The 118,651-nt window shown below is 42.1% G+C and overlaps 1 protein-coding gene across 2 annotated transcripts; it reads right to left on the bottom strand.

Annotated features, from left to right (window-relative positions):
- Positions 1-38,184: 38,184 nt before the first annotated feature.
- RNF144B (ring finger protein 144B) lies at positions 38,185-99,757 on the bottom strand. Of its 2 annotated transcripts, XM_026059533.1 has the most exons (9): positions 99,488-99,757; positions 82,230-82,418; positions 65,505-65,609; positions 56,646-56,706; positions 49,264-49,468; positions 47,957-48,101; positions 46,126-46,215; positions 45,741-45,920; positions 38,185-42,311 (listed from the first exon to the last, which is right to left on the bottom strand). In XM_026059533.1, the coding sequence occupies exons 2-8, from the start codon at positions 82,392-82,394 to the stop codon at positions 45,780-45,782; spliced, it is 912 nt and encodes a 303-aa protein (XP_025915318.1). In that variant the 5' UTR covers positions 82,395-82,418; positions 99,488-99,757; the 3' UTR covers positions 38,185-42,311; positions 45,741-45,779. The 2 variants fall into 2 exon arrangements, with proteins under 2 accessions (XP_025915318.1, XP_025915317.1); XM_026059532.1 differs by having other exon boundaries at positions 38,185-45,920.
- Positions 99,758-118,651: the final 18,894 nt, after the last annotated feature.

Raw genomic sequence — 118,651 nt, forward strand, 5'->3', positions numbered from 1 at the left:
GCGGGGGGCAAGGGGTGCTTCACACATCAGAACGTTCAAGTGCAATGGTCTTGGAGCCAAGCAACGGAAAAGAACAGAGGACATAAAATGAGTGGGTGTTTCAGATCATTTCAGCCATTGTTTGTACGTGTTTTTTGTCAAGACAACTTCTGGACCATAGTTACTCATCATTTGCATCAAGTTTTAAACTAGGGACAGCAAAAAGCACTGGTTTGAAATGTGACACCACACATCACAATTTAATGAGGCCTCTAGGGCTACGTGCAACATGGCCTCGTTCCCCCTGCACATACATACACACTCACACAGTGAATCAGAACCAAGAGCATCTTGCAAAGCACCCCAGGGCTTTATTTAAAGGAAAAACTATGATTTGTCAAAGACACTACAGCTCCCTGGAAGGAACAAGATAGTCTTTTCTGAGTATTTGTGCTTGTAGAGACTTAAAGATCTTTGTCAGGAATGGAAAATGGAATCTTTCTATTTTTTTAATCCCGGACAGCTAGTCATTTTAATGGTGAGATTCCTTCAAAAATCATTTTCTCTTGACCTGAAGGGGTATATACGTACACCCTCTGACAGAAGTGAAAAGTAGTTAAGTCAGTATAGATGCTCCATTCAACATGCTCCTGATCAGAGATGCCAACATTACATAAAGAAGGGTATTCATAGCATCTTCTTCAAGCAATTTTAGCCATCCAGCTTAGACATTATTCACTGCACCTAAACTCAAAAACCTGAGTTTCCTCTTCAGTCTCTGAAGCAAGGGAGACCAACTACAGCCAACTCTGGCTGCCTCCACCAGGTTAGGCTGGATGAGAACCATTGGTCCCCATCAAGCACCTTTTGGGAAATGAGTTAGTGAGCCCTGTGCGACTGACCTCATACAAGTAAACCCACCCTCATACTTTACTGTGAGTTTCAGTTCCTAGCTAACAGGAGCAAGATTAAGTGCTTAGCGTAACCTTGAAAGCACAAAAGGAGCTAAAATGATGGAAGCATTGCATATTCTTTTACCTGCAGGCTTCGGTGAAGAAAGAACAGCAATTGCAATGATGAAGTTCGGATTTTAACTTTAAAAGAGGAACTGACCAAACTGTCTTAGCACTAATCCAGGTCTCATTTTCCTTCAGAGGCTTGTAAGACCTGTACGCACAGCTCTTTGCTTTACATTGGTGCAGATTCAGGGGAAATGCTTAAAAACTTAAGTGCTGAAAACATGAGAGTATACTGCCTTTTTCCAAATCCTGTCTTTGGATTCTCTTCTCTCTTTTCATACACAAGTAATTTCATTTCAGGGTTTAAAAAAAAAAATCATTAATCACAAGAGAGATGACATGTAGTCTTTTCCACTGTTCTGAGCACAACCTCATTTATTTATGGATTCTACATGTATGATGTTTACATAATCCACAGGAACTGCTTGTTTGTTCAAACGCAGACAAAATACAACAGGTACTTGTAGCACCTCATTGTGAAAGATGGTACCTTCTCCTAAGTACCAGGCAGTTCCATTTTACTCGCACAGTGTTGTTTTAGGAATTTTTAAAAACTGATTCAAGAGCCTACACTGCCACTTATGTATCCCAAGCAGAGAGCTGGAAGGACTCATAGCACTACCAAGTCCAACAGCTCCTGTGATGGCAGAAATTAAACTGCTGAATTGCCTTTTTCCAGTCATCCAGATGCACTTCATGTCCCATACTGCAAAGGAAGGCGAGCAAAGCCTTTAAGGTCTTCAGCAGCCTGACCCCACATATCATTTTGACTGAGCAGCAAGCAGTACATAACCAGCCACACCATCAGAGTACAGGTTCCCCCAGCCAGAGCTCTGCCACTAAGGACAGCTCACAAGGACTTTCACAGGTCCAAAAAAGCCAAAACAAGAGAACATGTCCTACAAATTACACAAGAAGGGAAAAATCCTTCCTGGCAAGCAATTAGAGTGAAGCTCAAGACTTGTTCTGCAGCCTGGTGTCCCGAAAGGGATCATGGCACTGCCATCACGTCTGGGGAAAACCTCATTTCCTGAAGGCCCATGAAGACATGGATGAACGAAGGGATCCTTACAGCCAGCAGCAATCACTGTGTCTGCATGTAACCTCACAAAAGAAAGCAGAGGGGAGAGAAAGAAATACACTTTATTTTTAAAAGATGCAAGTGAAGCTCTTCTCTACTGAGATGCTCTTGTATTTGTGTTAGCCTTATTCACACATGCAAGAAACTCTCTCTGCCTCTTACCAACAATTAACTCATCTAACTTCAAGTCCCTGCCTTTAGTTTTTCCACAGAAGCAGCTCTTGAAAAAGTATCTACATTTTCCAGATATGAGTATCTATACAGAGTGATCAAGTCATTCCTCAACCTGTTTTTGATACATTGAATGCATTAAGCACCTTGCATCTCACCTCATAAGCACATTTTCTTACACTCTCATCATTTTCGAGCCTTTCTTTAAACTTTCTTTGAACACCAGAACCAATTCTCCTAGTAGTTCAGAGGGGGACTATACTCTTTCCAGTGTGAGCTTAGACAGCAATCTTAAGTACAAAAGAAGGGAACATCAAGAGGAGAGAAATTATTTTTCCTGCAGGTATAGTATGCATAAGACTATTTGCCACTTTCTAAAACAAAAACTCTCTTATGTTGTAAGCATAGATTCTCATCTTCTTTGTCAGGTTGTTAGATTGCATTTGGCTAGATTAAACCTCTGAGGTTGAAATGGGAGGCAGAAGAAATAGCAGCGTTAAAAAAGCACAGATCACCTAGGCAGCCTGCAGCCCAAGTAAGCTGAGCATACTTTGAATGCCTGTCAGCAAGACAATGGTGAATTGAACCAGGGGAGGAAAAACTTGCTCAAAAGCATTAGAATAAAATCAGTGTAGTCTGTACCTCTTCAAGTAAAGCAACTAAACACTCAAGTTGAAAATAGAAGACAGAGACAAGCAAACAAAACAAGTTTCCCCCTTAAATTTTTTTTTTTTCTTACAAGACTCTGTCTTCATTTATTCTTAATTATTAGCAGAGGTAGATGCTAGAGACAGAGAAAGCATAAATCAAGAAGAGAACCAGGCAACCTACTACTGCTTTTCCTAAAGCTAAGAGCAAAACAAAAGCTCCTTTAAAAACAATCGCTTACCTGGACTTTTCCCAGAAACGCTCTGCTTCCCCCACTCACTATGCACAGAGGTATCCTACTTCATGCAGCTAACAAGAATAAAGCTCCCACTAGGAGTACCTGTCTTCCTCACTACAGACTTTTGTGATCATAAAATCATTAGTTTATGGATGGATAACAGTTGTGGCAGTGAGGGAGTGGCAGAGCTAACATTCCTCCACCCCTCTTTTTCCCCTTGCTTTCATCTTACCACCAAGAGATGTGAACACTTGCAGTGTGCTTTATCTTTTGACACTATTCACTTCTACTTCATCTTAAAACTCTACTTCCCTTTGTTACCTTTAATGCTCTGTTTGCATATTCCACATTATTTACAGAGCCAGTTGAAGAGTTCTTGGGAGAGAAGGCTAAATTTCACTTTTGTGTTGCCATAAATGTTATCTATTGTACCTGGAGAAGCAAAATTCAACTTTTCCAACATCAGCAGAGAACACTTAGGAGTTTCGAGGAAGCTGGGACTGATAAGTGAGGCTTGGGATTGCAGATAGGAAATACAGTCTGTGTCTTCTGCAGGAGGGAAGAGCGGAGAATAAGTGAAGGTTTCAGAGGGTGGGATGAGAGCCAGAGGTTAAGAGGGGCCAGGCTTACTGTGGGGGACCAGAAAGAACAGCCTTTCTATAGAGGTCCTTCTGTCTTCTCCCAGTCTGCCCCAATTGGACATCTCTCCTAGCCGTTTCCCTGGTCTTTCGTCCAGCCCCTTTGCAACTAGTCTCCTTGCTCCCATTCCTTTTCCTCTCATTCACCTCCCTGTGCCCTGTAGACTGCTAAAAGACAGAGAAAGCTCACAGGGTAGCCTGAAGTCCTGGAGATCAGYATTTGTCCATCTTAGTGGTGCTGTGCCCCTAACACGTTCCCACCTCCTCATTGTGGTGGTGGTGGTGGCCAAGAGCTGGGCAAGGCAGGGGATTTTCTTGCGGGTTTTGGTTCATTATGGAGGAGGGGGGAGGAGTGGCTTAAGACAAAAAGGCTGGATTTCCTGGATTTGAAAAAAGAAAGGTACTGTGAGCCCTATAAGGCATGCCGCACTCCTTGCTGCATCTGAAAAGTGCTTGGTGAGGACCACCAGCCACAAACACCACACGTCGAGCCTGGGTGCTGCTACTGCAATAGCAACGGTGCTGCCCAGTGAGGGAGGAGGGTAGGTATGGCACAGGCATGGCAGCACTGCCAGCCAGCTACTGTGCGCTGATGCTGCTGGATGCTGCTCTCTCTATTAATAGGGCAACAGCTTCCTGCTCCTGCAAGACTCGGAGATGTTGTGAAACAAAATCAGCTTTTCCGGAGACTGATCAAAATAGAAATCCAAGCTGCCTAAATCTGCAATGGAAATTTCAATCAACATCAAGTTTTTGTATAAAATGTGAACTCTATTCTGGTCCAAACTGAATTGATTAAAGAAATCTGATATACAAATAGGTTTTTTGGTCAGCTACCCTACTAGCTAGCTCCAGTGGAAACATACAGTTACTGTAAAATTAGCATTGATTTTCAGAGATCCCAAGCTCCTACTTATTTCAAGACTATGCCAAAGATACCAGCAATCAGAGTAGCACACAGCACAGAAAAAAAGAAGCACTAGAAATTCGTGCAGGTAGAAACTCTGTCTTCCAACTCCAGCCGTTTCCAATCGGCACACATGTGCCTCCCAAAGAGTTAATGTTCAATTGACCAATAAAGTGTGATTGATTCATTGATAACACAGAGCGTGCAGCACTGCCTTTGGGAAGGGAAAAAGCTATCTTGAGAGACAAGCAAGGCAATTGTTTGCTTTCTCTCATGTTAGCAGAGTGCCCTGCGGTAACCCTCGTGCTCTGAAGTACTCATATTGGTTATTTCAAAGTTGGGTGCAGAGCTGTGCTTTCCCATGGCTGCCACTAATGACTTGCAGCTGTTGCTAATCTGTGCCTCTGATTTCCTTTGATTACTATGTGTATTGATGCCTGTGGTAAATAGGCATCTGCCAGGTGCCAGCACAATCAGGGGGAAAATATAAAAAGTTCCCTGTTTCAAATTCAATGTGACATTGTGCTTGTCGAGAAGCAGCCATTTAACTATTTAAGGGGAACAGTTTCCTGGGCTTTTTGCTGGCCTTCTGGCTACGGAGGAGATTCTCATGCATTTTGGTGACCGCAATTCCCCCATTCCCTCTCCTGAGCCCCATCTGTGAGGAAATAGCTACAGGGAGAAGCTGGCAGCTAAGAGAAATGTCCTGGCCATGTACCACCCCACGATGGGTGCCATTTTTGCAACACAAGTTCGGCTCTGCTTTCCACGAGAGCAAGGGCTCTGCAAGGCAACCTGTCCCCCAAGGCACAGTGCGATAGAGCTGCTTTCTTTGGCCCCCTCGAGCAGAGCCTGCTGCTGGGAGCACCCAGTTTTATTCCTGGGCAGCACTTTGCTCCTGCTCTGTGCCATACTGAAAGACAGCAGAGCACCTCCACTCGCAATCCCAGTATAAAAAGAGTGAAGCAGCAGCAGCTTCCCACAGTCCCTTAGAAAAATATCTGTCTTGCTGGAAGCCAAGGCTAATATTAGATTTTCCAGAAGGAAGCATAAGGGCTCACAATAAGGGCAGAAGCATCCCTAGAAGAGTTTCCCCAGTAGGCCTCTGCAGCGTGACCTATTACCAGCATTCACTGTTAAGAGCTCGCATTTTGCTTCAGCCCCAGAGCCCCTCCAAGCATTTTCTGTGGGCATTTCTCATCCCCAGTCATCACAGCCAGCTGAAGATGCCATACAGCTGCTCCTCACTTCCATCCATCATCCTTCTTCCTGGTAGCAGGTAATTATTTCCAGCTGTTAATTATCCAAGACTATCACACCTGACCCACATTGTTTGCCTTTCATTTGCACCTCGTGCACTAGAAATAAATAAATAAAACAAAGCCTTAGAGATGAGCTGGTTATATGCTACAGCCAAAGAAAGGAGCAATCTGCCTGCTCTAAAGGCTACTTTTACAGTTTGTTTCCTCAGTTTGTGTGGGTCATTACTCATTAACGTGTCAGGCAGTGTTTAAGGGGCAGTAGTGTGCATGTAGAGATGCCTACATCACTCGCCTATTTTCCCTCCCTGTATTCTGATCTTGCTTCCCTATACGCTGCGAGTTGCCCCAGGCCTGGGAGGGAAGCACAGCAAAGGATACAGGCCCCTTGCTCATAGTAATGCTGAAGGAGAATTGCAGGTAGCCAAAAGATTTTACTTGCACTAAATACAGATTAGGCTTGGTCTAATCCCTATTAGAAAAAGGGGATGTTCACCTTAGGAGAGGCCAGTGAGGYTGCAATTGAAAAGCCACAGGGTACATAACTGCAACAGCTATGTTCTCTGGAGCAGTTATGTTAACATTTAAGATCTCCTTCCCATTACAAAAAAAAGAATGCTGACAATTTAAGTCAGATATCCAAATATGCATGCAYGCTTCCTATAGGTGTAGGAGTTCCCTAAAGCAACCAGGAAAAAAGAAAGTCATACAACATTATCATTTGAATTAAGTCTTGTGGAAATTGGTAGATGTAACTTCTTTTCAGATTCCTGCAAGAATTAAGCTAAGCATACTCATCTTCCTAAAAGAAGGTAAATATAAGACACCTTAGAAATTAAAGTGAAGCGCGCTCAGGAAAAAGGGGAAAAGCTGGGCTCTGTTTCAAAGTGCAAAGGTGACAGAAGGAGTTGCAGACAAGTTGATTCAGGTGCAGAGGGATATACAAATGTATCATGTGAAGTATGCTGGTATGCAGCCTTTATGAGGAGTATGGAGAACAGGGGTTTTGAGCCAGGGTACAAGCTACAGGTGATAGGGATTTTGAATGAAGATACTGTCTCCTGAATGTTTGATTGCTATTAAGTTCAGGAAAATAGAATATTATACACAGGAGGTACAATCTGATATTACTTCAAAGGTACCTGAGTTCATTATCAGTCTTTCTTCCTAAGTGGAATAATCTTAAAGACCTCAACTTTTGGTTTGGGTCATTACATTACATTTAGCCTACCTGGCAAAACCAGGCTAATTTCCTTAATTGTCACTGGATGAGAGAAGTTGAAAAGTCCTGTTACCGCTATGATGAACATCCACAGAGCTTTCTTTAGCTTGAAGGGTAGGCGACTTTGTGCTTGGGGCAACCATGCTGGGGTGGCAGCAGGGAGGGAACAGTTTGCAAAAAGACTTTACAAAGCATTTTCGTGCCAAAACTTCTGGATTCCTTAAAATTGGAACTGGTCTTAGGGCAAGGCTGAGTCRGACTGATTTAAAAAATGTCAGTGTCCTGAAGCTGCAGAAGCATCTCACTTTGGTGCTTTAGAAATGAAACATTTCTGTTTTCTCTCCCTTTTAAGCTCATTTTCCTGCAAGTCACAGGTTGTGCACAGCACCAAGTGCCCGTTGTGTACCCATCACACCTTTCTCCTCCAGCCACATGCACCATCCTGCACCTACACACTCAGAGCTGAGACCTGGGTACTGTAATACTGGAGTGTGTATCAACCTACAGGTGATGGACAATCACAGAAGTCCCTCTTGATGTTCCCCATTTCCCCTCTTTTTAGTGCTTCCCCAATGTCAGCAGACTGTTGCTAAGTGGCCCCCAGAGCACCTCCATGCGTTGGCACCACTCATGGCAACAACACAGCGAAAAAACACTGAATATAGAGGAGACCCTCAAAACCTCAGCCAAGGAATACATTGTGTCCCTTTGCTTTTAATTAACACTGAAACTCCAGTCCTCTTCTGGGCTATAAAGCAAGTCCCTGCACACTCTCAACTTGGGGGGAAAAAAGGACATTTGGAAAGAGCAGCAGAGTGCAGTTCACAACACTTCCCAATTAGCATGTTTCAGTTTACTTCAGAAAGTCACATACCCTTGCTCAGATGTGGCTGGGGACTAAAGGGGGCAGGAAGGTTTTACATTTCACCACTGAGACTCCCAGAGGTTTTGCCAAGTACTTAGTAAGTTATTTAGAAGGAAAACAAGAACCCCACCTGGGCTTCTCTTTTGTTTAAGTCCTGCTCTGGGCTCGGGCACCTGAGCTGGCAGCTGCATTTCTCTTTAATGGCGTGAGGGAGAAGGGACATCGATGCTGCCATCCCTGCTGGCATATCCTGTTTCAGTAAACTCTCATCTTGTAACAAGGCTGAGTTAGTCAGCACTGTGTTTTTCAAGGGAAAGAAAAACATTTGAACTTTGGCTTCAAAAACCCACTGGAAACTAGCCATTGCCTAGAACGTAACTGAACTGTTGAGGCTGGCTTTCATCATAGTGAGATTTCCCAGAGGAAAACATTCAGAGGATTGGGAGCAAGGAGTTTGCTCACAATTTAGTTTTGGAGACCACATTTCTGCAGCCCTGAAACACGTGCATGCCACCCATCCTGCTCAAAACCTATTCATAGCCTGACACCTCCTTCACTGGGGCCACGTCTCCGTTCCCAGCTCCACACCTGAGCAGTGGGGTACAAGGGTGACAGAGAAGCAGCCGGACCCTGGAGGAGGACAATGGGCTCCCCGGCCACCCCTTCCCATGCCAGTGGCGGGGCACGCGGGAGCCTGCAGGGCTGAGGATGGACCGAGCTGAGGCTCCAGCCTCCCGCCCCACGTCCCTGGTGCTGATGCCCAGGGGAGACAACCTGCGCCGGGGAAGGCTTGCAGAGCGTGTCTCTCTCCTCGTCACCACTGCAAGGGACCAGCTTATGACTCAGTCTGTTCCTGCTTTCTAAATGGGTTTGCGTGGTTACAATCTGCCCCTTGAGTATTGCTTCATCTAGCAGGCAYGCCAGGCAAGGCACACAGCAGAGCTGGCCAACACATCAGGTCCCGGTGACACTAACAACTCCTTTTAAGGCTGCCACACACAATTATCCGGCAGAGCCTGCGAGTGCAGCGCGCCGGACAGATGCACTCTTCGGCTTGCCACTCTGATCTCTTCTCACCATGCCTAGGGACAGTTATAAAGATAAAAGGGAGGCTGGACACTGTTACTGTATCAAAGCAGATCTGTTGTACCCACATTTTGTGCAGTTCTATTGTATTCTTCTGTGTTTGCTCTTTATTTTTAAAATCTAAGCTAGGAAAAATAAATTACTCCCAACCTGAGAGTGAAAAAGAGTTTTCTTTCATACTGGCATCTTAACTTTATCTGATAATGAGACTCRTGTAATTTCCTTGAGTTTCAGCTGCAGCAAGTAATGAAACACTGAAATCTTTCTTTTCTGATTAACGGTATTAGGGCTTCTAGGGAACACGGGCACTGTCACCGAAGCAACGTTCCAGCCTCAGGAAACATTGGAAATTCACAGGTAATCCTAAGTTCGTCTGCGTCCTCGCAGGTTCTCTCCCCAGGTTCTATCTCACTCAATATCTTTTAGACCACTAGCACTGCAGGAGAACGTAACTTCCTAAATCTTAAAACTGGTTTGAACCTCGTAAGATTTTGAAAAGAATAAATTTCTGAGATTTGTGTTCTTGTTTTCCAGGGTTTCAAATCCTTAAGGATCATAGTTCCAAGACTTTCTTCGCAACCAGGAGAGGATTTATTTATTTATTTATTTTTATTTCTTTTTCAGATGGAAGCTGAGATTTTCATATAGTCACACTATTTCAGGAACCAAGCCTGACAGAAGATTTCCAAATATTGACAAGACCAATGTTAAAATCACACRAGTGAGCGGCACTGTTAGTCCTTTGTCCCCTGAAGCTGCAGGCTGAATCTGTAAGAGCAGCTCTGTGCAGCCCTCCCTCGGGCAGTCGGGCTTGCACTGAAGGCTCTGCCTTTTTTGCACCGCTCCTGTGCTACTTGGCCAATTCCTGAAATGCTCTGTGGTTAACACTTTCCCCTCGTCTGAATGTTCCCTGTATGAAGCAGGGCCACTGATCACAGCCATCCTCAAAAACAGACCTGGGGAGCCGGGATAGGGAGAGTTTCTTGCACGAGGCTGCTGAGGGCTCCTTGGGGAGCCCTTGGAGGGCAGCCTGGCTGCCAGCTGAGGAGTCATGGCATACTTACGCTCCCTCGGTGTTTCCAGCTCTACCTTTACATTACCAGCAGAGGAATGCCTTCTCAGCCCGCAATCCAAAGCACATGAAAAGTCAATGTGAGTCTTTCTATCAACTTCAACGGGCTTTTGATCAGCCCGTTAGGCTTCTGGTCAAACACCTAACATCTGTGTCATCCCTATACAAGTGTATCTACATATGAGGCTGTAGCTGCATACAGATTGCGTTAAGAGTCCACATCACTTTTAATTACATAGACTCCATGTCTTCTCCAACAAGTTTTCAGGTAACATATCGAAGCTTGCGATGAGCAAACTAAAAAGTTGTCAAACAACCCCAAGAACTGACACTTCTATTTTGCGGTGAATATCCACCCTGCAGAAAGTGACCCAGCTACTCTCCAGCCATTTCTTTTTGCAGACAGGAGACCATAGTCAGTCACATGCAGAAGCAGGCACGTTTTTAAGAGAAGTAGAAGTTACATAACTGATACTTACTATGACAATAATGGGTAGCTATGTTATAGAAAGAATAATCTAGATCCTTTGCTGATAAAGTTTTTGAAAAATAGCTAGTAATTTTGGTGCCCATTTGGAAATAAGTGTCCAGCTTCCAAAGGATGCTGAATAGCTCTTCTCCAGCAACAAGATCCCTCCTCAATTTCAGGGGATAGACATCGAAAAAAAAAAACAAGAAGGCAGCCCAAAATTTACCAATTGCTTGGCTGCAGGCTGCAATAAACATGTTCTTTTTCAGCCCTGAAGCAACTTTCTGAGATGATGAAGCTGTGGGAAAAAAAATCCAGAAGTTTTTGTTCTATTTCCAAATGCTACATGTATCATTTTTGCTGATGCTCATGGACACGCTGCTCCCAAAGTCTGTGCAGCCTTCAGTAATGGGTCATGAAGTTAACCTCATGTCTGTGACAACTGCACGTCTGCCAACAATGGAAGTCAGTTACACACGCTTGTATATAAACCTACTATTTGGGTATTAAATAAGCTTTCAAAATTAGTTTAAGTAAATTAGTTCCTGACACATTGCACATCTTGAGCTTTCCATTTGTGGCCTTTCATTCATAAGCGATCATCCACAGAGTGAGAAGAAGCACACTTCACTCTAATTAGGGAGGAGCTAATTATCCTCCATCAATTAGATCCTACAACACTTATCTGTAAACAGTTGCTGGAAAGGTACATAACAGATTAGTGACTGAAGACCTAATTAATAAGGAATAATGAGCTCCTTCCTGCATGAGATGAAGGAAACGTGCTCTCACTCTTTGAAAAAGCCCAGTGGTAAGAGCCAGAAAGCTGACCATAAATGTGGCAGGAGTCAATTCACACATACTAGTTTTCTAATTTTTGTATTTAATTTGCAGTGTTTGCTTTACTGACTCAGCTGAGCAGTAATGCCATGTCACTCTCCATCCTGCTGACTTGGTTGTGCCTTCCTGGCAAGAAGGGACAGAAATGCAAAACCATTTCTAAGGGGAGAAATTTTGAATGTTTTATGGTGAGCAGCGACCACAGAAAAAAATGCAGATACCACAAAGGACTCTCTCTTCTAGGTTGCCTTTGCTGCTAATGCAGTGGATTGCACCCCAGTCTGTCTCCAGGGCACACAGACATCAGCTGACCTTCACTGCATTTGTAAAAATTTTCATGCACAGAAAGATCTATTAGTGCTGTGTTTCCTCCTCTTCACTTCTCCAGGCTAAAAAGACTTCTTCCTCTGGGTTGGTGTTTCTGAGCCCTGCCTAGCCTTCTAAGCCTTGTCTCTCCCTGTTTGTATTGCCATCTTTTGTCTCTATCTTTCTTAAAATGTGGTTTCCATAATTGCACTCTTTACACCAGCAAAGACTTAGCAATGCAGGATAGAGAGGAATACTTCTCTCCCATGTCCTACCAGAGTAAGAAGTGGCTGTTTTAGGACAGAAACCATGTTTCTGATTTAGCCTGAGGCCAGAGCAAAGTGAGCCCCATACTGTCTGAGGTCACATCATTCTTTCAAAGTCATATCATTCTTTTCAGTTTATCATACTATTTGTTCAAACACCCAGTGAATTAATGAAATAACTGGAAATATGGATGGAGAAAAAACATCTGAAGGATCCCAATAACTGTCTTCCAGTGTGACAGAGAAACACAGGTCACTCCTCTCTGAATACAGCTACTTCCAGACCCAACCAGTAGTGATTTCACCTGGACCACAATTGCTAGCTGCTTGTAAGACAGTTCCCAGAGTATTACTCAAGACATTTATACACATTCACTGCTTTCCCCTTGACCATTTGAATGACTATCCCACCAGAGAAGGGAATTAAACAACTGCTTCAATATGATTTGTTTGTGACGAACCCACGTTGGCTGTTTTTTTTTAACTATTTTTTAAATCTTCTTGGTACTTACAAGAAGGACTGTTAAATAATTTGTTCAAGTATCTTTCCAGGCATTGATATTAGGCAAACCGGTTAAACATTTCCATGGTCATCTTTCTCCACTTTTTTAAGAGATAGGAATCATGCTGATTTATCATCAGACCTCTGAGATCACTGAAGTGAATTTCTTCTTCAACTTATTCTGATGATCTGAATATAAACAACTTCTGTAGCTTTTACTTGATTTTGACCAGATACTTTCTCCTAACAACTGAAGCAAGAAAGTGTTGAATTTTTCAGCCCTTATGCATCACCTGCTGTTTGTACTTTTTCATTAAGTTATAGACAGATGTATATTTTCCTCAGTGTATTTATAGAAAAGTTGCATCCTAGGTCTCTTTCTAATTGCTTTTTCATGTTATTTTTTTCTCATTGTACCCCAGCATGGTTTTACTGTTTTATTGTAGTCACTGTCAGTAACACGTATCACATAATTTCCTTTGATTTCTAGGTCTTGGCTCCTGATACAACTACATTCTGCTCTCCTGCTCAGTTTCTTATCTTTCTTTCACATCGGGATAGTTTACCATCCTGCTTTTGTTAACAGCAGTTTCAATAACAGACACTTCATTTATCTTCAGGATTATCTTCCCAGAAGACTCACATTTACCTGCTTCCCAAGCTTGTTGATGTCTGCTTTTTGAAGTTCATTACCCTTTTTCTGCTGCTTTCACTCCTTTCTTTTCTCAGAACAGCAATTCTATTGTTCCATGGTTGCTTTCACTCAAAATGCCTTCTACTTTCAGTTTTTCTCCATCCATTCCTCTCTTGTAGAGACAAATCTTAAAACAGATACTGCTTTGAGATTTTTGATACTGTAACTCCTGTGCTTGGAGAAGCAGGGAAGATGAGCAGACATGCAAAATCACGAAAGGATAGTCATGTTCTGGTGTTCAGGCACCGAGGTGTCTCTCTCAGGGGCAGCTGTTACCCTCCATCCAATGGAAGAAACACATGTCAGCTTGTGGTAAGGGGAAACTCAAATCCTGGAATCCTTTAATAATTCTTAAGTTTATCAGTTATTTAGTTAAAAATACTTGGAAACACATATTTTACRTATCAATAAAATTTATCAATCAATAATCATATGAAATTTGTCCTCACACACATCAAACAAAATTCTACCCTCTCCAGTTAAAAACCTTTGAAAAGTTAGGAAAATAAATTATGCTTGAACATTCATTGGCTGAGGCTGCACAGAAGGAAAATGGAGCAACAACAACAATAAAAAACTCTCAGAAGTCTAAACCCAGGAAAATACCCTGATAGTAACTCACCCTCTCCTGTTAGTTCAAGAATCTCAGCGAATGATCACAAGAGTACAGATGAACACATAGTTTCTAAGGGTGCCTGGGCCCAAACTATTTAGAGCTTTACACAGCGCTAATTGTGTATGGCACGAGGTGCCAGAATGCAAAGACATATTCTGGCTAGGAGGAGAGAGGAAATGGAAGGGCTTCAGCGCAGCTGCTAGGCAAAACAGGTTCCAGTGAACTATTCCAGTGCATTATTCCAGCGTATACAGTCATTATACACGGAAACATTGTTCTTGAGGTATGTGTAACTCTGCGCGTGCACCTACTGCTTCAGTGCGTGTCCTGGAAGGGGAAGAATGGAGGGATCAATAATGATTTGATGCACACAGAAGTCAGATATACTGAAGCTTCCAAGCAGTTTTTGGAGGAAGGAATGTATGAAAGCACTGTTCATTTTCTGGAAACTTTGAAAGGACCAATTTTAGAAAGAAACAGAGGAAATGGAGAGAAAATTTGTTGCTTCTGAACATAGGGATCTGTTCCTTTTGCTGAGTATGAGCAAGGCCTCAGCTGGAGTACAATCTCCAGTTTTCCTCATCACGCTTCAGGGAAAATAAAGGCTAATAGGGAAGTGTTTAGCAGAGAACTACAGGAAAAATCAGAGGTCTAGAAGGCACTGCTTATGAGAAAAAACAGATTAAACAATGCCAGGTTTTTAGAGGAGAGAAAAATGAAAGCAGTGAAAAGAGTTTTCAAAAATTAGATTTTTGTCAAAGAAAAAATCTGTTTTTCATGTCCAGGAAAAGGAACAATGATACTGCAGCACCATGTCAGTGAGAAAAATTCAGGTTAAACAGTAGGGGTGGGATTAGTCTAATAAAACACAGGTGTCTACACTGTAGGCATCTTCAGCTGAGCAAGTCAATACCAGTACAGTCAGTGAAGATTCATTTTATGCTTCGTAGATGACTACAGATGAATTTCACTCTCAGCTCCACTGAATTTCACTCTCAGCTCCACTGACTATCACGGGAGCCTGCACAACTAGTTCAGAAAAGTGAGTGAGAAGTTGGTCAAGATGAATCCCACCACAGGAGGAACTTCCCAATGAGGGCAGTTAGCGCAGGAACAGACTGCCTGGGGAAAGCGGTGGGATCTTCACCCCTTTTAAGAGTGATTAAACAAGCCTCTGGCAGGAAAGGCTTTGGAGAAGCCGACCCTTCTTTGGGGCAAGCAGAGAACAGTAGGTGGCCTTATGAGGTCTGTTCCAGGCCTCCTCTTCTACATTGCAACCGATATACAGGGACAATCATTTAAAGCGGAAGATTTATATTCTCTGCCCAGTGCTCCACAGCTACTGTGCTCCTTTGAAAAGTTGCTCACATTTGTTCATTGTCAGTGACTAGYGCAGCAGAATTGCTTTTCTACAGATTCACAGACCCATGCAAAATATGGGCAGCTTTGCCAAGAATATAATGACCTGTATTTGTCACCTTCAGTGTATCAAGCATCCCTTAACTTCATTTCAAGCAAGCAGCCACTCACCATGCCAGCCACAGTAGCAAAATGTATGATCGAGTTGAAATAAAACTTCTGACTTGCTTCACTTGCAGTTAGAGAGCCAGGACAGGTAGCCCATAAATGCTGGTCAGAGCATATGGCTGGCAGGCAGCAGCACAGCCAAAGACTGATGAGATGTCTGCATTAACTTACAGTCCCTTTCTCAAGCTGTATTTTAGGAATACAGCCTCAGTATGCAGTGTCTGAGACAGGCTGTGCCTCATCTGGTCCATGTGGAAGAGAAATGCCGATGGGTAGAAAAAGGAAAAGTCTTTGTGGTTGGTCTCCTGAGGAAGCAAAACGTATGCAAAGGGAAGGGAGATGCAATGCTATGACACAGTCTAAACATATCGGATGCCCTAGCAGGCAGGGGGACACAATGCACTGCTACTGCAGACAAGCCGCAGCTAGATGCAAAAGTCATAACATTTGTTCATGTCATCCCTAGCATACACCAAAAAGTGCTGGAGAGAAAATGGCAGGAAGGATTCCTAAAAGGGAGAAAAAGAGAAGTTTGGGTCCATGGAGGAAGTTTCATTCCAGGTAGCAGAGACCAGCACTGCAGCAATTTCTAGTGCTACAGTTAGATGGCACAAGGCACTCAGGACTTCTTGGGACTCTCATTTAACTGTGAATCAAGCAAAGGTGTTACGGGGCTCGAAATACTTTTACACCAACCAAAAGAATGCCCATCTGTGTCAATTTGAGGGTGGCATTTTTGAAGCATCTCAGTAATAAAATAAGTAAACATAAAGTGATTAAAAATATCTATATATTTAATATAAATATATATTATGTATAGCTATGATAGCAGACCTGTTTTAGGGCATGAAGTGGAGAATCCAGCAAACACTCCCAAGGGGGTTAGGATTACTGCTTTAGGAATTTGTCTCCCTTTCCTTGCCACAAGAACTACTGGGTCAGAGACAAACCTGATGGTAAACAACCATTACCTTCTACCTCAAGGGCACTGGAAGAAAGGGGGGGTTACAAAGGCTAAATCATTCTCGTGTATGAAAGCAAGTGTTCCCTCAGACCTATAAAGGAAAGAAGTCACAAAGCCTTGATGAAATATTACTGTCAATACAGGAATTCTGATGTTTAAAAGGACCTGTAAGGCACCATGATCCAGTAAACAGAGAGAAGCTGGTCCCTTGCCACCAAGCAGAAGAGTGAATCAGTGTGCACGAGTCATCGCAGATGCCGCTGAGTGGTCTTTCCATTGTGTGACTGCTCTGGCACGAATTAAATCGACCACAGCATCAACAACCTACACCATCAGGTCTGTTCTCTTTCTGCATCTATCCACCACTAGAGGTCATAGCATACCTCTCCCTCCAGAGAAGGTTGCCCTCAGTCATTCAACCAGCTACCGCACATGACAAAAAATTGCATACTTTTAAATCAAACTTTCTGCTTGGGGAGTTCCAGCCCAAATGATAATAAATGACAGGCAGAGACTTTCAGCGTGTGATTTGCCTTTCTTAGCATCCAACACTCAGCATGGGGCTTTTAGGTTTTACACACAAAGATGCTCCCTTGAGCAATCTAGCTTGGGTTTCTTAGCCAACTTGTATATTCTGCCATCCTTTCAAGACAAAGCTAGTGTATTTAGTATTTTACTCATCCACTTAATTCAAGAAATTTCAGTAGATTATAGTTTACCCATGTGCTTACACGTGCACACACATACTCCAGAGCATGCACACAGAATTTTCTGCATGCCATGCAGGTAATGTAAAGCATTTTCTTGAGTGTTTTTGGTTAGTTTTACATGGAATTTTGAAGTTTTTATTCAGTCCTAACCCCACTGGTTGTGAAGCTGTTCTGAACGTTTGTCATTCACTTGGTTCCCAACATGAGGAAAAGCTGTTAATGGAAGTTTCTATTTAAGGTAATCATTATTCTCCCTTTTTTTTTTCCTCCCACCCTTCTCTGCCCCAAATAGGACTTCACTAAGGTCAGCATTTGATTTGTCTTTCTTTTTTTTTTTTTTTTTTTTTTTTGGGGGGGGCAGAGATCCTTAAAGGTAGTTGGTCATTTTGATGTCTTCAGCCATACCATAGCAGCTAGAGGGCAGGCACTTGTTGAGCATGACCTCTACCAAGGTCTGTTTCCTGAGCCTGTATTTTAAACAAATGGCAAAAAGTAACAAGGAACAGCTCTGGAAATTTAAAGAATTGGGATGCTTTGGTAATTGCTAGGAAGATACGGCGAACACTGGGATTCGACGTCATCAACATTTGAGACTCGTGAACCATCAGCTAATAAGCTTTGGTTAGGTGCTATTGCTTTTGTCAAAATACAAGGATACCTTTTCTGGGCACTCAGGAGCTGACTCTGACCTCCTGTAACACACAAGCTATGGACCATTGTGCCCTGAGCCCAGTTACTTATGGTTGACCTACACCATTGCTTTAGTTAAGGCATCTCATCTTGATTTGGTGACTCCAAATCATGGAGGATTCATCATGTTCCCTGGTGAACTGTTCCAGCAGTTAAATACCCTCCCAGTTACAAATTGCACCCTGTTTCTCATTCAGACGTGCAGCACGGGAGTGCAGTATTTGGGTAGTGCCCCATGAGAAGCAGTGTTTTCTACCCTGTAACTTGCAATTATTAAGCCTGCCAGGTGGTGTATGCCCAGGGTTTGGTATCTGGGGGATAAATTTTTTCAGACTATCCTATCGGAAGTATCCAAAGGGTAAAATTCTCCCCTTGCAGTGTCTCGATCTTCAACCATGGCCAGTCACAGCTCCACCAGCGTGGATGATATAGTCGCGTGGCCTATAGCACTCAAAGACATACAAGGCTCCAGAAATAAACCCTGGACATTTCATTGAGCTGCTCTGGACTGAGGCTAAGGCTGGCAGGTTGGTGCAAGCACTCCTGAAGGAGTGAAGGAGCTGCCCAGGAGTGCCCACGCTGCCTGTGCACTGGCCTAGCCAGCAGCAGGCTCTGCCTCCCCACATGCCACAGGAGCAGCTCCTGTGCTTCCCAGCRGGGGAAAAAAAATCATGGCAAAACAGGAATTCGTCAAACTAGAAAGGGCTTTATTAGTTATATGTTGGGCCTTGATGTGTGCCAGGGAAGGGAAAGGTCAGCCCACATGCAGGCAGCAGGGGTGAAAATGCAAAGTGCCTTGCAGCACGGCGAAGCAGGGCAGCCATTCACCTTGTGGAAGCGCACTGCTCTTTGGAGAAAGCACACCAACAACACCAGTTTTAGTGTGACTTTCACCATCCGAGAGTAGTCTGCAAACCTCCAGGAGCTTTTTGACTTTGCACCTCTCCAATTTTGTACCTCCCTAGTGTTCAGAATGCACAGCAAACCTGTCTTGGCAAAAGATAGATTCACCTTCAGAGAGAGGAAGCCTTATGCCACTGCCTTCTTATTAGGCCACCTGATCCATGAGCAGCCCTGGCTCCAGACTCCCATTTCCACCAAAGCATGCTCCCAGCTCCCTTTTAGGTCACACACACATCACTAGCATATGTTAAAACAAACCTCCAAACTCCAATGAAGGGAACCATCATCACCAGCTCATGGGAAATAGTTTTAAAGACTAGATGGAAAAACAGACAATCACCACCACCTTTAAGACCATGGCACATTTGTTCTCTTTTTAACAAGAGATCATTAACCTTGTTTTAAAAATACACAGGTTGGAGTGCAGTAGTTTGAGCATTATATTCCTTTTTGGCTTCACATGCTGCCCTTGGTGCCAGCAGTTTACATCCTATCAAAGATTCAAGCTCTTCGGGGATTATGGCAAGGTTTTCAAAATGGTTGAAAGCAGGGGTCACTCCAAGTAATTACTGCTGCTGCCCCCAAGGACAGAGGAAGCAGAAATGATTTATCACCATTGGCACCACCGCTCCCACAGGTGCCTGGAAATAAGAGAGAGACACACCGAAGCAGCAGTAACAGGATACCTGCAGTATTTCTAGGTCTCTTGCTCTCAGTGGCTACAGTTCTCATCACAGGGCTCCCTGGGAAGCTTCAGGCTAGGAAAGGGACAAAGAAAAGGGGCAGTTAAAGAAAAGTGGTATTGCAGTAGTTCACTTCCATCCCTGCTGTTGAAAGCCACCATTTGGAGGTAGGGAAGAAGACTGCTAGGTGCTAACAGAATGCAAAGATGATAGTTTTACTGAGGACATTTAGGGATACAGGCTAAAGTTTTGCTTATCTGTATCATGTCTGTTCTGGGATGAAGAGGCCACAGCAGCAGCACACATGAAGAAGCCCCAGTAAACTTTCCAGAAATATTCCCAAGGTGAAAAGAAAAGAAAAAGAAAAGAAGAAAAAGAAAAGAAAAAGAAAAGAAGAAAAAGAAAAGAAAAAGAAAAGAAAAAGAAAATATCTTCATTATGTTATTTGAGAATTAATAAATGGATTCCCAAGATTATGGTGAAATCTTGGCCTAATCAAAACCCATAGGACTTTCTCCGTTTGATTTCTTGAAAACTCCATATATCACCAACTGGAAGTTTGGAAAGAGTCCAGTTTTAAAAACTACGATGAACTAGAATCCTGTTAATGTCTTAGAGCTGGGAGGGCTGAAAAAAATCTCTGATCACAATGACATATACTGACACAACGGATCAATGCTCTACTTGTCCTTATCTTTAGTCTTCTCTACACATTATATAGAGAAAGGCAATCATATGGCTAATAGACAGTTGCTGTTAGTCGAGCCTTAAACTATTGAAAGCTCTGAAATGAAAAGGTCTTTCTCCCTTTTTAATGGTATCACTGATGTTTAAACAGTACTTGCTCAGCAAAGTTTTTATCAGGTGCTTTTTGCAGTGTCAGTACGGTCATCGCAAGGACATAATTATAAAGAAACACAGCAAAAAAGTCGAAGCAAACCCACTCTGACCCAGAGCAGTAATACTACAGAGAAAAAAAGGCCATTCTAATTTTGTCTCTACTTTGGAAATAACCTTGTTTAATGACAAATATGCTTCATGACTAATTACCCACTGAAATCTTTCTTATAATGCCAAAACTCCCTATAGTTATTTTGCAGAAGATGCAAAAAAATAGAAAGATGACAATATTTTAGAATTATTTCACCCCTGTTTATTTCTAGAAGTTTAGTAGCCCTGTTTGCAGCCGGACACTCCGACAGCCAGTAGTTTTTTTTGTCATTTTTGCTTACCCCTGGAAGTCACTAGATGGCAGCAAGAAACTACACTTGGAGGCCTAAGGGGCTGGCTCCAACCTGGGGGGCCTCAAGCCCCGCGGGGCTCACCGTGCCCGGACCCGGCTGCCGACGGGCAGGGCCAGGCCCCAGCCCCGGGGTCACCTTCGCCCCGGGGCTGATCGCTTTTATTCGGGAGACCTGTCCTTGGGGGCATGGTTGCTACACACTCCCGTCCAGCAGCCTGACAAGCCAAACGGCATCCTTCGTGCACACCGAGTTCGAGTAGATCGGCCCCCAAAACCTCCTAATGCAGGCAAGCGTGGCTGCTGCAGCCGGCCGGTCAGCCCCCTTCCCGAGTTTCTCTTTCTGCCTTCCCTCATCCCACCTCGCTTTCCTAGCGATGGCGAGAGGTGTGCGTAGAGGCAGCAGGGAAGGCGTCAGCTGGAAGAGCTCTTCAGCCATCTGCATCTCCCCCGCCCCCCGCAATCCCCCATCTCCTTTCAGTCACCTCCTGCAGGAAATGCCGCCTCAGGTGGTCTTTCTGCCATGAACACATGCGGGTGTTTGTAGCCGTTTTTTCCCAGACTGTGTGCAGAAACGGCAGGGGTCATACGCACCCAGTGTAAAAGGGCCGCAGGGTGCTTTGCTCTGCGCTTTCGGTGACCTTTCCTCAGGCTCCAGCCGTCCCTCCTTGGCGGGCTGCGTGTTTGCACCCGAGCTTTGCATTGACGCCCCAACCCAGACCCCTTCCCAAGATGCCTCCTGCCCTCCCCTCCGCCCTCAGTCCCAGCCTTCACTGGGACTTTATCCCTTTCTCCTTCCCCTCCAACTGGGCTGTTTTCTCCCAGCACTAATTTTAGGTGGCCTTTTGGGGAGTTTTCCCCATGCACTCACTGGCCCGCAAGGTTTTACTCTTCTTGTTGACCTTACAGGACTTTATTTTTTCTTACCAGCCTTTCTTTTACCTTATCCTCTCTCTATTATAGCCACCTTTTTCCTCTTCTGTCCTTCTGCTGATTTGCATCACAGGATTTCCCCCTGCTCACTTGCTCGAAGTCGGCCCTCCACCTGGACACAACCGGGGAGAGGCCCTTGCTGAGGGGGCCTGCCCAAGCTGCCCTGCTGCACTGGGGGAGCCCAGCAGACAGCCCCGAATTGGCCTAAGCCGCTTATTTTGTTTCACTCCGTTTTCAGTATTTGTTTAGACACAGCAGATGCCTTTTGTGACCTGAAAGACCGTGTATTATGCAACGTTTTCCCATGAGATATCTATTACAGTTCTCTTTTAAAGAGGCACGAAGGTTACCTCAGTGCAGCGAGCCTCCCCACACGTCCAGCCCTGTACATCCTATCCAGGGGCATAAATAGCAACAAGGGCTAGGCTATTTAAAATTGATGGCAATGAGCTGGATATAAACTCTCCCACGGCACAAGAGTTAGGGGCAGCAAGACTGCTCACGGACCCATTTTCCCAAGCTCCGATTCCTATGTGCAAGCACCAGGCTGTGCCATGCACGCCAACCGCTGCACCCTTTGCAAGCCTCTCGAGGTAATGACGACCTACTGCCCAGCTTGAGAGCTTATTTTAAGAGCTTCGAGCTCTGCTCCACAGAAGCCAAGAGGGTATATTGGGGTATAGCATGAACTTTCATGCTCCATTTTTTATGGTGTCCGTGAAATGATCAGGTTGGGACAGAAGCAAGGTGAACCTTTGGCCTACAACAGTACTCAAATTCATGCCATGCAGTATAAAACACATCATCTGTTGTCACTTCAGCCATCCTCCTGCTTCCTCTTTGTCATTTCTGTATTTGTATAAAAACTAGAGCAGGAAAGGCAAGCGAGGAGAGAGCAGAAACATAGCCAAGGACATTGGTCATGAGAAGAGGGGTGCTGAGCTGGGCAATGGCCTGCATGGAGCAGCTAAGTGGGAAGGGAAAGGCAGCCAGGAGGAGCTAGATAACCAAGCAGGGATTTGAATGAGGTATGGCCAGATAAAGATAATATTGAGGGTGGCAGAGAAGGAGATGCAAACACATGGGGCAGCTTTGTTGTTGACAGGGGAGAGAGGACAAGCATCTGCACAAAAGAAAGAACGAACGTGACTGCAAGATGGCGTATGCAGAGCACCGGTGCCATCTCCAAGCCTGTAGATGACTTTGAGCCAGGCTTCCCTGAGGAAAGAGACTGGCTTTACATTCCCGGGATTTTTAGCAGGTCAGTGTTAGCTCTTCTTTCTCATCTTTATGGTTTTTGAGCCTCTCACATAGACTCAGACTAACCTACTGCATGGCAAGGACATTAAAAAATTTTTTTTTTTTTTTTTTTAAGGTTAGAGTCTTAAGTAATCACATGCCTCCAGAGCTGAGGCTTCAAAAAACCTAATCATCATATATTGCAACACAAAGATTGCTAGACTCAGCCATACCAGAACATGACCTCATTCCCAGCAGCCCGCCTGCCCGTCCATTGTAACACCTGTACCTGTAGCACACAGCCTGTCACTGGTACACGGGCTCTCTAGCTCAGGCCCTGCACCCCCCCACATGCTGGGAAGCAAACTAGCATGACTTCATTACTATCTCAAGAGAGGTATTAACTCTCCTGCATAAGCTACACCAGGATTGCAAAACCAAACTCTCAGTTGTCTGGAAATGGCAAGTCAAGATTGCTTGCTCTGATTTAACCGTTTCATATATTGCATGCGTGTGTATAGAGTCAGCAGTCCCAGATATTGGCCTAGTAAAATCATCCCATTTGGTCCTATATGGCTGTTGGACATACATATGACTCTAAGAGCTCTCCCATGTCTCCCAAACTTTCCCAATATTGCCCGACTGCAAATGGAAATTCTCTGTTCCCTGCAATCCTGGACTATAGTTGCTGTGCCAGGCCCAGCCCACCGCTCTGGTGTCATGCTCCTGCCCAGGCAGAGGACTGCTCACCCAGTAAAACCCAGAAAAGCTGAGCATCCTTCTCCCCGATAGCTCTTGCTCAGCAACCAGAGCAGGGTCTGAAACCTGCTAGCTGGGTTTCATCCTTCCTGTACTCAGCCACTGAAAGTAAAAAAAAAAACACATGAACAGTAGCTGTTCCCCCAGTTTAATACCCATAATACCCCCCTTGCAAATCCCTCATTGATAAAAAGAGAGATGATGAACACCTCTTAGCAGAGGAAGGATGTTATCTGATGTACAACCAAAGGTCAAATTATGATTCCTATTTGATGTCTGATATATCCTGCATTATGTGCACCTACTCACCCTTTTCTGTGCTTTCCTCTCCCCCATACCCAATTCCTGACATTTATGCTGGGGTCCCCAGGTTTGAGGAAACCCTGTAGCTCATCTTCCCTCTGCTCTGAGGAACCAACACCTGCTGTTGCAGGAACTGACATCCTCAGCCAGCAGCCTTTTGCTGCAAGGACACACCTGGCCAGGACTAAAGCCTTAGTAGGGGGTTATGGCATCGCTGAGCCATTTCAGAGTCCCAGAGCAGGTGGTAGGTCTGTGAGAGCTAGCAATGCTGCCAACAGGCTAAAAGTTTCGGGGGTCATTCTGTAGACCCATGCTTTCTACCTGGCAACTGCACAGCCATGGCCAGCAGCCCTCTGCTCCCTCATTCCCTTCTTTTCTCACATTGCCAGATTCCTTTTCATCATTGCACTGGGTTTCTAAGGATGAAAAAAATGATATAGGTAAAGCAAAAATAGGAAGGGACTCCTGTTGTGATGTCTTTAAGTGCTTCTCCCTCCTTTCCCTCCTATCTAAGGTTGCTTTCTCTCTCTCTGGTAAAGTTTCTCCTTCGACACATAACCTAGTGATTTTGACGGCACCCTCAGTCCCAGTTAGTCTGCTATTTATATGCCTCAGTGGGGCATTTTCAGATGATTATGTCCCTACTCAGCAAGAAGCCCCCTTACCTCTTGCGTTGTGATGTTGTGATTTCACCCATCCAATTTCTTCCTAACACTTAACCTAGCCTGCTGCAGCACAGGCCCACTGACATTTGCACTGAATTTGCTGGCAACAAGTAAACCCCAGGCATCGCAAGCCTTCCTTTCCAATCCAACGGCAGGCCCAGGGAGCCCTCACGGACAGGAGAAGGGGGTCACCAGCATTTCCAGACCCATCAGAGCCTTCTCCAACAAGAAAATTATTCAAGTTTTCAGCAGGGAAAGGATAACGTCCATTTTTTAGTGCCAACCCAGAGATAAATAGCTATCAGTTTTCTGAAAGGCTGCGTACAGGCTACCCTCAGCAGCTTCATTTAGCAACTGCTGGGGAGGTCAGGCCCCAGCTCTCGCTGCAGCAGCTGTTCCTCTGATTACAGACCACACAGGCAGATTTGGCTGTAAAACGGTGCTTGCCTGAAACCCCCAGGTTAAGTCTCTGCTCTGCCCTTCATGGAGGACAACTGCCAGCAGAGGGGCAAGATCATTAGCAATTCCCATTAATCCTGCTCCTTGCAGAAGGGGGAAAGAAGCAAAGTCCCCCAAAGAGCCTCCAAATGCAGCATGGAAAGCAAGGTTATTTCCAAACTTCTAACGGGTCTGTTCCTGCAAGCAGTGGTGGAAGTTTCCCCCGCCCTGCTCCAGAGAAATGGCTGAAACATTTCAGAGCCTTCCTTTAATTTCGGTTGAAGGGAATGAACTCTGCTTTGTTTTGCTTCTGCAGAGCCTCACACATTGCAGCTAAAGTGATCCACAGGTGCCCAGCAATAACTTTTGTTATCTCCACTGACAGAAAGTCATATCACCCCAGCAACTTAAACCATGTTTAAACATACCAGATATTGAAGGATTTGGAGACTGTAACCTATTTGCATTGGCTGAATTTACTCCTCATCTCCCAAGAACCACCCCTGTAACACAGTCAGTGAGGGGAGTGAAGGTTTAACTTAACCATATTGCAAGTTGGTGTTTTTCCCCCCCCATCACTTCAGTCAAAGGGGACCTTGCTGTGACTGAATTGACATATGGCCAAACCTCACAAGTTCATGCCTTTTCCATTTCTGCACTTGCTGAAGGCCTGGGAATCGACACTTTGCTGCTCGCTGGTGGCTCACATGGCCCCCACCCCCTCCTGCACCTCTCTCCCCACCTGCCCACAGTGAAGAGCTGACATTTGGCAAGCCCCATTGGCCAGGCAGCAAGCCCCAGCACCACCACCTCCCGGCGCACAGATCGGCTGAAGAGTCTCCCAGCATGGGCAGACCTTGAATGCCCTTCAAACCCACATAAAGAAGACCTACACGCTCAGTGCAGATAGTATTTAGACGTGTCAAAATGTGTGACCGTGGTGGTACTGCACCTTCCAGGAAGGGTTGTCCTACTTTTTGGAGCAGGAACTTGGTTCTGACTGACATCTTGGCTCCACCCTCCCTCCTGGCCACACACACACAGCATTTTCGGGAGCAGGGAGGAGAGCAGGGTGGGATGGGGATGTTAACCCAGCTTCCTGTAATCCATAAAGGATTCAAAACACATGATATTCAAGCCAGGGGCCAGCAAGTCTTGTTTTGCGGAAAGAGTTCGGTGGCGAGGGGTCAGCTCTGGGAAACTGCATCCAACTGAAGCCTCAATATGGGCTCTGAAAACTTCCCTCAAGAGGTTAGTGAAGAAGAAAAAGATTAAACATCAATTCCCAAGACCACCAAAATCACACTGCTGTGTCACCACAAGGCTCTTCATCCCCTCATTGTGCTGGACCAACAGGGCAAAAGGGAAAGGCCAGCACAGTGCAGGCCCTGGAGACCTCCCTCAATCGCAGGGCAGCAGCCACCCCACACGCCACCTCTCCAAGGGACAAGCTATGATTATGTGTCATCCTCCAACACCCAGCTTGATGACATTTGCAGGTCTCCATCAGGAATACGTGTGGTGACCTCTATTGCCCACCTGTTCCTGAGCCACTGCTCTGCAAGGCTTACCTCTCCTACCACTTTACTCCTGTCCCTGCCACCTCTGATGCCCAGAAACTCTTCCATTTCCTTCAGGAGCAGAAACAAGTCTACAAATGTCCACGCAGCAACCCCTTCTCAGCAGAGACTGAGCAACACCCAGGGAAAATCACCTAAATCACCTTATGAAATTAGGTTGCCACAACTTCACATCATCTTTTGCCTTTACAAATCTGATGATTATTACAGCTTGCCTTTTATTTCCCAGTCCCTTTTTTATCTGTTCATCCACGTAATCATTCCTGCAAAAGTTGCTTTCATGCCATTAACTAGGAAGAAGTTTCAGGGTAACAAGCACATCCAACAATCAGTAACACTCACTTTGCAGCATTTCTGGCAACTCCCTCACTTCCCAGGAACAGAGATGATTTAATCTGACCTACAATAAACTGTGATGGCTGAGTATGACAGAGTAGGAGAATTTTTAGAGATACAAGTCAAATTTCTTTGACACTCATCATTATTTCTCTCTTGCTCCTCTTCCCCTTCTATAGTCACTGTTTCTTCTGCATCAAGTTGCTGGTTTGCAAAGGCTGATCCTACACGGCTGCTGATCTCTCTCGTGCATCATATGCCCATGCTCCCAAAGGATACTGATTCTCCTTTTGTACAAGCAAGGTGGTGGGTTGTGGGTTTCATCTCAGAAAATATCTGCATTTGTTCCCCAATATTACCAGCTCATACCAGAAATGCACACTGTGCATCCAATGGTGCCCACAGATTTATTGCGTTGCACTCGTGTTGTATATAACAACAAAAAAATAGCAGACTGCCTCATCAGATGCAGTGTTTGGCTTTTCTTTTTCTTTCCTAGCTTGGACTTGTACATCTTTCCCCGATTGCTTTCCTGAAGTATGTGGTGTGAATGAGATACAAAAAAATGCAGCAAGATACAGAGCAAATGCTTTTAAGTAAAATCCTGTTTAAAAAATAAATAGTCTGTTTCCTTTTAGTACAGCAGCATCTACTTTCTAAAACAAATCTTCTTGGGAAAGAAGCTATAATATATGCTGCATTATACAGTCCACAGGATATAAAGGAGCCTTTCTTCTCTCTCTGTCCTCCCAGGCTCTGGGAATACTGCAATCTAATGACACTACTGTTAGACACACAATCTAGTGCCAGGTTTACAGGAACTTGTCACTTTGAATATGCATAATCCAGTAGAAAGAGGCAGGAGAAGGAGGGAGGGCAGAACTTCAGACAAAACGGTTCAGTCATTCCTGAGAATGAGTCCTGGAGAAAAACATGACTTGCAGAGATGAAAAAAGCCTTTGGTGATATTATTGAAAAGGTTTAACTCCTTCAAGCTCAGGATCATACCAGTGGGTTGGGATGCACTGCCAGACTGCATGCCAGACTCCCCGTACTGCACTGTCATATGGGTCCCCTCACAACCCAGGGAAGAAAGCCCTCCTAGTGCCCCAATCCTGGCATTTCTTGACAAAGCAATTGAAATTGCAGTCTTCATATTCTCCGAGCAAAGTAATATCCTTCGTAGGGCCAGTGCCTTGCCCTCACTCTGCCTTTCTAGCCCTTGAACAGTCACTGTATATTTCAGTCTTGCATATGCTGAAACGTAATAACTTCTGGGAAGAAACTAGTCATCTCAGTTGTTGAGATCACAATATGTACATAAATAAATAAATAGATAATGACAATTGCATAAAAAAATATGATTGTAAAATGATTATATATAATGATCTTTATAATAACACCTCAGTTACCAAGCCTGTATGTAGTCCTGGCTATCATTGGCACTAGTACTTCACTTACGACAATGAAAATTACAAGCATATATTGTTCTCTATTTCTCTGCATATGGATGTGTGTGGGAGGGGAAATAAAACCATTTTTCACCAGCCAAGGCAGACTATTGGCTTTTGCTTAACACTTTATGGAAGTCCTCAGAGCACATTTGATACAAAATGCTTAGTCCAACAAGGACTCGCCTTCCCTAAAGGCAAAGAGGAATCACAGGGAATTTTGCTGGTGCTGGAGGTGGGTTGCAGATGTCCCCCCACTACCAGCCACCTGTGCCCAGGTGTCTGTCCTGGGGTGGGGGCACACGCTTCCCAGCTGGGTACCAGCACAGCGCATCCAAGACACGCGGATACGCGCTGCTCTTCCCCTCGTCCTGCCTGCCCACGGCCAGGACCTGCTGGAGCCACCTAGCGCAAAGGCAGGGAGCAGAGCAGATCATTATTTATTTTTTATATAGCAAAGTCACCATGAGACTTTCTTTTGATTTTAACTGGAAGGCAAATGCAGCCGTGCATCAGCAGGGTCCAAAATGCCTTGGCACTGCCCAGATACAACTGCACCATGATGGGGCAGGGAGGGCAGCACGCCATCACCACAGACAGCATCGGCGCAGACGAGGGTGCTGAAGGGAGCGTACACAGCCACAGCCCTTGACAGCTGCCCTACCGTGCTGCTCCCCTTTAGGCTTGCTCTCCTACAAAAGGTGGCACATGGGCATAAGCCTGGCACACGCCGTAGTGGTGGCACTGGGAAATACGTGAAGGCTTAACGTGAGGCACAACCCCAGACCTAGGCCTGAGGCAGCCCAAACCCAGGCCGCAATGGGGAAGTGTGACCAAAATGCTTGAAGTGATCATGAGTGCCACCAGGAGTTTAGATTTAGGATCTTGTTTTTAATTAGCCAAAACACATGCTTTATTCTTGCTGAATTACCCCCTGTTGTTTAGACACATTATCTCTGCCTTTGAATTAATATTATTGATCCCATATGCTTCAACTCTGGCAGCTGAACTGAGTCATCTTATCAAAATTAGTGTAAAAAAGTGTTCTTAAATATTATTTCCATAATGTTTTCCACACATGCATTTGCCTTTCTCTACCGTAAGCATGTTTAATGTCTTTTTCCCCTCTCTGCACTCAGGTTTGTGTTCCTCTTTAACCCATTGCCCTATACAAATTTTCCATGTGCTTATATCTAGCAAGAAAGCCTTTCATTTGTTCCCATTTAACAACAGTACTCAGAAAGGAGTCCACACATCTTTTGGAGCTGTCCATGGCTTTCAGTTTCTAATGCATTTTGGCAGCAAATGAGAGCAAGAAGAATAAAAATATCAAAAGGATAACCCAAAAGATGAAATCATTGTGGCTCCACCCTTTAAGTGGATTTCACAACCTGGAGCTGCCACAGGGGCTGGGTCTCCCGCACACGTCCTGCTCCCCACGGTGCATCTGCGCTTCCCATCTGGGGACCAGTCCTACTTGGGGGAAGTGGACCAGGCCCCGTGAAGCAAACAGGGTCACTGCTGACTTCACTGGGACCGTGATCAGCCACATTCACGTGAATGCTCAGAGAAGCCCATGCAGCCACATTTCAGAGCAGCATTTTGCAACTTCTGGGTTTTTTTGTTTTTTAAAGCAATCTAAAGGCTACAGAAGCTCTTCAAAAAGTATCCCATGGCTGTCTTGTGCCATGCCTTCACATCCTGCTGACTACATACTTCACTTCCACCTTCCGCACTGACTTTATTTCCTTAGCTGTATGCACGGGACTGGCTTTGTAGGCTCTTCTACCTCCCCCCAGCAGGGTGGGGGGTTGGGTTTTTTGGTTTGGGGTTGTTTTTTTGTTAACGATACTCATTTCATAAACCATATTCCAGCATCTTACAGACACCCACTGGGCCACAGCTTGAGGAACACTGTTTTCAATATAATGTCCTACTGCCTGATATATAGTACAAGAATAGTGTTAAACTCAGCCACCTAAACTAGAAGTGTTTTCCAAGGCAATGACATCCTTCCTCAGTTTGAAAACCTTTCTTTATTTCACTTTACTAATGTCATTCCTTTATGGATAATCGTTAGTAGGGTGAAACAAGTGCTCTAGCTTCAGGTTATCTGGATTTCTGTAGGACAAAAATGACCCAAGCAAAATTTGGTAACCACTGAACTTCCCTTGGCATCAAGCCTGGCCAGAAGAGAGYGAATGAGTCTGTGCTTCCTTATCTGGGGGCTGTGGGACAGCTGGGCAGCCCTCAGGTGTCCTCTTGTGGAGGGGGCTCACACGGCCCAGCCTTGGCAAAATGGCCTGGATAACAGGAGCTGTTAAGACGAGCATGTGGGTGTAACAGAGGGTGCAAATGGGACACCAAGAGGGTGTTTGCCCAAAATTGATAATGCTGAAGTGGAAGACAACAATTAAAATTAAATAGTAGCCAGGGAGTTTTGAGGAGGTTTTTGAAGCAAAGAGTCAGCTTGAAAATACGACTAAAGATGGGGGGAGGGTGCATGTGCTTTAGCAAATGGTGGGGAGCAGCACGGGTGCATATGGAGCTGGAGCACCCATATCTCCTTGGGAGGGGTGGGCAAAGAGGGGAGCCTGCACTCACAGGAGAGGGAGTGCAGGACTGTATCCCCTGTTTGAACCTGCTTGGGGAGGGGTTATACGTCATTAATAAATCACTTTGAGCCTGATTTGCTTTTCAACTATGTTAACTGAGCAGGTTTACCCTGCAACATTCATTCTTCTAGGCTTCCTGTGGGGCTTTGGAAGGGCTCAGAGAAAAGGGACATGCCCTGGGGTCCCACAAGAAACTGCTAGGAAATAGCTTTTAGCAGAGCTCTTACAGGCACAACAGCTCCCTGGGAACAGGGGCAGACAGGCATCCCCACAGCTCCCAGGCTCCCCCTCCTCACCCAGCACCCTGCTGGGTACGCAGTCTGTGAAGGACAACCCTGCATGCCCCATTTGGACTCCCTCCACACTGCTCTTTAACAGCCTGGATTTCAAGAGCTGAGCAGGACAACTCCAGAAGGCAGCTCCTGAGGCAGGGACCCTTCAGCTACCCACTGCAAGGTAATCGGCTGTTTCCTTTGTGCCACTGTCCAAGTTTGGCCACTGTCAGACAGCCCATCAGGAGGCAAGTTTGCAAGTGCCCCCAACACCACACAGCGCCCCATGAGCTGCAGTGGACAAGGCCACCCCGGGAGCTTGACCACACGTGGGAAGGCGGTCCAGCACTCAGAGGGAGTGAGCTGACCTCCCTGGAGCCCAGGACACCGGGAAAAGCTAGCCATGACCGTCCTGGTACCTGGGTGTTTGTGCATCTTCCCAGGTGTCCTCCACAACCTCGGACCCTTCCCACCCTTTTCCTTCACCAGCAGCAAGCTGCCTGCCCAGCAGTCACTCCTTGCAAAAGCCATGGCATGTTGGAGGCTGGGCACAGCACCCCACAAAAACATCAAATGCAACAGCAGAAGCACGCACATCCCACACAAGGATTAGGGGCTGGATTGCCTGCTGAGCCTCCACCCCTGTACTTAAGGAGGCAGTCCTCAGAGAGCTTATTTCCAAATTGCTCTCATTTTAAGCACACAGCTAGTTTTACTGGCTAATCTAGGTGTGATTAGGGCTTGGCTGAAAGGAGTTGCTTGTAGGCAGGGAGAAGAAGTGAAAGGAGCAATCTTGTAACAAAGATCTCCTTTCAGTGGGCTGTGGGAGGCCCCTGTCCCATGCCATACAAGTAATAAACAAGCTCCAGCTGAGCTCCTGAGCAACAGCACGGCCATGTGAGGAAGGCAAATTTATAACCTCTCAGAGTGCTCAACAGACTGGCCCTCTAGAGTAGCTGGGCTGGATGCCAAATTCAAATAATCTTGAACTACTGCAAATTTTAATCGCTCCCCCAGCTGGCATTTTGCCAGTCCTGCTCGTGCTGGAGCTCAGTGCTCCCCTGCCCTTGACTGGCCTCCCACCATGTCTGAGGGCATGGCAGTACACACACAGCTCGGTACCAGCTTGGGAGGTGGGGAAGAGGTGCATTTCTTTTCTCCTCGACAAATTTAACATGCTGAACCATAACATTAAACTTCGTTTTGGGGGCCTGTATAAATGCATCAAGACTGCAAACTGAGTAGATTGATTCTGGCAGGTGAAAATAAGAGCACCTCATCCATTCATGTCAGGGGTGTATGATGTTAAACTTGCTCGCAAAAAGCAGTGATTAGACTTTAGAGCTGAAGTGGAAGCACAGAAGGAGCAGATAGGGTAAAATATCAGGAGAAAAGTCTGGATAAAAATGATTGTGTCACCAAAGCTTGGATGCAAGTTAGACATCCTGCACTTTGAAGGTGCCTTAGCCAGGCACCGCTGCAGTGCACCCACACTCAAAACAGCCCAGCCAGAGAACAGGCACTTTATCTGCAACTGCATGAACAGCTCTACCCCTTGGCTGGGGAGAACAAACATAAAAGAAAAACCATACAGCACTGAAATCTGGGTGAAGGAGTTGACTTCAGTGAAGAAGGTACTGACCCACCTCTGTCCAAAAGGAGATGACTTATGAGATATCAGACTCATCTTTACGGTTGGAATTAGTAAGATTGCTGCATTGACCAGGTGGACTTCAAACAGTACTTCTTTAGCTAACCAGTGGGCAGAACATTTTCTTTTCAAAAGCTGCATGTGATACAGACTGAAACCCCAGATTAGAGAACTTGGAAAACACATATATTCAGTTCTGCTCTTTTGGGTCATGGGACCTGCCCATTACAAGTGCAACAATTTGGGGCCCTAAGTGTGGAAACTCAGAAGGGAGTCAAAAATGGGTAAAAAGAGTCAGAAGGGCCAGATTTTCGGGGGGGGGGGAGTTAATTCAACAACACCAAGGAGATAACTAAACTTTCCCCTTTTAATAAATTAAAAAAAAAAAAAAGCAACCTGCAATCCCCCACCCCTAGCTTCCCCCCCTGCCCTGGGAATCGTGGGCACCCAATGCATTAATTTACAAGGACAATGGCTACATGTAGCACTACGGCAACATGAGCTATTTGTTTAGACATTTCAAAGTTGATTCCAAAAAGAATAATTTTATCACAGGAAACCATTACTATAGAAAACCATTTACTATCAGAAACACCATTACACAGTTTCTGGGAGAGAAGGGTAAAGACTTTCCTGTGGCCGCCCCCAACCCTCTGCACTGCATACCAGCCTCTTTCCACTGCAGAGAGCCCCAGACCACATCCACCGCAGGGACAGGGGTGAGGGGAACACAGCCCAGAGGCAGGGCCGGTTGGTGTAAACCAGCACCAACCCACAGCTCTCAGAAGTGCTCAGATGTTTGCCAGGCCACCACAGTGGCATCAGCCCCTGCTGTGTTTCCTTGCACAGCTAGAAGGGAATTCGAGCCATGCTGCATCCCAGAGCATCCCTGTTATCACTCATTTGATGATGTCCCTGAGGAGACACAGATTGCCACCTCCCTGGCTGTGTCCAAACTTACAGATGACACTCCAAGAGATCTCAGGTCTTTTACATTTTAAGGGCTCATATTCTTGACCTGAGCAAAGCCAGAAGTTTCCTTTCCATTCCGATTATGTTTAAAAAAAACACTATAACACTATAGTGCCATTAGCGCTATGAAAATGGCACTATAAAATTATGTACTTAGTTCAGTTTGGTAGTGAAAGCATTGTCAAGTTTCTGCAGTTGAAAAACAATTAGGAACACCATCCCTTCCAGGCAACAGCTAAACATGCAAAACATTAAGCCAGCAAAGCTGAGTCAACACCACCAAAATCCAGATGAATTCCCCTCGCCCTGCTGTGCTGAGGGCAGAGCAATAGAGCTTAGTCAAGCCTCTGCTGGAAGGTCCCACCTCAGCCACCCAAGGAAGCAGACACAGGTACAAATAGCCCCTTGCTCTTTCCAGTCACATATCTCACTGCAGCATATTTACCCTTCCAGCTGGGATTTCCAGACAAAAAACCTCCAAATGAGAACATGTACAGTTAAGGAAAAACAAAAGCTTCCCAGAAGTTACTCACCCAAGCTACCCTCAAAGTCCCAAACTACTTTCTCTAATACCTGGATATCTACTCTTGGGCACCTTTACAAGACAGAGCCTTTCTTAAACAGCCTCACCTGCTAGTCCCAGTCTTACACCCAACCAAGCAATGGGGTGCTTAGATATATTCACAAAGGGAAAGCCAACAACTGCTAAGGCAGCTGCCCCACGCACTTGCTTCCAGGATGAGCTGCAGCAGGAGCAGCAGCTGGAGGTGCCAGGAGTCTCTTGCCTTCAGTAAAAGGCAGCAGTACAGAGCACTACAGGTCCATGCGCTCACCTGGGTTTAAATTCAGTATGTTAGCCAAGGCCCATAAAAATTCAATTACTGGCTAATTGAACAATCTTCAAAGTTTGATGCTTTGACATTGACATGGATCTCACAGAAACAAAATTGCCAAACTACAAACTATGTCTGCGAATGGGCTGTGCTAATAAGAGTGTTAAGAATGATTTTTGGTTTCTTTACTGCATGATAGTACTAAGGACAAATCAAGTAACTTTTGCAGCCTGAGAAAGATCAGGGATTCTCTTGCTCAGAGGCTTCACTGTACCCCTGCTGGGGAAGCCTTCTGCAGCCTCAGTTTGAAAAGTCAGAGTTTCTGCAATTTTCACTTTTTGGATAAAATACAGGCATATCTTTAGGCAGATGTAAAGACTGGACTGTCACACACAAGTTTTGCTACCTAGTGGGTATTCCAGCGCAGCCACTTACTTTAAAATGCACCTATTTTAATTGCTAGCCCTGTTAAAGTTCAGTTTAGGGAAAGGAATGACAAGAAGGGATTTTTGTTGTTGTTGTTGCATATCACAGTAAAGATTTGCAGCCTTGAGTTTGCAAGTTGGACACCTGCGAAACTCAGTGTGTCAGTGACTGGAGATGAAGCTCACTGCATAGGTGTTAACACGCATCACGCCCAGCTCCATTGCAAGAAGCTTAGCCAGAGTGGTCCTGTACGAGAAGTAAAGCTAGTAACAAATGGAAAGTATTTGCTATGAAAAGTGTGACTTTAGGTTGTTGGGTTTTCTGGTTTGGGGTTTTTTTTTTCAATTCTGGGATATCGCAGGGAAACACAAGGACTTTCATTGTTATTTCCAGTGCTTTCTGGTTTCCAAAAACTAAAATGTTTTCAGATTGGAAGGGTTGTAGAGCTTGAAAGAGAAAGGAGTCCCCTGGCAGGCATCAGGCTCAAAGGCCACTCAAAAATGTAATTGCAAGGGCTCGTCTGCCTGGGGAATCAAATACCCCATCAGTAGGTAATAACAATATAGCTGCTCACCACCATAAGCCACATTAACCACAACTAACTTTGCCCTGTAACTGAGACATTGGAGATGGGGGCATAGGTATACTAGGCGTCCTCTACACAGGGATGAGGAGGCATCTCCAAAAGGCAGTTCATTGCCTCACTGAGGGACTCCTGTCTCTCCCCTTTGGCCGCCCTGGGAACCTAAGGTGACCTATTTCCTAAATCCGACCCCGCACATCAGTAGGATGAATCCAGACCTTAATACCTGCTTTGAGCACAGACAAAGTCACCCACCATGAGCGCGCTCTCCAAGGACATCAGCAGAGAGGGCTGCAGGGGAGTGAATACCCCGACAAGGAGTCACGAGCACCAGGAAGTGTGACAGAGCAATTATAGGGCAGACAGGCATCACCCACAGGGTCATGCTGGCTCAAAACAACAACCCACTCATTGAGAGACCAAAGGAGGTGTTTTACGAGAATGACATGGGTGATGCTTGTCAAACCACAGAGATGTAGTGGGCTGAAGATAATGTTTAAGCTGGGTGTTGTGAGTGTGGGTGGCTGGCTGGCTGTTATAAAAATACAAGTTAGGAAGGTGAATAATATCTTTTGTAACCTCCAGAGGTGGGAGGTGTTTAAAATCCAGAGTTATGATCATAAATAACCCTGATATAAAAGGTTGTCGGTTGAAAAAAACTGGCCTTCATGACAAAAAATTGCATGTGGAAGCTGTGATCAAATCAAATTTGAAGCATTAACTGTTTTTTTCAAAGTTTGTCAGAAGATGTCTGGATTGGCAGGAGTAATTGTGAATGCCAGTAGCCCATGCACATTAAGTAAATGAATTTAATGTGTTAATTAGTTCCCATTTCTACTGAAGAACAAGTGCACATGGAAGGAGGTATGACTACACAGGAGTTGTGGGGCATCTGAAATTTCTACTCCACTGAAAATTGCTCAAAAATGTCAAATTTTTCTTGGAACAGTTTTTTTTTGTTTTTGGTTTCTTTAGGTTTCCAGGTGAGGATCCAGCAGTTCACTCATCTACCAGGTGGGGAGCCACACTGTTTCCCCACCAGTCAGCAGCTAGTAGACTGGCAGGGTACCAGGCATGTTGGCTGCTAACAGCTGGCTTCCATCACAAGTTTGACAGAATAGACACATTCCCACCACAACATTAGTTCCTCTAAATCAGCAAGATCCTCTGATGGAAAACTGCTCTGCTGGAAACATTCAGTCTGCTGCAATATGTCATGTATGTTACTGTAAGGACTGATGTGTTGTCACTGCTTTGTTGCACATTCACAGAACAAAAATCGAACATTGGCTGTAAAAAAAAGTAAATTAATAAAATGACTGTGATAAATAAAATAGCATTAGTGCTGAATTTACTGTGGACAAACTGGTAGAGAAAAATGTACAGGCCTGACCTGAAATCTTGGGATAAGATAAACAACACCTGCTGCATCCTGCGGGAAACTCAGAATGCAGCCAAAATTGGACATTTGAATTGAGGGAAACCTCCAATTTCTAGCAAGTCCCTAAGCAAAATACACTGCTACTAACATAGATTAATAGTAGGAGGCACACCAAGAGTATGGTGGCATTGTTGCAAAGGCAATGTGCAGGTGAAATAGCCTTCTTAGCTCTTCTCCTCAATGCACGCCCCAAAAACATGCCCTCAGAGCCAAAACTCTCAAGATCTTTCAGATAATACATTGAGGTGAAAAGAACCACAGATGACATGCTGGATTTCCAAGGGATGTGTCACCCAGGTGGAAAATCTTCTGATGCTCAGTAATAGTAGCTGCGTTAGAAATATTTAATAATAAACATTGCTGTAATATTTGGTGCTCAGAAACATAGCTGTGATTTAGGACAGGGGTATGGGAGAGAACAACAAAGCATGTATACCCAATATTACATGGCTGGGTTTCATTATGTCTCTTGGAAATGCAGAACACAAGGCCTAATTCTGCTGCAAAGACAGGCAGGGTTGGAGGAGCAAAAGAAGAGAAAGGGAGCTTTGAACCAGCAGATGTTTTCTTAATTCTGCCTCCCACAGATCCCCCACAGTCTCGAGTAGCTCAGGCTCCTCCGTGTTGTTCCTGGTATGCCCCAGTTCCTGGCCACTCTCCACTAGGCTGTGAGGAGCCAGAGCATATGGTAATCCTGCACCCTACCTACAGAGAGAAAACAGCAATATTGCTACAGTTTCGGCATGCCACTGAAGCCACACACAGGAACTACACCAAAATTTGTCCCACTCTCTTTATATGGGTCTTCATGAATCTCAGAGGCTCATATGTAACCCGGAGGAGTTACTGCATATAGTTTGATTTCTTTTATTTTTTAAGAAAGCATTTAAGATTCAATATTCTGATTCTACCTCTTCTATCCTCTTTTGTCCTCAAAATTCCTGTTAAGTACCCCAGATGTGTTTAAGTTGTTTCCATAACATCTTTTTCCAAATGTTCATAGAATCTGTTTAAAGGCAGTAAATTGAGAATTACAACAAAATGAGGCAAATGTCTTTACATGAAATTTTTAATGTTGCACATACTGCATTTTATAACATCAGAAGAAAAAACCCAAAGTAAACCTCAAAGACAGAAAATAAATATATCCTTTATGAATATATGCAGAGAGAGTGCAAAAAATTGCATCTGTAAAATGTTTAAATGTTGAATCATACAACAAAAATTTACAAAAGCACTTATTTTTTTGTACATGTCATCTTTCTTTAAAAACACAAAAATATTTTAATGAATCTTACAAAGATCAAACCCTTTTGCCCTTCACCAGGATAAAAGTGGTGAAGAAAGTGTATTACCTGGAGGAAAAGAAAAAAACAAATAAACAAAATGTAAGCCTAAACAGATACCAAGGAAACAATATTTAGACACTGAAGAGGAGTTTAGCGCTGTATATGGCAGCGCAGGAGTCAAATCCTCCTCAGCCATAAAGGCTGGTCCTCTGAAGAGGAGTTTTCTTCCTCCCATTGAGACAAACGCTCCTTTACCATGGCATTCACCCAGCACAATACTGAAGTGCCCTGTTTCCTGCTCTTACCAAACCACTGCTTTATTTCAAGCACTGTTGCACTGGAAAGTAATATATCATGTCCAACTACGAGCCCTTAAACCAACAAGAGCTGGGAGCATTAGCACTGCAAATAGACTAGCTAAATTCAGCAGTTTGCAGTGAGTAGTCAGGTACCTGCCTCAGACAGCGTAGGGCAGGAGTCCAGGGCTGTCGCCTATTCGGGTTAGTGTTTTGAACCACATTTTGGTGTCAGACCCGGACACTTTAAATTATACTTTTTTTTTTAAATAAACACTTTTTTTCAGAAATACATAACACTGTGGCAGTAGGAATTTTCCCAAGGCAAGTGACATACTTGGCACCCATTCTGGTAATAACCGTGTGGTATCTAAGAGTCCTGTTTTTCTTCCTAGACTTGTTCGTTAGGCAAAACAATGTTTAAAACGGCTGAATTGCAAGTAACTGGTTTGAACTGAGGTTTCTTGGAAACCGAAACAGGCCATTAGAGCAGACTGGAAAATGAAAGGAACAAAGATTTGCTGTGGAAGTCGGGGAGTTTTGGGGGCGGGTATGGAAAGGACCGGCTAGAGAAAGGACTTGCCACGTTTGTGCCTGGGATTTCCCTGATGAGACCCTGGGCAAAGCACAGGCACAGCAAGACGGCACGGTGACACAGTATGGCAAAGCGCCAGCCCCACTTGGTTCGTGCCGCACAGCTGATGGCACTCGTGAAGTCATTTCGAGGAGTCCCACGGGCCCCACATCTCCTGCACTTGCCCTGGCTAGCCATAAGCACAGGCAGGTTCCTGAAATTTAGGCAGCTTGCTGCCCATGTGCTGTAGCATTGCACATTCAACCTCCCTGGGATCTCCTGGCACATGGCCACCAGAAGCTGCTGCTTCTGTTTGGACATCCAGAAGGCACAGACAAATGACCGAACTCCTTAACTCTCAACTAGGAGAAAAAAAATACCTCTTGGGCAGAAGTGGAAAGGGAAAGGGGAAGAATGTGGTCATGTCCTCTTTAAATCTGGGGGACCATGTCAACCAGCATCATCTTGTATAGCCCAAACTATGATGGTCAGTAAAATTCATTGCTAAGGAAATTACTTTTTCCTAACAATAAAAATTTGTCTCGTTCAAAAAACCGACTTGGGAGAGCATAACAAAACACACTGAGCTAACTAAAAAAATATAGTTGTAAACATTTACTGTGGACTGCACCAAATCTGAGGAATTTACCTTACAAGGTACACAAGGACCATCTCCACAGGAAGCAAAAGAGGAAGGGTTTCCATTATGAATGCAATTGAAGTAAATATATTATATGATAAAAGGAAAATATACTTCAAAATTAGTATTTTATAATTACAAATTATAAATTATAGATGAATTATATAATCATAAATTATAAAAATGCATTGGTTGCGAATAACTGAGTTTAGGGCCACAAAATAGGTCTTTGGGTTTCCTGTTCAACAAAACCATTAAGCATTCACTTCATTACTAACTGGAGGACAAATACAAATTTGACTGAAGTTTTCTGGAATCTTAGCAATAAGTCCACCTTCCTGCGGACTGCAGAAGAATCAGCTCTCCGTGTTGTATGAGAGGTAAATTTTCTCATCTTTATTGTAAGCCACAGAAATTAGGGTCTGATCCTGCATATTTACACAGGAGAGAGATGGCTCACAAATATTCTACAACAAACACACTCTGTTAAACTGTTTTATGTACTTTTAAAATTATCTTCTTGTATAAGCATACCCTAGCAAGTTTTAGGGGAATTGAATCCCTAAAATGTGAAACTGTGCAACAGGATCTTTTTTGATGTATGTAATAAAAATATATATAGGATGTAGATTTTTTTTTTTCCAGCATGTTTCCAAAAAGTCTACTCACCAATAGAAGCATCGCTCATGTGAAGTCCAAAAGCTGTAGGGATCCTTCACCTGAGAGCTCCAACAAAGCAGTCCTTACTTTGGTATTCTAAGACAGCATCTTAAGTCTGAATAAGGTTTTTAGAACAAGCCGTTTGACATTTTATCTTTGGTCATTATCTCAGCATCAAATTTCTTATTAAAACCTATGAGAAAATTGTTGCAAGGTTTTTATCCTCAGATAAAGAAATATACTGATTTCACTCTAAAAATCTTTGGCCTGAGATAGGGGATGAAAAATACCATCTTAAAAAGGAATTTGTCTGAGAAAGGTAAGAGAGACTGGGAGAAGGAGCTTACAGTGCAAAAGAGATTTCAAATTTTTAAAGTAGCAGGCACTACAACACAACCACTTACTGTGGTATCAGAGAACAGAGCAGSCAAAAGGTGATTTCACTGTTCATTTGTGAAAATTGACTTGATTTTTGTCCACTTGCGTATCTTCAAGAAAATCAGAAGATAATATCCAGTTTCTCCTTATTTATTCAAGTAAAAACTATGTACATTTTAAACTTCTCTTTGGACTTCTTTGTCTTATGCTATGTTACTGGACAGATAACAGTACATAGCATTTAACATCATTAAAGCATGGTAGTAACATTAATTACTGTTACCCCTCTTGCCCTTCTATGAGGTAAGAAACCCCATGAACCATTAACAAATAATCAATTACTGAGCTGCAGCATTAACTATCTCCTACAGTTCTAGAATAAATATTACAGAGAACTATTTATGCTGTAGTGTGAGAACTATTTAATTTTCATTAACAGGTGGCTTGCAAACAGGTATTATCATCTTCATTTTAACATGAGGACCTGAGGAACAAGGAGTTGGATCCTCAGCTGTATTTGGCACAGCTGCAGTGCCTGCAGGGAAATTACAGTGAGATATCTGGCCACTGAGATATGTGGCCAGCTGCAGCACAGATCCAATTTTCCTACACAGGCCTCTAATTTTAGGATCTGATCTTCTGACATCTAGAGCCTAACTTACAGAAGGGCTGAATGTCCCCTGTTCAGAGGGAACAGACCAGTTGTCACCTTCGTTTTCCAAGGACTATATTTGCAGGCATGATCAAAGTAAAGTTCCCAATTTAAAAGCCCAAGGTCTTTCTCAGCCATTTAAGGCCACATGGCAAATGGGTGATGGAGCCAGGGTGGCAGTGTGCCATAGCCCCCAGTGCCTGGAGGTACCTGCCCTAAAGCAGACACGAACTCTTCCCCATGTGCTACCTGCATACCAGCCACCTGCCACAGGGAAAAGAAAATAGACAGGGAGAGCGGTGAGGATGAAGCCTAGGACTAACAAGCACCACACATCACGCAGATGGAGTTTGAGAGGGTGGATTTACAGCTACATTGATTTAGAAGAGTTGCAAGCGGCCGGAGTCCCAGTCATTTGGAAGTTTTTTCTCCCTACATTTCTGCTAGTATTATTTGTCACACTTGCAATATGTTTCTTATAATGACCATTTGTCTTACAAAGAAAAGAAAAAAAAAAAACGCTGTAAAAAGGTCCTTACTAAAACAGTTCTTTGGAAATCCAGTGAGTGTGACCAGTTGGGGCAGAACAGGTGCCTTCTGGAAAATGAGGCAAGCAGGCCCCGCTGCTGCCCATGCTGCCACGCACGTTCGGCGCCCCTCGGCAAGGTTAGCGTGTCCCTAGGAACCGTCCGGGTTGGGGCCAACCTAGGGCACATGCTCAGCTATCCCCCTGCACTGAAAAAACAGGATACATGATGCAGTGGTCACAGCCTTTTAAAGAAAGCAATCAGTAAGATTTCTAGTTTAAGCTCTAAAGGATTTTTAGGGCTGCTTTCTTGGTCAACTTGTAATGTTTACACAGCCAAGGAAAGGTGTGCCTGTAGCTCATGATATCTGAATCCAGTTTTTGTGTAAAGATCCCCAGCTAAAGCCCAGGCCACTGCCAGGAGTCAGCACACAGGCTTTTTAGCTGCCTAGATTGGCACTCTGGCTGTTAGGCTATGCTAAGACCTGGATACGGTATTTTTATTGCTTTTGGTACCCCCCAGCCAAGCTAAACTGGCACCATCAGTGAAACAGGCACATGGAAAAGGCACACTGTCCTTCTGCTCTGTAGGCAGTAGCCTCTGATGGAAGTTACTTGCACTCAAACTGAAAAGTTAATTAAAATCAACTGAGTAGCTTTAACTTTCCCAAACTTCACAGCTACACACATGTGCAATGCTTTCATAAAATATTGCCCTTCAAACCATTAAAAAAATTCCCACTCTATGGAGAATTTTGCATTAAATTTAGACAACATTTTAAGAACTGAAAAGGGTAGGATTTGTATCACAATAAAAACGGTGACCTTACATCTATTAGTGTATTCTGGGCAAGATACTGCCTTCAGTTACATTTCTTTAATGGAGACAAGAACTTGGCACTTGTACATAACAGCAGTATTAATGAAAAAACATACGACACCTTCATTCCATTAGGCATTTTAGTAAAAACAGGACAAGGGAAAGAGGAAGAGGACAAAGAAAGAAACCAAGCTAGCAGAGAATGTATTGGGCACAGGTAAGACTACAGAATTTGAAAACCCATGACATTTAACTAGCAAAGAATATTGGTACATCACAAAGCTGGTTATGGTTAAAGAGACTGTACAGCTCCTATATCCTTGTCCTTGAGGCTTCCTTAAAGTAAGATTCTCTACTGCAAGTTCATAAGTAAACTGAAAATGACAGTAGTGCCATAAAAACATAGGTAGAAAATAGTGCAAAGCCAAGGGCTGGACACTTTAATCTTTCACAAGTAACCCCAAGCACTTCCATTACTGCTCTTAAAGAAAACACATACAGAAAATATTCTCTATTTATTACAAATCACAGATGCCTGCATTGCACTCTATATTTAGAGTGTACTCTACCTTTCTTCTTCCCTTCAAAGCTGCAGATGGAGAATAAGTACCACCTTCCAAACTAGCAAGTGCTGCCTGCCCTCCAGTCATGACCAGTAGCAAAGTCAGACAGCATTTACAAAAGAAATCAATTAAAAAGTAAAACAGACAACATCATTTAAGGCCTTCATCCCTGCTAGTCTGCTCGACAGACTACACTTTCTTAAAATAAGAACATTTACCACTTCTGGTAGAGTAACCAGAGAGCAGAATTAAACAAAGAAATGTCACATTTACGGCTGCCAAGAAGGTGAAGTTCCTGAGGCTCAGCCAAGCAAAACAGAGAAGCCGTTCCCTGCAGCGTGCTCCTGGCACCTCGCGCTGCGTGCGCGCACGAGGGCAGAGCAGTGGGTGGCTAGCCTGAGACGACTGTCAGGATGAGCATCATTTAAATCTCCTTGCAGCCCTTATCAAAAGGGGTTTGGAATTACGACTGGTTATAGTGCACACTGGTATCAGTTCCCACAGATATCAAATGCACGGAGAGGAGTCCCGAACAAAAGCCACCACTGGCCAGGGTTATAAGCAGCACCAGCTATTAGAGAAATAAACTCCATGGGGCAGAGTCCCATCTCAGCTACTCCTGAATAAGCCTGGAGCATCTCCAACTCTTCAGTGAGGCTAGTCTGAATCTGCATAGGCATAACTGATACCAGGGTCTGAGTCGGACTGGTAGTGAGGCACCAAATTAAAATGAAGGGTGCATTGAAGGACAGCCTTTCAGATCCAGAGTAACTAAAAATCATCGGTAACAGAGTTTGTTAGCCTTGAGTGGGACAGAAGAAATATCTACCAATGGATGGAGCTTGTATTTACACAGCACTTCTTAAGTGTTCACTTCAGCAAGTCCATAGGGTTTAAAAGAGGGGGTGGCTTAGCCTGTTCTGAGAAACATTTTTCAAGGTTCTTCCTGCTACCCTGTGTAAACTGTTAATAATATGCTGACTACACAGAAAATAAATTTTGCATTATTCACTCTGCGTCTATATCTACACACATACAGTCACTCTATATGCACACAAACAAGATCCATATACTGTGTACAAAATAGGAGATGTACCATGGTCTTTCCTAAAATATTAGATTCATGTTGAGTTTACTACAACCACGTTAGTGATAAAAGTTATGCCCAAGGACAAGGCAATATGCATGCACCCAATATTTCAAGGAAGACATGCCATGTTTGATCTGAAAAAACATCAGCTTTCCCAAGGTAGCCCAGTCTCTGAAAAGAAAGCCCTATCTTAGAAATAGTTTTGTTGTTCTTTACTTCTGCAATTCAGATGAATAGTATAAATCTCATTGATTTCAATGCTGTAAGCACAGAATACCGTTAGAAATTTCTTCTAATAACAGTAATTTTTTGATACTACCAACAGTGAGATGAGAATGTTTTCACTACTGTTAATTAAACCACCTAACTAATGTAATTAAATAAAGTTCATGTTGCAGTATGAATTATTGGTAGTGACACAGAGCACTTTATGCCAATGGTGTATTATACCATGGGTTTTTTAAAAATATAGTTCAGTACCTGTATGCATGTACATATTTTCATAGAAAATCAGTCCAAACTATTCCATATAATAAGTTTAGTTATGAAATGCAAATTATCAGAATTCTTGTCTTGGTAATATGTTCCCTTCAAAATTCCTATAATATTCTCCAGTTCTTTCAGGTACAGGTGAAAGGAAAGCCGTGGCAGACAGCTGACAGGAAACTATCATATACATTTTCTTAACAGTTTGTTACTTTCAACAGGACACAAGCTAGCAGGTAGAAGAAATCAATAGAGCCTCTCTCTCTCTCTCCTTTTATAAAACACTCAAAACTTTCTGCAAGATCTGAGTGTCACCAAGTACCAACAGAAAGCATGGCAGTAATGACTGGGTCTCCAAAGGCAGAGTAATACTGCAGGATCAACTCATGTGCAGCTGATGGAAGATTTAAAAGTTCTAGCAGTTTCAAAAGGTGGCTCATATTTAAGGTATGAACTACTGAATGGTGTCCTGTTTTCCTTTTAAAAAGCATAAACATATACCATATGTCCTGCACAAATACATTGACTTTTCCCACAGAGGGACTTGTTAGTGATAGAGTAGCCTGTCGAGAATAGGCACTTATCTCAAGAATTGGCCCAAAAAAAAAAGGGGGGGGGGGACATTATTTGGTAGGTATGGCAACAAAATCCAACCATTGTGCTTTCTCACATACATATGCTGTACAGATGAAGGCTCAAACAGACACAGAGTTTTAGGTTGTTGGTGGGCTGTGTTTTTTCTTTTTGCTTCGGCAAGATTTGCAAATGCAGCAAATGATGCATGGAGACGCCACGAGCAGCAAGGGGGAGGTCACCAATGCTATGATACCTAACCCAACGAGGATCCCCACAACCTGAAAGACATAGAGGGGGAAAATATCTATTTAGCTAATGTGGAAAATAAAATATATGTGTGTGTGTGTGTATAAGCATTGCATAGGTCACAAATAATAGTTAAAAGCCTGGAAATAATCAAATCATCATGGTCTTTTACTGAAAGGTAAAACCTCTTTGCTTCAGGCATGTGTGATGGCTCTGCTTGGCTGGCTCTGAACCCACCTGCGTTCTGTTCCACATCACTGAAGCTCGTGAGTGGCCTAGCTTGTTCCTGCAAGGGCCTTTGTCGTAATGTCTTAAGAAGATATCATTCTGAAAAACAAAAGGAGAAGCTGTAAGAGCAGATTACATTAACTTGGGGAGGTGTTCAACACTGGACTGGAAATACAACTTTCCTGACACAGCTGTAAAATTATGTGCTGCAGACAAGTTCACTTGCCTTCCAAATAATTTTCTAAACAAACTTCTTGCAGTTTCAAAAGGTGTAGTGTTTTGGGGACCTGAGCTACTGTATAGCGTCTTCTCTTCCTCTCTTTTAAAAAGCATAAGCATACGTATATGCATTGCACAAATACCTAATCTGACCCTGCACTGTAATTTGCTGATGATAAAGAGGCCTGTAAACATCAGGCATTTCTGAAAGCTAGCAACCTGACAGATTATCTTCCCGAGGTACTTCTACCTTCTGTTCTCCTGCTATCCCCATACTTTCTGGTCATTTTCTTCCTAGACTTAATTGGAAGATTTAAAAAGCAGGAAATCCCTGTTTCTTTTTTTCTTTTCCCAGTGATATTTATTAAACTCTACAGTTTATCCTAAAAAGGTGACCTATGCTTTGCACTACCCTCCCCTAGACAGTTGCGCTGCAGCATGAGCACTGCTTTTTCCTTCATTCTTCAACCTTACTCTTCCGTTCTGTGAGCATTACCTTCATTTAAACCTGCAGTCCCTTTAACCTTGCTCATTTAGAAAAGCTATGTTTGAAACACACAACTACAATCTCCTTTTTTCCCTCTTGAACTGATTAAAACTTGATAAAGGCATGTCTACAGAGTCTGCAAAAATTTGACAGTCTTCCAGTTCAGCACAGTGTTGAGCAATCATTGTGTACAGTATGTACTCTGAGGCAAGCTGTAAGACTGATGTTGAAAACACACGCTCACACATGCAAAAATGGGAAACAATGCTAAGCAAAACCTGCTTAGCATGCTGAGAAAAGGAAGGATGAAGAATGAGGAAATCTCATCATTTGCTAGCTGTGGAGTAAAAAATGAAAAAAGAAAATCCATGCAGCATTTAAAATTATTTTATGTCAAGTGCTGGTAAAGTTCTTTTCACACTCCCAGAGTTGTTACTGATGACTGTACCAAAAAGGGAAGCTGTCATATACACAAGTACATTACGTCTTTTACTCTTAATCCTGTTAGGAAACTCGAAGTCCAAAAGATTCAGGCTATTTAGTGTCATTTGAGAAATGCCTAGCAACCTGTACTTCATAACCCATGTTCATAATTCACCATTTTTATCCTCAAGCCTACTAACTAATTATTCTCTTCAGCAAACACAGCACTACAGTAGTACTAGGAAAGGAGACGTAGTTTACACAAGCTCTTAATGTTCCCTCCTTTGAAACCAGTCCCTTCATCCAGTACCATATCCTTTTTTGGACCGGCTGTGATTCTTAGGGTTGGAACAGGTGGAAGACATTTATTTCTTTGACTCTCAACCAAACTGTTTTTATCTACTGCACCAAAAGAGGGACTCAGAAAAATGTAGTGCTGGAATGGACCACCAGAAAACAACCAGTCTGTCCCACATCTTTCAAAGAACTATCATTGGACCCAGGGACATGGCTATAATCCTTTATGGAAAAAGGACGCTGATATAGATAAAAGCACTGGACAAATGAGAAGAAGAAAATGAAGTTAGAGGCTGAAACAAGCCAAGACATTCACTAGGATATTGACATGTTGAAGAGCTTGTATAGGGCCTGAGGCTCTAACCACAAACCCTTGTTACCCTTTATCTAGAAGCGTTTTCCCGTGGCACTTACATCCAAGTTCTGTAGGCAGTACCAGCAAAAAGTGTGCTTGCAGTTCTTGCACATCATCTGAGCACAGCCTTCATTTCGTTCAATATAGATCTGACAAACAGGGCACTGCTTAATCGGTGCCTCTATCTCCATCCCGATAAGTGACCTAGAAGAGTAAGAAAACATAATTTGAAATATGAATGCAATTACTGCTCATACTCAGCTCCAATGCCTAGTGTGTGTAGTATTTATTTTCCAGAGTGCCAAATATTGTAGTCTTAATGTGCTGAAAGCGTGAAGCTTGGCAGTAGACTATGCTGAAGTATACTCACTATTAGGTGTAAGACTATTTAGATCATGAAGAAGCAAGAGAAACTCAGTTCCTTTGGTCTTTTATGCTACATAGAATCAACACTCACTAAAGACACAAACATATCACATATAGCAATAAAAATAGCACTTTTTAAGAGAGCTTGCATAATTCATTAACAGGACTGGATTATGAGACTCATAGCACTGTTGTTGCCCAAACAGAATAAACTTAAACTCCACCAAGGCCAAAGATCAAACCTGGAGAAGAAAAATTATAGGGAGAGCTCTTTGGCAACTCCTGTTTGATAAAGTCTGCAGCAAACAGAATGCTTAGATTTTAAGTCTTTTATTTGTTGCAAAAAATGACAGAAACCTTTTAACACACATGACAGAACTCAATCTGATTCTGAAAACAAAGATAGATGGTCACAGACATTATATAATTTATAAACAAAAGTGCTTTCTTTCTGTAGATTAACGGCTTATGCATCCTTAACTGTAGGTTGTTTACACTTACAAAAAATAAGCATAAATCAAAATTCTCACTCACACCAAATGAGACATTTCACACTCATTTTACACAAGAGTCGAGCATCGTTTATGCAGAGATTCCATAAATATTTAGCAGGAGTGAGTTCTTAATCACAGTAAGAGCACTGTGTGGATCCAGTTATATTAGTATATTGGGCATTCTGTACTGGTAAAAGTCATAATTTTGACATGCAAGCAAGATTCGGTGGGCTTGGCCTTTCTGAAGTGTCAGCGAAACCCCAAATTTGGTAACTACCCGAATAATAGTAAAAATAAACAATAAAAAAATAAAATATATTATTAAAAACAGTAAGAACTACACTGGAATTATATTTAGGAAACACCAGCAGAGATGGACAGCATTAGGGATACACCTAAGAAGCTGGAAGAAGGTCACGCCATGAAACTGATGTGAGGTACTGAATTAGCACCCAGTGCCAAAAAGAACTGGAAGATCACAAGGCCTCCATGGGTTTTCCTCTTACCCCTGTTCAGCTGGTACTACAGTAGTTTGTTTGTCCTGGCACAGGTGCTCTGGGTGCCATGCCTCCTCGCAAGATGAGCAGAACTTCAGGTGGCAAGCCGGGCATTCAACCAGCACTGGCTGTCCCAAGTCACTCAGTTCAATATAGCACACTGCTTGGCAGTCGACTGCAGGGCACCACATTCTCTGAGGGTCCAAATGGACTTCTGAAATATAAGTGAGAAAAAAACCTGTTTATACAGTCCACTTCTCAAATGGACTTTTGAAACATAACAGAGAGAGAAATAAAGCTGTTTATACAGTCCCTTTCTCATTCCAGTAGCATTTCACTTAAGCACATAAGACCCAATTTGGTGCTTGTGTAGGAAGCAGAAGCCCTCCATGCCTACTTCTGTGAGTGTGCAAGCCTAMTCCTCTTCTTTATGCAGACCTGAAATTATGTTCTGCAAAGGCAGCTGCACTGGAAGCATATCAAGAATGGCAATACGCTACATCGGTCACATTCTTCATCTTTTTTCTATCAGAAGTTTAAGCAACGTTAGTCAAACAGGACACATCAGGTAGCCTCCACCATCTGAATCCAAAAGCACAGCTAGTAGAGACCCATTGATACAGTTTGCTTACTCATTCAAGGTGTCACTTAAAACATCTGAAACTCTGAAGGATGAGAATAATGATTTACTCCATATCCGCTTGTCTGTGACCTCAAAAAGTTGTACAAAAGATGAATGTAACTGCTGCTTGCTGAAAAGTATGTTTCCTTTATAAAGTGAGGGCAATGAAAACCATTCCCTGTTTTTCATCTAAACAGCAGGACAGTCATTAAATTAACATCAAGCCAGTTTTTGTGCCTTATTTCCCCTCACCCTCTATCTACAAACTCAGATTAATATTCACCTCATTAAATGATCATTATTTGTCAGATGTCAGATAACTACAACCAAGATAAAATTATGGGTGTAGGCACTGAGTTACAGAAATTGTTGCACAGTAGCGTATGGTAAATGTTGACTCTTTCTCTCGCTCCCCAGCCTTTGTTCAAGAAATTTGGACTTGCAGCAGAAACCCAGCTGAAACACACTAAGAGCTTCCATTGTATGTGAACTTTATATTGGTCATTTCCATGAGCTGCAGCCAGAAAAGCCCACGCCTACAGATCCTGCCTAGAAAAGGGCTGTCATGGCTGTAGGACCTACCTGCATCTCCTCCTTCTCTAGGAGCCCTCTGGTACCACCACTAAAAACAGATGGAGAGGATGTCACAGGAATGGGTGGAAAACCCTGACTGTGACAGGGACAAGCTTCTCCTCTATTTTCAGCAGATAAAATATCACCCCATTTGCAACAAAGGGCACAAAAGGGCCCTTGACAAATGACCTCTGGCAAATTTTGCTGAAGCAGTTAAAGGTGTTTCCTCCTATGTGCACCCCCCTGCCTGCACTGCACCTCTGCAGGAGATTACTGGTAGCCCACAGTGAAGGGGGCTGGTGGAGTGATGTCTAGCAGATGCTCCAGTCAGCTTGATAAACAGTGAAATCAGTTCAGCACACAGTTATCCAGAAACTAGAAAATGTACAACTAGAAATGTGCTCAGAGAAATAAAACTCTCCCCAAACCCTCAGGCATAGACATACCCATGCATGAGTACTTGGGAGAAGGACAGCCTCCAAACCTCATAATCCAATGTGCGTTAGAAACTCAGCTTCTTTCTAATATGACAAACCACTATATTCCACTTGAAAACTCTGAGGTTCTTTAAAACTGGGAAAAGCATTTTAGAGTTAATATCCCTCTCTAGTTGACACAAATGTATTTCAACTTCATCCACCCAGAACGCTCAGAGCATTCTGCTGGTTTGGGGGGTGTCTTTGCATTCTGAGAGTTTTGGGGTGAACAGTAAACTCATACCAAAATAGCTTAGTTCATCCTGAAACTATTCAGAATGATTTTTGACAGACACTTGGAGAAAAAAGCCACTTTTTAATGACCATATTAACAAAGCCATCAGAGGAGGAATAACTGGTAACACCCTTCTATTTAATAGCTGTCAGAGCAGACATGTAGGAGAAAGATTCAATCTACTCCCCTGCTTGAGGCAATCTGAACCCCAGTCTTGTCAGAAAGTGTCCTGTGGGCTGGAATATCACCAATTCATGGGCTTGGTTTTCAGCTTCCATTGATGCTATTCCAATCTGTGTGTACAGAAATGGTGAGGGGTGATGCTCACCTGGGAGATCAGATGACTGCTAGGTTAGACAGTCACTCTCAGTTTCTATCTTAACACCTATTTCATTCTTTTATTCCAAATATGAAATATTTCCAAAAGGGCACTGCAGAAAGGATTCAGGAAGACCCACTTCTGATTATTCCAAAAGCTTGGACTTTCACATGAGAGGACGGAGAGCCAAGTTGGAATCTCTGTCAACAAAGATCAGCACCCAGTCTCCCATATTTAAGGTTAACGCACTGGCCACTGCGGTAGGGGGTGCTATGCCTGGGGCTCTGCTGAGCTCACTTATTTTCCTTCCTTCCCTTTTGTCTAGGATGCTTACAGGGAGGAAACAAGTGAAGACGATTGTCTGCTTTGGTGGCTGTAGGACATGCAGGCAACTCATTGTAACTTCAGGTAATATTTAACTCTGTGTGAGAGTGCTCTGACAGATATGGAGACAACTTCCACATCTACAGAAAAGACTTTAATCTGCAATTTAGGCAGTGCCAACAAAACACCTGTACCATCTACCTCCTCCTCTGGCCACTTCAGGAATCTAATCCCCTTATCTTCCTCATTCTCTTACATGTGCTTCCCCTCCCCCTTCTCCTACAAAAAACAAAAAACAAACAAACAGCTATTTTTTTAAAGCCTGAATGAAAGACAGAACAAAATAGTTTGTATTTTCATGTGTGGAAAGGGGGGAGAAATGGGTGGGCTGTACAGCCCAAACTCTTTTTAAAAGCAGTGTCGTAACTAAGAAATCATTATTTCTGCAGCTTTCTTCAACRTCTCTCCAAAGATGCGCTGAACCAGGTAAGACCATGCCCCAGTACTGGCTATTGCATTAAAGTCATCGCACAATGTGCTGAAATGCAAACAGAAAATGTATTCTATGTTCATTAGCAGCATTTAAACAAGTCAAAGTGCAGTTCCTGCAGATAGCTGTTTAACATACTCAACTTTGGAAACCTAAGTTCTCATATCCTGTTTTTGGATGAAAGATGAGATGTCTGGTTTTGACATTCACTGGGAGGAAGGGAGCAGGGTTGTAAATCTTATTGATTTTTACAAATTTGTTGCAGCAAGATGTAAGTGATGCATGAGATGAAACTCTTTCCTCTCCCACTTCCTCCATTTTACAAAGAACCTACAGATGGTGTTTTGCAATCTGTGCTGTCTCATACTGTTTGCTTTACCATGGAGCACAAATGAAACCAGAAAAACCTAAAAAGAAGCGGCCAAAAAAAGAAAAGAAGATATCATATTACTCTGACAAGCTGTTCAATCTTTTGGTTAGGGCCATTTCTCTCCCCAGCCTTCCCACAGCTGGTTCAGCCACATTCACTCCACTCTAAGGAAGAAAGTCTTCCCAGGCAGTGCCAGTAACCAGAGCCCCACGGGCAGGGATCTGGCCCATTTTCACAAAACAAACAAGTGAGCAGGTGAGACGTGGGAGACAGACTGTGGAAATGCAGCATCCTGAAGGAAGGAGAATTTATGGCTCAGGAGAGACACCCACAGGAAAGATAAGAAGCCCACACTTTTTACAGAATATTAGGGAACACCTCTCTCTTACATGTTTTTGGGTCAGGCACAAAATGGAGGTTCTCATCATTTATCAGTAGGCTTATTAGACAATTGTCACTAGAACGGGAAGTATAACGCATACATCCTAACCACATCCTATTCCTCTCACTTTATTTGGTTGTTTCAGACGGCCACATCATCCTTGTCCTAAATAGACGCATGGCAATTTCTGTTTCTGCTATTAAAATATACTGTATGGAAGCCTTGTGGCTAGGTCCTGACTGGACACAGATATGTTACAAATAAGAAAGCTTGCTTTAAGTCTGAAAACATTTATGTTCTGAGAACACAGGAAACACAAGATGATAGAATATTTTCAATGTATTCCTAATTAAACTAAGCAAGTGTATATATAGATTAAAGTGCATGTCAATTCATTCTTACAAGTTTTTATCCCAATATTAACTGTCCAATATCTTAAAAACAAGGACATAGAGAAGAAGGATATTTAATGAAACTAGCTAAAACAGAGGGGCTGGGGAAAATATATGAGTTTTTGGGTGTACAAGTCCTTCTTCAGGTCTTCAGAATTTTCCTAAAAATTCATCTTTTGATAGAAATTTTCTGTAAGGGTGAGAAACATTGGCTTTACTTGAGGACTGGCAAGGAAAGACTACAGAACAAGAGTGAAAAGAATTAGTTGTGAAGTTGGTAACTAGCATTTCTAGTAAAGCAAAGGGGATACTGAAGCAAGATAGAATACAGAACTACAGAATACAGTCTGACAGGAAAAAAGTAGAATTGTGAAAGAAAATAAAAATGTACCTATATCTCAACAGAATAAAACTGAGAGAGGAAGAATCTGGAATATAGGAAGTGGAAGGGTTTGAATATAGGGTTTTGTTGATCAGAGCAAAAGTAGCGAAGGATTCCCTAGTACTTGCCTACTTTAAAAATCAGAATTTGGCCTATAGCCAAAGATCTGGAAACCCCATTGCTCTCCATCTCTTCCTCTTTACCACGCTTACTCCTTCTCCCCAACAAAAAAAAAATGGTAGCTAACCCAAAACCCTGATACTCTTCCCCAGTGCCTGATCTGGAGAAAAACCTAAAAACTAAGAAGAAAAGGGAGACCAAAATATTTCATATATAAAGCTTTTTCTTAATTTTTAAATAAATCTTGAAATGTTACTATTATGCTGTATTTCATTTCCTTAAAATGTGATCTGTAATTAAGTAATTCAAATGAATTCATGGTCCTTAGAAGGTGCCACTTGGCTAGGCTTCTGGGTGACTTCAGCTCTGGCCATCTGATTGCATCCTGGCTAGAGCTCACATGCCTTTAGGGAAAGGTTTATGCGTCAACACAGAGATGAGTTAACTGCTTTTGCTGCTAGGTCCAGGAGCCATGGCTGAGTTTGGTTTAGGGCTGGTGTGAGAATGGATCAGGAGGCTACATATTGGCTGTGGTTGCCCTTGAGAGAGGTTAGGGGTAGGCAGCAGTGACCCAGGCTTCGCATAGCGCTAGGTTTGAAAAGAGCTAGGTTGCACTAAGGCTGATCCAGACACTAGGACGTGTCAGACCTTGGCTGCTGGAAGTCCCGAGGCAGACACCGGGGAGAATTCAATCTCAGCAGAGGCTGTCAGCTAGGTTTATTGCTGCTTTCTGAAACTGTCCATCAGGCAAGAATAGGCACTGGCGAGGGCAGGCGGCATTGCTGGGCGAGGGTCATGGCTGAAAACAGCGTTTCAGTCCAGCAGAAGCTAACAAGCCAGGTTCAACTGATGAGTCCAAAAAGGTTGGGCTAAGGGGCAGTGCTAAAAATGAGATAGGCAAAAGCTCTTGCTGGGGTTGGGATTAGTACTGCTCTGCAGGTCAGAACTTGAGTGAGCAGGAAGCTTTGTTCCCAGGCATCAGTAAGCTAAATTTATTGCTGGGGACAGGCAAGGCCAAAAGGCTTGGTTTAAGGCTGCTACTTGGGTGCCAGTTATAATAAAGGAGAAAGGACAGATCTTAGAAACATTATAAAGAGAGTAGTGGAGGTGGAGAAGGATTTGTTAGACTTGGATGTTTAAAGCGTGAAGGAAAAGGGAAGGATTTAAAAAATAGACAAGTTACAGGCTTCTGTGAGTGGGAGACAGTAAAAAAAAAATTGATACAACAGGGAATTGAACAAAAGATCATGAGTTCAGCTTTGGCTAGTTACAGAGAAGGAGATACCAGGAAATCATTAGCTTCCCAGTCTTCAGTTAAAAAAAGTTCTTATATAAAACAGATTAATGTGTTATAAGAATGCCTCTCTTTCTTAACCCTTTAATACATTGATTTAACAAGCTCTGATTTCCACTGTCTATTACTGCAGACAAACCACTGCTTGGCTTATAAACTGGAAGGACTTCCTAAGGAATTAAGGGCAAACTAGAAGAAAGTAAAATGAGAGAGAGAAATCAAGAATGAAAGTGGGGTTTGCATGGGGTTTTTTTGTTTGTTTTTTCACCTGTGTGCTTGCAAACTACAACTATAATCTGCATTTGCCCAGGAACTCTGGGGTATACTTGGGTACACTCATTTTGTTGTTTTGGTACTTCATGGTCATTCCACTGCATTTCATGTCAGATGAGGTGCTGTACAAGCCCATATTTTCTTCTATTTGACCATCTTTTAAAATGCATTACTGTGCCTAACTTTTATGAACCTCTGCATTTTTATGCATGTTCATAATTCATCTGCAACTAAGCATGCATGTAGAGCATGAGCACAAATACAGTCTTTGGAGGAAAGCTTGAAAAAAGGCACCATTAGGGCAGATCAGTCCCAGACACACTACCCTGCAAGCTACTGCAGCATGACTGCTTTGGAAAAATGCTACAACTTCCAGCTGAGACTCTCAATTTGGTTTCAGTCTTTAAAATCAACATGGGACCTCAACTTTCTGGCTAGCAAGTTAAGTTTCTTGTTCAGCCTTGACAAGGCACAGTCTCCTGAACCAGAATGCTGACTTCTGTCATACCAAAGCTTAGCCCCAGTAAGACCCTCGGTTTCAAACCTATTCACTAATAGACCTTAGTGACTAATGAGGAGCCAAATGACCCCTCATGAAAATGTTAAATGTACTAGAAGAACACATACAAGGCTTCTGCAAGACAAACTATCTTGTAGGGATGCTTGCAAAAATCCCCATCAGACAACAGGGTCTGTCTCCCTCAGAAGTTTGAAGATCCCTATGGATGTACGAAAGGGCTGCGTGAGCCCTACACCCCAGAGCAAGCCTCTGGTACCTTCTCTAATTCTTCCTCTACAACCATCGCCTCAAGGAGCCAGAATGAGCACGCTGCAGGGAGGATGACATAGCCTCACACACATAGCCTGAGAGTGTTTCCCACAAGCTTGAGGTAAAAGTGTCATATTTCAGAAAGGTGCTGTTGATTCTGTTCCATTGAAATCATTTCAGATTTGGCTACGGAGCAGAGTTGGACCTAGTGATTGTAGTTAAACTATTTTAGAACAAAGATGTTGCATCAGTCTTTTCCTTACTCACCCAACAGGCTTCGTCTTAAGGCAGAGAGCTCTGCAGTATTTAATACTGCTGCCTCCGCTGATACTTTAAAAATCAAGGTAATAGGAGAAAAAAAGATTTGCACCTCGTTCAAATTTCAGTCTCTTGTATAACTGAAACTGGTCAACAGGTACCAAACAGGCAATCTGAAATGAGAAACAAATGGACAGAAAAAATGTTAAAAACAGAAAAACTTAAAAAATAAAAAATTAGTAAGCATGGTGCTCTACATGCTTGCATCCCTGAGTTGGATCTCAAATCCACCTTCTTTTCCTGCCCATTTTTTACCACCACATTCCTCTGTTCCTGGCCTTCCTTCTCCAAAGCATAAATTAGGTCTTGACCTCTCTTATTTAAGCCACACAGCTCAATAGTTCAGCTCATATGTTTTTTACCATGCATAGGAAAGTCTTCTTTGTGGGTTCCGGATTTATTTCAAGTTCCCCATTTTGTTTCATGTTGATGTAATGTAATGAACAGTGACAGATTGCCAGCCCTGGAGATTGAAGTCTGTTGTTTATACACAAGAATACAGCCAAAATGGAAGGTTCCTCATTAATGTCTCCCCACCTTAGTGTAAGGGGTCAGTTACCTTTCAGGAATGTAGAAGCTAGTCTGGTTTCCATTTTTTACCCATGTCATGGCTTTTTGGCTAAGATAGTTAATGCTGTTGCTGTTGGAATTTACCTTAGACACACACCAGCCCACTGGGAACTGGACTGAAGTTAAGAGATTGAGTTGGCATAGACAAACAGTTTTTGCCAATGTATTTTATGCATTACCATAACTGAACTAGCAGCTAAAAGGCTAAAGGCTCTATTTCCAATCCATAGTCTCTGTAAGAGCACCCTATTTAAGACTAATACACCTGTATATGGTGTAAGGAGGTGTTCAAATGAAACTTCATGGTCTCTCAGGAGCTGAGTTTATTGGATTCAAAAATCTAACTTCATTCTATTTGATCCATTCATAACATTGTACATTTTCTACCAACACTGAAAATTTCTCTTCAGCTACCGCAAGGCCCTCCTCTTCTACTAAGAATAAATCTAGACTGATACCAATATAAGACCCGATCTTTTGAAGCACTGTGAGGCAGTAGCTCAAAGTGAAGGGCTGTCAACCCTCATATCCAGTACCCCACTACAGTCCTTCAGATTACTGTAAAAGGCAAAATGTTGCCCTCAGGGAAGTGGAAACTGGTCATTGCTATCCTCCTGAGTTGTGTTGCAAGGCATTCACATGAGAAGAAATACAAAGACCACCAAAAAAAAAAAAAAAACTGCTATCATGCTGTGAATACATTTTGCTTCTATAGATGGAAAAAGAAAAGTAAAGAATATATTCATTTGTATATTATAAGAACTGAAATCACTTTAAGATCTCAAATAAGTTGGAATTAAAATTGCTTTCCAAAGGCAGATATGTGGATCATTTATTTGACCTAAACCAACATCATACAAAAAATAATGCCATTGATGTCAAGATTTAAGTGTTCAAAGGTGCTTAAAAGATTTATAATTGAAGGAATCAGAGGATTTGATAGCAAACTGTGAAACTTCAACAAATCTTTAAAGAACATGTTTTTAGCTTAGTGAGGGAGTCCTAGGGGTCAAAATACTGCTTTCATTCTAAATAGAGTATAAAATATTTTTAATATTAGGTATTTTTATGGGATAAACCATATTCCTTCAATATGGCTCTAGGAAACAGTGAACTTCCTGGGAAATTCTTCACCTGTTCATCAGAAGTTAGTTGAAACATTCTTGGAAAAAAAACAATGAAATCTTAATCAAATGAAAAAAAAAGAGTGAAGTTTAGCAGCTTTGGCAAAGAACAACGCCAACCAATAAAATTATATAAAATACACCAAACCCATCATTTCAGTATTGCCCACTCTCCCCAGGGCAGCTGGAAATCTAAATAGTTTGGAAAAACAAAAAACAGTCATCTGTTTTTCTGTAGCTTGGTGAGCATTGGCAGATACTTTAAAATTTTACTCCATTATGACTGAATTAAAACAGTGAGTCTCAATACTGTAAGATTAACAGCCACTTGAGTGGATAGTTTAGTTGACTGGGGTCTTTTTGTGCTTGCTCTTGTTTTTACAAATAGTTCTTCAGGATCAGTTTTATTGAGCCCAAAATTTCCCATGTATTAAAAATCAGCCTTTTTGATTTCAATGGGAGCAGAGTTTTAATGTGGATTTCAACAGGTTGTAGAGTCTGTGCAGAGAGCTTCCTTTTCATCTATTTAAAACCTGAACTTACCATGCCAGCCTTTCCCACTGGTTTCATCTAGCCCCACACTTCTTCCCATGTAGCCTCATCACAGCCCAGACTCCCCTTCCCTGCACATAGCTCCAGGTGCCAAACAAGCACAGCCTCTTTCTTCTGCCACGGACTCTCCCGAGCTTCAAAAGACCAACTCCTGATATCATCCACATGGAAATCAATCTGAAAGATGCTGAGCTGAAGCCCCTCACAGATTTAGTATCTTTATGCCTGATGTAGGAAATGCACAATCTGTGACTGCCTGAATTCAGAGCCATAGCAAACCTGTATGCACAACCTCAATTTAAAAAAATGAAACATGTTAGTATCAGGTCCCTGGTTATCAAAAAAGCAGCAAATCCTTTCCTCAGGGAACTTTTAATCTCATTTACACTTAATAGTGAAGGACAGCAATAAGCACAGCATGGAGATTAAATGTTTATCTCCTCCTACTCAGCATCAGATCTTGATGTTCACGTTCATAACATTTCTCCAACCCCACCTGAGAGTCCATCCGAAACACCTCCTCTCCTGCACAGCTGTACACACCTATGGGTTCAACAGATGATGAAGACAATGGTGTAGGAATCAAACCAGCAACACAGCTGGTGGCAAAGGACCAAAAGAGAAAAAACATGCATACCTCACAAAGCAAGACACTTCTTATTCTTACTCTAGGTTAAGAAATTACTCAATGTAACAAGATCATCTGAGAAATGTTACAAGAGAAGTTTTAGGGCTATTTGTTTAATACTAGGTTAAAGCTACAACAAACACCTCTGAAGAAAATGAGAGATTAGGGCTCTTCTCTCCTGAAAAGATGTTGATTTGAGACCAGACTTTTGCGAGTTGAAATAAACTTTCAGTTTTTCTATACATCTTAAGCAACTTCTGCAGTTATACAGTACTGCTGTCACAGAGCACAATTTTACTTAAGAACAGCAGCTTTCACCTGTAGTAAGTATGTCAATGGAAAAAAAGCAAAATTTTGAAGGCTCATTACCACAAAAGGTGCCAACTGGACCCTTGCCAAGTGTCCAAAAGGTTGCCCAATATCGTACAATAACTGGAGATGTTATTACTCCGTGAGACAAAAGAGCAAAGAAAGGAAAATGAAAGGGTTTGGAATAATTGGGTCCAGTTTACAGAGAACCAGACTGCTCCTTGCAACTCCAGCAGTGCAGTCACCAGGAGCCAAGGAAGAACAACTCCCCTGTTTTTAAACACTGGCTACCACAGTGGAAAGGGCAAACCATCACTCCACCTATTCTCAGGCTTTCAAGGGAGGTGCAAAGAGGCCATCAAGAAAAATGAATAGATCTTACTTCCTTTCACACCCATATGAATCAAGCCCTCGATCCTGCCTAGAGAGGGAAGTTTACCAGGACAAGTGCTTCTCTCTTTAGCAGATGCATAGCAAGGACAGATCTGGCACTGGCAGCATCAATCAGGCTGCCCCAAAGGGTTGCATTGCCAATCTCTGCTAAAAAAGAGGCAGTGTCGAATTTTGCAAGGAATGCAGAACAGGGGCTGTGGGTTTCTTTTTTTTTTTTGGGGGGGGGGATCTCTTTGTTGTTGGGAATTATGTCCTCTCCTTTCTCCTTTCTTTACTAGACACCATGTTCACTAGTTTCATCAAGAAGCTCTCTCTCATTTAGTGGACAAGGAAAAACAACATAAGACTCTCTCATTTGCTGCCTCATTTAGTGAACAAGGAAAAACAACATAAGACTCTCTCATTTGCTGCCTTTGGATTTATTTAAGAACTGGTAAATAGCAAGAACAAAAGTTTTAATTTTGACCCTGAAAAAGAGGGGTCTGCCTGCAACATCTTCTCACCTGCCTCCCCATTTTACCATTTCATTCACTCCTAGCAAAATGCAAACCAATTTTCAATTTAAAAATAAAACTGGTATTTTAAACTGACTCCCAATGGTTTGGGCATTTTTTTGTTTTTTTGGTTTTTGCTCAGCTATATACAGAATATAACGCAATTAAGAATTTTAAGATCTGGGTCACTGTCCTATTTCAGCATCTCTTCACAAGGACCTGACAGCCCTGGGTAAGCTTAGCACTGGTATAGATCAGGCACTTTCACAGGCAGAGGGAAGCTCAGCAGAAACTGCCCTGAATGCAAAGGGGCAATGCTGCTTGCCAAACTCAGAGGCAAAAGGAGAGCTCAAACCAGGCTCTCTCTTAGGGCCTGCTGCACAGTTTTAGTCCAAATCAGATTACATGGGTCACAGGCATCAGCTCTGCAAGCTTCAGAACAACACAGGAATCAGAAATAGCAAAGAAGCACAAGCCCCTAGACATTACCTGAGTGAGCACTGCATTAGGAGACCCTGCGTGTGCTAGAGACTTACCCTGCTTCATGGCTTACATTGGTAATTGGATTTGCACCAAGTAGAACCATTTCAAATCATGATAAATTATCCCTTATTTAGATTAGGTCCAGTTAAATCAATGGAGCATATTCCCAGCAGAGACTGGAATATTCTAGATGGAAGAACTCTACGCTGTTAAAGAGAACTGCATAACCTAAGATGTTACATCCACCTCCTGCCTCCAGGCATGAATCCAAATCCGTTTTGTTTATTGTACTATTAGATCTCAAAAGGACAAACATCTTGTTTAACAAGATTGCTTTTAAACTTTCCTTCTTTGCATAACCAGCTATTTGAAATAGAGCCTGTARCCAAAACCACTGCCTCCCCCGACCAACACCCATTAATTCTACTTTAAAACAAGCTATGCTACAAGCAGCTGCTATCTTAACATAACAGGTCAAGATATGACCTAGGATTACACTTGATTTCACGTGCTCCAGTGGAACAGTTCCTACTGTTTGAATGGACTATTTGTCCAAAACAAAAACTGCCAAGGAACGTACTAGTTTCAGCTAGATTTTATTACAGAAAAAAAAAACAGGAGTTTTAAAAAACATATTTTGAAAATACTGAAAGGTACAGGTTTTTTGTTCAAATGAGTCTTCATTTTATTTTTTTTAAGAATAAAAACCTGAAACAGTTTCTTCTGTTCCAGAGAGACACAATGTTCTAGCTCACAAAAAGTAAAGCCTTAACTCCCAGAACCTCCTATATGCTGCAAATAAGCAGTACTACGCCTCTTGTAGAGTCACTTTCCTACTTCTCATAGTTGTTAATTTCTTGGTGACACATAAGAGAACAAATTCTCTTACCTGTTTAAAATATAATGTTTTGCCCAAACAAAAAGCAACACAAGGATGCATGTATGTCAGAATCAAGTCAAGTACAGAGAAAAGACTCCAATAATTTAGTACTGAATACCAAACTGATTCATTTTACTGAGAAGCTATGACATACTTTGGTTACAATGAACACAAATAGGTCACTGGAAACCACTGAAGAACTGTTACACACCTTGAATAAGGACCTTCACAGAGGAAAGTAGAGGAACTTTCATAATAATAACATTCATTATAAGCTGTATTATTAATCATTCAGTTTCCTCAGTGAAGAGGGCTCAATCCAAAATGCATTTGAGTCAATGAAAAGACTTTTCTTCACTTTAAATTATGCCTAAATTCACCTTATCTCCCTCRTGCAGGCTAGGGCAAAAGGCATTTAAAAAGCAAACAAGACAATTGTGTTAGCTAATGCAATTAGACACAATTTAGCCCAAAGTATAGAAACCAATTTAACACCATTCCCACGAGAAAGATGGTTTGAACTGCTATTTTTTCTTCAAACTGTAACTGTACCTGATCAACTTCAATCACAGCAGAGACTGAAATGGACACGACCTGAAAAATACACCTTTTCARAACCCTCATGCTAACAGGGGGAGATTGGGGGAGATGACACAACTATTTTCCCCTCCTGTACAGGCAACAGTTACAACATTTTCAGAAGAAAAATAAAGCCTACATGCATATATTAACATATTTTATTGGGCTCAAAAAAGGAACTTTTAACTACGCAAGTATAAACAGCACTAAGGTGTACCAAGTGAATGGCAGACAAAATGGCTAACGGAGGTATGTTATTCTTCATGGCACTGTTCTGGAGAGGAATCTTTTCCTTCCAGAGGCTGGAGCCCAAAAATCCAGACCCTTTGGAGGCAAGAAGGCTGACACTTTTACGCCTGGAGTTTCAGACCATGTAATGAATAATCTGTAATTCTAAATAGTACTTCCATGCCAAACAATAGTCATATTTAATCTTATTTTTTACCATCTGAATGAGGTTCTATTCTTTAAGTAATAGCTTTCAAAGGCCACATTTTCACATGGAACAGTCTTTATAGAGACTAAAAAATAAATACAGAGAGCTCATGTAATCTATACCTTACATGCTAACCTTTCAAATTAATAGAGACATTTGCTTGGGTTTTTTAGGTATTCTTCATTAAAGAAATATGCATTTAGTAAAATACATAAGCAGTCAGGTTGGGGGCTTGTTTGTTTGCTTGCTTTTTAAGCAGAAGGTTCATGCTACAGGTGCATTGCCAAAAGGGAGCTCCAGAACATTCATTCATTCACAGGCCAYTAATGCACATCTTGGGTTGTTTAGTCATTCAGCTTCTAGCCCCCAAAAGCACCGTAGGAAAGCTAATGGTCCGTTAACACATGCCCTGGAATGTGCTCCTGCTTACTAATGGGAAATATATCTTTATAATTCCTGTATCTTCACAACCCTAGCTTAACAGAGTAGAATTCTTCCTACCATTTGGTAAGTGTTTTTGAAAACAGCATTTTCAATTAAGGCTAGTTGCCTTCAATCTGGTGCGACAGGTGGGACATTGTTAGGCCCTCTCTGTGTCTACGCAGAAGAAAGGAGGAAAGGAAACAGCTGACTGCTTTCCACGATCGCTGGGTTCAGCAGAAGAAAAGTTCCACCATATGCCTGCACGCTGTACCGAATGTAGCTGTGACTCCCAGGCCCAGCTGATTCAGCTAAGCACTCCATCTTAAATGCATGCTGGAGAGCAGACCATGTACTTCTCTGGAGAAAAAGTATTCTTGATAACTCTCCAACTCAGTGTGAGGTGTTATCCCCATTCCCTTATATTAACAGAGCCACAGAAGCTGGGGTTTTCTTCTGCACAGCTCCTCTGCACTCCTTCCCTGGCCAGAAGTGATTCCCTAGTGATTCCCTACATCTGTCAATGCTGAGATCTTCCTGGTTCTGTGGCAGAGCAGAGAGGAARAGCACAACTGCCAGCCTTACCAGAACAAATTAAGTCTCTAATCTGAAGCCAAAGCTTTTGCCTCTCTATGGGTCTATCACTGGCATGCCTGCTTGGAGGGAAAATCCCATTTCAAAATTGAATGCAATTGAGTTTGTCCCTTAATGCCACATCCGCAGCAGAAAATAAGCATCCTAAAATACTTGTGAGAAATAACTTAGCTATTAGGGCCCACTCCAATGGCTTTTACTGCAAAGCACAAAGATTTTTGAAGGAAACAGCCACTGTTCACACTTACCAGGGAATTCCACTGCCAACAATTGCATTTGAATAGGATTAGATACATGCAGCACAATTACATCAGTTGTATACATAGGGCTCAAGGATACCCAGAAGATAATAAATGGCTTTTCTGTAGTTCAGGGATGGAGATCTGATTCTCCTTGATTTTCTCCCTGCACACAGATACAGAGAGAATGCACAAAGCCAGCCAAAATCCTTTGTGGCGGCTACCTTTTCTCTGCCTGTACTCCCAGGCCCAGCAGGGGCCTACCTGGCACTCAGAGCAGGCAAGAATAGCTGCAGGACTACATCAGATTTGCCCTCTGTTTTCCATGGCTTTCTAGACACACAGAATAGCTGGCACCTATAAAGGTTCCAGCCACACTGCCAACAGCTCCTCCTCATGTCATGGGTTTGGTGCTAAACCCAATTTAGAAACTTTACACCATCTCTAAATCAGCCAGGATGCTGTCTGAGCATTGCTGAGAGATCTTTGGACAGCAGGGTAGGAGCATTTACAGGCCTCTTGAATCCCTTTACGCTGAATGGTGTAGGAAGGTCTGAGAACTACATTTCCTACTGAGCTTCTCCATATGCAGCCTTCAAATTGAGCCTTCATGTTGCTCTAGGGGATGGTGCACATGCCAGCTCACTTCTGAGCCCTCTCCCACCTCTGCCTTGAGGCTTAAGACACTTTTTTCACCTCTTAAGACCAACTTCCACCCAGTGCTGTGCAATAACCTTTCTTTCAGTACAATTATACACAGTCTTAATATTTTTCTGTTGCGGCCCAACAAAGACATGCAGGAAGAAACCTTGGCCCTGCTTACTATCAGTATGAGTTCTTGCCCTTGGCTTTTGAGAGGTGCTAGAATTTCAGTGTTTGTAGTCAAATCAAATCTGATTTAATTGACAGTACTAATGGAGATTCAGCAGTTCTGGGATACAGGGTATTCTGGTTAAGTCACCTGCATGGGTAATTCAGGGGTTGTCTGGATGCCAGGTAAGACTTTCCTCAAGGCACAGGGGGAAAGAAAAAAGGGCAAAACCCTTGAAAACATCTGTTTGCTTCTAGTTTCTCTTGTCAGTCAGGCTTCTTGCCAGAAGCTCATTAAAGGTAATTAAAGGGAGGAAAAAGTATATGATCATATTTATTATGTAGATAAAGGAGGGTTGGGGGGTTTATGTTAAAAAGAGAGAGAGAAAAGTGCTGATACCTCTGCTTCTTGTAGGGTCCCATGTTTCAAGCATACCATGTCTGGACAAGTGATAGGAGAGCCACAACCTTCTTGAATTGCCAGCTGCATGTACTGTTTTAGGCACTAGAAACAAGGAAAGAAAAAAAAATGATGGAAAGTTACAGCCCACATATAGGTAACACACAGGTGCTAGAGATACTGCACAGCTACCACCTCCACTTCCTTAATTGGCTGTCCTGAAGCTCCAGCACACAGAAAACATCAATTATTACAAGTATGAATGCTACAAGTCATTGCATTGGAAAGAATGCAACAAAGAACAATTAATTATGTATAACTTCATCTGCCGAGCATTGCGTTTACCCAGGTCAGATCCATCAGCACTAACATCTAGACTCCACTAAACCAGGGTTGGGGGATAGGGGGGCTTTCATACTAATTAAACAGGCTTTGCTCTTTTGTCTGTTTTGTTTTTCCTTTCCCTTTCTTAATTCAGACTCTCCATTGTAGGAGACCTCAGTTACAAGGAGGAGGAGAAGACTACTGCTCTCAGCAACATAAAAGGGGGAAGAGGATTGTATCCTGGCTAGAAGGTTAACCTGCTCTAGAAGATGTGAAATGATCAGTTCCCTCCTCCCCCCGCAAGTCCTCCCAAAGAGATCACATAATTTCCATGATCTACCATCACCCTCTGGTCTATTGAGCAAGAGTTCAAAGTCCGTTTCCAGCATGGAGACCTTCTTATGAATGTTTCCACATTGTTTCATTATACAAGAATGGCAGGCCTTTCCCTCCTCCCCCAACATTTTACTTGGCCTGCCAGTTTCCAATATTTCCGATTTGGATGTTAGGGGTCCACAACTCCTGTCTATTTCGCACAAGTTATACRGTCTTCAAACTGGCAGAAAACTAGTGTAGCAGACTACAGAACAGTGCTCTTAAGTTTTCATCTCAAGATTGCACAGGTAAGTAAGCAAGCTGACTTCCAATTATAAAAAACCAACAGTCTGGTCGAAAAAATGAGAAAACATACCACAAATTGCAAATCACTGCTAACAAAATAACAAGACATGGATTTCTGGCAGATTTTGGTATCAGCTTGCATAGTTTATCTTAAATGAAAAATAACATATTTTACGAGCAGCAGGACTAATGAAGCTTTGTTCCCTGCAGACTTGTATTACACATCCATGTGATAAACCTCTCCTCCTTCTCAGCCCTGCCAGCTTCTTCCCCTGGCGCCCCTTCCCCCTCCCCCAAGCCCTCCCCACGCCCCCATCCACCTTCTGCCACTGAGGACAGCTAATGGGTTGAGCACTACCTGACTGTCCCTCGTTAGGGCGGCTAATTTGGGTTTCCCTTTCTAGTCACCTGTCAATTTTCTAGAAATATGTAAAAGTGTAAGGTCTTTGAGACCTCTGCCTGTCTGCCAAACTGGAGTGTCAGCCCTGGTAAAGCCCTGGGACTCTTCACAAACAGCTTTTCCAATATTCATAGGCATTCAAGCCTACATTAGTTTGGACCATTCTGATAAAGCCTTGCATATTGTGCTCTGATTAAAGAAAATTCCTTATTTGTATTTTTATTGGAAAGCTGGTGCCCTCTTAAATATCAGGCTATTTAGGAGTTTTCCAAAAGGAAATGAGGTTTCCTTACTATTCTGTCTTTCCACTGAAGTGTCAATGTCCACACCTTTTTGGTTAATTCTGATGAACCATGTAGAGAAATTACTTCAAAGCAAATAGAATCTGTTTAACTTATTGGCATTTTAAATGAGTTTACTTTTGATTTGTAAATATCTGTAGCATAATTATTTAGAACTTTGTAGGGGTATAACCTAAATGGTAAGCTTTAAACATTTAGATGATTAAGCACTTAAGGATTCTGATCCAGCATATGTCCCTGTAAGAAAGCAACAGAGCAGGCTATAAAGAAGAGATGGTGCAAGTAGTATGTGGGAGGTGAGGGAGATATCCACAACTGAAGAGCCAAAAGGAAGCCTGTCATTAACTGAAGGCACTATTAGCTACCCAGGGAAAGTCGGTTTGGATTTAATCAGGAGCTATTCCTTTATTATCCAAACGAATTCAGTGCCCTGTCCATTCCCTTGACGACCTCCCGCAAAGGCATCTAGGCAGAACACTATAAAAAGTCTGTTTGCTCACTGGATCAGATCACCCCACTACGATACACAGCTCCCACACAAAGCAGTAAGCGTAAACAGGGACAACACCCTGGCGGTGACCAGGAGCAGATATCCTAGATAACCAGATAACCAGAGCTACCAGGACCCTGCAACACCTGCATCAAATGCTGAACAAATTCACTCCCTGGTTTGTGCCTGCAGCCAGCACCCACCAGGACTGACACTAACAGAAAATGCTGCCCTCCAGCTCCTGTCCCCAAAGCCCACACGCATTGTGTCATGATGGATATGTTTCTTAGGTATGCAGGTGATGCTCCAGCATATGCTCCTTGCATCTTGCTCCCGCCACTCAGGAGAAACCTGGTTATTTTCTGGATCAAGTCTCACAGCAGCATTTAGGGAAGGGGAATGTTCCCCTCCAAAGCATTTGGCTTGCCTTAATTTGTCCACAAGCATGGGAGAACAACCTTTTACTTTTAGTGAGATCCTGGCTTCTGCCTCTTCTGGGATGCCAGCTGATATTTAGTAATCTGTTCTGACAGCATGATGCAGCAGACTCGTATTCTGGGGGCAGCTCAGGTCAACCAGCTACCGAGTGAGGACAAAGCCTGAGAAGTTACTGCAGGCCTAGAAGCAGCCCAAAGGCTTGTTCTTAATTTAGACTTCTAGGACAGAAGCTCAGAACACTGACAATTATCCTTCCACGGAAGGACGGGCATGAAGCTCTTGAGTAGCTTCTATCCACCGTATGAATTTTGAATTTAATTTCTACATACAATATCTAAACCATTAGYGTTATCGAGACAGAAGAGCAGAGGTTTCTGAACTTTGTTAATGCATCTGGATTCTCTGTCTCTTCTAGCCCACTGCTTAATTGTAGGGGAAGTTAGTAATTTGAGACTTCTGCTATACTTTTAGAGGGTGCTGTGCTTTTAGGGGATGAGTTGGAGAGATTTTATAACAGGTCTCTGCAGCACCATGAACCTTCAAATGTTTCACAGAAAACACCCCCATTAAATAGTTTCTATAGATACTAAATATTTTGCCTTAATTTTCTGGCCTTGGAAAAGGGGATTATGGGTACGATTCAAGAAGGTGGTGAAAGGGCTTAAAGCTGCTGGGAACCTTGAAGGAAACATTTCGCATTTATCACTGAAGGATTGAGCTTTTTACCTGAGTCCTCATCTAAGTTTGTACAGAACTGAACTTTTTGCCCTCCCCACCCCCAGCCCTTCACAAGGTAGCATCAAAGAAGAGATGGTGGAAAATTACTAAAATTTTAAAATAYATCTTCACTTAAGCAGCAGGACTGTTTTTAGAGAGGTTTTTTTATTATTATTTACAGCTCAGCTGCTACTTTATCATCTTACTTGAAAAGTGGCAAATAAAAGTAGCTGAAAAGATATACAAGCTGTAAATGTGATGAAAAGAGGATTCAATGTTTATACAATGAATTGTGATTCACCTCCTCAGCAGTACGTTCTCCTACACTATGGAGAAAAATACACTATATAGATATAAAACGGTAGAACTTTTAGTACTTTTTGTTTGCAAAAATCAACAATATCCCAGTTAGAAAAACTATGCACAAACTATGTATGCTATTTAACTGGTCTACAAAATGAAGGCAAGACCAAGGAACTCAGCCATCCGCAACATTAGAGTTCCTTAAAAGGATCTTAATCCAAGCACCCAAGAAATCACCAGTTCTCAGCATCCGTGGGCTCCACACCCCTATCCACAAGCAGTTTCCCGCAGTGCAGTGATTCACAAGCACAGGGAACAGTCGGTGGCTGGAGTGGCTGCAGTGCAGGACCTGCAGCTTTCAGAGAGAATCGTACCGCAGTTGTGTTGTCCATGGCCAGAGCAAGTCACCCGTGGCTACCTTCCTACCAGAAAAGCAAGGTTTCCAGGAAAACTTCACGTAGTCGTGGCAGAGTGGTTGAGGCCACAGGATAAAAATTCATCAAGGCCTCACTGAACAGGTTTGAAACCTGCTGACTACAGACAAACCAAAGGAATTTTAACTCCCAAACCTGCAGATGCACCTTAATCAATTTGCATTCTTCTTGACTCAAATTTTACCTGCCGAGCAACTATACCATGTACATATTTGTTTGTATTCTGTGTATGACACAAAATAAAATCTGATGCAATTACGGAAGAAGGATCGATTCAAATGTGACAATGCAATTCCACCAGCAAAAATCAGTGTATCTAACAGAAGGTCTAAGTGCTAAACTAACTTCCTCAACCAAGTTTTGCTCCTGTAGGACTACTGTCAACTTCAGTGGAAACTATACTATGAATAATTTTACCCCCTCATTTGAGATTCATAGTGTGTAAAGAGACCTCTTTCAAATAGTTTGCTCTCTAAGCATTTTGGGGCAAGAATTTCTTTTTTTTTTCCCCTTACTATGTTTTTGTCTTTCAGTCCGTCAGCTTCCCCAGTTTAATGAAATAAGATTAATATCCATTTACCTACTTCACAAAATGCTACTCATGAATACCTGGTCAATTAAGGCCTGTAAAGTACTTGGATCAAATTATTATACTACATGCAACATATGTGCATGTATTTTTACCTTACAGGATTTATAGAAGAGATTACATTTTACTCAAGTATTTATATATGCCCCAAGTACACATTCCCCTCCTGGAACTAACAGGCTGTAGAAAGTATTTATCATAACAAGAGGAAATAATCTTGAAAAAAGCACTGAAAAGCCCAGTCCAGCAATTCACAACTATAACAAGAACTGTAAGAAGAATTCCTTTCTCAGTAATAAAACACTTCCTGTAAGCTTCAAGAGTTTTTGCTATGGTCACCTGTAAACTCTAAGAATATAAAATTCTGTTTAGGCTATTCATAGATTCTTCATTTCAACACTTCTCCCACATGCTGCTCTAGCTTTAACTTTTTTTTTTCCAAAGCATATTGTATAGAAGGGATTTTTAAAGTACTGACCAAAATATAGAAGTCTGTTTGGCAATGTATTTAATCTGCAAACAGACCATAATAGTTCTGCATTTTAACTTAGGAATTAGTTTGAACTATAACTTAAGTATTATGTTGCTAGGTAATGAAGTGACAAAGGCACTATATCCCTCTAACTGCAAAATGTTACATTTCTATTCAAAGCCATTTTCAGATAACCTTCTCTGTACCAGAGACAAAAGATGAATCTCAATCATTCCTACATACTGCTTTTTCCAAGTATGTTGACATATTCCATTACTTTGCTCTTCTCCCATCTGTAGGAAGCTCTTCAGCTTTCTAAATGCAACCTCATTGGTTTGAATATAAAAGCATGAAATGAAACCACGTATGTGACATGACAAAATYGAACAGGTAGTTTGAGAGAGATGGAGGGATGGCTAAGAAGAAACTGAAAGGTCTGGCCTATTTTCCTGTCAAATGATACAAATATTGCAGCTGACCACTGTGTAGCAGTTGATACAGAAATTGTAAGACTTTTCCTTTAATTAAACATCATGATTACTGTGAAAAGGAGGAAAAAAGAATCTACAGTATTTCTTAAGCAATATTAGAGCATGATCCACATTAAATTTGAAAATGCAAGAAATCAATGATAGTATTCTGCCAAAAGAAAAAAGACTTTCCAATTAATGTATAACTTGAAGAAATTTTCAATTTCGGAAAATTTAAGAGAACCTCACATTTCCATTTTAATATCTGCAAGACTGATTTAAATTGTTAAATCTCTCTTCCACATTTAGGTCTTCAAAATTGTATAGGTTTTGGGTTTGGAGTATTTTAGCCTTGGTTTTTTGCAATCTCAAAATCTGGGTGGGGGAGGCTAGAGAGAGAGAGAGAGAGAGAGAGAGAAAAGACATAATTTTTCAATTGGCACTCCAGAGGCCATGTGTATGTCTCATCTTATGATTCAGAAGAGATTAACATATAGACTTTTAGTTTTCATTTGGATTCTCTGTTCTGTGCAGCGTTCATGTATTTTTTTTATTAAATAAGAAACAGCTCTCATTTCTTTCTTACCATTTACAAATGTCATCTATTCTTCAGTGCACACACATGACAATACACACTTTAATATGTAGTATTATGACTTCGCTGGCACTGTTATTGTCAGAACTTTAAATATTCACCACAGTAACTGCCTGATCCAACCAGCATTTAATCAATGGCATTGTGTATTCAATTAAATGTTTAAAAAAAAAGAAGAAGAAAAAAAAGCCCCAGAACCAAAACAGCACTCATAGTGCTTCTGACAGATCTACATAATGTTTCATAGTATGTTCATCACTGTCATGACATCTGTGCTCTTGTATGTTCAATCTATAAAATAGACCAGTCACTTTCATTGTGTAGTATAGGAGCTCCTAAAATCTCCCAAATATTCCTCAACAGGACTTAAAGAGAGAAATCAAGTCTATTGTCAGTTGGCTTATGTTGTCTTAGAGGCATCTGCACTTCACTTGGGAAAAATTTGGGGGCTTTGTCAATTGAAAAAGTTAAAAAAAAAAAAACACAGAAATAGCCATTTATGAATTTGTTAGAGATAAACTTAGGATAGACATGGTTTAAAGCAAAAACCAAAAATCCAATAAAGCACACATTTGTATTTCTCAATCTATTTTTAACTGTTAAGGACCAGGTGCAGTGATAAATGAAGTTGCCTTCAAACAGACAGTATATCAGGCCACATAAGAGCCTTATTCAGAGAGATGTTTAGAAGAAAGTGAAAAAATGCCCTTTAATCTCAAATGTGATATTGGCATCTTTTAGCTAAGTAGAAGGGGAGGATAAACATGAGTGACAAGCATTTTATTTTGTCATGACCAAATGACAGCATCAACAAGGCAACATAACAATGGCAACCCTCCTGCTCCTCTAAAACCCTTTAAAAAAAGAAAAAAAAAGAGAAAAAAAAGGCAAGCTTTCAAGCATGTCTGAGAAATACACTGTCATCAGTTTTATCTCATCAGATCTACCTCTCATGCTGCTAGACTCTGCTCAGATACACACTCTAAAACCAATTTACACACAGCCCTCCATATCCTGGCAGCCTTTCACAAGAGTCAGGGTAAGGAAGGGGCAGGCTCCTGGTAATCTATGCCATGAAGTGGTACCACAGCCACCAAGACCGGGGAAACTCACTACTCCAAAACCAAACTAGCTGTGAATACAGGGCCACGAGGCTTGTCACTGGGCTGGCTCTGTTACTGCTGTAATCTGAGGCATTGACAATTACTTCACATCTGCTTCTTCATCAGTAAAACGGAGATGACATCTGCTTCACAGAGGCACTGCTGTCATGAGACATTTTGGCTGCCTCTTTCTCACCTGTCCCCCCCACAGCTCCCTCCTTCCGCCACCACCGTGTGCTGCCACCTCTGCTCACTTCAAAGGCATGCAGCCCCTCTTCCTGAGGAGGAGCATTTATCAAAAGGCAGTGGTGATGTCCTTTTGGTACCCCTGCTAACTCTGCCCATGGTGTGATTCTGTCCAGAAATGCATGCAAGAAGTTCTGAAACCATCTAAAATACTATAAAAGCGCTATGGGTTCAGTGCCAATATTAGCAGGCGTGGGCATTTTCTTTTTTATGACTTTAAAACAAAGCTATTCTGAGACATTTCAAAAGTCAAGCTGAAAAAAAAAATCCAAAATGTCAGAACTCAACAGCTTGGTACCTGTGGGTGGAAATGGAAAACAATCTGAGGTGAGCTTTATATAAAGTAAGTGGGGCATTGCAGCACAACGGCTATTTCGGAACAGGAGAACACAGTGTTCAGCCGCAAACACATGCAGGTGTCTCCTCGGATGGGGAAAAGAGGAGGGAGAGGAAGAAGGGATTGAATCCTTTCTCAAAAAAATAGCACTAAGAAAAAAAAGAGCTGCCAAAAGCCAGTGTTCCGCAGATGAAAGCAAATCCAAATTTTCCCTTACTAGTAAGTTTTACTAAGCAGTCTTTCACTGGAGTATGCATGTATGTTTGTTCCACTTAGCAGACATCCCACGCTCTGTGTGATCCACCTCCCCCTTGTCTTTGATCTACACAGACTCCTCTCCTCTGAGGCTTTTCTTTCCATACTTTTTGCTGATGATGCTGATCTTTCACATCACTGTCTCCAGTTCACCCAGTGCTTTTCTGCAAAAGCAGTCTGAGGCTTCACAGCACTATGGACAAAATGTGAACATTTGTGAACTATGGACAAAACATGAACAACATTTTGCCATCCAGAGAAGGAGGAAGGGCAGGACACAGCTGCTCCTGAAAGGAATAAAGGAAGAAAAGGAGCCTTGGAGGGTCCTACTGGTGAAGTGCAACATAGAAATTCCTATTTCTAGTAGGGTTTTCCCTTCCCCTCCTGCAAAAGTAGCTGTCAGCAGCACACAAGCTCATCTCTCAGTGGCTGCAGCTTCCCAGGGCCCTGGCCTAGCCAAGCAGGTGGCTGCCAAGGGCAGCAGGCTGTCAAGAGCAGCAAAAGAGTCTTCCTTACCAACGTCTAGCCCTGGCTCTGCTGTCACATGCATAGCTATAGCAGAAAATCTTTTTCTCCCAAACCTTTGAAAACTAACAGCGGTTGCACAGTGTTTCATAAACCAGAGGTATTTCAGCTGCTTTGAGTTGAGTCTTGCATCTTAGTGAAGAGAATAAATAAAACACCTTTGTTGGAAATGGAAAGATCACTAATTATTGCACACTTCAGTGGCATACAGAAGAGCAAGGGAAGAAATCAACATCGGAAGGAAGACAAAGTAGAATTGTTCTAGGCCTCTGCCTCAAGGAGTCTCTCATAAAATGTTTAAATGCAGCTCCCATTTAAAGAAAGAAAAACTTTTCAATTTGAAGTTGTTTGATGCATTGATTCTTTTTAAACAAAATAAAATTCAAACTAAATCTAGAAAAGCTCAGAACCAGCTGTTTTAGTTCAAAACATACTTTTTAAAACTTTCTGGTTGTAATAAATTGAAGGGGGGAAAAATCATTTCATCTTACCTTGATTGACTCCCTCTCTCTGAATTTTTCAGAAGTGCCAAACAAACAAAAAAGTCATTAGAAAAGTCAAATTTGATCATAAAACTCTACTTTCAGAATATTCAGGACAGCACAGAAGCTACCTGTGCTTCTATTCAACTTTACACATTGGCTTCTCCTTTTAAGGTTGCATGAAGCTTAATCTCATTTAGACTGGATTGTGTGCGCCAATAATGACAAACAGGTGGATCATCATTATATTTGTTTTGCACGTTTTGTAACTCAGTTACCTCACACTCTTCTCAGAAATACAAGACCTAACAAAGAATTAGCTTGGAAAAAAAGAAGGATGAGTCACGCCAATGCTGCACAAACATGTACTAACAGCACAGAAACAAATACGTAAAATTATCTTTTGTTTTCATAGTTTGTTATATGTTGTCTTAGGCAGCTCAAGCCATGTTCCAGTAAATAACACACAATATGGATATAAGCTGCTGCTTGACACCAATAGCAGCAACACCATTTATTGTTCACCTGCCTCACATCAGGAATCTGAAATACTTAGGAAGAGAGGGAAAAAGAGCAAAGACAAAACAGAACAGAACTGGCATGTGAGGGAGAGACTGACGCTGGCATGCTGACACATTTACTGACCCACAAAACTACATTCTCTGTAACAGCACTGCACTATTTTATCCTGTCATCTCTTCCACCAGGACAATCCTACCAGACATGGTAAAATTTCATCTTGTTGAGTGCTTACAGGCTACAGACTCACCCTGTGTTTTCTGTAAGGCCCTTAATAGTTCCAGACGTTGTCTGTCCATAAGGTATTTTATAATGTTCCAGCTACCAGGACATTTCTAGCATGAGGAAGGGAGGTTTATGTGATCATAACACTCATTGGGTCTCCCAGCTGATTTCCAGTTTCAGCCAGCTTTTGGAAAGGCAGGAGTCTCTCAGATGCATGCTTTCCTGCCAGTTTAAGAGCACCAAAGCCTGGGCAAAGAAGAGAGTATCCAAGCAGTTTCCCCACCAAAGCAAGGCAGGGAGGAGCTGGCAGGTCCATTCCCAGGAGCAGCCAGGCAGCACCACCTCGCTCCAACCCCACCAGGGCCTTCCTGACTTTTGTCCAAGGAAGGGGCAGCAGGCAATGTCTGGGAGAATATGGAGAGGGAGCATAGGAACAAAGGACACAAATATATAGGAAACCTGACATAGTTTGTGAAAAGCTAGGCTGGGCAAGCATCTGTTTTTTTCAGTCTTTTTACCAAGACAGAATAACTTTCTGTACCACTGAGTTTTACACATTTTAATGTGACAATTCCATAATACCTTTTCCCTGCATAAGCACATGGCCCACAGTTCTACTGATGCTTGTCTGCAAGCAGCTTCTCTACATCAGACAGAGGAAAGACAACTTTCAGGTCCAATATTGAGTATCCCCACAGGGCTACTCTGGGACCTTTACAGCACTGGAAAGAACAAACTGCCAGCTTGTCCCTGTACTTGAAGACAAATAGTTTTAGATGCAGAACTGTTCATTTGTATTCAATAGCTCCTCCGGGCTTAATGTATTTGGATATTTGGTAATTATGAGTTTCCTTGTTTGGGAGGCAAACAACCTCCCAGATCCTGGAGGCAAGAGAGAAAGTCTGGAGGAAGGAAGACTTTCCCTTGGTGGAGGAGGAGTGGGTTAGAGATCATTTAAGCAAACTTGACACCCACAAATCCATGGGCCCTGATGGGATGCACCCACGAGTGCTGAGGGAGCTGGCGGATGTCATTGCTAAGCCACTCTCCATCATCTTTGAAAGGTCATGGAGAACAGGAGAGGTGCCCGAGGACTGGAAGAAAGCCAGTGTCACCCCAGTCTTCAAAAAGGGCAAGAAGGAGGACCCAGGGAACTACAGGCCAGTCAGCCTCACCTCCATCCCTGGAAAGGTGATGGAGCAGCTCATCCTGGAAGCCATCTCCACGCATGTGGAGGAAAAGAAGGTGATCAGGAGTAGTCAGCATGGCTTCACCAAGGGGAAATCATGCCTAACCAATCTGATAGCCTTCTATGATGGAATGACTGGCTGGGTAGATGAGGGGAGAGCAGTGGATGTTGTCTACCTWGACTTCAGCAAGGCTTTTGACACTGTCTCCCATAGCATCCTCATAGACAAGCTCAGGAAGTGTGGGTTAGATGAGTGGACAGTGAGGTGGATTGAGAACTGGCTGAATGGCAGAGCTCAGAGRGTTGTGATCAGYGGYRCAGAGTCTAGTTGGAGGCCTGTAGCTAGCGGTGTCCCCCAGGGGTCAGTCCTGGGTCCAGTCTTGTTCAACTTCTTCATCAATGACCTGGATGAAGGCACAGAGTRCACCCTCAGCAAGTTTGCTGACGATACAAAACTGGGAGGAGTGGCCGATACACCAGAGGGCTGTGCTGCCATTCARAGAGACTTGGACAGGCTGGAGAGGTGGGCRGAGAGGAACCTCATGAAGTTCAACAAAGGGAAGTGCAGGGTCCTGCACCTGGGGAGGAATAACCCCATGCAGCAGTACAGGTTGGGGGTTGACCTGCTGGAAAGCAGCTCTGCGGAGAAGGACCTGGGAGTGCTGGTGGACACCAAGTTAAGCATGAGGCAGCAATGTGCCCTTGTGGCCAAGAAGGCCAATGGTATCCTGGGCTGCATCAGGAAGAGTGTTGCCAGCAGGTCGAGGGAGGTGATTCTCCCCCTCTACTCAGCCCCGGTGAGGCCACATCTGGAGTACTGCGTCCAGTTCTGGGCTCCCCAGTACAAGAGGGATGTGGCACTACTGGAGCAAGTCCAGCGAAGGGCCACAAAGATGATTAGGGGACTGGAGCATCTCTCTTATGAGGAAAGGCTGAGAGAGCTGGGCCTGTTTAGCCTGGAGAAGAGAAGGCTGAGAGGAGATCTTATCAACGTGTACAAGTATCTGAAGGGAGGGTGTCGAGAGGATGGAGCCAGACTCTTTTCAGTGGTGCCGAGCGACAGGACGCGAGGCAATGGGCACAAACCGAAACACAGACACTTCCATCTTAACATGAGGAAAAACTTTTTCACTGTGAGGGTGACAGAGCACTGGAACAGGTTGCCCCGAGAGGTGGTGGAGTCTCCTACTCTGGAGATATTCAAAACGCGCCTGGATGCAATCCTGTGCAATGTGCTCTAGGTGACCCTGCTTGAGCAGGGAGGTTGGACTAGATGATCTCCAGAGGTCCCTTCCAACCTCAGCGATTCTGTGATTCTGTGACATTTTGCCAAGACACCTAAAAATGTATCTAGGAGTAGGTTTGCTTACTATATATGGTTCATTTAGCATGCCATAGACAAAGCAGAGGCCTCTTACACCTAGAAATCATAAGTGTATTAATCAGAATATAATTCATATTTGCTTTGGATCCAGATAAGTGTTGTAAAATACTGTATTTTGTAACACTGTCAGGACATAGCTAAACACAGTGTATAATCATTTTACGTATGTACGCGAGCCATGTGACAACCAAAGGAGCAAAGACTTGTGTCACTGAACATAGGAGGCACCCAAGGAACAAAAAGTTTCAAGAAAAGATAAGCACAAGGGATTGAAAATAGGAAGGACATACTGCCAAACATGCAAGAAGGATGACTGGCCAGACAAATAAAATAAAAACGAGATAAGCTGTATCAGGAACAGATGAGACCCCCTTTCCGGGAATGGGGCAAGTAGAATAAAAACATGAGGCATAAGCAGCAATTGGAGAAAAAAGAATGCAAGCTGGCTTTGTTCCCCCTTCTCTCATCTAGGAGCCCCTGGGACCGATGGCCTTGGCCTCAGCCTCCGTGACAACCACCACCCCAGGCTGCAGCCATCACTGCTGTATACTCACCACTAATCTACAATATAAGAGTTAAAGACTAACAGTTTTACATATGTAGTAACAGTGATTAATATTGTGCAAGAACTAATCACTAGCACAAAGCGTGCTGCTAATGAATGAATTTAGTAGTTTGGTTTTAAAGTTTGAAAATGGCGCGACCTGTCAGTCTTCTGAACACTTCCACCACAGCAATCTCAAACCCCCTAACTGACACATAGGTAGGTGTTCAGTTACAGCAACATGCACCACACCATGGCACTCCAAAAAGGTTTTATGGGTACAGGAAATGACCTGAATAATAAGAAGTGCAGTGACCCAAAATTTCTGCAGATAAAGTATACCTCGCAGCATCCCTGTGCAGTCCTCTTCAGAAACAATAAACTCAGTTGTACTTCCATTTGAACCTAACGTAATCCAAACTCAGTGTAAGCAAGCCATGATGTACATTATAGCCATTTCCAGATTCTTGGGATGTGTAAATGTTTGCTTTATCTCACATTCAGTGAAGTCTTATGCCAACAGCAACAAATGTTGCAGAAATGCAATGCTGATATCTCTTCAGACTTGTTCAGGCCACCAAATAAGATGGCAAGTGTATCCTGCAAAGCCATCTGATTTTTCTTCTCTGAACAGAGAGAGTAAAGATGTTTATAGGTAGTTGAAAAAATTCCTGTCTTAATAGCAACATTTGACCAAAAGGGAAATACACACATACTTAAATGAAGTTTACTTACTTTGGCTAGAATACAGATTTTATGAGGTATAACATTTATTACAAGAGTTTCTAAGCTGGAAAAATATCTGTACACAATTCTAATTCATTTAAATTCCTTAGTTTTATAGGCTACAAGTGAAAAGGAGATACTCCCCACAATATGCCCAAATAGTAACAATTTCYAATTATCCCCACAGTCAGAAATGCTGCAGTGAAAATCAGCCATAGGTGCAGATCCATTGTTAATGGTTAGCACACAAAAAAGACCTCATCTGTGTGACAGAACAAAAATTAAACAAAACCAATGGTTTCACTTTAGTAGAGTAGAACACATAATGTCCATATCTCAAACCTCTGTTTCAAATTTAATACCGCTCTTGGGTCTATATAATTAGCCTTAGTGATAAAAAAAATAATAATAATAAGCTATTCAAGCTGAAAGCACTGCTAGCTCAAAAACTAACATGGCCTTGGATCCTGTAGCTCAAGATTGAGCTATCGCCCCAGCAACCATCTTAAGGGCAGTGTGAAGGTAACTAAAAGCCCTGGAATGGGTGGGAGGAAAGTCACGGCACTGCATATCAGCACAGCTACTGCAAGGCTGTGCCCCGAGCTATTGCCCATGCAAGCTCTGACACAGAGACACTCTGCAGCCACATGCTTCTACCACTGTGCTGCAACACACAGCTCTTTGGACACTGTCCAAAGCTACCAGTGACAGGCTAGTGCAACTCACTGCCTCCCACAAGCTGCTCTGGGTTCAAGATGGAAAGGCATATACACAGACTAAAAGTTTCCAGAGCTTCCCTCATTACAGGATGCAAGAACTTCCTCTCTCTCTCACATCATCACAGACACATGCATTGGGAGGATGTTCAGATGCAGATCTTCAACCAGGCCTGTGCTACAGGTGCCAACTGACCTTCCTCTCTTCTCCATCATGTTTTTAAGAGTGCCTTGTATTTCCCTTTCTCTTTAAGACTGCCACAAAACATCTTGGTGCTTCTCAAGGCCCACAACCTGCAGAGGACCGTTCACTGAGCCTTGGCGTCACACAGCATGGTGCTTCTTCATGGGCGCTGAGGAACTGCAGGGAGCCAAGGCAGGCTAGAAGCTGTGCTGCTGCCAGCCCACCGGTATTCACGGCCATCTCAGCACATGTGGCAAGCAGGAAAGGACAGAGCATGCCATGCAGGCAGTGACTCAGCCCTCTGGCCAACCTTAGGCACCAGCAGTCTCAGAAACAAAGAGATAGTGGCTGCTTGACGCCGAAAGCCTGACCAAGAAGGAACTGTTCCTTCCCTACCCATTCCTGAGATCATGCCCAGGAAAGGCACACTCAGAACAAGCGGGAAGCAATTGTGAAAGACAGAGGTGAGCAGGCAATGATAGCCACACAAAGGGTGGACACCGAGTAAAACCACAGCCAGGATATATTAAGCCCACTGAAATACGCAGAGCATGTCTAAACACATCTCCCAGCAGCATTCAGTTGTCACCTATGGTTGGCTCTAGGCATGGACAAAGCCAGCAAAGATCACGGAGAGAAAACCACCGTGGCTGTACTTTCCACGTCACCAATGTTGTGCCACTAGAAGGCCAAGCTAACAGCTGATGGTCTTCCTGCTACTGGACAGGGTTGGGGTGTATGTTAGGAGTGGCAGCTACAGCACTGACAGGGGACAGGTAGGAACAGCAATCCTACCTAGCCATCACTGCCATCTCCCTTTAGCCACTGCCCAAGAGGAGCACAGAGCCCAGCTCTGCACGGCACAGTCTTCAGCAGTCCTCCTCCCTTCCCCAGAGGGGAAAGGATTCCTCTGCCGAGCTAACACTGAGGTTAAAGTAATGCACTATTAATGATGCTAAACCGGACTCACTGAATTCTTGGAGAACAGTGAGACTACTTCAAATATATTAACATTTCCATATTTTTAAATTTAAAGCCATTATCTTCACACACACCTTTTAGGCATGTTCTCTTAAAAATTAAGTATGTTACAAACTAAGAAGGTGAAAATGCTTTGTGGAAGCCGGTATGGAAACGACACTACATGAAGTTCAAATAAAAAGCCCATATTAATCAATCTTATCCTAATTTTTTGAAAAACACTGCTAGATTCTTATCTCATTTAAACTGCCCTAAATTCAAAGTGAAGTTTGACACAAGTCAGCTTAACAAATACCGTATTTCTTCCAAGAATTCAAACAATCAAAACCAAAACTTAAAAGTACTTGTTGGGAGCTTATCCACTTTTTTTTTTTTTTTTAATAAAACCAAATACATTTATTATGTGGCAAAAAAATCCAACCTCCCTCCAAAGGCTTCTAACCTGCTTCCAATATCCATTATTCAGGTACATCAAAGTCACCATGCCCAGGTAAACTGCGTCCATTTTCCCATGCTGACAAAGAAGCCAGTAGAGTACTAATGTCCATAGGACCTTTATCAGTTCACTCAACCTCAGTCTTCATCATTCCAACCAGCTTTATTTGATCTGAATTTGCAAGGAGAAAAGTCATCGCTGATAGCTATAGGCAATGCATGACCTGAGCAATGTCTCTGCAGCATAGATTGTGTTGCAATAGGTCAAGCTTCATTTTTGTTTAGAATTACACAGAAGATTTAAAAGAAAAAAAGAAAAGGTCTCCAACTACTCAGAAAATGCTAATGGGGAAACAAAATTCTACAGTCATCCTATGATGTTGCACAATTTTGCTTCAGAAAAATAAATATTGTGATTGCATATGGACTATGTAGGTTCTCTGACAGTCTTAAAGTGCATCTTTTCCCCCCAGACATTTACTACTGGGATTTATTATTATTTGTTATGGGAACTTCTGTTAGAGTGACAAATTATTGAAAGCAGAGTGACAGAATTCTTTTAAACAAGGCAAGACAGATTAACACCAAATGTTCTTTAGGAAAGCATCCTCTATCAGCATGGGTAACACACAATTCTAGCAGGGGATGAGCAACACCATCTCACAGGTCTATCTCTTTTTACTCTGTTCCTATAACCTAAAGGCACTGCTGGATCTTACCGATGTGCAAAAGATGCAGCTGCATTCCTGAAGAGTGGTCATCTTATCCAGAGAATATTCACAGAGACATAGCTTGCAAGTGAGCAGGGGCTCCAGAGCTAACTCTCCAGCTTTTGTCTCATCAGCTGTCATGGTGTGAGGGCAAGTCTTCCCAGCAGAGCCCATCTGCTCATTAATGGTCCACTCAACCTGAAAAGAGAAATCAGCAGCTGAAACTTCACATGAGCCGTGTAGTGACTTCATTGATCCGAGAGCCTACAACTCAGCACTCGCACACTCAAATGTACTACTTTGGTATCTTGGTGCCAGTTTCACACTTCAGGCCATTTAAAATTTACCAAGATGATGTCTGAGAACCCAGAAGGCCCAATCTGGGTCAATTCTCAGAGAATATTTAACTCGCTAGCACAAAGCGCATCAGTCAGACCATTTCTCAAATTAAAAATAATAATAATACAGAAAACAGAACTCACACAGATGACACACTACCAGTGTTGCATGCAACAGTGTTGTATGCAACACCAAAGTCCTCAGAGCAAGGACATTACTTGGGCTAATTCATTATTAGTATTAAAAAATAAATAAAATAGCTAAATGAGTGCATATATATGCAGACCTAGGATAAGATCCATGTCATTCTCTTCCCAAATGAGCATCACTGTCCCCTCTCCACTGACTTAGAGTCATACCCCTCCCACCTCTATAAAGCCTTCAGTCTTTGCTGCACCTGCACAGTTGCAATAGGTGTCCCCACTCTCACTTTACATCCAGCCTGGTAGCTAAGGAGCTCTCCTGGGCAGTGCAAAGCCATGGTGAGCACAGACTGTGGGCCACCCACTCCCTAAGCAAGTACTCCAAACATTTAAGCTGTTATATAAGTAGTAGGTACCACAAGCTACATCTTCTCTGTGAGTTGTGATTGAGACAGTGAGTTAGCAGTTCATCATGAGAGCGGTAGCAAAGGCACCTAAACACAGGAGATTGCACATCCTACTTCTGTGTGGGGTAGGAACTTAAATCCAGAAGAGTAAGCATATTTCACATATATTCCCCTCTTTAATTCTCTTTTTTGTTGTTGTTGTTTTCTGACTGAAGCATTTAAAAACACTGCACCATAACCATAAAAAGTTTCAAGATCCTCATTCTCATCCAGTTACACTGAAAGAGAAATTAAAAGAAAACATTCTCATGCTTAAGCTGAAACAACAGAAAGGAAACTTACAGATTTTATTCACTTCAGAATAGACAGTGGGGTAAGTACAGCATTTAAAGCACAGGAGAAGCTATTCCCATCTGCAAGAAACTTGGCCTGACTTCCACAGACTTGTTTCTGAATACACTTAGCTGAGGACAAGAAGACCTTCACGTACACATTTCTTACAAGCAAAGACTGGTGGCCTGCTGCGCACAGCTGTTTCGACTGGCGCAAAGTAGTAGTGCAGCTCTACTTAGTCTAAAAAGCTGCATCACGAATGGAGGCTGCCTGAGCATGAAAGCAAAGGATCAAAACCCGTCCATGTGCCTGTCAGTTCTGACATCTCATGAGACAAACAGGAGAGCTGAGTCCTTTGGTCCACCTCTACCTCCCTCCCCGCAGTCCTAAGTGCCCTCGTGGCAGTGCTGTCAGGTCGTATTTGGCAGCACACTGCTGCCTTCATGCTGCCCATGCAATGCGCTGCCTGTACCTGCAGCACGAGCCCCCCCGGGGGCCAGAGGAAGAAGGGATGGTGCTCACAGAGCTTGAGGGGACAGCACGCACAAAGCCAGGCCCCACAGTGCCTACCCCACAACCTGACACATAACAGATCCCCTTCCCCAGGGCTGCCCAGGAGTCTCATTCCCCACAGGTCTGACGACTGTCTCTGTTCAAAAGCTGTGAAAGCATACCAAGTCTGAGTGGGGGCACACTTGCCTGTTTTTCATTTCGACACTCAGTAGTTTCCTAGCTTAGCCTGACAGAGAAGCCTTCAGATGTCTCCCTCGAGATGTCTCTCTTGTAAGCGCCCAGTTTTAGAGACCTGAGACCATAGCCAAGATTCTGTCAACCAAATCTCTGGCTGCTTATCCAAAGCAAGTTCTCCCTTTAATAGTTTGCTATCACTAGTTCAAAACACACACCACACCCACATTATTCTTGGCTCAGTCCCTGCCTGCTACCATTGTGTCCCCCACRATTCATTCCATGCAACTGTAGAGCTGGAATTACAACATTGCCAGAAGCCCTTGGAATGAAGCCCTCTCTGAGTCAGAAACTGCAATACTGTTCTGTAATTACTGCAACAGAGGGGAAAAAAAAAATCAGTGAGTCAGTGGAAATGCTATGGCAGATCAAGAACTACCTGTTATTTTGAACTACGTGCTAGACATTATCTTAATATTTAGGAGAATTATAACACAATTATTCAGGTATGCTTTTCTACAGCATCTGTATCCATACAGTTACTCACCACTACACTACACAGATTTGTCATTTCTTCATTTATATGATAAAAGGTAGCAGCGTTAAGAGGATTGATGTAAAACAAAACAAGTGGGAATATTTCAGGGTTTGGGACTGTAAAATGGATACAGCTGTTAACAATTCCCAAATTCCCAATTCCCTTATTTTTATAACTGAAAGGGTTATGACCCTGCACACTTCTATTAAGGAAGCAGTAGAAAGATTCAGGTGTATGACTGAGGTTTGGGTGTGGGGCTTATTTAAGATGGCCTAAATATGGCACTCAATGCGACAGCAAGAAAGTTCACCAGTGCAAGGGGCAGGCACCTAATACACCACTGTGCCCAAGTAGTGACCAGATGTGACAGCGTGATGGCTATGGGGACTTGTTATGATACCTCTGGCAGCCCAATCACCCAAAGAGTGTTTGTAGATTAAGGGGATGCGAGAGCGAGGCAGAGGTCTCCCTAAAACAAAGACCCCGTGGAAATCTCCAGCAGGTAACCAAAGCAAGCATGGTGGACCAGAGAATCCAGCCTCCAAAAAGACCCAGGCTGGCTGACCTCACCACAGCCTTAATTATCCCAGTGAGGTTCAACAGAGTTAGAGTCACTGAAACAGCCATGCCACTTGCCTACACAACACCAGGAGGACACATCATGGCCACCACCAACAGCATCCCTAAGAAGCCAGCTTGTCCATAAACAGTTCTCCAGGTCAGGCTGGCATAGGCAAAGCCTTTCTGTTTGCAAATGAAAACCTGTCTGTCAAAGAGATAGCGGATGCACGGCCTACTYGGCCTACTCCTTTCCCCAAAGCAGCCCAACAAATTGGTCTCTGCTTCAGTCCAACAGAATTGCTACTCCTGATACTGACAAGGGAAGCATGCAAGGGAAGGAGTTAAAGGTTACGGAGAAGAATAGCTCCATCCAACAGCAACAGCGCTCTGAAGAGAAGTCAGACCTACAGAGGTCGTTCACACCCCATCATCAGATCAGACAGTGGAAATGATGGCTAGAGAAAGACACTAGTTTTTCCTCCAGTTCTCACCCACTACTCCTTCTCCTCCTCTTTCCCAACACTTCAACACACTCTGCTCTGTCCCAGGGCTCTCAAACCATCACTCCAACTTTCCTACTCAGGCAAAACTGAGTTTTCCATACACTGCAGAGAAGCTGTGAAGTTCCATCTCAGCTGATGCAATTTTATGGCTTTCACTTTACTAGGCCTAGTCCCACAGACTGTCATTAGTTAATTATACATCTATCAGCTGGCTTTATAGTGGATTAAAATTCCTACTGTAATTACAGATAAGTTGCCAAGAGTTTAAGTTGAAAACAAAACACCTTGGATGTATGTCTTGTGCAGGGGAAGAGAGGGACACTGAAGAATCAGTTGAGCACAAAGAGGAAAAGAGTATCCCATATTAGGTTTTATTAACAAAAATGACCTTATATAAAAGTAAATGGAAAGTCTCTGAAAAAAAATGGACCCTCATATATACGAAATACATTTTTAATCACTAATATCTTCCCTTTCATGCTAAGTCTTCACAAACAAAAATAGCTCATTTAGGATAGAATCCCCAATAAAGCAAGAAATGTATCAYTAAAAGTTGAGCAAACTGGAATACAGCACATAGCTCCTCACAGAAGCTCCTTGAACAACAATAAAGGCTCATGAGATATTATGGAATAAGGATAAACACATCTCAGGGACACTCTAACCTGGAGTAAGATACTAGACTAAATTCTGCACCAGTAGAAACAGTGGCAATGAAGGGTCAAACTGGCCCCACTGTGTGTGTAAACACTCAGGACTTGTAAAAACCAAAGATCCAAATTTTCCCATACTTCTGTGAGCTATGTACATGCACACACATACACAGATGACATTCCTTTTACGTTGCACATAACTTCCAGGAAATGGGACATATTTCCTCAAATTGTATGCCTCCCACCTTATAAGGAAAAGTTCTGTAAGAACACTCTCCTTTCCATATCTCTGATATTAACAGTGTTGGTGCTATCGGATAAGGCATGAGCAGAAATTTGAATGGATGTGGATGAACTAGATGGAGTCAGTCCTAGGAGAGTGTCAACTGCATAGTCACCAGGAATGCAATTTGCTGAGTGCTCAATACTGTCAATGTTTCTGTTCTGTTCAACTGCCTGCAGACACTTTTGCTTTGTCTCTGGGAGGTGACAAAGCTTCATGCTTTCACATAGCACTGAAATGTCTCAACAACACCCATATGCAAGAAAACATAAAAGCATACTTAAAACAGATGAAAAAGGCCATTGGGATGGGAGGATAAGTACGGGCAGAAACGCTAACAGGAAAATAGTAGAGCTTTTGAGGATAAAAGAAAAAAAACACAACAAAAGCATTGGAGGGATACAGAATTTGTTCACTTGACATCAGGCTTCCTGACACCAGGCTGTCCATTTTTTTGTTTTGGAAAATACTGCCTGACAGCAAATATCTACTGTGCCTGCTTCCGGGGAGTTACCAGTGGCAAATCTTCATTCTAGTGTCCTAAAGTGGAGACTATTAACCACCACAAATATGCTGAATGGGCTACATTTATTCCTGTGGGTACAGGACAGTACAGGTTATAGCATTGGTCATGTTTTGTGGCCACTCCACGTCAAGAGATGAGACAGAGACACATACATCCCCCTTGGGAAGGGCTTTCAGTGTCTATACCATTGAAATCCCTTCAAGGTACTCACTGTTCACATGAAAGGACAGATGTTTCAAACTGCATCCTCAAGTGCTCCATGGATAGATGTTAAAAATTGATGTAACCTAGGGCTAAAGCTTTCCCTGTGAACATGCACTGTAAGGTAACATCCTTGTCACAATCATACAAACAAACTTAAGACTCACATAAGTCTGCCCAGGTGCCTCAAACCAAGATTACCAGGCTCAAAGAACAAAAGTTCCTCTGTATGTGTGATGGAGCAAACAAGCCACAAGTACCCTAAACTGCAACATCAGAATGACATTGTCTATTGTGCCTGCAATCAAGTCATGATACTCAGCCAAAAAAAAAAAAAAAGGTGTATGAACATGACCTTCACCACTTAGAAACATCACAAAAAGTCATGAAAGCCGCCTGTGCTGCTGCTGGAGGAGAATGAACAGATTATATTCAGCATAAGTCATCCTTCCATTTTTCACATACTGCTTCCAATAACAACAGCAGCATTCTTAGAGAAGCTAATTCAAGCCTTGTGTTTGCAAACAATTCTGCTGAAATTAGTTGAGTTCTATGCTTTTAGCTCTATGCTGAGTTTAAAGGAAGTCAGGAAATGCACAAACATGAGATACATTGCTCTAGGAAATACTCACTGGATGGAAAGGTTGCTGTATGTGTTTTCCCTTGTAACAAAACCATCGATAATATAAAATAGATGAATTTTTTCATGGGAATATTTTTCATGGGAGCACTCAGAGGTTGCATTTACATGGCAGAATACACAGCTCTGCGATACTAAGGAGAGCTTAGGTTATTTAGACACTTCAGCAGAAGCATGGAGAAGTGAGCAGGGGAAAGCACAGAGCGCTCTGGCCCTGCCCTCATGCCGACACCCAGCAGACACCTGTGATGCATCTTCATAGCTCTGAGAGCAGCCAAAGCCCAAGCTGCCTACAGACCCCAGTTACCCTCATACAGGCAGCTTTCACAGAAGGGATCCACATGACAACTTCACATTACTGCAGAAACAGGGAAGAAATCTGCAGGAATGTATCCCAAAAAGAGGGATGTGCCATGTCCAGCCCAGCCACCCTGTGTGCTGGCGCACCCCTGAGCCCATCCTGTGGGGCAGGGTAGGCCCTGACAGTCCCCTCTGCCCCAGGACCTATGGGCTTGCCATAAACCAGCACCGGATATAGACTTGTATACACATCATGGGATAATAAAGAGGTTTGGGGTTAGATTTAAGGTCATTTAGGGCCTAACACATGATATAGTACTTCCCTATTTTATAAAAATCATTTTAGTATCAAAACAAAAGTACTTACAGCACCTGTGCTTAAGTTCCTATGTGATGTACCAGGATTCACTCAACTTTCCTGGAGAAACATTTGCAAACACTGCAGTTGTTTCTCATACCTTAGAGATTTTTGGAGTACTCCATCCATTATGAAATGGCCTCAATATAATGTGAAAATGTGTTTTGATATAGTTTAACTCAGCATCATATTTTGTTTCCTGTAACTAAGGTTACCCCTTAAAAAAAGAAAAAAATATAAGAAAACTACCTGAAAAATGTAAGTGTTCAAAACCAATCCTAAAAATCAGGCCTTTGGGGAAAAAGGAATAATTATAGAAAAATTTTAAAAATAAAACAAAGTAGTATTAAGATTATGGGGTCAGATCACAGAAGATATAAGCTGAGCTATGAAATTAGGACATGTGAAAACAGCTGACAAACCCACATGGTACTCGCAATTTCAACAAAACTGAATCATCCATACCAGTTTTAGTAATAAGTCCTTGGCTGTCCTGTCTCTCAAGACAATGTTTTCAAAATTCACTTTTAAGGCAGCTTCTCTAAAATCATCAGTTCTGCACAAAGAATAGACCCAAATCAAGCATACTATTACTTTTGTGTTCTAATCAATTGGACCCTAAACCACAATGCATTAATTTCTCCTTCTTGTGATAGGCACTGCCTACACAGAGGTACCTATCTAGTCCATACAGCATTATTTATCAAGCACTGATTCAGTAAGGCTATAAAATATACAATAAAAGTTCCAATTTAGGAAACCTTCCATATTCAAAAAGGACATTTAATCACGTGTTTAAGTGCTCCTGTGTATCAAAGTCTGAATGTTTTTCTTTTGCAATAAGATCATGAATGAGTTACACAAGTGCTGTGGTCTCAAAAAAGCAATGAGATCCATGGATAGAAGGTCTAATTTTAAATACACTTTTTAATATATTCAGAATTACTGTTTTACATCTACGCCTTAATGCAGCAACCAAGCCAATGACCTGATTACAAGTACATATAAAAGAAACACAATTTTGGATTACCATAAAATGTTGCTAAGCTGAAGTATTAGAGAGAATGAAAGTCATTCAATATCTGTTCTCTTTGAGCAGAACTTTAAAAAGTCAGATGTATAATTTTTCATGCTAGCCTTTTGCACTGTAAAATTTTTATTTTAGGAAAACTTGTTTAAAGAACAAGCAGCCTAAGTAAACATGCTGTCTGGTACATGAGAACACACCGAGGGCAGTTTCTCTCACTTGTTTTCATTGGAATGCCTGGAAAAAGTATGAGCCCTTGAGCTGCTGTTCAAGAAGCACTGGCCTTATGAAGTATTTTCATATCATGCTAGGAACTGAAAAAATAAATATATAAAACACTTTGAAAGGAACGTAGTTAGTGAGAAGGCTCTTGAACAAAAAAATGTAAGGGACTTAGACTGCACTAATTAAGGATATCCTCCAGCTTCCTGCCAGGTATTTTTATAGTAATATTTTCAGATGCCTAAAGCACTTATTGAACAGCTTCCCAACCAATAATTCCAAAACATTCTAATAATCAAAAGGTTGTTAGGGCACATGTAAATCACAGCACTCCACAACTCTGTGAGGCACACTTGTAGGGCAACCCTGCCTCTCCACTGAACCATACTACTCCAAGACAGAAATAACTTGGAAACTTTACAGCACCAGTCTTTCACTGCAACTTCTAGCAACCCTATGCCAGTTTCTCCTCAGAAGGAAAGGTCCTTGCAAGAGGACCATGAATATTAACTGAATATAATAAACCAATTCCACCCCCCCCCACCCCCGAAACAGATACGACTCATTGCAATCGTGGAAATCCTTTATGTGTTTCCTTGCAACACTACTTTGGAATAAGTGAGAGGGAAAAAAAAAAGTGGGTGCTTTTTCCCCTCCATTCCTAAAAAGCAGAGGAGTCAAAAGAAAGGGACTCCAATTGCTAATGGTAAAATAAATGCTGTTATTCTCAGCTGACAGACAGCTAGGAGAAGCACTTTCAGATCACTTTCTCATAAAGTCTAAAAAAGAAATAATGCAGTCTGTCAGTAAACCAAAATACATAAACAAAGCATGGTATTTGTATCTTCTCAATCCTGACATGAAAAACAATGGCAATATTCACTGAATCTGTGAGGACAGAAGTAAGCCTTTCTGCTGGTGATGAGGTCAGATAATCATATCACAAAAGCCACTAACTTCACTCAGTTCTCCCAGAACTGTGCTTGAAYTAGGACATATCTAAATTCAAGATACAGCACAGTTGACACTGGCAGGCCTGAAAGCAACAGACCAAATGCTCCCTGCATCAGACCTACTGCACATGAGCCTTGGGCATGCTCATGAGCATCAAGCTGGGCACAACCCAGATGCATCAAACTTAATATGCCTGAGCAGCTTGATGGTGCAGCCTGCTTGCAGCAGGCTATCATAATATGCCTGGTCTCACAGACAGTCAATAGCAAAATTCCCCTAAAGTCCTATATTTACCTGGACAGTCACAGAGCTATGGAATGTTGATCAGCACAAAATACAGTGAAACAGGCAAATTGCTGCTATACAACAGAACCTGTGTATTTTGGCATCAAAAATTTCCAAATATTTCCAAAACACAAAGAAACAAATTTTACTGAGCGTAATTCCAAGTATTAGTTACCAGAGTAAGATTAGACTCTGAAGCTTATCTAAATAACACCCCTATTCCTAATGATACTATGCAACATCTGTTAATGCTAAGCTACAAGGAATTTCTATCCAAACTACTTTGGTGTACTTTATTTGTAATTTCCTGTTGACAAAAGGTGACATACCACTACTTAAAAAAAAAAAACAACCACTCTTCATGCCATTAATGACAAAAGCAAGTGGTAGGTAGGTCTTGTTTGTTGACCACATGAAGGCTTTTGGTAATTGTAGCATAGTAAAAGGAATTGAGCTCTTGAGAAGTCAAGCAGGTTGGTAACTTGGCTAAATGTCCTAACAGAAACAGGAATAGGAAGTTTAATGTAACAATTTACCTTTGATACAGAAAAAGAAACATTTATTTTTGTTAACTGGGTAACAAAACCTTGGGATATGTTAACTCCTTGAGATGGAATATTTATAATTTAGAATAGGGTGTTTTCAGAAGATGTGTTTGGAGAGAGCAGTGCTCTGACTGCAAGGTAGGGCAGGCAGGAGAGTGCTGCTGCAGGGAGACCAGCTCCTACAGTCCAAGAAAGCAGAGACCAGAGCCAAAGCCAGGTCTCAAAGGTGAGAGCAAGAAACTTCTTAGGGCCAAAAAGTGTGCAGAATTTGCCACAGCCCAAAGAACCACTGAGCTGACCAAGCCAATAAAAGAGATCCCCCATGGAATCATGGAATAACAACATATATTACAAATATTTAATGTAACACCATATATTGAAAAAATAACATATCTGGATATTTATTTTTAGAAGGCACTGCTCAAGGAATGTTTTTTTTAAAGCTTGCCATAAGGTGATACCTTTAATATCTCTGTCATTTCATTCTGTCAGGCCTAGAAAACCGTGAGCTTATAAGATTATCCTCTTATGATCTTGTTTATTACAAGCATCAAAAAAAGCACTTTTACACCATTTTAGATTTACATGAATAGAAGCTAAGTTCATTTTCCTTTTATAAGAATTTTTGCATGACTGCTCAGTGAATTGAACTAACAGGTACAATGTTTTAGTTTGAACACCATGTTCATCTCTAATGTCAGATTAGATAGGGTCAAGGTAACTAAAATAAAAAAGTGAAAACACTGAAACACTGAAAACTGTCTGTGATCCAAACACATTTCAATGACTTAGAAGGTTGCGGGGAGGAAGAAAGGAGGCCATTGTCCAGTGGTAGCTTTCAAGTTTTAGCTACAATGCCATTCAGTGAATCAAAGATTTGGAGTCAGGTTTGAAGATTAGACCATGGGGAAGTCACTATGGCCAATATATGCATTTTCCATTAAGAAAACAACATATCTAACTAATGACTATGCTGGAGTTTGATGAGAAGCAATATATGGTCATTAAGAAGCAATAACACAGGACTGGCCCTAATATGAGTAGATTGTTTTGAAACTACTAAACACTTCTACTTACTGAAGCAACTGACATTGCTCCTCACAACCACTTATTAAGTTACTCCAAGTGTATCCCTAGACCATTCCTCTCCCAGTTTCTTGAGAGACAGGAGCCCTACCAAAGTAGGCTGCAATAGGGAACAAAGAAAGGACAGAGCACTGCGTGAATCCCAGCTGTGGCCAAATCTGCAGAGGCAAAAAAGGRAAATAAACTCTAGTAACAATCCCCTAAGTCTCTCTGCTCATCCTCTCAATATCCGAGTTTGCTCCCCCTCTTTGCCACCCACCTGCAGGAAGAGCGATGAGCGCAGCATACCAGGGCACAGCTCCTTAGAGCAGTCTGGCACATGCGCCTCCTTTTACACTGCCTGTTGCCCCAGCTCGTCCCCACCAACTCCAAGGTGCAGCGCTCGAGGTACCCGCCTCGTTAAACAGGATGCTGTGAGCACTGGGCACTTCCAACCTCTGATAGGCTTCACATACACCATACTAGCAAAAGGTGCAAACTGTGCTAGAATAACATAATAGCTTCAATTGCAATTAGCCTTATACTCCTGACTAAGTTTAACAGCTACATATTTTTCAATTGCCCATATATGCCCATTTTATATAAACAAACATCTTTAAAAGAGCATGATCTTTTTTGCTCTGCATCTCATTAACTATGTAGGAGAAATCTGATATTTTCTTAAACTTTAGTCAAAAAGCTTGACAGCAGCTCAGCAGGGTTGGGCTGACAACACTGCATATCCTGCAATGCAATGATGTTTCATTGCTACCTTGTCCTCTCCCATCTGACTTTCTGCATCCACCTTCTGTCCCCATGTTTCTGTCTGTAAGCACTCACAAAAAGGCTTTTTGCCTGTACAGTGTCAAGCATAAGGGACACAGTATGTTTCTAAGAACCCTACGCAACCACTTAGAAATCCAGATGCCATTGCAAGACAAATAATAAAATACAAGTGTGCCTCAAATGGAGTTAGAGGTTTGCATTCGTCATTCTCTCTAACTCCAGATTTCAACCTTTACTATAGAAATAACTTCAGAGGAGAACAGAAAGTTATACGCAAGTAAGATTTCAGTCTTGAGAGCCTTAACATCTTTAACAATTGGTTAGTCCCTACAAGATCTTAGCCAACAAAGTCTTAGTCCTGCCAATGGGAGTGCTCCCAACAGCTCCAATGGGCCTCCTTATGTGAGGGAAGATAAGCAACTAGGAATAGTTGCAGAAAGCTGCCCTACCTACAGGCACTCAGAAAAATGAGCATCTAGAACATTGCACTGAAAAAAATTCATAGCCATGCTATGCTGTAAGAGGAAAATCTTACAGAAACCATATCTTTCTGGTAGCTGATCCTTTAATTATGACCATACAACTAATGGCTCAGAAGTAGGCATTTTGTCAACTTTGTTAAATAATTAGGAAAAGGAGTTATGGTAAGAGTTCTTTACTTCTCCTCTACCCTTCTCCCCGCAACCGCATGTTTCCTTCATTTGTTGGCCCATCATCCCAAAATGTGGGAAGCTAAGTCACCAAGGGGGTTGAAACTGGTCAAGCCATGTACACTACTTGGGTATTTGCAATAAAAACATTGACCAATCCAAAAAAACCCATGCTCTTAAAGTAGTATCAGCTAAATTTAATATATATGGCTTTGACTTCACTCCTGGCAAAGGTCATGACCCTCCTTCCCCCAAATTCTCCCTGGAGAGTGTAGATGGAGACTCTCTACCACTGAATTCATCGGCAGAGCTGTGAAGAGGCCAAGAAGGTGCAACATTGCATCGTCTCAGTTGTGCAAAACTTCAGCAAGTAAGTTCCTGCTGGCCCTGCAGGTGTTATCTTAGCCCTGTACTGTGGAAATGCCACTGGGAAGGGTTCCAGGGTCAGCGGTCAGCTGAGAGTCCTTCACTCTCAAAGAGCCTCAACTGAGTGCAATAGTAAATAGCCCACAGAACCTGATAGTTTTCCCTAAAAGAAAAAGACTACATTTTCCCCAAAACTATAGTGACTACATCTTTGTAACCTTCTTTTGGGGGGGGGAGGGGTAAGGAAAGGGGGGGGGAAAACACCTCATTTTCCTTCACCTTCTCCCCACCTCCACCCATCAGAGCACTTCCAAATTAAACACAGGCAGAACACATGAACCTTCCCATCCACTACTCAGAAGTAACGAGTGTCAGCCCGGGCTTCACAATTTCTGCTTAATCCTGGAATTTTATTTGCATGCAAATAATTAGCCTATACAGCAGCTGTCATTAAATGCATTTTTTTTCTATGTACATAGGGGTTTGGAATAAGTAGTTTGGAAAGATTTGCAGCTATATATACACAAGACCAAGGAATTCATCCCTAAGCCACAGCAATATATACACTACATAAAAGCATAAGTAAAGGCAGCCCCAAAGGACCCATTTCAGCCCCTGAATGTATGGGTACAGCTCCCCTATTGCAATGACTTCTCCTTTTTGCAAACATACAGTGCATGTAAGGGTTTTCAGATCTGCACATTTACTCACTGGCAGTCTGAAGATACAATATCTTGTACAACCAAACATGAATATCAAAGCATCTGTCAGACACCCAGACAGAATCCACTCTCTGAGTAATGACTCACATCTTACACTTTCCCTCCTCTCATCATTATTACAGCAAAGTAAAAGGTAGAAAAGCTTGCAACAGATGCAGACCTTTTCAATTAAAGGGGAGGAATGTAAGCATGACAGTACAATGGTATTTTTCTCCTTCTTGTAAAAAGTAATTCTGAACTCTGTTTATGTCTCCTAATCAGCATCTCCTGTCTCTCCTTCAGACAAAAAGACAGTGTGTGAAACAACTCCCCATTGCTGGTGTGTCTATAATGAGCAGTTACAGCATCATGCTGATGTGTTCTAGCATGCATAATCCCCCCCACACACAAGCTGGACTTTTCCAAGGCAATGTGCTGGCCATAGTTTTCACAGACAGCACCTCTTGACTCCACCATCCTCACTGACATCAGCTCCAGACCAACATCAAAAAAAAAAAGACTTATCCCTGTTCTGGAGCCTCATACATAGTCCCACTCTGACTCACTCTATTGCTCCTATTTATGGTCTTTGAAGTCTGTCAGAAGGGTACAGCATTTCTCTAGGTTTTATATAAACATAATTAAAAAAAAAAAAAGAGTCCCTTGAATACAACATGTCTGGAACTGCCTTACTTGAGGGAGGTTAACAATTCTATAGATTGAGCCAGATTCACATGGCTCAAATCATTGTACCTACTGCTGGTTGTCTTTGGGACTTGGGAGACACTGACTCTGTTGGAAACACGAGACACAAGAACACTTTTAGGTTCCATCATCAAGTGTCCCAAATTCCACTCAAGTTAAAACTGCACTTGCAGGCACCAAAAACATTCAAAGAATCAGGTAAGGTGATGGCACTTCTAATTACAGTACTTGTCTGACTCCTGTGCTTAACCAAGGGATTTTCCCTTGGAGGCTGAGCAGATTCCCCTAGAAATACAGTAAAAAACACCCAGATCTCAGGCAAACCATAACCTTTTCTAGAACAAGGGGAACCAGGAGTGGGGAACAGTTACGTCATTGTGGGCAAGTATCTATATATGCAAAGAAATCTAAGAAATTGCATCAGTAAAGTATTTCATATATAGCTACATTTTTCATTTGAAAGTGTGCTTGCAACACATTTAACCTAGTCATGCTCTCATGCTTTGAAATTTCCATTCAGCAATGTTGCAATCAGCTCTGCTCCTCACAGAAGGAAAAGGAGTTGGAGAAGTCCCACTTCAGTAGGAAGCGCAGGATGAAGTCCTTTGTAATTTGATATCTTATCTTTTTTTAATGAGTGTTTTAATATCTGCTAACAAAGATCTGTTTTATGAAAGTGCCCACTCGGTTCCCACTGAGCTGAAACCATTTACAAGAGTCACAGAGAAAATTTACTGAATACTATTTTTTTACTGATCAGCACAAAGTTATTTGGCACAAGCACCTCTGTAAATATTTGTCCAAGACTGGGTAAATTTGCAATGTATGATGGCCCTCAGACTTGTTCTTCTCTGTTGAGTGAAGAGGATCATAGTCTAGCACTGGAGCTCAGCTGTGCTTCAGCAGAAACACAAAATGATAGAAGTCAAGCTTAGTACCATTGCTCTCTCTCTCTTAGGATCTGTTCTTTTTTGTTTTGTTCCCCTTCACAAACAAAAAGATGATTATTTTTAAGAGATGGAATGAATATAAGATTATTCGTGGCTGTTCTGGGTAATAAAGTTTGTGAAGTGCATTACACATGGCTTGACTTTGGCATGGGGAAGCTGGCAGCAGAGGGGGGAACTGTACCCATGTCCCGGGGAGCACTCAGGGGAAGAGAACAGATTTGGAATCCTTCTCAGCCTCATGAAAATACAGGTCTGTTTTGATACGTGCAAGGAGGTCCAGTGGACTCAGTTCATGGTGACGCTGGCAGCCTGCCACAGTATTTTGTTCACATGTGCTTGTGACATCCACAGGCCTAAAGCTGTAATTATGGTCTCAGGTTTCACAATACTACCAGCCCAGGAGATATTTATGGATCCAGTATGTATGATCTATAGGCATTGTGTACTTTCAGACACATCTAAGAAAGCTCCCTGCTCTAGAAGAGGGACAGCGAGTCTTTAGAAGTTTAAGCTACCCAACAAAGCAACATACTCCACTGGGACTCACCACTAAAAGTCACTGAAGGGTCTGGACAGGGTGGATTACAAGCATAGGACTCAAACTTATGCCACAGATATTATCAGAGGTGTACTAATGAAAACTGGGAACTAGGTTAAGTATGAGCACTGCTTGTTTTCCTGTAAAGTGACTTGCTTCCTTCCACAGTTGCATTTTAAACTTATTAAGATCATAGTAAGGACAAATTACTGTCTTCCTCCAACAGAAGGGAAAGGTCAGGTAACCACTTTCAGGTTATTTTTTATTTAGTTATTTTTACAAAGCTTAGGAAGCATTAGGTAATAGTGCAGTCCAAGAACCTCACTAGAGGGAAACAACTCCATATTGTTGGCTATTTATATTACTAACTTTTACTCCAAAGTATACCACCACACAAACAAAATCACTAAAATGTCACCACTTGGGAGAAAGAGGACAGTAACTGGCAACAAGGAACATGCAGAATACAGTTCAACGTGGGGAACATAAACCACACAGTCAAATGCTATTTCTACATGAAGTTGAGGAAGGTTTCCATGCCCTTGTAAGAGCAGATGGCACTTTGTGTTAAATACCCCCATCATACAGTAAGATGAATGGGACAAAAGGAGTCTGATTCTTGTCATACTGGCTTGGCCTTGGAATAGCTCCAGTTTATTTTGAAAAGGAATATCTCCCACTTTACCACAGCTTTAGACACTCTGCAAACACATTCTTCTTAATATATAACCTAAAGAATTGTTTCCAACAGTGTAACTACAGCAAATCCCTTTTCAATGTACTATTTTTTTCCCCCCCAATGTAGCTTACGTTCACAGAAAGGTTTCAGCCACTTTCATATTATGACAACCCATACACCCACTCATATTTTCAGGCATAGACAAGTCCTAAGCAGGAGGAGAACTGGGCCAATGTATTTGTTTTGGAAAATATTTAAGGACAGGATTTTGAAACTTCTGTTTCCAGAAACATTTGTATTCCAAACCGAAAGCTTGCCCTTAACCAAGAGCATTTGCCCTTCAGTCTGAGAGTAGCCAAGCATATCATGTTACTGTGCCTACTCACAGTCAGTTGTAAAGCTGCACAGCTGTATTTCAGTCATGGCCTATATCTGCACTAAAATTCACTTCAAAAGCATTCAGTGTCTATTTACCAAGAGGATGGGAAGTTACACTACACTGTTTCCTTAACTATAGTCCTTTTAAGTATTTTACTACTTATACTACTCCATGAAGGAGGACATTTGATATAACTGTAGGAAGCAGAATACCTTTACAGAAAATAGAGAGGCTTATAATAAGCCAGAGTGAAACATCTTTATTACTGAAGCAGCCTGGTACTGCGAAAGCCTTAAATTGAGAAAGAGAAAGCAGTATGAATGTACCATTAAACATGCAATTTTCTGTTCTATTTAGTGTTTAAAAATAAAAAATAATAATAATAATGCACACTAGGAAATAAACATATTGTACATTTAGTACATGCTTACTTAAACTCCATAACCCTAAACCCTGAACAGATTAGAAGTGCACATTAGCACTTATCATACAGATCAGCGTATTTTTCCTTTACAATATCAGCTGCACAATACTGGGACATAAGAAATGCCTTTAAAACAGGAGGAAATCTGTACATTTCAAACTCAGACTCCCGCAGCTTAATCAAATGTGTTTTCAGTATGAAGTGAGTTCTTGTATTTAAGCTACAACAGATATATGACTGATAGTATGCCATCTTAGCAACTGCTTTTCACAGAGATATGTCTTAATACTGCAGCATTTTCAAACACTTCATGCAGATATTCCTTTAAAAGTTACACTGACAAAACTATTTTCACCCTTTTGGAAAATACTTGATGACTATTTAATTTTCTGTGTCTTTAATAGTCTGGACTCCAATATTTCCTTTTTGTCTCAGTTCTAAGCACCACACAGTTAAAGATTTTAGCCAAACCACATGCTTTTAAGGAAAAAATAGACAAAAAGCTATATTCCAACATACCTTGAAAGGAGAGTAGCATTCACTCCCAGCTGTTTGACTTTTCAATAGCTTTACTCACACTCCAGTGCTCCCAAGAATCATGTCACAACCACTGTAGCTTACAATCAGAAGCAGAGGCAGATTTCTCTCGCACACCCTCTTCCTCTTCTCTGCGTATCTGACAGCTGTACACTTTTTTTGGACTGTAACAGGACTTGTCTCCCAACCCTTTTGCCACTCTGATAAATAATCCCCTCCTGCTATTAAGAGCATGCTGCCATTATATCTTAAAAGCACGTCACAGCTTGTATGCAGTAGCTGTGAGAAAGCTGCATTTATTTATACAGGAAGCTTGAGTACAGCACTTCCTACTTCCCATCTGAGTCTCAATTCAACTGCAGGTGATTACTTAAATCCTGTCAGATTCCAGCCAACACATACCCTAACCTTCCTATTTTGCATATCCATCCTGCTTTTAATTTTAACTCCCATCTGACCCCTGACAAGATAAAACTGAAAGAGAGAAAGCATTAAATGTGACACTCATAAAAAAAACTCTCAATTGCCGTTTAACCTGTTTTAGGATAGCAATCTGTGCAGCAGCTGACCTATTGGCAGATGATGCATGAAACATTGTTGGCTTCTGCCTATCTCCACATGTGAAAAATGTGTTCTAAAAGCAAAGTGATTGCTTCATGCTGGAGGGGAGTCAAACTCTAAACTCACAAATAGAGTATCAGTGAACTTTCAAATTTAAGTGCTTAACTGTGCTCAGCTTATTTTGTCAATATTAAATTTTGACTCCTTAAGCTATGAGTTTATGCAAAAGAGGTTAGAAATTCTGCAGTTCTGTACTCCATACTTGGGGAGAGACAGTGTGATTCGCAGGAGCAGGTATTATGCTGTATGACACCAAACCCTCAAGAAATTTTCTCTTCCTGCTATAGGAAAAGTACACACCCATCGATAAGAAGTACAGATATATCAGGGTGCAGTGGATGTAGAAAAACAGAGGAAGAAACAAGTATAGATGCTAATCTATAATTTTCTTTTTATGATAAAATAAGTTTACTTTGTGCTTTGTGCAATTATTGCTGGCATTTTGCCTTCAGTACTTTACTGTGGAGACTGATGTATAGGCATTTCTTTGGGGGTATATGGAAGCTCATAAATGAATTTCTAGTTTTTTTCAGACAATTATATTGCATCAGAAGAATTTAAGGAAATGCCAGAAAGCTGGTGCAGCTGAATTCAGCTTGCTTGCACCTATGTATTACAGCTTTGTTTGAATTATAAGATCACATACTTTTTCCCCCCTTGGAAGAAGTACAGACTTTATCAATCTACTTGACATTGGATGTTTTGTATAATTTTGTATCTGGGGAAGGAGGGTATAGTACCCAGAAAAAATATAGCCATTCCAACATGTGGAATCATGTTGATCCCTAAAGTGTTCATCAGTCAAATTAGGTCAGCTAGAGCCATATTGCAGACATTGCCACTTGAGCTAACAGAGCAATTCCCAGCAGTAATAGGCTTTCATCCTCAGCAGGGACCAGTCCTAGACAGTAGACAAAAAACACTTGGCTTCAGAGCTATGTGTTAGACTGAAGAGCAGTAGTGAAAATGTGGAATTCTGTGTTCAACTCCACAATTAGAAAAAGAATATCCTTCAATGGCTAGGTTTTTATCTTCCATCTCTTTTCCAAGTGCCAATCAACTTCAGCCTCTATCACTGTCTTTTTCATTAACTCCCCTCTCTTTTTCCTCCTTCTGTACTAGCTCTTCTTCCTGCAACTTCTACCTTTGCTACTATGCCTCCATCACGCAGGTACTTGTTAGGCAGCAGAAGAAACAGCAAGAAAAATCTTCCTGCTCTCTACTCCTGTGTCCAGTGCCACAGTCCTTCAACAGCAAAAGCACAATTATCTTAAGAAGGAGAGTGGTGAGAGAGGAAGGATGAAGGAAGTCGAGTCACTCATATAGGTGTAGGGATAATGGGAGGGTGGTCCAGAAATGGAGCAGGCGTTTCCAGGCAGTAACAAAGGCAGCAACAGCATCTGCTTTGGTACTTTCTCCTTGCTGGCCCAATAAAACAAAAACAGAAGCTTCACTGCAGTAGCCTCCAGCAGTCAGAAGAAACAACTGCAAATAAAAGCTAAGTCATCCTTCCTTCAGTTACATGATCAGACTTGCTTGCTTCCAAGGGGCCTGCTCTTTTGAATTACGAAAACTATATTAATCCATTAAAATGCTGATAAATTCTGGAAACTTCAGCTGCAAACAGCACATGATATTTTATCCAGTGTCCTACTATGTATCTCTCTGCATGAGAGTTACAATTTGACTGCACAAGAATGCAAAACTGCTGCATGTTCACAGCAATCTAATTTCCCTTAAGCATCACAGAATTGGTGAGAAATATTACAAATGTTTCTCAGGCATTTAATTTTCTGGAACATGCTAGCATGTTCAAGTTTCAAGCATTTCACTTCTAGACTAGCAAGTCCTAACCCGTGGTCCCAGCTTTACATACAGGGCAATCACTCACTGATACTCTGTGGACAACTGGCTATTCCCCTGCTTTTGTCTTCGCTTCTCTGCTTACACAGGATCTTCACAGCAAAGAGGAGTCCAAGGTGACATGGTGCTGTACCAGAGGTAAGGCCATAAGCATTTGAGATGATTGACATTGATGATTCTTTTCATTACCATCACCAAAAGTTCTGAGCTGGACTGTTATGAGCTCTTCTGTCAAAATAATTTCCTTATCAGCTGTACGTCAAACTCAGGTACCTCATAATTTTACAGAAATACATCTTCTTGGCAAGCTACTTTCGTGAAGTGTTATGAGTCATGATAAAATTGCTGCTCACCTGAAATCTGTGAATCTCTCAATCCAAAATGATTAATTTCCCATTTTGGCCAACAGATAAAATAAAAAATACAGCACAGAATGTCACACAGTGCCAGTCATGTCACAAACTAATCCCTCCCCATTTAATATTTTCTTCAATCACAGTGGTACAAAGCATAATTAATTTTTTGGACACTCATAACTGACACTCTTATAAACTTGGGTGTGGGGGAATCCCTGACCTGAGATAATACATGCCAAAATGCAGAATCACAGTGAATTTTCACTTGAGTTAATAGTCTGAATAAGAGTAAAGGTTGATTTCTAAAGTTACTGTGTTATCCTTGCAGCTATTCTAAATACTTACAAAATGACTAAGCCATCCTGGCATTAACTAAAATTACTAATTAATTTATGAGGTAGTTGGGTAAAAAAGTAATAGCATGACCACTGAAAAGATCTCTCACATCCCACAAGCAGAATACCATTAACAGCAAATGAAGACACTGAGTTAGTGTAAAACTAACAAACAGTTTCATTATAATTCTCCATAAAGAACTAGGAATACCTCTGAGGGAAAAAAAAGAAATTGTCACTACACTGATTCACAACTATTCAATTAATAAGAAGGAAATAGCCCCACAAAATTACTATCCATAGGTATAAAATAAAAACAGGTTTTGTGACAAACTTTCTAAACTCAGGGCCTAACTCCTGTTCAGAGAAAAACTTGTCTATATTCATTTCACTCACTGTACATGAAAATCACCTATTTTCCTACATAAAAATGTATTTGTATATGTAAGAGAGACCATACCACAAGCAGAACAGGTCTTAATGTGTAACATAACTGATGTTAGAAACAAAGACATTTTTTTTGTCCACTGAATATACTTTTAATATCTGAAGTTGCAAGTACAGGGCCCCTAATGTCTTGAGCTAAGAATAGTTTTCTTCAGTGAAAAACTATTTTAAAGGGGGATTCCACCACCAGAAGTCATTTGCACTAGCTTCATGAAGCTAATGCCTTAAAAAAGAATCTCTATTCTATATATCTATAGAATATATATATATTTATATATACATATAAAAAATCATACAGAGAATGCTAGAAATTAGACGTCAGTGTAAAAAAACAGAACTATGTAATATTTTGCGTGCATATAAGCTTTACTCAGAATAGCTACAAGAAAATCAAGATCACATCTTTTCCTGTTTAAATAACTCTATTGTTCTACGACTCTGACTTGGTATGCAAGTCACTCTCTGACAAACCAGGCTTGAAATCTTAATTATTCCCTTTAGCTAAAACATACTAAAGCTTTATTATAAGGTGTTTTGAAGTGAAATAAATCAAGTTAAATTATTTTGAAAGAGTAGTAGGTACAAGCCTAAAGAGCTTTTTTTTTTTTTACAGTAAAAAAGTGAGTGGGATGGCACACTGTCTACTGAACATTTATAATCCTTATTATCTCAAAACATTTGGCTTTGTCTCAGACAGACACAAAGAAAAGTTGAGAAGTGACTTGCAGTCACTGTGCTCTATGAATAAAGCAAAATGCAATATTCATTAAAATTTGTTGGCACAGCAGACCATCTCCAAACAAAACACAATCATATGTCTTCCACAAAACATTATTTCTTCTCTACAGATATTTTTCCCTGTGTTTATAATTTGAAGTACTTCCTGACGTACTGGAAATTTGCTATTAGTATTTGTCCCATACAGAACAGTGCCAGATGAAAGAAACATAGTCTCACCAGAAAATAGTAAGAAGACAGTCTGTTACCCCAGAGGGACCTCTGTGTTTGGGGTGCTCAGAGGTCTTTGCTTAAAGACCTACGGCAATGGCTTTGACAGCACATTTGGGGGATTCCAGCGTAATTTGGCTTCTTGGATCCTGCAAGTATTAAGAGCAAGTATATTTACCTCCCCTGAAAACCCTGTTCAGAGCAGAGCTTTACTGGTAGTGCTGTCAGGAGCAGGGTCTTCGTTGCCAGCAACCAGACAGCTCTGCCAAAGCTCTACAGAAATTGTTAAATTCCTCTGGCTCCTGGCCGATCACTAGGGCTGCTCAGTTGTGTGAAGAACCAGCCAGGGAAAAGAAAACAAGCTGAGTTGATACGAATCTGCCATAACTAAAATGGTGACAAGTTGCCACTGAATGACCAACAGCCAGCCCAGGAGCAGCCGGTGCAACCCTCCAATGCAGGGTCTGTGCTCAGCTACCTCTTTGCAGGGGTCCCTCAGACCCAAGGAGGGGACGGGTTACCATCACCCCTCCCCTCACCTTCTCCTATGCCAGCAACATGCCAGTCAGAGACAGCAGTCATGGGACATGACAGCTCTACTTCCAGTCCTGTGGCAGCAGAGCATGCAAGACACTTTTCAGGGACTTGGAGACCACCCTGCCCAAATGGGTCCAGTTCCCTGGCTGGGAGAAGTAGTTATGCTGTTGAAAACAAATCTTTTCCCCAAAGCAGCACCCCACCATGAACTGCCAGAAAAAAAATAAAACCAAACAGCTTGCCTTGCTCTCACACTCATATGTAATACATACTGATATCAAGCTGCTGAGGTCTCCTGTGGATCAGATAACAGGTGAGAATTTATAGCTGTCTAAAGAGTAATTTGTAAACTATCATTCACAGGACCATGTTACATATGCACAAAGAGGAGACACTGAAGCTTTGCTATTCTTCTGCTCTCTCTTAAAGTAAGCAGGCATTTTTAACAAGAGTGTATAAAGATTGCATGGGTAAAACTTAAGGCTTAGTTAAAAAAAACTTATTGTCTATTAACTATGCTCACAACTAGCTTCAGAGCATGGCACAGGCTTTAAATTAGGAACAGAATTTTTTTTCTTTTTGGCTATGTACCCAAAGTGACACAATCTGTTGACTTTTAATCAAGTGCTTTGGTAATGTACCTAGAATTGCAGTGACTCCAGACATCAGAATCACAATCAATTTAAAAACTGAGAGGGCAAAACCATACTGGTAGCCAGGACAGGAAACTTCTTCTGTAACAGAGGAGGTCACCAACCTGTCCTTGTAATGAGAAAAAAAATGCGCACGCAGTTTTCACTCCTCCATTTCTACTGCTTCTTCTGTCCTGCCTCAAACTCCCCACTGCCCTTTTTTGGAAATATTAGAAAACAGCTTTATTCCAACCTAATGCAGTCTCTTAGGTGATGTCATTGCCCTAGCCTGGTGTGGCTCTATCTACAGGCTTAAAAAACAGCAAGGGGCAAGGAGTGAAAGCAGCTTAATGATGCATTTCGGCCCAGACCTTACTGTTTTAACTGTATCTGCCAGCATGGGGGATGGACAGGTCAGAGATGAGATAGAGATGAGGCACCTAATTTTATGTCAATTAAAGCCAATGGCAGGGGCTTCCACAGACATCCGACAGACAGAACCAAGGTGTGGAGCTAAAACATATCTTTGATTCACATATGAAATTWCCCCTTTTCTTTAGTATTTAGGCAAAACAAGGACTTACCCATTGATTAATTTAGGGTGAGAAATGGCATCCAAGTTGTGAGGAATTCCTCTGGTGGATTGACTGTGCCTGGAAATTCCGGAACCAAAACACACCCACCTAGGAAAATTGAGAATTTGTCCCTTTCTTCCAGCATTCCTCCCCTTACTTGATTCTGAGAGGGTTTTTCTTCCCCCCTCTCTTTCTCTGTTCCCCTCATCTTTATAGTCTCCTTTCTCTACCCTAATTTACATCTCTCCCATTTATGGCGAGACCAGATGAGGAAAGGTTTGTCCAGATACATTTTACTCCGTATGCAATTTAATCATGTGGCTACATAATCTCTCCTAATTGAGCGTGACACCATAGGGCTGTTTGAGTAAGCCTGTCTTCGCCCTGGTATTTTAGGCTGGCCACCTATGCAATTGCAGCATCCCATAAGGCCACATTACCACTTCCCAGATGTTGAGCAGCAAATTCTTAAAACATGCTCAATTGTTTGCTGGCAGTCATCTGATGATACCACAGCTGCGGCAACAAAATGCAGGACTGCTCTGTACTCAGGTCCCTTGTTAAGACGGTGACAAAAATTTCCCCCACCTCTACTCAGAGCAGAGAAGAGAGGAATTACAACAGTCTCCTTGAAAGGAGATGTTTAACACATACCACCTAGCAAGTGGTGGTTAAATTCAACAATCCCCAAATTAGCATAGCAGGAGCTCAAAAATAAGCAGATTGCTTGCTGCATGCAAGTGACGTAAGGATTTTTTCAGTTGCCCTGAAACATTTGGGGTTTTTTAATTCCATGCTGTTTACTTTTGAGTTTCTTACATTCAAGTGCCAGATAAGTTTATTAGAAATATATACTTTTTACCTAGTAATTTTTTAAAAATCTCTTGTAAAACTATATATATCATTTTTGGCAGAGAGAATCTCTAGATAAAGGAAGACAAGTTTTACAAGACCTAGGAGGGGCAGAAGGGCAAGAGACATACCAAACCTTTGCTTTTCCAAACACTGCTGAAGTCCAAGTAAATAGTGTTTTCTGCTTCATTACTATCTGCAGCCATTGAAGAAACGACAAGGAAACTCATCTTTTTGTTAAGTATGACTTCATTTTCAAAAATTCACTGCCTCTGTTTAACTTCCCTATACTTATCAGAAAGAAATTTAAATAGATTTTGGTATATCCTCCAACTTTTCATTTTATATATTCATATGCATTTCCTGTGGTATGACAAAACAAACAAGTTAATGAAGCCTGGTTTCTAAGGATTTGTGTCCCTTAAACTCTATTGAATTTTACCACCAAAAGAATAAACCCGAATTATTTATATATTTGTCCAATATCAATAAATTTGTTCCCAGAGAGAATCACTTTGCATCATATGTTATTAACAAAGCTTTGAAATGTGAACTCTGAACCCATGTATACTGCATGAGTTTTATCTTTCTGTGACCAGGGTACATGAATTCAAGGATGCATTGTGAAGAAAATACATACAGTGAACTCTGCCTACTTGTAAATAACTAACTTTTCTCCCTTCATTATCCTTAGGATAATTGTCTACACACTTGCAATTTGCAAATCTGGAGAAAAGACAATTTCCCAAGCTATAGGGTAGTCACAGGAATGGAGATGCTGCATTGTGGAAGATGAAAAGAAGGATTTACATAGGAGAAGAAACAACTGGTCCACTTGCATGAAAAAAGTTATGACATCTCTCACTTTCCATATGACCTAAGTTACTTAGGTCAGCTCCCACTCTCTCTACGGGAAGGAGATAGTAAGAAGTTTCCAGGATCTTGCAATCTGCCAAGGAGGTATGAAGGAACCTGAAGGTTAAGGAGAAGCAGGGGCCAAAGGTAGGGAAACTATTTGAATCCCTTGAATAAGAAAAGAACTGCATGAAAAGACTGAGCATAACAGTCTCCTGTCTTTCCCAGCTTTCAATTCATTCATAGAGTACATTTACTATATGGAAAAGAAGAAAGAGAAAGGGAGGGAAAATCATACACAATTTCAGAATATCTCTAACATTGCATGAAAAACATACCAAAAAAAAGCCATTTCAATATAACATATTTGCTATATTGCTAATATTTGCTAATTGATTTTTTTCCTTTCTATGACCAGCTCTTAAAATAACCTTTCAAGTTATTGTCTAACTTCATGGTTTTTTGAGCAACAAAAAACGAAAAGCTGACAAAGAGCATTCCATCACTTTCCCCAGTAGCCTCGCGCAGAGCGAGCTCAGTGGTGGACTACAGACATGAAGCATCCCCACATCCCTGCTGGCAATCACAAATGTCTCACCATCCTCCTGGTGTCCCAGGGAGCAGCTGCTGCAGGCTTCGGCTGTGAAAGCAGCAGGAAGCACCTCACTGGGCTGACAGAACTAGAACAAATATGCTGCTTCCGACTGAGCAAACCTCAGAGAAATTATCCAGCACAACTTGGTAAAGACTGAGAAGTTCCATCTGAGATCCTTTTGAAATATGGTTATCATCAGAATATGCCAAAGAAACAATGCGTATGATAATGGATTCTTGTCTTTGGGTTAAAAAAAGTATCATATCATGACATGATATGTAGCATGTAGCATCCAAACTTTGTACATGAAAACAGATTTTGGACAGCAGGAGGGGGCAACTTATTTCCACTACGATTTTATTCTTGATTATATTGTTTTAGGGATTTGAAGAGTTTCTAGCAGTTGTGTTTTACTGTTCTTTTAGGAACAGTAATTTGTCTGCCTTCAAGCAAAATGACAGGAAGCATGAATGAAGACTGTTTAAAAACTAGCATAACAACTTCCTAACAACTTCCCAACATTTTTGGTTTTGTGACCTGAGTGGATATTTGTGTGTGTGTTCACTGTGGGAAATCTCCTTCTAGTGACTCATCATTTTTGATGCAATATTTTACATAAAGCCAACAGTTGATCTATTATGTCATTTCTTCTGTTGTGAATGGGATTAGGAGAGAGAAAAGGAAACTGAAAAACACTATAGGAAGAATAAATAAATTGGATGTTTTACAGGAAAATAGACAGATGTTCTGCTGCAGTTAATTTCCACTAAGTGCAGCAGAGTACAGAGTGAATGGAAATGGTGATGGTGCAGGAAAAATTACAAGAGTCAGCTTCAGCTCTTTGACCATCTATCCAGCAAGCACGGTGGTTGTTTTAGCTTGCTTCAACTAGCAGCAAGCACCCAAGAATCCTTTGTCACTTAGCGATAATCAGAATGCATAGCACTGCCAATACTATGACATTTTGAGTTTGGACACCACGTGGGCCAAGAGGTCCATCCATCACTGTGTCCTGGTTCAGACCACGCAAATTGTGTTACTTGAATTGTATCAATGTTTAAGATTTCTGGCCTGTTATAGTATCCCCAAAGTGATGACAAAGATCTCTGCTGCCTCTTTACCATCTTTGGAGTGGGCTAGAAAACCTTGCCCCAAAATTTTATCTTTTCAAATGAAAATTCTTTGAGAATATTACACAGTGCTGATAAAGTTAAAATACTGAAGGGCTTGATTGTTGTACAAGTGCTTTCAGGCATGCTGTTGGAAGAAAAGTCAATGAGAAAATGACTTTCCTCATTCAGAAGGTATTGTAAAGTAAGATTTTCCTCAGAAATGAAGATTTATTAATTAAGTAGATTTTATGCTCTAAATTTGTACATAAGGAAATTGTTTGGTGAGCAGCAAAGTTAATGAAGCCTGGTTTCTAAGGATTTGTGTTCCTTAAACTCTGTTGAATTTTACCACCAAAAGAATAACCCCAGCTCCCTGATAGCCCTTACAATATTCCCCTGGACCAGGGGCAGTGTAAGTTATGATTTGCGTTGACCCACATACATGCTGATTAGTCAGCCTACTGTATGAGGCAGATTTGCTGATTGGATGCTACCAGAAAACATGCAGGTGTGGAGCACTGCCTGCCTTTTTTCATTGATGGCTTGAAAAGCTGTCAAGGGGACTGACAGACAAACAGCGTAATCCACAAGTTTTACTTCCCTAAGAAATCAGGCTAAGCACAACACTTAACTCAGTTCCCAGGCTTCAAGGATTAGACTGATGATTTCACAAAAAAGTGGCATAAGTCACTGCACTCTGCAGGGATACTCTTAAGACTTGTGAYTATGCACACAGCTAATATGTTTTATGGTTATCTTTGTGTTTCATTACACACAGTAAAATGCAGACGAAAAAGCTTTCAAGGTGTCTGTGTGGTATATTTCAATCAATCTTGCCCTATCTAAGGAAGATCAGTAGAAGTGATAAACAAATGCCATAAAATGTCTAACTATTTGATTTCTAAGTGTTAATTTGAACAAATCATTTTTCCACATTAACTACGCGCAGTTCATATATTCTCGATCCTGAGGATGGTTATGGGCAGCAGTAAGAACTGCAATGAGAAATCACCTTCAGTTCTTCCCACTCCTTCCTCTGCAATTATTTTGCTTGTGCTTACAACCCTACTCCTTTCTTCCAAAAAAAAAAAAAAAAACTTTAACTTTTCTGTCTACAGAGTTAGCAGTTCCATCCAGCATCTCCACTTCAGGACTTTAACATCTTCTTCTTTTTTCTCATTTCATCTCTAACATCACTTGCTGCCAGAACATATAAAATAACCTTGAGTAACCTGCATGTGGCCTGTATCCTCGACCACAGCACTTACCCCTACCTGGGACAGTGAGCAAGCCGAACCCCTGGCTGTGAGGTAAGCAAATGCCTCCCCTGCAGAGGATGCTGGGGAATCCAAACCAATGGCAGTAGAAGAAAACAAGCCAATAAGCACTGCTATGACCAGTGGTCTGAAACCTGGCTGCAATTCCCACCTGCAGAGAAGTCACGAGATCATGGGAGTCCACTGATATAATATATCTTATCTCTGAATCATCCCCCGAGTTCTTCCCTCCAACTTGCCACCTTCCTCCCTTGATTCTTCAACATATGCAGTGTGAGTCTTATGGTCTCAACCACTCAAAGACTTTGGTGGGCAGTTCCTAAAACCTCCTAACCAATCACCCCCGCAGTACCTGTCTAAAACCTGCCTAAAACTATTCTAAAAATTCTAAACCTTTACATCTTTTCTTTAGAATAGTTTTTTCCACTCAGTCAACAAAAACCCAAATATCCACTGCAAATACAGCAGTAGTGTATGATTTTTTTATATCTATAGAAATATATAACATGCTCCAGTGTGTTTGTTTTTGCCTTACAGGCTTTCTAATTGAAATGTGTCTAACCAACAGTTTTTTGTTAGTATATACATCTGAGTTCCTGTTTTATTGGAAATACAATATGCATGACTTAAATTTTTATGTTTGTCATTAATGTGTGCATAGGATTATCAGAAGGTAACTCCTTTAGTACCTACTTGACAGTTCCTAACTGCTAACACTTCTACTGTCAGAATGGGAGTACTGATAATAGGTTGCGTTTTGTAAGACTGTTAAATGAATTAGGTAGCTTGGTATCATTATGTTTTATCTTATGGATTTTCTGTACCCTGCTCCAAACCATGGTCCCCCTGCTAGGCATCATCCAAACACACAGGAAGCTGTGCTGTCACAAAGAGCTCATAGCCTGAGTTGCAATCAGAGGCAACAGGAAGAGTTATAAAACAAAAAAAGAAGGAAAAGCAAGGGAGGATAAGTGTAACTGCAGTAAGATATAAGCTACCTTTGTATACAGTGAGATCGTTCAGGACATTTGGCATTTCTCCTTCACCCTTTCTTCCTCCCCATCGAGAAAATAAATAGCTGCARTTCTTGACTGATACATAACTAGTCATCACTGTTAACTGACCACACATAGATGTCATAGAGGAAGTGAACAATCTGAAGGAAGAGAGGATATTTCTCTTATGAGTAATAAGAGAAGATGCTTTTATATAAGGGGCTGCACAATAGAGCATGATAAAAGCTCAATGTTGAYGCTATTAGCAGAAGAGAAGACAAGGGAGCAGCAATGAGTTGTGAAGGACCTGAAAAGCATGGATGAGAAGCAGCAACAGTTCAAGCTGGAGGGCTATGGGATAGAGTGCACTTGGCATGTGGCCCACCATAAAAACTGAATATACCCAGCTGAACAGCCACAGCCACCACCGCAGGATGGTTCCTGGTAACACCTAATGCCTGAGAAACACTAACAACTGAGACCACACACTTCCTTTCACTATTTCCAGAACTGCTAATTTTGTCAGTTTAAAAAACAAAAATGTGGTTTTGGACAGATTTTATGAAGTACGGCAGAACACTTTTCCAGACCTGAGAGCCACATGAAACACTTCAACATCAGTTAATCACAAACATTTCTCAGTCACCTGATTTCAACACAAAACCAAAGGTTTCTGCATGGGATTAACTGAAGCAAAATTGTTGGGAGATTTTTTTTTCCCCTTTTCATCTTTTATCAGCTCAGCCACGACCCTCTTCTCCTCCTGCCCTTCCTCCTCCCAAATCCTCACTATTCAGACAGGTCTGTGAAGAACATGTTTTAGTAATCAGGAGGGTGCTCTGCTTGCTTAATCATGACACAGATATTGTCAACACCTGACTGTGGAGGTGCTTTTGGCAGGGTTTATATTTTGTTTTGTAGCCTTTCTCCACAATGTGAGCCACTTTTAATAAAGAAGCCATTTTACTGACATTCACAAATGAGAGGAACTTTCCCCGGCATCTGTAATTAGAGCTTTGGTAACCGATTGTCCTGAAAAATGATATGAAGAAAGGATTCTTGGAGGGATTAGCTCTCTTTTAATGCTAGCTGGTAGTTAGAAACAAACCAGAGACTCTAAATACCGTGAAATCAACCTGAGCTCCACAGACCATTTTGGAATAACAGCTCTTGACAAATAGCTCTTGGCAAATTAGCTTCCTGAAACGCAGACACAGAATGATGCAGAGATCTGCTTCTAGGGAGCTCTCTGGCCATCGGTGGGGTTGGCAGCTGCCAGGCAGGTGGGTGAGTGACACAGTGAATCAGCCCCTTTGCAGAGTCACACACAGCTCCACCTCTCCTCAGATACAAAGTCCCAAACCATGCTAACACAAACAATGGCAAGGGATCAGCTACTCTAGTCTTTGGCTACACACGTTTCTCCTTTTCAAAGTCCAATTGAGCCATTTAATAATCATCAGCACTGCCTTTATCAAAGCCTGCCTTTATTCAAGTAGTAGATTCTCAGCACCACCAGACAAAGCAATTTAGGCGGAACATGCACAGAGGGGTATTCTGCTCACCGCAAGTTCAGATCTCTTGAGCATTGCCTCGCCATACTTGTTGACTCTGGGAATCTTTTTGCTTTTACCAGGTGTCACAGGCTCCAGAGGTCCTCCTCCATTTCTGACTCAACTTTCCATGTGAGAGCAATTAATCTGTCTTTTTCCCAACCAGCCCCAGCCGAGCAAGCCCTCCTTTTTTTCAGCCCCTTCCCATCATACTGAGACCCTCTACAGGAACACCAAGTCTGCCCTCTTGTGCACCCCCCCAGTTCTTCAGCCCTTTTTTGGACTGTGCTGTATTTGCAGACCTCCTCACAGGAAAACTGCCCCTTGTTGGATAAAACTATAAAAAAAAAACAGCAACAGCTGAAAGCAAAGCCTAACCTGAAAGTCTAACCGATCACACGGCATATTATCAACACTTGAAGCATTAGACAGACTTTAGTAAAGCATAAACTGCTATATACTGTGATCATACAACTGCATTAGTTGTCCTCTTAGTATCATGAGCAAATAAATCTGACTCTTGCTAGTGAGCTTTTGAACCTCTACTAAGGCAACTAAAGCACACAAGCACTCTGACAAGTTTTGCCAGGCTTTCCAAAGGAAAAAAAAAGCTTGATAAGGAGACCTCTGCTCCTGCACTCCACCTCCTTCTTAAAGCTGATGAGCAAAGTGCTTAATTAGCACACTAAGTTAACCTGAAAACCAGCTCTGACCAGTTATTCAGTGGCTCTTCAAGAACAAGCAAATATTGAATACTTTAAAACACAGTTTATATTTAATATTATCCTAACTTAAAAGGGGAATAGTCAAGAAAATAGGAGAATACTTAGTCAGGGCTACCACTCTAAAGAACCAGAAAATATTAAAAAGATGAGGAAAATTAAGAGCTGTTGTAATCCCTCAGTAGTTTCTTGCATGAGGACACTGGAAAGAAAGAAAAACACACTGCTGTTTAAAGAGGGTATTAATGACCGAAAAGATGTGTAATTAGGACCAGTCATCTCAGGGTTTAACACATTCTCTCTGCAGTCTCCACCAAGCACATTCAGGAGGACCCTTGTTTACTGAAATTAGAGAGACWCTGCCGAAGGAGGAAGTTACTGGTGTTCCCAACTGTTCACTTTCAAGATAATTGCCTTTGAGATTCAGACTACCAAACAGTGAACCAAAGTGTAGTTTATCTTTTCTTGCCAGGTTCACTGAAGCTTGCTCTTTAAAATTCATTCACCCATCTTTCTGCCTTCCTTTTATTTACCTCTCTTCTTCTATATTGCACTGTGCAGTATAAAGTCATTAAACAACCGCATTTGTGAATGTAAGAGAAAAGCATCCTTTTTAATTCATCCTACATGAAGCAGCAGAGGAGTTGCATACTGGAAGGAAAGACAATTCTGTTCATCCATTCTGAAACTGTGACTCTTTGCATCACTGATTTTGAAATTCCTTTTTGGTAGAACTACTGCCTGTGCTTTCTCTTTAACTATTGTGAAGAAATATGAACACAGAAAGCCATGCTTTTATTCTAATATTCTAGAGGCACATAAAAAACAATGTAGGTTTGCCCTCATGGTTTATACTGTTAATAGAAACCTTTAATGAAGTTACAGTCATATTATTCAGTTGAATTCAGTTTGTTTTATAGTAAACATATGTGAGTAATAAATCTTAAGAAACAAAAAATCTATTTAGCTGTAGGTGCTTTTAAATCACCACTGGTCTTAGGTACACTTTTAACATTTTGACTATTCAATGCTAATGCCAATGGATTAGGCAGATTAGATATGCCTACCAGTGCAGCTCCCCGATAAATCGCAGGCCTTCTATCCATAGCAGACCCTCAATAATTCTATTTTCTGTGGAGATGAAAATGTATCTATGGAATAAAACAAAGCATTCAGTTATTGAGCTATTCACTGAAAGTTTTATTAGTATCTCAAGAATACAACCATACCAGAACCAGAAGCATGCCTGCAATTATCTAAGTTGCTTTGTGAGCAGCAGAACTAATGAAGCCCGGCTTCCTATGGAATTATGTCCTACATTCAACACACACAGTGCAACACACACAGTCCCTGAGCCCTCTCACAGTACCCCCAAGCTCCCTAAGAGCAGTCAGTGCCCATACAGTACCTAAACTTCTCCATCATACACACAGCTCTCTTCTTCCCAGTGTCCACCCACAGCAATTTTCCACCACCTCCTCTCCATGCCCTCTCCCTTCCTAGTGTCATCACCCTCATCCTCCCTCTTCCACCCAGCTCTTGCTGTCTTAGTGCTGCATTTTATACTGACGAGTGACCAGTTGCAGCCAAACAGAATGAATTAGATCTGAGTTCTGCCTCTTCCAGTCTGGCAAAAATTGCTCTAAATCGGCCAGTGGGTCCCAATGTTATTAGAGGGAAGACTGACAAACAAAGAGACAGATAGACAGGGTGATTGCACACACTGTACTTCCTTTAGAAACTAAACATTTTCTCTCTTCTAAAAGATATTGGCATGCCACTTGGTGTTCCTTTCAGGAAACACATCAGAGAGTTCTCGAAAGTTCACCTTTCAAAAATGTCCTGGTATAATTATTTACCACTGGGCCACTTCAGCTTTTGAAAGCTTATTCAGACAGTTAAGAGAGCAAAAATAGCCAGTGAGTGTGTTGCTGAGTTTTGTGGATTTTGTAGGAGGCCTTTAAGAAGTCATCTAGAAGTATCAGTGTTTCTGCCTCAGACTTACGCCCTCAGACCTATCTTACGCCTACAGAAAGGCCTCAGCATGACAGAACAGCTGTAGCTCCAGGATGAGCTATACAGTTCCTCAAAGAAGTATGGGCTTGTGGCAAGGTACTTGGTTTCTTCTGGCTGTGACAGATCAGGGGGATGTCAGTGAGAGATTTAACATGGTTTTGGCTGTTGTGTTATATGAGATACCTAAGTATCAGTCAAACCGTTTTTACATTTGTATTTTTAAACTGTGTCATGTAGTTCAAAGCAAACATTGGTCTGTGGAGGAAACATGCAAGCCAAAATAAATAAGTATGGACTCTTGGCACAGCCAACATGGATAGTTGGGGCGAGCCTGAAGGATCCAGCACTACTTGTGAATCTCTGGACAAACTGTCCCTTGAAGATAAAATAAAAGGCAGGGGAGGAAAAACAGGGACACAGCCCTAGATATACTCCCCAGCTAGGCTTGGAGAATGTGCCTGTATGTTTTGGACTGGAGTAAAGTTTATTTTTTCCCCTCAGCCCACAAAAATTTCTCATTCCCAGCTGAAAAGGCTGAAAACTGGGAGCCATCACTTTTAGATAAAAGATAGAGAATCATATCTATGTATCTATCTATCATAGGARAGTATCTAGCTGAGATTATTGCAGCCAACACCCACTTTTTGAGATCCCCAATAAACTGCATTTCTGTGAAAAGGGATTAGCACTAATTACTGGTGTTTGTATAGCTTAGTAGATATCAGAGGACTTGGTAAACTTCATTAAAACCACAGAACCACAGACCTCTTCAGCATTTCCACCCCTACTGGTCCAGGAAAGTAATGGGAATTGGTTTTTGGTCTGTTACCTCCAGTTTTTATGGCATAAAAGTATAGATCTTAATTTACACTAGCAAGAACTAAATACAGTTAACCTGACTGAGCTCAAGCCTTCCAAAAACACTGTATTTTGTATTCAAGCAAGGCCTAATCAAATAGAACTAACCATGACACAGAAAAAAACTGAAATTATTTTTAAATGTAAAGTTCTTTTTCTTTTCACTGTGCATTCAATCTGTTCATTTTAGTGCTAGCACAGGCTCCTTAAATCCTAGATTGCATTCATGGGATTAACTGCCGATAATATCAAAGGAACCTTCTACTTGCCAAATTATTCGATACCTGGCTGCAATTTGACTAGCCAAGTGTGTTTTGCAAGCTTTATGAACTGTGCTGCAGCCTATGCTATTTTGGTTCTATGATAGCTAGAAGTGGCAGCTGGGACGGATCCAGGCCTGTCATTTTCTAATCTAAGTCACCACATGCACCATGCTTCATCAGTGATGAAAAGTAGAAATAAAACAGCCGCTTGTGTCTTAGGCAGAATCATGTCTTTGGCCGTATAGTTTCCAAAAGACATTTTAATAAAGTTGAATGTCAATATCTCTAATTCTTTTTACATGTAGCACTACACACACGCACTTAACACAGACCCTGCATTCATCCTCAAAGAAAACTGGAAGTACTTCGATTCTGGTAATTGTCAGCCATAACTTCAACAGTGCATAGGGAAGGAAGCCATGGTATTCTCTGTGGAATCACTTCAAGGCTTCTCAGCAAGACAGGCAAAAACTGAACATCACTGCCCTGAGGATGAGAACAAATTAGGTAATTCTGTCCTTAACCCTGGGCTAGAAATATGCAACTTGGCAGCAGCAGCAGAGCATGGGCAAAGGCAGGGCAGGGTGCTGGGAGGGGGTTTAGGGTGTGTGGTGAAGTTATGGGACTCCAGGAGAGGAAGAGGTTAGGAGGGATTCCCGAATATCCCTGGGAAGTGGGTGCTAGCAAGGAGTTAGAGGTTTATGTGTGGGGAAGATGGTTTCAGAGCAGTCAGGGAGGATTTGGGGCTGTAGCATGTTTCCTTCTCCTCCTTCATCCCTTACTTCCCACCCTACTCCTCCCAGTCAGACTTTGGTGAACTGGACCCCTCTGCCTATTGCTTTTCTGCACTGTATCCTCTTTCCCCACCTCTCTAGGGTTCAGGGCTCTTGCATTCAGCTCATCCTGACCCCTGGCAGGCAAAGCACCCTAATTCCCCTCCCCTCACCCTGAGATAGCTTTCTCCATACATCCCTCTTCTCCCACTTTCCTCAGGAACTTCTGGCATGTAAAAACAATAATGTGAGCTTGTTGAGACTTGGAGGAGAGAGAATTATAAAACAAACCAACAATTTTCTTTCCTGGCTTTCTTTGCAGGTTGTTTGCTCACTTAACACTTTGCTCACCATCAGCCAGAATTTTCCCTGACCTGTTTATCCTTTCTAGTAAATTCATAGACTCCTTTCAGATAACAGATATTTTGAGTCATCAAGTCTCCAGAATCTGAAAGAAAAGCCAAATGGAAATCTCTCTCTCTGATCTCAAAACAGTTCAAATAGATCTCCTAATCTTATGCCCAATATGCCATTACATTTCTTTGCTTCCAAAACTTCCGCTTGAAGGCTGAATGTTTGGTAGAAAACAGAATCACAGAATCACAGAATCGCTGAGGTTGGAAGGGACCTCTGGAGATCATCTAGTCCAACCCCCCTGCTCAAGCAGGGTTACCTAGAGCACGTTGCACAGGATTGCATCCAGGCGCGTTTTGAATGTCTCCAGAGAAGGAGACTCCACCACCTCTCTTGGCAACCTGTGCCAGTGCTCTGTCACCCTCACAGTGAAAAAGGTTTTCCTCATGTTCAGATGGAACTGTCTGTGTTTCAGTTTGTGCCCGTTGCCTCGCGTCCTGTCGCTCGGCACCACTGAAAAGAGTCTGGTCCCATCCTCTCGACACCCTCCCTTCAGATACTTGTACACGTTGATAAGATCTCCTCTCAGCCTTCTCTTCTCCAAGCT

The sequence above is a fragment of the Apteryx rowi genome, unplaced genomic scaffold (genome assembly GCF_003343035.1).
Source record: "Apteryx rowi isolate R43461 unplaced genomic scaffold, aptRow1 scaffold_159, whole genome shotgun sequence".
Taxonomy (NCBI): domain Eukaryota; kingdom Metazoa; phylum Chordata; class Aves; order Apterygiformes; family Apterygidae; genus Apteryx; species Apteryx rowi.

Bases quoted from the DNA above. Each gene is read 5' to 3' on its own strand.
- RNF144B (XM_026059533.1), bottom strand. From the start codon at position 82,394: ATGGGCTCTGCTGGGAAGACTTGCCCTCACACCATGACAGCTGATGAG. The intron at 56,707-65,504 runs GTATCAGCACTT...TTCTCATTTCAG, and splicing joins GGACCCTACAAGAAGCAGAG to ATTGCCTGTTTGGTACCTGT. The intron at 48,102-49,263 runs GTAAGAGGAAAA...TTACTCTTCTAG, and splicing joins GTAGTACCAGCTGAACAGGG to GTCACTTATCGGGATGGAGA.